Raw genomic sequence first — 144179 nt, 5'->3', positions numbered from 1 at the left:
GTTAATAGTTTTTGCTTAGCAGTACTTGTTAATAGTTTTGTTTTGTTAATAGTCTTAGTGGTTGTTGTTTGCATTCTATAAATTCCTTCCAGTTTCCTTCCTTCCTCCCTTCCTTCCTCCCTTCCTTCCTTCCTTCCTTCCTTCCTTCCTTCCTTCCTTCCTTCCTTCCTTCCTTTTTTCCATTCTTCCTTCCTCTCTCCCTCCTTCAAGAGGCAAATAAGTTCACATAACTTTATGGCAGAGACATTTACTAATCACCAAATATTCACATGCTCCCCCAAATTTCCCAACCTGCTTATAATTGGGGCAAGTGACTAGTTCTGGCCAGTAGTTACTTAAGAGCCATGAGCTTCCCTTTCTCTTCTTTCCTCCTGCCCCAGTAAGCTGGAAGCCACGTTTCAGATGGCACACCAAGAGAATGCAAGTGGCCTGGACCCCCGAGTCACCCTTGGAAGGCAGCATCCTGGAAAGCCATCAAACCACCCAGAGGACCATGTGTTAAGCCACTAAGATTTTGAGGTTTGTTTTTTCAGCAAAGCCTACCTTATCTTCACTAACACAGTACAAATTTCTGGATTAGTCAGATTATGCTAGGTTTTGCCAAGGGAACAAATTAACCCTAAAGCTATGTGGTTTAGCATAACAAAGGTTTGTTACTTACTTGTTGTGATAGCTAATCCTTATAGAAGACTGCCAATGACTCTTACATCCTGATAGTGACACCCTGGTATTGTCACCTCCCACCGTGTCTCCAGCACTGATCCCAGGACTCACTTTAATCAAGAAAATGTAGCAGAAGTGAAACTATGGTGGTTCCCAACCTAAACCTTAGGAAATCCTGACAGCCTCTGCATTTGAAGTCACTCATGATATGAAATGTCTGACCATCCTATTGCCAAGAGAGGCCACGCACAGATGTCTAGAGAATGAGATTCCATGTGGAGGAGTACTGAGGTGCAGACCTGATTAAAGAAGTCATCTTTAGCTCAATCCCAGTCAAGCTTTCCAAGGATTCCAGCATCAGCCGCCATTTGACTAAAACCTCATGAAAGCCTATGTGAGAAGACCAGGACAACTGCCCAGTGGAGCCCAGCTAATTGACAGATATGACAATGCATTGTTTTAGGCCATTCTGTACGGGATGGTTTGTTGGACAGCAATCACTAACTGACGTATGGTACGAGGGCCGGGCTCCACACACTCATGGAACCACATTGACCTAGGTTCCACCATCTTATATCCGCACCATTGGGAGCTTGTGACCTCCTTTATTGTAGTGGCAAGGGAAGAGAGGGCTGAGGGTTGCATACCAACTTTTAAATGCTTCTGCCTCTTTCCCTAGTCCATTGGCCAATGAGAAATGTGAGGGAGTAAGTGGAGAGTCAGTGAGCATGAAATGTCTCTGCCACAGAACCTGCAACCTAAAACTTGTCTTTTCCCACACTAGTATTATAACAAGGTGTATTCAAGAATCATCTGACTACCTTTCCAAAAATTGTAAATAGTGGCTTATAGGACTGGCACCTATAGCTTATAAGAGCCCACAGAACATATCTCCTCCCAATTCTATATTCTTTAATATATATACTTTTATTGTTGATAGCTATCTCCCATTTCCTCCATCCAATCTGTATTCTGTGATGCCATGTTGATAGTATGAAATCAGCCATGGTAGAAATATTTACACCACAGAAATTGGTAAATGCTGCCAGTTAGGGCTCTCCTTGCCCTCATATCCCACTCTCCCCAACCTGAGCTGGTTATTAACTATTTACCAGACTGCTAGTTTTACAGAACCGAATAGCTATTATTAAGGCTGGCCCTATATTCATGCCTATTCATTTATTATTATAAGGTAGAATTTTTAAAACTCCATCAATGGTCTTATCTTTCTATTCCATATTTCAAATAACAGGGTGAACCTATGAATTGAAGATGTTTACACATTCCTGAGTAAACCTCATTAATTAAACAAATGACAATTTGAAGTTTTTTCTATATGGAATCAGAATGTGCATATTTTCATAATTTAGTTTATTTTAGTACTGTATTGAACGTGTTGCTATGAAGTATAGAACATAACTATTTTCAGCCAGCATTAACAAGGACTTCATTCTAGTAATTACTGCATTTATAACACTGTCTTAGCTACTTATTTATTTTGAAAGCTTCATCATCTTTCAGGCTTGAGAGTTTTTGAGACTAAACCTTTTCTTTTAAGCCTTGCTGAAAGAGTTAATTCAGCTTCCTGTTCCAGTTCACAGCTCTTCCTCTCCTAGCCTTTCTCCTCCACACATGCACAGTCAAGAGATAGGCCATCAATAAGGTGCAAGCTTCTATTATGGGATATGAAGCAATAACATTTTAAATAGCACCTTGGAGGCCTGAAGGAGTGAATACATCTTTCAGTAGTGCCTACTTTACAGCTGTGGAGTATTTTGGACCCTGAAAACCTGGATCACTATTTATTAAAAATACAAGAAGGGTCAAGTTGGAAGGGAAAACCTCACTCACCAAGCAAAAAAGGATATGCTTACAAATGACATTTGAAAACAAGATGACCAGGAACCTTTCACTACAAACAAGGGATTTGAATTCATCCATACCTCATTATATGATAAAGTTTAAATATAAGATGGATCTGAAATCAAGGAGACAAGTCAGCTTTTAAAAATGCTGTTTCCTAGGGAGAACCCAGTGAGACCACCTGTGGGTAAATTTGATGTTCATTAATTCAGAGAAGGAAGAGAAAGAAAGAATTCTCATTGTACCCACCAACCAGGATATTTTCCATCACAAGATTGATAATTTTCTGGGAACTCTGATTTTCAAGTTTTATGAATTATTCCATGTGTTAATCAAATTTTATTTATAAGTTTAACCAATTCAATTATCTATAAATGTCCACACTGATATACAGTCCAGCCACATGTTCTTCTCACAATGTAGTGACATTCCTTCATTGACAGGTGGGGTCCCCTTGAACATGGGTGGATTGTTGTAACTGCCTCCACAGATAGGATGAGGTGGATATCACAGTGCATGACATTGGAGGCTAGGTCATAAAAGGCGGATATGGCTTCCACCTGGTCCTCTTTCTTTGAGACCTGTGCCTTTGGAGCCCTGAGCCTCCCAAGTGTAAGTCCATCTACTCTTGAAGCCATTGTGATGAAGAGATCACAAAGTGACAGAGAGATTTCCATGTAACTCCAACTCAGCTGCACACGTGAGCGAGAGTTCGGACCATTTCAGCCCCAGGCCTTCAAACTGCCTCAAGTTAGAGCAGAAATAAACTATCCATGTTAAGCCCTGCTCAATATGCAGATTTGTAAGCAAAATAAGTGTTTTTATTTGAAGCCACTAAATTCTGGAGTGATATGTGATACAGCCATTGTAGTTAGAATAGTGAGTAACAGAAGCCCTTCAAGTTAGCATCCTATCTAATAAAAGAGAAACATGGTAATTAGTGTACGTCCGCTACCCTTCCCATTGGCTAATCAGCGAGATATGCAAATTAACTGCCAGCCAAGATGGCGGCCGGCAGCCAGGCAGCTTGAAGTTAACAAAAGGATTGCTTGCTTCAGTGATGGAGGACTCCAATGTTCCCCGCCTGCCGCTGCCGGCCTCTGAGCTTGCAGTTTGAAACATTCTTACAACTATAGAAGCTAAACAAAACCCCAGAAACCTGCTTTCAGCCCACTGGGATCTCAGAGCTGGAGCTGGAATTGATACAGTGTTTCAATTGTAGAACCCAAACAAACAGTTACCTGCTTTCAGCAGCAGAGCTGGAGCCAGAGCTAAAGCTGGCCCAGAATAAAAAAAGAAAAAAGAAAAAAAGGAGCAGTTGGGAGCTTCAGTCACCCGCCAGCCTGAAAACAGCCCTCAGGCCCTCACCCAGACTGGCCAGGCACCCCAGTGGGGACCCCCACCCTGAAGGGTGTGTGACCAGCTGCAAACAGCCATCATCCCCTCACCCAGGCTGGCCAGGCACCCCAGTGGGGACCCCCACCCTGATCCAGGACACCCTTCAGGGCAAACCAGCCCGCCCCCACTCATGCACCAGGCCTCTATCCTAGATAGTAAAAGGGTAATATGCCTCCCAGCACCGGGATCAGCAGAGCCGCGAGGCCTCCCAGCACCGGGATCAGTGGAGCTAAGAGGCCTCCTGGCACCGGGATCAGTGTGACGGGGGGCAGCGCCCAAACCCCCTGATAGCCCTGCGACTCTGTGTGTGACAGGGGGCGGAGCCACAACCCCCTGATCGGCCCTGCTCTGTGTGTGACAGGGTGCAGCGTCCCAACCCCCCCTCCCCCGCTCCCCGGGCCCTGCTCTGTGTGTGACGGGGTAGAGCCATAACCTCCCCATCGGCCCTGCCCTGAGTGTGAGTGTGGTGGCGCCCCAACCCCCTGATCGGCCCTGCTCTGTGGGTGACAGGGGGGAGCTCCCCAACCCCCTGATGGGCCCTGCTCTGTGCGTGACAGGGTACGGAGCCCCAACCCCCCTGATGGGCCCTGCTCTGTGCGTGACATTGGGCAGAGCCCCAACCCCCTGATTGGCCCTGCTCTGTGCATGACAGGGGGTGGCACCGCAACCTCCCCATCGACCCTGCCTTGAGTGTGACAGGGGGCGGTGCCCCAACCCCCCTATTGTCCCTACCCTGAGCGTGACTGAGGGTGGCATCGCAACCTCCAGATCCGCCCTGTTTTGTGCATGACAGGGGGCGGTGCCCCAACTCCCCAATCGGCCCTGCTCTGAGCCTGACCAGGGGCTGCACCTAGGGATTGGGCCTGCCCTCTGCCACCCGGGAGCAGGCCTAAGCCAGCAGGTCGTTATCTCCCGAGGGGTCCCAGACTGCGAGAGGGCACAGGCCGGGCTGAGGAACCCCCCTCCCCCCCCCCCCTCGAGTGCACAAATTTTTGTGCACCGGGCCTCTAGTTATCAAATAATAGAGGTTAGAGTATAAAGGTTGAAGAATATCTAATGGCGCCCCAGATGAAGAGGCAAACCTGGGTCTCATGATGGGTTGCACAAGAAAAAGAATTAGAATCCCAGCAGAAACCGATTAGCTACTTTGCTCCAGAGTCATCTTTTTTTTCTCTCCTGTCTTCTCTAATCTCTTACTTCACAGTCCTCATCTCTGTCAGCACACTATTTCGTTTCTCTGCAGTCGGAGTTTATATGTCCTGCTTTTAGAGGCCAGCCCACACTAGTAGCACCCTTTCATTCCAGTGAATCAGATGTGTGCTTCTGGTCTAGTCAATCAATGTGGGGAAAGGACCACATTGTACCAACACAGCTGCTACTCCCACCCTCAACTTCCCATGAGAATTCTTAGAAGATGGGCTCAGAGGCTTCCAAATAATATGTCTAATGTAATTCTTGAATGTTAGAACACAATTGGGATGTTTTTATCTGTACCCTACCATAGACTGCCCCCCTTTAATTTGCTTGTCATTTTGTTTACAAATATGGTTAGACTAGATGCCCAGTGCATGAAATTTGTGCACTGGGAGAGGGGGGATCCTTCAGCCCAGCCTATGCCCTCTTGCAGTATGGGAGCCCTCAGGGGAGGTGGAAGAGGCTCCCACAACGGTTGCTGTGCTTGCCAGCCGTGAACTTGGCTTCTGGCTGAGTGGTGGTTCCCCTGTGGGGCAGCTCCTGCATTGAGCATCTGCCCCCTCGTGGTCTCTGTGCATCATAGTGACTGGTTGTTCTGCTGTTTGGTTGATTTGCATGTTAGCCTTTTATTGTATAGGATAAGTGTATACTAACTTCATCTCTATTCCCATCCCATCCTCACGATTATTTAAGAGGTTGGTTCTGGACTCTCTATAATAGAGGAAGTGGAGTGGATTTTTATTTCATTTTTGCTTTTTGAGGTCTATCCTCTAACATGAACTTGACTCCTTACTTTAACTGCCTTTTAGCTGTTAGGGTCTCTAAGTAACTGGGCTGACAAGAGATCACAGAGACACTCGGGGACACAGGATTCTGGAGGAACTTTGATAATTTTCTCACTGTTAAAAATTCCCCTTTGGCCCTAACTGGTTTGGCTTAGTGGATAGAGCGTCGGCCTGCAGACTGAAGGGTCCCAGGTTTGATTCCAGTCAAGGGCATGTACCTTGGTTGCAGGCACATCCCCAGTAGGTGGTGTGCAGGAGGCAGCTGATCGATGTTTCTCTCTCATCGATGTTTCTAACTCTCTATCCCTCTTCCTTCCTCTCTGTGAAAAATCAATAAAATATATTTTAAAAAAAAATTCCCCTTTGCTAACTAATCTATTGTGTTACAAATCAGGATAAAAGTAATCCCTGGGGGAGGCAAAGACTGGATGGAGGCCTTAGGTACTGGTAACGCTGTGTTTCTTGTTCTAGGAGGTAGATTCATGAGTTTCTAGTTTGTGAAAGTTCATGAAGCTATACACATGCTATCATGCTATGTACATTTTTTCTGCATGTATGTTATCCTTCAAAATGCTTCAAAATATTTCACTAATTATAAGACATTGTTCCATTGTTCAAACTAGCCTCACTATATGTTATTGATCAATCTGTGGATATATATACAGGGGTGGGGCGAAAGTAGGTTTAGAGTTGTGAGTATGTGAAGCAGAGTTCATTCTTGCATTATTATTTATTAATTATTGTATTATTTCCCATATGAGCAACTGTAAACCTACTTTTGCCCAACCCTGTATGTTTGTGATTAAATGATACAAATAGTACCTCTGTAAACAAATAAATATATGTTTCTTAGGGAGCAAACTCATTGAAACATTTCTTCGGGATGCTATGTAGATATATCTCTCATAGAAAATACTCAATTTGAGGAGCAGTGGAGTGGTAAATGGCACAAGTCAGACTGTCCAGGTTCCAATCCTACCACACCTACCTTTATGACCCTGGGGAAGTTGTTCAACCTCACTTCTTTAGCTGTAAAATAGAAATATTAAAAATGCTTATGAAGGGGGTGAAGATGGATGAATAGGCAGCACATGGAGGATTTTTAGGGCAATGAAACTACTCTGTATAATACTAAAATGGTGGACACATGCCATTATACATTTGTCCAAACCCATAGAATTACACCACCAAGAGGGAACCCTAATGCAAACTATGGATTGTGGGTGACTATATGACAGTGTAGGTTCATCAGTTGTAATATATGGGACGCTCTGGTGGGGGGTGTCGATAGTGGGGGAGGCTGTGCACGTGTGGGGAGAAGGGGTATATGCAAAAATCTCTGTACCTTCACCTCAATTTTGTTGTGAACCTAAGAGTGCTCTAAAATTAGAGTCCTTAAAAAAAAAACTACCTCATAGGAAAATTTTAAAAAAATAATGCATATAAAGTACCTGGAACAGGGCCTGGCCCATAATAAACACTTAATGTTGTGTTATTAGACTATCCAAAAGTAAAAGGAGAAAGCATCTCTGTTACACCTTTTACTATTCCATCTACTCTCACTCAACAGAACCCACTGCCGGTCAGCACACACTGTTGAACATCTCTATGTGCCAGGTACAGGCAGAGCAGGTACTTATTTCTGGCTGTTCGGTGTCCCCCACTGCAGGGACCTTGGGAGGATTTCTATGCAGGCAACTTCCCTGAAAGGTTCTGTGGTTCGTTTCTTCCATCGTTCATTTCTGGTGCTGTTCGGAGTTTTACACATTTCAATCTTGAGCCAGTGGGATTGGCAGACCCTCTAGCTAAGTTTCCCTAAGAGGAATCTGGCAAGGGAGGGAAGAGAAGCAGATTGAGTTGCTGCTGTGTTGGATTTTGCTGCGGCAGCTGTGTTCTGTTTTGTATCACCGCAGCACCAGTGGGCTTTACCTACACCCCGTGTAGCCTTTGTAACACCAGTATTATGTTAGGGAAGCATAAGAAGGTGGGACAACAGAAAATGATTAGAACTTCAGTCCCAAGCAGCACTCTGAACAATGAGGTGCCTTTAGAACCAGCCAAGCTGAACAGTTGTTGGAGGTCATTTGTAACCAAGCGATCTGCAATGGACGGGGGCACAAATGATTAGTTACCTCCTTCAGAATGCACAGTCACCATCGTCTCTAGTACCTCCTGCTTTAGAGCTCACATCTGGCACTGCAGCGACAGATGAGCTGAGAACCCATGGAAATGGAATTGCTGAGAAATGTAAGGAAAATATTGCTTCTATTTAGGCAAGGCTGGCTCACTAACAACTGTGAAAAACAAAAATGAAAACAAAGCAGAAACCCCAAACCCTGAAGCAGTGTTTTCTCATTTATTTACTAGCTTCCTTCCTGAATGAGCAGCTTCCTGAGACCACCTTGAGCTATGTCCCTCTTCCCTTTCAGATACACAACTGGGTGCATGCAGCTTGTTTCTCTCCTGCCCTCTCCCAGGAAGGCACACAGCTAGTGAAGGGGGAAGAGCTGAGGGAAAGAAGGGCCGCAGCTCAGCAGTGAGTGGTGGAGTCACCACCCCTTTCCAGCTTAGGTAGCCTTGGTGTGTGGAGGGTGAGAAATCTTACTTGCTTGCTTATTTTCAGATGGGATCATCAAGTGCTTCAGGGCATGAGCCATTGCCAAAATGCTTGAACTTGAATCCTGGCTCAGCCACTTACCTTGTAGTTTAACCCTCTGTGCCTCAGCTTTCCAGTCTGTAAAATAAGAATGATACTATCTGCCTTCTGAAGTTGTGGTGAGATGAAATGAGTTAATATCTATAAAACACTTAAAATGGTGCCTAACCTGGCCAGTGTGGTTCAGTGGTTGCACATCAACCTATGACTCAGGAGGTCATGGTTTGATTCCGGATCAGGGTACATGCCTGGGTTATGGGCTCAATCCCCAGTAGGGGACATGCAGGGGGCAGCAAATCAATGATTCTCTCTCATCATTGATGCTTCTATCTCTCTCTCTCTCTCTCTCTCTCTCTGAAATCAATAAAAACATAAAAACAACAACAATGAGGCTTAACACATATTAACCATCCATAAATGTTAGCTTATTATTATTATTATCACCTTAGAATATTGCAAGTCATAATTAAGATACCACATCATTATATTATACTGTCCTCCAGTTGCTAACCATGAAACCACCGTATAGGCAAAAATTAGCCAGTCTTTTTGCTATGCTGTTACGAGACCTGAGATGAAACACCTTCAGTTGACTAAAGTCAGTGATGACAAAAATGAGGTTCCAAGCTTCTATTTTGCCAGCAATCCTAATTCTAGAGATAGCTTCTTCATGATTTTCATAGATGCAGGGACAAGGTGCAGAGATGCTCATGGCATCATTATTTACATGATGAAAAACTGGACACCGCCTATGGGTACAATGATCTGTGATTAAATAAGTTAGGGCACAGCAATACATACTACAAATATTATGCAGCCACTAAGAGGATGATTAGAAGACTTTCTAATGACCAGAAAATGCTGGTGAAATGAACAGTAAGTAGAAAAGCAGGCTTCAAAACTGTGTGTACACCAGGATCCCATAGTTTGGCAACTATGTACACACATTTCCAGAGAAAACAAAACTCTAGGGAAATGTATTGAGCTGATAACAGTGGGGGTGAAGGCCTTCATGCATGATTTTTATTTACATGTCTTTATATTTTTTATGTCTCCATGTTTTTACACATGAACACAAATTATCTTTATATTTGGGGGAAACATTAAGTCATGAAACCAAAATATTTACTGAAGAATCTTTCAGAAGACACACAGTGGACTAACAGGAACTGAACCCATGTTTCCTAAACTCCTAATTTTTTTAGCCCCAAACAATGACACATAACAGAAACAGACATTACTACTCTTTTATTTATTTAGCTTTGGAAGGAAGCTATGAGAAATCTGAGAGAGAGAGAGAGAGAGAGAGAGAGAGAGAGAGAGAGAGAGAGAGAGAGAGAGGTGTGGATAGCAAGGACCTTTTAAGGTCTTAGGATACAATCTGGCATTGACTAATCCAACTATTTGTTTTCACAACATTGGGTAGAAACATCTTTGGCCCACAGTAAAATACTAGAAGAGAGCTCTTTTGGAAGAAGTTTTTTTTTTTTTTTAATTCTGTGGTTAAAAGAAAAAGGAAGAAGAATACTAATACGAACAGGACATCACACAAGTCCAAATAGAGAAGTAACAGAGTTCCCAAATTCCCATGCCCCTGCCACAGAACCTTGTTAATAAACCTCCTGTTGTGCCTCCTACACCTAGGGAAAGATTACTACTAAGAAGAGCCCAAATCTGAACGGGCCAGGAAACAAACCACCAGAGAATAACAGTTTAAATGGCAGGCCACCTAATGCTGTGTGGGCCGGGCCGGGCACTTTCCCCATTCAGCTGAGTGCTCAGGGGGAGCTGGGGCCTTGCAAGAGCTGTGTGTTGGCCTCGAGGCAAGATGAATAAAATTAGGGTTATTTATGATGCAGGAGTGATTTAATAATATTTTTCAAGAATCTGAAGGATTTATGTGGAAGAACTGCTATTTTAGTAACTAAATTCTTTTGGATGGACTCCAAGACAAACCAAACTTGTCTGGCTTCCAACCTGGGCCCTTCCACCTCTTCCAGTTTCTCTTGGCAAATATCTGTTCTACTTACTGGAGAGCGACGGTCAAGGAGATGACCTTCCTGGCTGCTTTATCTATCCTCATCCCCACCTCAAAATATTTTTCAGCTTCTCTCTTTGTTCACATCTCAAAGGAAGAATCAAGGGGGGAGACAAGTAACCTTTATTGAATGCCTTCTAGAAGCCAGGAGCTGGCAAACACATTACCTCATTGAATTCCCACAAACACCTTGTGAGGTAGGCATCATTATTCCTATTTTGCTTGTTTAGGTGATAGGGGACATTTATTCTTTTAGCAGCTGGTAGGAGAATTCCTCCTGGGGACAGAACCATCTTTGTGGGAAATACCTTGATCATTGGGCATTTGGGCTCTGTTGGTGGTCGGGGTTGGGGAGCTGGGGGAAATGTGTGGAGAATGGGAGGGGAAGGTATTGTGGCCTCCTCACACAGAAAGAAGAGACACAGAGGCAAGAAGTGAGCAGGAGGTATAGAAACAGGCTGTGTGGGGCATAATATGACCCAATCTCGAAAGTGTAACTCTTTCAACTCTCCAATAAATTTACTAAACTCATTAAATGCTTGCTGAAAGAGAATTTTCTGAATGGGCTTGTTGGCACAAGGTGAAACAGAAGCCCCACCTGTTTCACTAGAGATGGTGACAGGTGGTCCCATAAGGAAATAAATGTTTCCCACACTTGACATCTGGGTTACATAAGGAATGGGGGAAGGGAGGACTGAGGCTCAGAGAAGTTAATCAACTTTACTAAGATCATACAGCAGTGAAGCATACATATATGACATAATTGAACCCAGGGCTGTTTATCTCCCATGTCCATTATTTTTTCTCTTTTCGACATACTGCACAAACAAGAACGCATTTTCCTCTCGAAGGCCAACTTTTCCAATAGTGCACTCCATCCAGTTGTAGTGATAGTAGTGACTATTGAGTGCCTACTATATGCCAGGCATTGGTGTATCCATTAGTTCATCAGTCCTCCCAACATCACTATGTATTTGAGAGTATAATTATGTAGATTTTAGAGTATGGGAACAGTTTTGTAAAGAAGTTAAGACACTACTAACTCAAGGTCCTACTGCTATAAGCGGTGAAACCAGTGTTTGAACCAGACTGTTGTGTTTTCTCATCTCATCCCTCCCCACCTTCTTCAGGAATGATTCCTCTAATTAAGCCATTTAATTAACACCTTCTCTCCCTGCAGCACCATAGACTGCACTCTGAGATGGGGCCTTGTGGGGTTTGTGGAGGTCATGCAACGCTAAACACAGAAGATGCTCTGGTGGGCTCTGGTCAAAGTCACTGTCCCATCTGAGACTAACAGTGTAAGTCGGAGGGTTGGCAAACCTTTTCTCTAATGGGCCCGACAGTAAATGTTTTCAGCTTTGTAGCCATATGCTCTCTGTGGGACACAGTGAAAGCAGTCCTGAGAGGGAAGTTTATAGCTCTACAGGCCTACCTCAAAAAAACAAGAAAAATGGTAATAAATTATCTAGCTCTACAACTTAAAAAATTAGAAAGAGAGCAACAAGAAAAGCCCAGAGTGAGCAAAGGAAGGAGATAATAAAGATCAAAGCAGAAATAAATGACATAGAGACCAAAAAAACAATACAAAAGATCAGTGAAACCAAGAGCTGGTTCTTTGAGAGGATAAACAAGATTGATGAACCTCTATCCAGGCTCACCAAGAAGCAAAGAGAGAGGACCCAAATAAATCAGAAATGAAAGAGGTGAAATAACAACAGACTTCACAGAAACACAAAGGATTATTAAAAAAAAAATACTATTAACAACTCTATTCCAACAAACTAGACAACCTAGAGGAAATGGACATATTCCTAGAAAAATACAACCTTCCAAAACTCAATCTGGAAGAATCTAAAAATCTCAATAGGCCGATAACTATGGAGGAAATTGAAGCAGTCATCAAAAAGACTTCCAGCAAACAAAAGCCCGGGGCCAGACTACTTCACGGGAATTTTAGCAAACATTCAAAGAAGAACTAAAACCTGTTCTCCTCAGACTATTCCAAAAAACTCAAGGGGAAGAAACACTTCCAAAATCATTCTATGAAGCCAGCATTACCCTAATTCCAAAACCAGATAAAGACACCACAAAGAAAGAGAATTATAGGCCTATATCCTCAATAAAATTCTAGCAAATCCTCAATAAAATTCTAGATGCCAAAATCCTCAATAAAATTCTAGCAAATCGGACCCAGCATTACATCAGAAAGCTCATGCACCATGACCAAGTAGAATTTATCCCGGGTATGCAAGGATGGTACAATATCTGCAAATCAATAAACTTGATACATCACATAAACAAATTGAGAAATAAAATTCACATAGTCATATCAATTGATGCAGAAAAAGCATTTGAGAAAATCCAATACCCTTTCTTGATAAAAAACCCTCAGCAAAGTGGGAATAGAGGGATCGTACCTCAACATAATATAAGCCTTATATGACAAACCTACAGCCAACATCATACTCAATGTGCAAAAACTAAAACCATTTCACCTAAGAACAGGAACAAGACAGAGATGCCCACTTTCACCACTCCTGCTCGACAGTGCTAGCAATTAGACAAGAAGAAGAAATAAAAGGTATCCAAATCGGAAAAGAAGACGTAAAACTGTCATTATTCACAGATGACATGATACTGTACATAGAAAACCCTAACGACTCCATCAAAAAATTATTAGACTTAATAAATTAATTCGGCAATGTAGCAGGATAAAACATTAATGTCCAGAAATCTATGGAATTTTTATACAACAATAGTAAACTTATAGGAAGAGAGATTAAAAAAACAATCCCATTTACCATTGCACCAAAAAATTAAGATACCTAGGAATAAACTTAACTAAGGAGGTAAAAGACCTGTACTCAGAAAACTACAGGACACTGAAAAAAAGAGATAGAGGAAGACATAAACAGATGGAAGAACATATCGTGTTCATGGATTGGTAGAATCAACATCATTAAAATGTCCATACTACCCAAAGCAATCTACAGATTAATTGCAATCCCCATTAAAGTATCAATGGCATGTTTCACAGACCTAGAACAAACTCTCCAAAAATTCATCTGGAATAAAAAAAGACCCTGAATAGCTGTAGCAATCCTGAGAAAGAAGAACAAAGTAGGAGGGATCTCAATACCAGATATCAAGCTGTATTACAAAGCCACTGTTCTCAAAACTGCCTGGTACTGGCACAAGAACAGACCAATGGAATAGAATAGAGAACCCAGAAATTGACCCAAACCACTATGCTCAATTAATATTTGACAAAGGAGGCAAGAGCATACAATGGAGTCAAGACAGTCTCTTCAATAAATGGTGTTGGGAAAGTTGGACAGATACATGCAAAAAAAAAAAGAAAGAAAAGAAAGGAAGAAAAAGAAAGAAAGAAACTGGACCACCACCTTATACCATACACAAAAATAAACTCAAAATGGATAAAGGACTTAAATGTAAGATGGGAAACCATAAAAATCTTAGAAGAATCCACAGGCAGCAAACTCTCAGACATATGCCAAAGCAATATCTTCACCAACCCAGCTCCTAGGGTAATGGAAACTAAAGAGAAAATAAACAAATAGGACTACATCAAAATAAAAAGCTTTTGCACAGCAAAAGAAACCATCCACAAAATGACAAGAAAACCCACTGCATGGGAGAACATATTTGCCAATGTTATCTCTGATAAAGGATTAATCTCCAACATTTATAGGGAACTCTTACAACTTAACAAAAGGAAGATAAACAACCCAATAAAAAATTGGGCAACGGACCTAAATAGATACTGTTTGAAAGAGGGCATACAGAAGGCCAAGAGATATGAAAACATGCTCAAAGTCACTAATCATCGGAGAGAGGCAAATCAAAATGACAATGCAGTACCATCTCACACCTGTCAGAATGGCTATCATCAACAAATGACAAGTGCTGGTAAGGATGGGGGAAAAAAGGAACCCTTGTGTGCTATTGGTGGGAATGCAGACTCGTGCAGCCGCTGTGGAGAATTGTATGGAGTTTCCTCAAAAAACTAAAAATGGAACTGCCATTTGACCCAGTGATCCCACTTCTAGGAATATATCCCAAGAAAGTAGAAACACCAATGAGAAATGATATATGCACCCCTATGTTCATAGCAGCACAATTTACAATAGCTAAGATTTGGAAACAGCCTAAGTCCCCATCAGCAGATGAGTGGATTAAAAAACTGTGGTACATCTATTCAATGGAATACTATGCTGCTGTAAAAAGGAAGGAACTCCTGCCATTTGCAACAGCATGGATGGACCTGGAGAGCATTATGCTAAGTGAAATAAGTCAGTTGGAGAAAGATAATTATCACATGATCTCACTCATTTGTGGAATATAATGAACAACATAAACTAATGAACAAAAACAGATCCAGAGACAGAAGCATCAATCAGACTGTCAAACCTCAGAGGGAAGGCAGGGGAGGGTGGGAATAAGGGGGGAGAGATCAACCAAGGGACTTGTATGCATGCATATAAGCCTAACCAATGGACACAGACACTAGCAGGGTGAGGGCATGAGCGGGGGGGGGGGGGTGTGGGGGGGAGGCGGGCAATGGGGGAAAAGGACACATCTGTAATACCTTAATCCATAAAAAAATAAATTTTAAAAATAAAAAATGTTAGACCTAAAATGCTCCAAATATATATATATATATATTTCAGAGAGGAAGGGAGAGGGAGAGAGAGAGAGAGAGAAACATCAATGATGAGAATCATTGATTGGCCGCCTGCACACCCCCGCACTGGGGATCGAGCCTAAAACCTGGGCGTGTGCCCTGACCTGGAATCAATCTGTAACCTCCTGGTTCATAGGTTGATGCTCAACCATTGAGCTACGCCGGTCGGGCTACCTTCCCTTCTTTAAGAATCAACTCAGGAATTACTCCTCAGGCTTCCGGTCAGTTCTACAGGAAGCTTCCCAGGCTTCTTTCTGCCTAGCCGGAATACTGCCTTCCTGGTCTACACTCACACGGTTCCCTGTGTTACAGGCTAATATCCTAAAGTACTGTTTGTCATCAACCTCCCGCACTGGACTCTGACCCTGTGAGCTCCATGAGAGCAAAGAACTCATCTGATAGGCATTTAGTGTTTTCTACGTTGAGGTTAACTTGACTCCATTTTCCATATGGAGGTTAACTTGTTTAACTTATTGTGAATCCCCTTGTTTCTGCCTCGTAATTACCCTCTTATTTCTCCTTTAGAGTTCCTAGAATCAACAGCTCTCAAAGTAGGATCCCTGGCCCAACAGCATCAGCATCCCCAGGAAATCTGCTAGAAATGCCAATTCTCAAGACTTCTTTCACCTCTGCAATCAGAAAACCCTGGGGGTTCGGGGTCCAGCAACATGTTTTTAATAAGCCCCTAAAAAGCCCCCAGGGTGGTTCTGATGTGCACTAACGTTTGAGAACCACCGCCTTATAGGAAGTTGCTGCTCATTAAAGTGTTCATACCCTGAGGACGGTATTTGGTGATTTTCCGTCTGGAGAAGAAAAAGATTGAGGAAATGACAACGCTTTTATTAGGCTACTATTTTAGAAAAGGAATTTTCTGACATGACATTTCAAATATGTGGCTGATTCAGAGAACTTTGAAAACAAGACTGATTTTCCTGTCTGGCTCGGGTGTGGTCTTGCTGAAGGACAGGGATTTGGACAAGATAACATCATGAGGTGCCGTCCAGTGCTCAGGTTACCTGCTTCTAGGATATTATGCATTATGAAAGAAATACAAGTGAGAGAGCAGGGCATTATTGCTCTGGGACTTTGGGCTTTCATCCCACAAGGAAGTATATATAGAGGCTCCCCTCCACTCCCCCCCCCCCCATGTAAGGTGAGTCTTTGCCAGACTATATTCATAAAAGAGATGACCAGGAGCTTTTGAGAAGGTAATTGTTTGTTTTTAGGTCATAAAAATGAATCCTTGCTTTGTTTTCAAGGGAACATGTTCTTCATGAAATCTATACAAACTGAATGACAAGTAGGTAAGGTCCAAGATTGGAAAGATAAAGACTTTATTTGTTGATTCTTGGCCTAGAGATGAAACAATGGGACAAAGAAGTGGCTTGTTGGTATAAGCTCTATAAAACACAATAATATTAGCCATGTAAACAGAAGAAAATAGGAGAGGCTTAATGAGATAAATTACACCAAGTCACCACACTAGGGATTAAAATACTCTGATAAAGCAAACACTAAAAGGTCTAAAAGAAAGGATAAAGGGAAGGGTGATAACTTCAGATTTAGAAAACAATGGGTCCTTCTATCTAGGGTGCTGCTATCTGACAAGAAGAGCTTTCAGAGGCTGCCTAAGCCGACTGTGAGTGCCCATTAAAATCCCACTTTTCACACACACACACACACACACACACACACACACACACACACACACACACACAAGTCACCCTATACTCCAACCACTGGCAGACAAAGCCAACACATTCTTTTCTTCCCTGTTCTTTCCACCACCACCCCCCCCCCTAACATTTGCAAAGCAATTCACTTTGCAATATAAGTCTGTGAAGGGAATAAAAGCTTTCACAGGTTTCTGACTCTATTTGCATTCCCCAGATTTGTTGGCCAGACTTCCAAAGTGGGAATCCGACGCTGTTCTCAAGCTCAGGGGAAACAGTCAATTTATCAGAGTTTAAGATTGCCTATATACCTGTGCTAACGACAACTTCTTCATAACCATTTTTATAAGAACACTGAACAAGTAAAGTATATAGTGCACGGATTTGTGCTATTTAAACTAACAAAGCTACCAGGTCTTGAGCTGATATTACCATATTTATATAGTTGTCGTTATTAAAGTGTACATCTATAACGATGAAGAAAGAAATATTTTTCAAAACTTAGACTGAATAAACTTTCACTGGCTCACACTTCCATAAACTTCTTGGCAATGGTAATGAGCACAAGGTTACCAAAAGCCAGGGAGCATTTAAAAGCAATGTAATAATAATAACATCACCAACCAGGCTACTAATGCCAGAACTGACAATACAACTGCTAGAGAGACCTCTACCTGTGTTTTTCAGAAACATTCTGGGAGTTAAAACTGAGCCTGGGGGTTTTAAAAATGTGAATAATAAAGTTCACAGAAGGAACACTTTAGGCTCTTTTTGCACTGGAAATAAAAACTCTCAACATTGACAGCTACCACACACAACCAACAACACCCCACCATCACCACCACCTCTCCCAAACCATTTCGGTGTTTATACCAGTATTCAGTCCAAAAGGATGCTGGTAATGAGAATACTTCATTCCCAGAAAAGCATTTCCTAATTCTAGCCCGTGCAATTGTGGCCCTTTCAGTCCATGCTGGTGCTAATGTCTGCTAATGCATTAGGTGAACACGCTTGTGGAAAAAGTGAGGTGTGTGTCAGCATAACAGCTGACAGACTGCAAATTTTAGAGATGCCTTCCCATTTGACATCGAAGGAATTCTTATTGAGTGAAAATAAAGAACAAGAGGTACCACCTTCTCCCTGTTCATTATTCCTTCTTCTTCTCTCCTCCTCCAACCCTGGGAGCTCACTGCACTATTCACAGCACAAAGATAGGCTTTGTTCTATCCTCCCAAACAGAACTTTTCCCTAAATGGCTGCAGGGGGGAGGGAAGTAATCGTGATGTAAAAGCTGGTAGAATTGGTCTACTATGTATACAGCAGCTCAACATACTTATGCTTTATAATCATGAGTTTTTGTTTTAACCCTGATCTGATTGTTTACCTGATGGTCTTATTTTTCCTTACTGGAAAAGGCCAAATCTAGAGAAGAAAATAAAATCTCTTCTTTTTTTCTCGTAAATGAAGGTTTTGTATTTTGATATATATTTTTTGTCTTTGTAAGTAGAAATGATTTCAAACGAAAGATTTCAAATGAAGGAAGTCAAATGAAGAGGTCCTAAAGAGTCTCTCAGTAGACAGAGAATTGTTGAATTTAAAGATAATTGAGTTTGACTTCTACCACATAACAGCAACCCACAGCCATTAGGATTCTTATTTAGTCAGGCCTCATCAATTCTCACTAAACCTTACTCACAGATTTGAGACCTTGGCCATCGCTAATAAAATAGATGATGTGAAAGAAAAGTCTCTGGGAGGAAAGTGGAAGTTCCAGTTCAAAAATAATCCTGGCCCAGATCACATTCCTAAAAAGAGTTCAGTTACTATCTAATTGACCTTGTAATTTCTATATGTGTTTCTCAAGGTCATTCCAATGCACATCTTCATATTCAATGGGTGAGATGGCATGACCTTCAAGAACAGCATATTTGAGACCTAATTCCATTAACCTATTGCTGGTTAGCCACATTTTTCTTCTTATTACATTATCTAAATGGGCAACCAGGGCAGTTAGCCACCAAAAATAACTGATGTATGTAACCTTCCCTCCCCAAATAGCATTTTTATTTCCAATAACATGTTTACTAGTGTTTTTTCTTGAGTATCAAACAGCGTATGAATGGGCGTGAGGTCGTAGGGCATTCTAGGTCGGTGGCTTGGCCTTTCCCTACGAACCATTTATCCTGCCACAGAGAAACACCATCATGATGCATTTATTGGGCCTGAGTATTGGGCTATGTATGACAAGGCACACTTTTGGAATCCTGCTGCAGTCCGATTTTCCTGGGTGCATACTAGCAGGGGTGGCACTTCCCCTGCTTCTAGTGACCTGAGGCAGGGTCTTCATCAAGCCCCAGGCAAAAAAACATGAAGAGATCCAGGTTGTCAGGGCCAGCCATTGTGTTAAGTACTATACTAAGTAATCCCATCTAATCTCTTACAGTCCAGGCAACCACCTTGAGAGACGGTGCTATTATCCCGCTTTTATAGGTGAGGAAGCTGAGGCCCAGAGAGAAGTGTTTGCCGAAGGTCGTAGGTAAGAGGTAGAGGGAATTCCATTTCCGGACTCTGTCTCTGAGACTGGTGCTCTTTTTGTTGTATCATTCTAAGCTCCAGGTGGTCCCTGGAGATAGATGAAGGATGCCAGAAGTTGTGGAGGATGGGGTGATTCTAAGAGGGGAGAGAGGGAAAGCCAGAAATGGGACAACAGCAGAAGGGATGACAAATAATTATTCAGGAAATTCTCTGAAGAGCTCTGAATTCTACTGATTTGGAAGTTAGACTATAACTTCATTTAAGGCAGGGATTATGATTTATCATTGCAAAAAAATGTAAAGAAAAGAACAATCTGTCCTAATATTGAGTAGACTGGTGTTGCCATTTTTTATGAATATGGTTTTAGGGTTAATGACTTTCCATAGCTGGAGGTGTTAATATTTAAATTGAAAAACTCTATAGCTGTAATAATTCATTGTATGTGTCAACCTGACTGGGCCAAGGGATGCCCAGAGAGCTGGTAACACAGTTCTGGGTGTGTCTGTGAAGGTGTTTATGGAGATTAGCGTTTGATACAAAAGACTGAGTAAAGATGGACCTCACCAATGTGGGTGGGAGTCACCCAATCCATTGGGGGGGTCCCCAAATAAAAGGAAGAGAAAGGGCTAACTCTCTTCTTTTCTGGAGCTGGGACATCAAGCATCTGATTCTTCTAACTTCACACCACTCTGGGACTTACACAAGTGGCCCCTTGGACTTGGACTGAATTATACCACTGTCTTTCTTGGTTCGGTAGCTTGCAGATGGCAGATTGTGGGACTTTGTGGCCTCCATATAAGCATGTGAGCCAATTCCTGTAATAAAAAATCTCTCTCTCTCTCTCTCTCTCTCTCTCTCTCTCTCTCTCTCTCTCTTTCTCTCTCAGCATAATTTAAAGCAGTGTCTTGCAATCTGTGGATGTGACCTGTGTGTGTATGTAAAAGAGAGAATGGACTGAGATTTTAAAAATGTGTTTCTTAGTATGGATTGTAGTCAACAATATTTGAAAGCCATTGATTTTAAGAGGGCTTTGAACGACAGAAACAAATCCATTTACATTTAATAGATCAAATATTTCCAAACATGTTATCAGGACCCAGAGTACATGTCTACTATTATCAAGATATCCCAAACCATTATTAATCACGGAACTATATATGACTCCCCTGGTTTTTTTTGTTGTTTTTTAATATTTTTATTGATTTCAGAGAGGAAAGGAGAGAGAGAGATAGAAACATCAATGATGAGAGAAAATCATTGATTGGCTGCACACCCCACAAGGGGGATCAAGCCTGCAACCCGGGCATGGGGCCCGACCAGGAATCAACTGTGACCTCCTGGTTTATAGTTTGATGCTCAACCACTGAGCAACACTGGCCTGGCATATGTTTATATTTGTAATGTTATTATTGAAGTTGTAAATAAGGACATTTGCTTTGCTATCCTAGATGAAATCAGGTGTTGCAGTCACTCTCATTCCTGTGTTTTAGCGGGTTATGGAGTCTCTCTCTCTCTCTCTCTCTTTCTCTCTCTCTCTCTCTTTCTCTCTCTTTTGCTGAACTGTAATTTTGGGTATGGATTGGGTGCTGCCTGAAAGCACACAACTGAAGGTGGCTGCATTTCTCTGCTGGCAGACACAATTCTAGAGCCCTGAGGCAACTGTTAGCTCTGTTTACAGGAATATAAATTCTTAAAGTATCAACCTCACCTCGAAAGTACCAAGAGAAATCCTACCACGCTTGTGGGCAAAACACATATAAATGTTTTCCTATTAGATCAATGGGGGATGTGACCTAGTGAAAGCAGAGTGAGAAATGGCACTGTGTCGGGTAACTAAGTACTCAGCTCTGGATAGTGGCTGCCAGTGGGCTCTCTGGAGTGCCAGGGTTCAAGGCCCAGCCAGCACTTGTCACTCTGGTAAAGTACTAGGTCTCAAGTTTCTTGTCAGTAAGACAGGGATGACAATAGTGTTAGTATAGGTAGATTGGTATTAATAAAGGAAGGGAGCAAAGGGAATCAGACATTATTAAGCATCCTATCTAATAAAAGAGAAAAATGGTAATTGGCGTACGATGATACCCTTTTCATTGGCTAATCAGGGCTATATGCAAATTAACTGCCAACTAAGATTGGCAGTTAACTGCCAACAAGATGGCGGCTAATTTGCATAGGTAGGCACAATGCAGGGAGGCGAAAGGGAAAGCAGGAAGAAGCCCCCTGCCACTGACAGTGATCCGAAACCCAGGGGGGAGCTAAGAGCTGGGGGGCAGGGCAAAGGCGGCCCTGGGGCCGCCTTTGCCCTGCCCCCCAGCCATGATCAGAGAATCAGGTGCCTTTGCCGCCCTGGCCAGTGATAGCAGGAAGTAGGGGTGGAGCCAGCGATGGGAGCTGGGCACGGTCGAAGCTGGCAGTCCCAGGAGCTAGGGGTCCCTTGCCTGGGCCTAAAGCGAAGCCCATGATCGCGGGGCCGCTGCAGCTTCGGGTCCCCGCTGCCCGGGCCGGACACCTAGGCCAGAGGCGTTAGGCCTGGGCAGGGATGGAGCCTGCAACCGCGGGGAGCTGGGGGTCCCCTGCCCAGGCCTGATGCCTCTGCCGGAGGCCTCAGGCCTGGTCAAGGGGCTGATCTGGTGATTGGTGATTGGAGGGTGATGAGGGTCAACTCCTCTGGCCGAGGCATCAAGCCTGGGTGGGTGGCGGAGCCAGGGATTGGGGGGATATGATGGTCCCCTTGCCCAGGCCTGAAGCCTGGGTCAGAGGCATCAGGCTTGGGTGGGGGGTGGAGCAAGCGATCAGAGGGAGATGGAGGTCCCCTGCCCAGGCATGATTCCTGGGCCAGAGGCCTCAGGCCTGGGCGGGGGCCAGAGCCAGTGATCGGGGGGTGATTGGGGTCCCCTGTCCAAGCCTGACACCTCTGGCAGAGGCGTCAGGCCTGGGCAAGGGGCTGATCAGGCAATCGGAGGGTGATGGGGGTCTATGCCTCTGGCCAAGGGATCAGGCCTGGGCAAGGGGAAGAGCCAGCAATTGGAGGGGTCTGGGGGTCCCCTGCCCAGGCCTGACGCCTGGGCCAGAGGCATCAGGCCTGGGCTGGGGGCAGAACCAGTGATGGGGGGAAATGAGGGTCCCCTGCCCCAGCCTGACGCCTCTGTCTGAGGCATCAGGCCTTGGCAAGGGGCCGATCCTGCGATTGGAGGGTGATGGGGGTCAACGCCTGAGGGCTCTCAGTATGTGAGAGGGGGCAGACTGGGCTGAGAGACACTCCCCCCCCCCCCCACACACACACCCAGTGCACGAATTTCGTGCACCGGGCCCCTAGTAATCAACTAAGAAGCATAGGTTGCTTCCTTGGGAAGTAACAGCTTCACACACTCCCCAGGGATAGAGCAATAAAGGGGAAGTTAAGCACATGTACAATAGGAGCCAAAATGGCAACCATAGAGTTCTGTGAGTCTAACCTGGGGAAAGAATGGATGGGATAGAAGGTAGACCCATAAGAAGCCTGAGAAAGCTTGGGAAGTTGATTGGTTATTTTGAAAAAGTGCATGGTCTTCCCCAATCATGAGTTAATATAACCTGAGACTAACAAAGACAAAGCCCTTTCTCTCTCTCTCTCTCTCTCTCTCTCTCTCTCTCTCTCTCTGGCCTGGTAACACACACTCACCCAGGTCATTTGCGTGTTCTCCCTCCATAGTAATCATGTGGCTCTAACAGCCACCTGTGGCCCAGCAGCCATGCGGATTCTGAACATGGGCCCCAGCCTAAGGGTAGCCAGATGGGGAGAAAGGCTGGACTGACCTAGCCTTAGCATGGCACAAAATGTCTGGAGACTGGCTCTATTTCTAGGCCTGATGAAGGCAAGATTGGACTTTTTTCCATAGCAGGACAGATGGAGATGGACATTGGAAACCCAGGGGAACTCCTTTGATTTTGCATCTGGCACCACAAATAAATATTATCACCAGACCTCATCCTCCTTGTGGGTCTCCTGGAATGCTTTCCTTGGGACACCACAAGAGCCCCACTTCCACCGGCAACAATATACTGTGTCAAATGAGGTAATACGAACAAGTAAAGCACTTAGAACAATGTCTGACACTCTAAGTGCTCAATAAACAAAGGTATGCACAAATTCAGGAAATGAATAGGATGAGAATCCACAGTAAAACTAGTACAAGACAAAAAAAAGGTATCGTATTGACTTAAATTTTTGGTAATATACACAAAATATAAAATGTATCACCTTAACCATGTTCTAAAAACATTTTTAAAATTTTTATTGATTGATTTTAGAGAGAGAGAGACATAGGAAGGGGGAAGAGAGAGAGGGGGTGAGAGAGAGAGAGAGAGAGAGAAAGAGAGAGAGAGAGAGAAACATTGATTTTTTGTTGCACTTGTTTATGCATTCATTGGTTAATTCTTGTATGTGCCCTGACGGGGATTGAACCTGTAATGGGGATGACACTCTAATTAACTGAACTACCAGGCCAGCGCTTGACCATTTTTAACCTCACAGTTCAGTGTCATTAAGTACATTCACATTGTTGTGGTACCACCAACACACATCCATAGAACTCATTCCATCTTGCAAAACTGGAACTCCACACATATTGAGCAATAATTTTCATTCCTCTTTCTCCCCAACCCCTGGCAACCTTTATTGTTTCTACCTTCTATCTCTGCCTACTCTAGCTACCTCATATAAGTAGAATCACACAGTATTTACCTTTTTGTTTCTGGCTTATTTCACTTAGCATAATGTCCTCCAGGTTTGTCCATGTTGTAGCATGTGTCAGGATTTCCTTTCTTTTTAAGGCACATTGACTTTTTAACCTATCAATTATTTTTTGAATTTTCAGAACTCAAACATGTAGATATGATCACACCCTCTCTCTCCAGCAAAGGCGAAAAACTTCTTGAACTGCTCTCTGGAGTTACCTGAGGATACCTGTCACCATAGAAATGCTAATTGGAAAACCAGTTTTCTTAAGAAAGGTATTATTCCTTGAGGCAGGCTGTTTACATTAATCAACATTTCTCTATTACTTGTCAGTGTTTTGTAACAGTTTTTCAAGTGTCAGTTGTAGCTTGCCAGTTCTGAAGTGTGGAGACTGCGAATGGGGGAAACCAGAATAACTCTGTCCCCATGGGGCTTTTTCTGTCATGGTGAAGCAGTTGTTTTAACGTTTTCATTTTATATAATCATTGCTGTGTGCATGGTGGCTGGAAATATTGTATGGACTGATTAGTCACTGTATTTGAAAAGTCCTGGTTTCCCTGTATTTTCATATTTGTCTCTGAGGCAAGTTTTTCATGGGAGGTTGTAGATTTAATCTGTTCATATGCAAATTAGAATCTGTTTACCATTGTCACAGCAATTTTTCCTTTTAATAAACACGATGGTGATAGGAAAATTTTAAAACACGCTAGTTACCATTAAAGAAAAAAAATGGATGCCACATTCCAACTGTTACCTCTCAGATAATGCCTTGTCAGTTTTCAGGACTTTTCTAGAAAACTTTTTTTTTTTTAATATATTTATTTTTTATTGATTTCAGAGAGGAAGGGAGAGGAAGAGTGAGAGATAGAAACATCAATGATGAGAGACTCATTTACTGATAGGCTGCCTCCTGCACGCCCCCTACTTGGGATCCAGCCCCCAACCCAGGCATGTACCCTGACCAGGAATCGAACTGTGACTTTCTTGATCATGGGTCCATGCTCAACCACTGAGCAACACTGGCCGGGCTAGAAAACAATTTATTAGCATTTCATAAACATGTGCTTCTGTGATTCCAGATGAGCATAACATCATTGTTCAACATTTAGTGCTATTTTCATTTCTTTGCAAGAGTAATCTTTAAAGCTTAGTTCATAGCAATAATCCGTTTCAGCATTATATTTCAAAATATCAAGGAAAGTTCCAAATCAAATTTATAAATTTCACTGCTAGGCTTAAGTGATGAAAAGGTGAGCATAACAATGATCTATAATGGGAATTAAAAAATTAAAATAAAATGTATTTGCTGCTATCTTATTTTTAACATATAGTTTATTTTTTAGTAGATTTTCTGGTGATTCTGAGTTTGATGGGCCACAAAACGATGCATTAACAGATTGTTAATGTAATGCCTTAATTTATTTAAAGATTTTCATTTTCTACTAATTGACAACTAATGGATATTTGAGATTACAGAAAACAAATAAACATAAAATAGCATAAATAACAAAATAAAATTACTCAAAGATCCAGGGTAAAAACACTGGGTAATACTTTGGTTATTAATATGACAGGTTTTCCATGATCAGAAAAAAAAAAGAGATCATTTTTTTTGTACTGTTGAAAACTAGAAACATTGCAAGCTAATCTTTTAACTCCCAAAGAAATTTCCATTTGACATATGAAGAAAAAGATGTAGACAAGAACCTAAAATTATTCCCTAAACTTTTTATCATGAAAAAATTCAAGCATACAGAACAGTTGAAAGAATAGTAAAATGAATAACTGCAGATTTTATCCCTAAATTCTGTAACTGTATAGTATTTGCTAAATTTGCTTTCTTTTGCTCCACACACACTTACTATTTGAAGTTGCCGGCATCATTTGAAGTTGCATGTTTCACCATGCACCTTCTCAGAATAACATCCCCATAGGCAACCACAATTCTTTTGCATCAAAAACTTAACCGTAATTCCATATTACTGAGATCCAGCCCACATTAAAATTATCCAAAAACATCCTTCATAATTGCTGGATTTTTTTTGGTTTGTTTTTGAACCAGGAACCAATAAATATTCACTGATTACATTTTCATCATGTCTTTGTTTTTAGGGAATAGTCCTCCCACTTTCTCCCCCGCATCTCGACATTGCCTTTTTAAACAGTCCGGGACAGTTGTCTTGTGAAATGTCTCAGCATTCTGTATTTGTGTCATTTGACTTGTTCCACTAGGCTTAGACTTGCCACTCTAGAACCCATGGAGGTATAGGGAATATTTATTTGCCTTCTTGCCCCTTTCCATCCCCAGAGCTCACCTGCCTTCAACCATGAACACAAAGAGATCACAGATTAGCTGAACTCTAACTTTAACCCTTCAAAGAAATTGCTAACTCCAGGAAGAAAGTTATTTAAATGATACTGCTTAGGCAAAAACTTTCAAGATAAAAGGAAAGGTGTCTCAGTTTTTAATGTTATATTCCAGCAAGTCCAGAGCCTGTAGCAAGGTGGGTCAAGACAAGAGCAGTGAAGGGGCTAAGGTCAGCTCCTGTTATGTAGGAAGGAGCATCCAAGGTGCTTCCTTTAACTACTTTTTTCTTTTTTCTACCAAATGCCCTTCAGCTTCTTTTGAGCTAAATGCTAACATGAAAGAATAAAAAAAGTATATTATCACAACTTTTATCAGACTTTAGAGTAGGTTAAGGCGGGGTGGGGGTGGGGTGTGAGGACAGCTAACTTTACTGAGACCCATTATTATGGCCTGAGCTCCAGGCAGTATCTGATTTTGCCCCCAAATACTGTTCTTGCTTCTCAAGTACATCTCCCTAAGTGAACTTGGGAAGCTCAGATGGAAAAGCCCTCTGCTTGAACTATTTAAAAACAAAACAAAACACCTAATGAATCTATTCTATTGGTGTGAAAATCCCAAATTAATCTCTCTGCATTTAACACATAGGAGTGTGCCATACATGTGTACAAGATAGATGTAAACAGGCTTGGAAGGGGCATGCATACGCAGAGCACGCAACTATAGCATTTGTATCTGCACTTCTATGACGGTTTATAAACACTGGCTATTCTGGCCCAATACCTCTCTCTAGAAATACAGACTTAAATAAACAAAAGTTCGACCCCAGCAGAGGTGGTGTTCTTCTGCAGGCCAAGTGGTTTTAAAAAACATGATTGGCCAGCCAAGATGTTTATCTGCCTGGTGCCTCAAATTCTCAAACAGTTTATTTGAAAGCCTCCTGAATGGGTAATCTCCTACAAGTTTTGGGGCTTTAACAAGGTAAACAAATGGGTGGGCTGTGAAAGTAAACATTGCATTTCCTCCCAGGCTCATCCTCCAGCCCCAAATTCCGCTTGCTCAGCCCCAGCCTTTCCCTTTCCAAGCTTGGTCTCTTGTACCCTGTTAAAGTACTGAAATTGCAAAGGAGACATTTTTAATTATAAGTACTACAGTAATGAATTCAAGTACACTCGTTTATCATAAAGGGCTTTCCCATCTGTCTCTAAAGTATACTTAAAAAGGCTGTGTATTTGATAACATTAGCACCAAGCATCTTCCACATGTTAATGTTCAGCGTTTTAGATGTTCGCTCCCCCCAGCCCCAAAGACACACTTGGTGGCTGTTCCAGAAAGAGCACACTTATCTCTGTGTTTGGGAGTGCCTGTGTGGTCTCTTCCTAATTTATTTGCACTCCAGTTCTCAGGGATAGCATCGCAATCCCCGTGGGCAAAGGGAGATTAGGGAACGGGGTTGTCTGCTTCTCCCCACCCAGACATAAAAGGGAAAACAACTTCCCGGAGTCCCACAAGTTCTTCTGGCCACTGTACAAATTGTTCTTGAGTATGGAGGGTTTCCAAAAGCCCTAATTAGCAACTCACAGCAAACATTTCTTTGCATTAGCTAATGATCCGGCTACACTTGTAAGCAAACAGAACCAACATATCTAATCAATGCTGAAAAACCAACCGAATGCCTATTAAACATCTGGATGTAATTTTCTAGTTAGAACAAAATGAAAACATATGCAGGTTCCTTTGATCTGCGTCTTAACAAAAAATTGTTGATAAAAAAGCATACTGGTCAGTCAATGTGTCATTTTCATAAAGTCTGCTCATTTCTCTTCAAATGCTCCCAGTTTAATTTAGTTGGTTTCCTGCAATCTCTAATTTTACCATATTGTGTGAAACCACAAGAGATTCTTTGGAAGTGATTTTATTTGAGGTTTTACTGCTCCATGGATCTGCTACTGATTTTTTTTTTTCTTTTCTGCTTTCTCCCCTCCACCCACCCACCCCCGCCCCCATGCCCATCCTGTCCTTTTCTTTGGTAAAGAGGTGGGAAGGGTAGGTTATAAAGCAATTCTAGGAAAAAAACGTTTCTGTACCCTACATTCTTAGGTTTAAGGAACTCCCAGCTAAAAAAAAAGGCAAATGAGGAAATGTATACACAATAACTCACAGTTAAAAGATAGAGAAAATGACAAAACATCCTTTAAACATTGATATAATTATTCTTTATTGCAAATAAAAAAGTAACAAATTTAAAAGAAGACCCATCATTTCTATAACCAGCAGCCATAATTTTTCCTATTGCTACTATATGTAGCATCTAATTTTGTAGTTACTTACACCATTGGTAAGTTGAGCATTTGTAATCAGCAACAAATCAATGTAAATATATACATATATGGACCAGTGATAAAGTAAACAATCTGATGATCTTTTTGTTTCTTTTTCAGAAGATAAAAATACAACTATTTTTTTCAGAGAATTTTTTTTCCTATGGAAGCAGAATGCTTAATATTATTTCATGTAAAACTATCATCAACCTATGAATATGTTAAAGGTAAAGAAGATGATGTTTAACAGACTTTAAATAGAAGATCAAAATTATAGATTTCATGAGTAGGACTATTTTCTTTTAAACAGGCTGTAGGCAGTCTGCACATGTATTATTTATTTAAAACATAAGATTAAAGCTACTTGATTATTTAAACACCATCACTTGTAATGCAGTTTGAGGAGAGTTTTACAGTGCAGTTATTACAGCATGACAACCACAGAGAAAATATGACCTTGAAAGGGGGCCCTTCTCTCAAGGAGAATGCGCTGGCCTAGAAAGAAGCCATCGAAAACCCACCATCTTTATGCACACAATTAAAGGCCTTTCAATTTAAAAGTCATTACTCTTTCTTTTTTCCAGTTATTACAGTATACGGAAATCAGACGGCCCAGTGTTTCAAACTCTACTGGTAACAAAGCATTGGTCAAAAGAGACTTTCAAATTGTCACCCATGGCAAACTGGAAAATACAGTGAGTAGACATGTCTGCTTTGAATAGCTGTATTAGAGAACATTTAAAGGCACCGTGTTAGAAGTGATTTTGAAAGGGATGGAAAGGAGAGAAGAGAAGTAGCAATGTTTTCCTTCCTGTTAAACTTAGTCATCAGCCTGTGCCACTAAATCAAAGTAAAACTTGGGTAAACCAGGGAGAAGTCTCAGTGGCCCCAGTTATTCCAGCCAAAAACACACAGGCATATTTGTGATATCCAAGGACTTTCTACAATGTCCTGGAGCTGATCATACGTGGCGTCTGTGTCCCAATCACTAGGTGAAGATTTCAAGGCAGAGAGGTTGCCAGAGGGCCTGTGGATCATACAACTTTAAGAAGTCGCGTGTGTGGAACAAGCCTGTTCCGGTCATCACTAAATTTAACCAAGAAAAGACAGGCAGTGCCCCCTTCCCATTCTCTATTTTAGCAAAATGAATAATATGACCTCCTTCCTAAACCTCTTTAATAAGAACACTGAAAGCCACAAAGCCAAACTTGTTTAAGAATTTAGCATGGTCTTGTAAAGGCTGGGTAAAAATCACTCCTTTAATTTTTTATTTATAATTGATATTTGGGATTGATGCAATTATAAACAAATCAATATCATACATATTTAAAAACAACTCCAATAGTGAAATGTATTATCTACAAGGATGCTTTTAATATTTCAAGAAAAAGATCTCTGCAAAAGCAGATCATCAAATAAATTGTATTTCTGTTTAAATAAGTGTCTTTCCATAAGTCTTTGGAACGTAAAATAATAGGACCACAGTGTTAGTTATTAGCACTAAAAACTTGGTAAGTACAATCCAACATAAGATGAATGCTTGTCAAAGATGTGTCTTTCTCAAGGAAGAATTCACCACCATTAGGCTAAAACAGCATTATTCATTCACTAATCATGTGGAAATAGCTCCACTGAACTGTTCTTTAAACAGGAGTATAAATGCAGCAATACTGAAGGTTTTCTGCTGTGTGGGGTATTTGGAAAAACAGACAAAAACTGGAAATTTATACAGTATGCCTATTTATTGAAAATCTCAAAATCCCTTTTAAGTCAACTTCCACTTCATAATAATTTTAGTCAAGGCATTTACACCAACGCTTCCCATGTAGCTCCTTAGGACTCAGCCCTGAGGTACCACCCAAACTATGGGTGGGGGGTGGGCAGGGCTGGTTTTTCAGGTCTCAATGCACGTTTATCCTATTGTCTCCCTTTGTTTCCAGGAATTGCAGACAGAACCACGGTAGGGTTGCTGAGGCCCCTAAAACTCTCAGCAGCCTCTTATTCCCCAACACTGCGAAGTTGGGACTTTTAAGACGGGGACCCTAAATTTCAAGTAGCAGGGCAAAGCATCGCATTTGTGACCTTACCCTGGCAGCACCTTGGGTATACTTGCTGCCGAAGGAAGGCAGATTGACTATTTTGCAAAAATGGTTTGAAATCGTCAGATAAAAACCAAATCCTGCAATGCTGGGTGCAAAGGGGGCGTGGACATGAAAAGCCTAGTCTTTTACGACAGCCAATGCTTTGCCCATTTATGCATTTTCCACTAAGTGCACAGACCACTCCTTGTGCAACAGCGAAAAGGCAACTCAAGGAAAAACAAACCTCAGAGAAATTTTTAAATGTGGCCTCACGCCCTAGCCCGTTTGGCCTGTGGACTGAAAAGTCCCAGGGTTCCATTCTGGTCAAGGGCACATACCCGGGTTGCGGCTCGATCCCCATTAGGGGGCGTGCAGAAGGCAGCCAATCAATGATTCTCTCTCATCATTGATGTTTCTCTCGCTCTCATATATATATGAGCTCACATATATATAAATGTGACCTCACTCTCAAAAGAGAATCAAACAAGAGGCCAACACCCTAAAGATGCATTTGGCTTCAACTACAAAAAGCCTACCTTCCTCTTCCCCTAATCCCCCTCCAACAAACTACGCGGATAGTCAGTCTCTGAGTTACTTTCATTAAATCTCAGGATTTTCATTCCAGGGAAAAGTGAACAAGTGGCAGGATTTTGGCAAACTCGGGCCCCCGGCTTCCTAGGAGACACGCTTGCCGGTCCCTCCTGCTCGCGCGCGCCCAGCGCGCTCCCTCGTCGGCCCCACGTTACTTTGATTGACAGCCCGGCTCCGCGGCTCTCCTTCCCACCGACCTTCCCATCCACAACGCCAATCTCCGCGTCTCGCCGCTTCCCATTGGCTGGCTTCGCGTCCCGCGGTTCCTCCAGGAACAGTTCCTCACCCAGCTCGGTAGGACGCGGCTGGCTGAGGAGGGGTGGGAGGGAGACGGGGGAGACAGCGGGGATGGAAGCCAGTAAGATGGACGAGGAGGGGGAGTGGGAGCAGGGCGGCCAGTCCAGTGCTGCGCCGCCATAGGCTCCGGGGAGGTATGGCGTCTGCACCCCACGTTGGGCGCGATACACGCGATTGGCTGACGCTGGCTAGCTCCCCCCTCCCAACCGCCCCGGCCTCCGTCGCCCGCCTGCTCGGTGCTGGCGTCCCCCTCCTGCGCGGAGCTGGGCGGGGCCCGCGTGGGGCTGGGCGGGGTTCGCGCTGGTTAGCTCCGGAGTGTGAAACCGCGTGTTAATGTAACCGGCGCGAGATACGCGGGCGGCGGCGGCGGCTGGAGCGGCGGCTGCAGGAGCAGCGGCGGCGTCGGCGGGTTCCTTGTGCCCCGCGTCCCCGAGGCAGCTGGCTGCACCCCTCCGCGTACCCCCCCCCCCACCCACACACCTATTCCAGGCCGGGCGGGACCCGCGCCACCAGCCCGGACCTCAGCCGGTCGGCGGTGACTTAACCCCCGCCGGCTGCCCGCGTCGCGACTACTCCAGACTCGCCCGCGGAGTTTGCCGGCCGGCAGGGAGGCCGAGCCGCAGAGCTCACTTCTGCTCTCCTCGCCACCATCTCTAGATGTCGTACCCGGGGTCGTAAGAGAACTTTGCAGCGGGCTGGAGCGCCTTTTACGTGGAGGCAGACGAAGGGAAGGAAAGAAGACCGAGGAAGGGGCTCGGAGGAAAGGTCCGAAGCGGCCGGGCCGGTCGTGCGGGGAGAGTGCTCATCGGGCGCCGCGTCCGGATGCGCCCCAGCCTCCAGGAGCCGCGGGCGGCCGGGGGACTACCTTCCGTGGAGTAGCCCCCATCGGGCCTGGAACGTTTGTGCCACCGGAGGGAACATCGAGTGCCGGTCGCGCGGGGTGTGCCGAGCAGCCTCCGGGCGCGTCCTCCGCACTTTCCCCGCCTCGGCGTCATCCAGCGCTCCTCTGCCGGGACTGAGCTCCACCGCGGCCCCTACCTCGCTCCCCTCACGTCTCTCGGGGGCCTGCGACCGCCCGCCCGAAGGCGCTGCCTGGGCCCGCGGGGGTCGGCTCCGAACGTCACCAGGTTTGTTTGTGTGGGGTTAGCCGGGGGCGCCGAACCACCTGCACTTCGTCCGCCGCCGGCGCCACGGGGAAACCCGGGGGAAGAGACGCCCCGGGAGAAGAGCAAAGGAAAGCAACCCGCCTGGATTTGTTTGCCCGGGACGTTTGCCGCGCACGCGGATAGCCTCCGGGAGCGGGCCGGAGCCGCCGCGCCCCCACCTCCCCGCCCGGGCGGTCGAGGCCCGCGGGTTGGAAAACAGTGCGTCGCCGCGGAGGTTCTGGGTGCAGCCGGGCCCGGGTTGCCCCGCGATGTGGCCCTGAACGTGGGAGCCCGCACCGGCTGGAGTAGGAGCCGCGGGGCGCCGAGTGGCCGGTGCGCCCCTCCGAGCGCGCCTGCGTGCGTGGCCGGCGGGCCCCCGGCGCGTCCCGCTTCTGCCTGCTTCCCAGCTTAATTGTCCTCGGCGGGATTAAAGTTGGAAATTGAGCGGAGAATTGAGTTGCCCGGGAACAGGGCCGCGGCCACCGCCAGAGCGATGTTCCCGCAGAGCCGGCACCCGGTGAGGCGCGGCTGGCTGGGGGACTGGGGTGGGGGTGGGGGGGCAGGGCTGTGGTGGGGGGAGGTGCTCTTCCTAGCCGGAGGGAGGTGGGTGACTGCTACATTTTGGCCGACCCCCCCCCCCCCCAACACTCTACCCCCGGTCTCTGGAAGTGCAAGGCTGGGAGGTCGCGGCTGCTGGCCTCCAGGGGTGGGTTATGGGCTGAAACTCCCAATTTCCCCCCAATTCCCGTGGGCTCACTCCTACTTGACGTCTAGACAGGGAAGGCGGGGGCGCCCGGAGAGGCTGGGGTTTGGCTCCCACCACCACATCCTCCCCTTCCCGGGGTGGGTAGGGCGCCCCCCCCCCTTTGTTTCTGGTCTCGCCTATTTGCATATCAATGAGGCCCCCCGTTCTGGCGCGCCTGGAGGTGGCCCAGGCGACTCTGGGAACTGGGAGCGATTGGGAGTTGTTTTTCTCCTCTAGTCCCCTGGGTCATTTTCGCCCCCGGGGGGAGGGGGCGGCGATCTCCACAATCTGGCCCGATTCTCAGAGGCGGCTGGGGAACCCCTTTCCTTCCAGCCGGGTGACCCGGCGCACTTACCACGACCCACCCTGGAGGCTGGAAGAGGCGCCGAGCCTCTCTAGAAGCTGGGGGTTGGAGAAGGGTTCATTTTCTCCCTCAAAGTAAAGCGCAAACTCGAATTCAAGACTCCGTTTTCCACCACTTCTAACTTTATTGTTTTGTTTGTATCCCACCCACTTTTCTCTCCTCTGACTTACTGCTTTATCCATCCGCCCACATCTCCGACCCTCCGTCCCCCACGCTTGTCGCCCCAGACGCCGCACCAGGCTGCAGGCCAGCCCTTCAAGTTCACTATTCCAGAGTCCCTGGACCGCATTAAAGAGGAATTCCAGTTTCTGCAGGCTCAGTATCACAGGTGCGTGTCCGGCCTTGACGGGCGAATATTCGCCGGGACAGCCTGGTGCTCCTCGTCGCCCAGCTGGGTGGAGGCGGTGGTGACGGCTGTACTTAGTTCAGGCGTCCAGGCGGTGGCGTGTGGAGTCGCAGTAAAGATCTGTCATTCACGTTACCCTCTTTCCTGGCTCTTCCTGGGCAGCCCCTTCTCTTGTCTCCTCCTACTCCCATTGTTTCCCTTTTACCCGTTTGCTGCTGTTCCAGGGAGTCTATTTTCGTGTATTTAGGAATTGCATGAGAACCATCAATATTTGCACTACATTTATTTATTTTGCAACAGACTGAGCTAAAACCTTGGTTCAGCCAATGGCCCAGCCCTGGGGTGCGGGTTCAGGGAGTTAAAGCCAATGTTGAAATCACTTGTTTGCCATGCTAGAGAATTGGGTGGTCTGAGGCAAAGTCCATTATGGAAAGTTAGATGCTTTTTGCTGTGTCTAGTATTGGTGGCAATGAGGGGGTTGATGTGTGTAAGGGAAACTCACCAGCTTTGGTGTCATTCTAGGTTGGTTTGGGTAGGACAGGGAATTGGAGTTACATTTATATCCATCTCAGCTTTAGTCTCATTTAATGAGACCTACTTCAAAAGATTTCTAAGTGAAAACTGTAAAGCAACCAATTCATGGTGGACTTTCAAAAAAAATGTTAAGTTTCTTCTCTTGTTTCTATGAAGTTTTAACTGATCAGAGCTAAGAAATAACTGCAATTGACAATTTTATTATTTTATTTTAAGAAATACTTTTATTGATTTCACAGAGAAAGGGAGAGGGAGAGAGAGATAGAAACCTCAATGATGAGACAGAATCATTGATCCGCTGCCTCCTGCACACCCCCTGCTGAGGGATTGAGTCTACAACCCCAGTATGTGCCCTTGACTGGAATCGAACCCAGGACCCGTCAGTTTGCAGGTTGACGTTCTATCCACTGAAACAAACCAGCTAGCGCTGTAATTGACTTTATTTTTGTCATGGTTAAGAAAAGGCACACACATGCATTAGTGTGAATTGTCTTTCTTTTCTTTTTTTGTTGTCAATCCTCACCCAAGGATATTTTTTACCATTGATTTTTAGACAGAGTAGAAGGGAAGGGAGAGAGAGAAACATCCATGTGAGAGAGACACATGGATTGGTTGCCTCCACATGTGCCCCAGACCTGGGTGGGGATTGAGCCTGCAATGAGGTATGTGCCCTTGACCTGAATCAAGAAGCCCCAGACCCCTCAGTTTTCAGGCCAATGCTCTAACCACTTAGTAAACCAGCTAGGGCTGAATTTTCTTATTTTGTCAGAGGCTTTCTGATTATTGACCTTTTGTCTACTTGAAGATGATAATCTCTAGAGCTTGAGGCATACCTGCCCACACCATGTTTACCAATCAGGGAGGGACTTCAACCCACTATTGCAGTATTGGCTTGACATATTTTGGCAGGGATTTAAAAACCAAAGTTTTTAAAAGGGACCAACAAATGTAGAAGTAACTTTACAACCTAGAGACTGAGTTGGCAAAGATAGTACAGCCTATGCCTGAGACTGAAGAGTAAGCCACAGCCAGATTTTGGTGGAGAAGCTAACCTTGATGCAGGGAAGTAGGAGTGAACAGATGACCACCAGGAGAAAACAGTCTTATGAGTAGATCAGAGGTTTAGACAGATTTTTCCTTCTTGTCATCTGACCAGGTCAGATGCACCAAGAAGAAAAAGGATAGCTGAGTGGGTACCCTATAATGCTCACTTAATTTCTTTTCTCTGTTAAAGGAAGGGACAAAGTTTTTGGGTGTTAACCTAGTCAGTGGTTGGCAAACTGCGGCTTGCGAACCACACGCGGCTCTTTGGCCCCTTGAGTGTGGCTCTTCCACAAAATACCGACTTCTGCGCGTGGGCCACAAAGTTTCAGTCGCATTGTACATGTGTGCCCGCACGTGGTATTTTGTGGAAGAGCCACACTCAAGGGGCCAAAGAGCCGCATGTGGCTCGCGAGCCGCAGTTTGCCGACCACTGACCTAGATAGTTTATGGCTTTTCCCAATTGGTCTGTGTTTTTACTTGAAGTGCAAATATGTGAGGCAGATGTTAAAACAAGTGACATAATGTTTACATTAAGTTGCCTGTTTTGTTTTCGTAGCCTTAAATTGGAATGTGAGAAACTGGCAAGTGAAAAGACAGAAATGCAGAGGCACTACGTGATGGTAGGTATCCAAGATTAGACTCTTTCCTCTTCATGTAATATGAGCAAATATGTGTTTTTAGCATTATAAAATGTGAGTTAATGAAATGCTTGCTTCTTTTTTTTTTTTTTTACAGTATTATGAAATGTCATATGGATTAAACATAGAAATGCACAAACAGGTAAGCTTTATTCAGTCTCAAGCTAAAACAACAAATGAGTCATGGTTTTTTAATACTGGCTTTGTCTTCTGGGGGGGGGGAGGGGGGTTGTATGCCATTTTTCTGCCTTGGTTTCCCTTCCTGCAAACTGGTGGTAGTATTCTGCAGCAAGGGTTGCTTCTTGACAGTTACACAATTTTTAAATGACTGAGTGAGAGGTTCTTGGAAATGTAAACTAGCTTGTTTATATAGGCAGATGGGAATTGAGACTCTGAGTTTCCTTTTCTACCTGGATAGATATATTCTCCCTGAAAGATTTTGGCATTCTGTAGAGTTGCTGAAGTTGCTAATGTTTTTGTTCTGGTTTGGAAAGAAGTGTGGTGCCTGTGAAAGACTCCCGTCTTTAAATAAGGTTAAACAAGGTATAAGACTAACTATGGAATTTTCTTTATGCTTTGTGGCTGCATAAAGTGCTAATCAGAATTAGTGGCTTATTTGCATATATATTTTTGGAAAAAATATTCTCAATTGGTGCAGGTTTGGAGGTGAAAAAAAAGTGTTCCTTTATAGCCACAGCATATGTTGGGAGTTGCTTCAGTCCTAGTGGTTTTAAAAGCATGAAAAGATTAGTGACTGGAAAGCTCTAGCTATGACTATGAGTTTGCAAGTTCCCATAAAATTCACACTTATGGCTACTATAATGGTGTATAAAAAGAGTATTGAGCTGGAACAAGGCACTAAGGACCTCATAAGAGAAGAAAAGCTAAATGATTGCTCAGCCCAAAGGACCCTCGATTGAGTAGTCATTGTCTGCCAAAGAAAGCATTAATGGCAGGGCGTAAGTATTCTGGAGATATGCTGACATTCACTTTTTCATCAAGACGCTGGTACAATAAGTCTTTTAGAAATCGATTGCCTCTTAAAAAATTATCATCAGATGAAGTTGCACAGTTGGACACATTTCAAAGTGCAACAATACAATTCTTACTTGATGTATATGTGCTATTTCATCTCAAACCCTTGTTTCATTAAATTAAAGAGCATGGCTGACCGGCTGGGGCACAGTGGAGAAATTGATTAGTTCAGGCTTCAGATCTTCCTTATATTCAAAGACTTTCATTAAGCAAGTGTGTTTCAGAGTTGAATTCTGCTTTTGTAACTCTGCACTCTTTGATTTTTAATTCATCATAGGTTTCATAATGTTAAGTTATCTTCCTGTACATTAGATCTGTTCTCAGATATGTGTTTGGAAAGAGATAGTGACATTCAGGGCCTTTCATTAATAATACCATTGGGCCTTTCAAAGTGCTGATTTTATTCTGATTTACAGAGTTGGTAGCTTAGTTTATGTTGGGTTTCTGCCTTAGTTTTTGTGTCTTTGTGTTTGTGTGTTTAAATGGCTAGTGCCTGATTGGAACACTTGTAACTTGTTGATAGTAATTGGCCTAGAACAGGGGTGGGCAAACTTTTTGACTCGAGGGCCACAATGGCTTCTTAAACTGGACCAGAGGGCCGGAACAAAAGCACGGATGGAGTGTTTGTGTGAACTAATATAAATTCAAAGTAAACATAATTACATAAAAGGGTATGGTCTTTTTTTTTTTTTTTTAGTTTTATTCATTTCAAACGGGCCAGTTTGCCCACGGCTGGCCTAGAAGATCTGTGGTCATTTAAATAAATTACACAAATAAACTTGGTCAAGAAGTTCTAACCTGTCATTGTTTAGAATAAGTTAACCCTAAAGCCCCCTACTCCATCTTTTTTTTTTTTTCCTAACAAGTATTCTGGAAGATTAAGAAAACATCAAGTTTTTTTTTTAACTGAAAGGGTTTAATAACCTCCCTGACTCTTTTACAAGGAAATGCCACCTTTGTGTGACATATGCTGGTGCTGGATTTATTGGGGGAGCTAAGGAGGTGTGTATTTCTTCTGGGTTCCTATAGGTTACATGGCAGTGACCTCTTCTTTGCATAGGAAAAGGAAGAAGGGCAGAAGAGGGTCAGGAACATCCATGGTGTGAAAATAGTTTTCTAATAACCTGTACTCCATGAGGCATTTGTCCATCTATGAGCCAGTATGCATTAATAATATGCTGTATGTAATTGGCTCAGTAATTTGAAAAATGTGAAAAGCTCAGAGATGCCATATTCTTCATAGTAGGGAATTCAGCTCTCTGAAATTTAGTTTATATTGTAAATGCTGACAGACCCTTAACAAGAGTGGTATGCAAAGCAGTGCTATAATTCAGTTTAAAGTGGCCTTACATTTGAAAAACATCCTCCTGAATGTCACACATTAATAATAAGTTCTGAGGAGACATTCTATGCAGCTAGTAATCATAATTCTTATTAAAACTGGTGACGTCTGGCCCCCAGGGTGTAGCCAGGCTCAAATTGATGCTTTTTGCCGCCTGATCACCAGCATGGCCTAAGTGCTCATTATATTGTAGAGAGGGCCTTTGGAGCTCTCATTAGATTTGACAGGAATTCTCTCTAGGGGGAAACTGGGCATTAGCGAGACTCCTGACAGGCTGAAATTAGTCCTGCTTTATGGCTTATAACCAAATGCTAGCAAGGCATCATCTGGGGACACAAAAAAATTGTCATTTCTGACAACATCTTTGTTACTGAAAAAAAATGCAGTGATGGGGAAACTTTCCGTGGAGAGAGCTTTAATGTTAAGATTTATCTCCAGTGTGACGGCGGCTCTCCCTTCCCACCTTTCAGCGGGTTTGTTGAAGGAGTGAGTTTTAGAGATTTCAGTGTCAAGTCTCACCAGACTTTTCCGTCTGGGAAAAAAAAAGTGGAAGTGCGTCCAAATCAAGAGTGGTATAATTGTGGTTTCCTTACTTGGTTTGGTGCCCACAGTCCATGTTTATGTTGTGTCAACACTTCCTGATAAGCCTTCCCCTGACTTTCTCTGCTCCCATTTGTGGCTGGTTACTGAGAAGTCAACGGCTTAGTGGTGGTAATGGATACTTAAATCTTTTATCATTGCATTAGACAAATGTTTTTTCTTTTGAGTCTTTTACTGGTATAGATCTCTGCCTGTCCATTTCTCTCTAGGTAGATTTTAAACTCTAGCTAACTCTATACAAGGAAGGTGGAGACTTCTCATGAAAAATTAAGGCAATTCTGATACCACCAAAGTGTTAGGGTACAATAAAAACCAGCAGGTTACTGTCAGTCTAGTCTAGTTGCTTTGAGGTTTCTGCCTAGTGTGTTTAGCTGTGTAAGTTTTTTTAAAAAATATATGTTTTTATTGATTTCAGCGAGGAAGGGAGAGAGAGATAGAAACATCAATGATGAGGGAATCGCTGATTGGCTGCTTCCTGCATGCTCTCCACTGGGGAGCCAGTCAACAACCCAGGCATGTGCCCCTGACCGGGAATCGAACTGTGACCTCCTGGTTCATATAGGTCAGTGCTCAACCACTGAGCAACACTGGCCCAGCTAGCCATGTGGATTTTAAAGGCTTTTTTCTCTGTCATGTGGCCTGGTATTACCTCATTTGATATTTTGGGAACAATGTGTTCTGTAAATTGGTATGTAAGCCTTATTTGTTCCATTTGTGTATCTTTTCAGCAGGCTGGTGAATCCATGCCATGAGTTTTCATTAGTGGCTGGAATTTATACAGCACTTCCCCGTTGTCAAAAGTGATTTGCCTCATGCTGTGAGGTAGATTGGGGGTAGGTGTTTTGCTCTACCTGCAGCACTTGTTCAGAGTCTGGGCTTTGTCAGGGCTGAGCACCTGTTGATGCTTCAGTTTGGGTCACCTGGTCCTCAATTCAGTGTTTCTTCCCTGAGGATCAGGCCAGTGGGGGAAACACCCTTGGGCCTCTGTGTAGTGACTTAGGTTTGCCTAGCTCAGGAGTCCTCAAACTACGGCCCGCGAGCCACATGCGGCACGCCGAAAACATTTATTCTGCCCTCCGGGTGTTTTTGCCACCGCTGTATGCATAGGAATTTGTTCATAGTTTTTTTTTTAACTATAGTCCGGCCCTCCAACGGTCTGAGGGACAGTGAACCGGCCTCCTGTTTAAAAAGTTTGAGGACCCCTGGCCTAGCTGCTTGTCTCTCCTATTCTCACTCTTGATCTGTGCTGACCAACTTCACGATTTACAAGACACTTTGGGGCTGGGCGCATTTCCTAAAAGTTATGAAAATTAGCAATACTGATTGCACTTGTAACCAACCTAGCAACACTGTCTGCAGGTTAAAATAACTTCGAAGAATCAAAGAAAATTTGAAACATGGCCAGGACTCCTGGTTGAGGCCCAGTGGTGCAGTGAGCTTGGTCAGTCACTTTGTCTCACTGCCTGTATTCTTCGGGAGAGCAGGCAGAGTCAGCACCGGGGGCTCTCCAAGGGCGGCGAAGAACATAAATGAAAGGACTAGCTCTGGAAGTAAAGATATATTCTACAGTCCTGGTAATGGGGTGCGGAAGGAGAGGAGCAAAAGGAAAAACCAGATGAGAGCTTAACATTTCCAAGCTCCATGCATTATTTCAGCAAGCACAGTTTCTCAGACCATGCCAATATTAGATTAGACCTGCTTCCACAGTTTTGATGTGTGCTTTTAAAGTCTCTCTTAAAAAATAAGTTGTTCTTTAGTAGTTTTAAAAAAAGTATTTAGGTGGAACTGTTAGGGATTTACCTGTTGGTTGATTCCGTAGATGTGACTGTCTTGCTATTTGTCTGCAAATTTTACCTTTCTCCCTATTTTTAACCAATTGCGTTCTCTGTCTACACTTTCTCACTTTGAGATTTTTTATTCTAAGTCAGTGTCTCCGAATGGAAATGACTAGCTAGAGTGCAGACACTCAGCGTTAAGCTCCACCAGGTGTTAATCTTGTACTACAAAGAGGGTAGCTGTCATCAGGATTGGAGTAGTCCCCAGCTTTATTTTCATTAGCCAGGCCTGTCCATTACAAGCATAAGTTAAAAGAGATAAAGCTCCCCGTGTTTCGAGAGCCAGATTCTGAGGTGCAAGATTAGCCTTTGGTTTTTTGTTGTTGTTTTTTATCAGCATACAGGGCTGAGTCCTTACTATGAAACCTGCACTTACACAAACCCTTCAACAGCTGGGCTTGTTGCTGGTTTCTGTCCAGGGCTGACTGACTAGGGCAGTGATGGCAAACCTCTGACACACAAACTCATTTTTTTGGTTGATTTTTCTTTGTTAAATGGCATTTCAATATATAAAATAAATATCAAAAATATAAGTCTTTGTTTTACTGTGGTTGCAAATATCAAAAAATTTCTATATGTGACACGGCACCAGATTTAAGTTAGGGTTTTTCAAAATGCTGACACGCCGAGCTCAAAAGGTTCACCATCACTGGACTAGGGTGAGGGGAAGTGAGGCTCTTGCCTTGGGAGAAGTTAAGGGAGGTATCAAAAAACTTGGTACTCAGGATAAACGAGGTTGTTTTTAAAATTCAAAATTGATATAAAAAAACTCCAATAGGAACGAAATATATAAAGGCAGCACCAGCCAGGGTTGGAAATAGGGATGAGAAGAGGGAAGTAAGTCAGAGACAGCAGAAAAAAGGTGGAATGGATGGCCCATTGGGAACTGTTGTGATCTGTAGGATCTGCCTTGGTGTAAATACTTCGATGAGGTCCCTCAGTTCGGGACTTCGATTAGTGACTGGGCAAGTCATTAACAAGTTGCCTGGGCCTCAGTTTTTCTCTCTGAAAAATGAGGGTTTAGATTAGGCAGGTTCTAAGATTTGGTTCATCTCTCCGTAGGGGAGTCACACTGCACCCCTACCAGAACCTGGCACCTCACCTCCCATGTGTCAATTGAGAGTTTTTGGCCAGAGGGTTTAAGATGTTCCTCCAAACAGTGTTTATTAAGAAACACAGAGGGAAATGCCCTAACCGGTTTGGCTCAGTGGATAGAGCGTCGGCCTGTGGACTGAAGAGTCCTAGGTTCGATTCCGGTCAAGGGCATGTACCTTGGCTGCGGGCACATCCCCAGTGTGGGGTGCGCAGGAGGCAGCTGATCGATGTTTCTCGCTCATCGATGTTTCTAACTCTCTATCCCTCTCCCTTCCTCTCTGTAAAAAATCAATAAAATATATTTAAAAAAAAAAAAAAAGAAAGAAAGAAACACAGAGGGAAAAAAAATCTGTTCCCTTAGCAAATATTTAAATAAATCATCTTGTGTGGTGGTTATGCTAAATATATATTCAGTACTCAGTCATCTCATCCCCTCCAGTTCCTGTTGCGTCAGATTATTTTAAAATTGAAATTCTCAGAACTATAAGATGTCCTGAGTGTCAAACCCCTTTTAATGTGGAATGTGTTGGATATATGGTTTTTAATTAAATTTTAGATAGCTGTTTTGGTCTGTCCACTTATATGACAAGATTGGACGTTTATATCTTCAAAGTAGTCCTCACTAATAGGGTTGGTGAGTTCCACAGTAAGAAATGTGCCATAAGATTGTTCCATGTGTGTATGTGGCTTGGTGTTTTACCTAAGTAGAGAGAGAGAGAGAGAGAGAGAGAGAGAGAAGGCACTTATGTGTGGGAGAGATCTTCTAATTTTCTGAGGGATGGTTTGATCTAAAAAGTGAAGATGATTTACACTGACATTTTAAAATAAATTTAGATAGTCATGTATTGCCATTCACTCATTTAAAGAAAAAAATGGTATCTAAAATTGTTTGCAAAACTGATGATTATAGAATGGCTCAATTGATAGACTATCCAGTTACTATAACTCTTTTTATGAAACTCCAAGAAATGTTGGCACAAATAACTCGCTTATCAAATAACTTGTGATTTTGCACAAAATCCTTATTTCGTTATTTTATAATTCAGACTAGAGGCTCAGTACACGAAATTCATGCATGGGGGTGGGGGTGTCCCTCAGCCCAGCCTGCACCCTCTCCAATCTGGGACTCCGGGATCGGGCCTAAACGGGCAGTCGGACATCCCTCTCACAATCCAAGACTGCTGGCTCCTAACTGCTCGCCTGCCTGCCTGGCTGATTGCCCCTAACTGCTTCTGCCTGCCAGCCTGATCACTCCCTAACCACTCCCCTGCCAGCCTGATCAACGCCTAACTGCTCCCCTGCCGGCCCGATTGCCCCTAACTTCCCTTCCCTGCTAGCCTGGTCACCCCCAACTGCCCTCCCCTGCAAGCCTGGTCATCCCCAACTGTCCTCCCCTGCAGGCCTGGTCGCCCCCAACTGCCCTCCCCTGCTGTCCTGGTCGTCCCGAACTGTCCTCCCCTGCCGGCCATCTGTGGCAGTCATCTTGTGTCCACATGGGGGTGGCCATTTTGTGTGTTGGAGTGATGGTCAATTTGCATATTACCTCTTTATAGGATTTTTAATCATTTTTAAGTTTGATTCATTTGCCTGCCTTAAAACAACATCAAGTCATAATTGTGAGCACATTGTTTATCCCCTTTCTCCACATGTTCTCATATTAGGTATAAAAAGTAACATTTTAGCCTTAACTGGTTTGGCTCAGTGGATAGAGCGTTGGCCTGCACGGACTGAAGGGTCTCGGGTTTGATTCTGGTCAGGGCCATGTGCCTTGGTTGCGGGTGCATCCCCGGTGGGGGGGTGCGGGAGGCAGCTGATCGATGTTTCTCTCTCATCGATGTTTCTAACTCTCTATCCCTCTCCCTTCCTCTCTGTAAAAAAAAATTAATAAAATATATTTTAAAAAAGTAATGTTTTAATTTTTAGTTTTTCTTGTAGTAGTATTTCCTTCTTAGTCATTCTTTGACCACAAAATATGTTAGCTGAAAAAGAGTAAGATAAAGTTCATTTTGAATAGAAGGAAAAAACAATGAGAATTCTATCCATCAGATACATTTTTTAAAAATCTGCCATATAGAGAAAAACTGCTATTAAGTGTGGTGGGTGTATATCACTGTGCCCACTGGAGGGGTAGAGTTGTGTACATAACTATTTTCAATGTGTTAGTAGATATTCACTTGATGAAGTGAAATCAGTTGTTTCTGGCAATGTAGGAGGTGTATTTGAACTTGTGTGTCCAAATCATGCAATTTGTTAAACCGCTAAAATACATGTGGAACTAGGCTGGGTTTGATACTAGTACCATTACTGATCTAACCAGATTATTTGTCTGGTATTTTGTGTAACCTGTCAGTAAAATGTTTGAAAACATATTACCAGACTGTTTACTTATAAATTTATAAGCTATGTAAATATATTCTCATATTAATATATTGTATATTTTTATTGTACATAAATGGAAAATTTCAAAGGAGGGGTTGAAATAAAAGTCCTCCTATTCTCAGTACACCACAGTGGCTTGTTCTGTGTGGCCCAAGGGCATGCTGACTCTACAGACCACTGGCCCTACATTTCAAACACTCTTGGAACTCTAGCCCTGGAAAGGGGGTATTTTTAAGATAATGAATGCAAAACACCTTTAGGGGCTGGCTTGCTTTTTTGTTTGGTTGGTTTTTTTACTTACTCAGTTATGTCTGTCCTTTCTAATTTTGACTTCCTACTCCAATAATTGCCTCTGCCCGTCACTCACAATCTTTGTGTCTGCTCCTGGTTAGTGTCCCTGGCCATCTTAACTTGGCCACCTCCTTTCCTTTCTCCAGGTCCTTTAATCCAGCCCAATGGGTCTCTTCTTCATGCCTAAAATGTGTTTTGTGTTTTTCTTTTTTTCTGTATAAAAAGTCCAGGCCTTTTTGTCAAACTTCACATGGCCTTCCTCGATATCTTTCAAGGTCCAGTTCCAGTAACAACACTGCCTGTTTATGTCAAGGCTTCCACGACTGCTCCAACAGGAGCTGTCTCACCGCTGTTTTTCCTCTGATTTCTGTAATAATGTTTTTTCATGTGCCTCTTGTTACTCTAGCTAGCTTGCAGTCTGCTTGAAGCTTGAGTTTAAGACTTACATCTATCTACCCTCCCCAATGAGTCCGGCAGCGTAGGCACTTGTTTAGTAGCATTTAAAATGCTTCTTATGTAGAGTGGTAGTTGGATCCTGAATCTATACAAGAACGAGTTGAAAGCTGTCTGTACAAAAAATAGTACACAATAGCTTTGCCCAGCAATTTGGGCTCTTTGTGGACATGTTAGGATTCTTCAGCAAGTCCACGGAACCCAGATTAAAAACTTGAATTGAGAGTATGGGTCCTTATGCTAAAATGCCAAATAGAATGAACTCTATTTGATTTCACTAGATGTTTTATAGGAGTTTAATTCTAATAATCTCATCTAACCATGTTTGCTCAAGTTGTTTTCCTTTTGGAAAAGTGATATGTAGTCAGAATATCCACCGAGGCTTCTTAATGGGGAGTTTAATTGTAATAGATTTGGGTTTGTACTAAAAAAAAAAAAAAAAGAGGAAACAGAAGTAGCATGTTGCTAAGGTCTGGGCTTCCATATGAACTGAGTGTGTGTGTCATTTACTATCCCTGGAACCACTGCTTATCTCCTAAGGTTGACCACAGGCCTGATAGAGTAGTGTGGATAAATTGAATTAAAAGTTTTGTTCAAGGCATTAAACTTGATTTAGTTGCCAGGTTTCTCAATAGTAATGAATATACTCATTAATTATTTACTTACAGTCTTTGCCCTCCAAACATTTTCTTAAGAATTTCAAATATACAGAAAGAGGAAAGACACATACAGTGAACACTTATATGTACCCACCTATATGATACCGAATCGATAAGTAAACATTTTGTAATATCTGCTTGTCAAATGTCTTACCTAGAGCTTTTGCACCACCACCCCCAACCCTCCCCTATATGGATAAATGAGTAATTCTGGAAAACTTTAAAATGGCTTGTTAGAAGGCTGAGCCTTCCTCTAGCTATCAACTCTGTTTTAAATTGATAATGTGGAGGAGGAATTTTCTCTAAGTACATTTTAAGAATTCCTTTTTAGTAGTTATTTATAATATTTTACAACATTTTCCTCCTGGACTTGTCCTTTGTGTTTTTGGCATGGTTGTATTAGGTGATCCACAATTATATACGGTGTTACAGTACTTTCTTTTTCAGCTGCCGCCTGAAAGTGAGATTTGTACTTAAGACAGGAAAGCCAATTTCCCTCCCCAAGCCTTCCTGCCTTTTGGCCCTGTGTAATGCACCTTTGAGATGCAGTCATTATATTTGCTGGGGGAAATAGCTCTAGTGTTGATAGGTAGGAAAACTGGGAAATAATTGTGCAAAAGGACTCTGACCTTGGACTGTGTGGCTGGAAACTGTCTTAATGAAGAAGTTAAGTTGGCCTCAGAGGCCATGGGTGGTAGAGGGGTGTGAAATACCAGAAAACAAAACCTCTTTGAGTACTCCTGTACGTGGAGGAGGCTTTCCAAGGCAAGGGGCCTCCTGGAGTGCAGCCTCAGTCCCCTCTTGATGCCTTGAGCAAACAGCCAGTCAGAGCCTCTTACAAGTAAGGTGACCAGCCAGTGTATTGACACGCACAGACACAATAGAAAACTGCATTAGGAGGCAAGCCTTTGGGATTTGCAGTAAATATATTACAGAACACAAGTGACTTGCCAATACTGCTTGTTTAGCAGTTTGCAAGGGCAATGACAGTATGGATTTTTGAATTAGAAGGGAAGGGCTGTTCTTTCTCTGTGCGGGAACATCTACTTGATGGCTGGGGAGAAAATTGATTTTAGAGAACAAAATGCAGCCGCCTTTATATATGTCATTTGAAAGGCTTCTATGGATTAGTGAGTGAAAATAAAAAGGTTGCTTTAGGTTTAGGAAAGGGGGTCTTAACACTGATCTGCATCTAGGTCTGGTATGGAGAGAATAAAGAATGGATGGCCCACCGGGATGGAGGAAGGGCAGCCGGTCCTATGCAGCCTGCAGCTACAGGTACCCATTTGGGTCTCTAGCATTGTCTTTTTCAGCTTTGGCTTTCAAAAGTCAGCTTTGTGGGTTTATGATTGATGAGTAAGCTTATTTGGGGCATTAGAGTGAGTAGTCATAGTCCCCATCCATTGAGTTCCCACATGCCCTAGGAATTGTGCTATAGGAGTGCTCTGTAAAATCCTTCTAGCCCCTCTGTCCCCACTTTGTGTGGATATTAAGTATTCCTCCTTACAAAAGAGTTAATAGGCTGGTAGGTTAGGAATGAAGACAGCATCTACCCTACAGGATTGAGTGAGTTTCTTTACGCAGACACAGTGGTGCCTGGCACTTGGGTACTCTGAGGATAGCTCTTCTCGAAATCTGTTATTGATCCATTTGAAACTGTACCCTGTTGTTGAATTCCAGGCCACACTCCCATCGTGTTTTTTCAAGCCCAGTTTCCTTCCTCCCTCCATCTAAATTATTCACTATTCATTATTTTCCCTCAATGACTAAGTTTTTTATTTGTTTCCTTCTAAGATCAGAAGCAGTTATCTTAAGGCTCCAAAGGAAACTTTTTTTCTTTTTTTTTTTTTATTGTTTTATTGCTTAAAGTATTACAAAGAGTATTACATATGTCTCCTTTTTTCCCCCCCGCCCTTGACAATCCCCTGGCGAAACTTTTTTTTTTTTTAATGCAAATCCCATTGGCAGCCCGTTGTCTAAGGAATCTAGAGGAATTAAAATGACCTATTTAGGCCAAACAGTAAAATAAGCCCTTGGAAGGCGGCAGCCTTAAGTAGTTAATACAAATACCAGTGAAAATAGAGTTGTGTTGAGTTTTTTCATTTAAGGGAATGGATGAACAACAAAGAGGATTTGGTTCATTTTACTGAAGTGAGTTTTGGCAGAATAAAGGATGGGAGGTGCATTTCTGATTTTTTTCTTTTTAATGTAATGTAGAAAATCCAACTCTTAATTTATCACCCTGAAAAAGAGGGGTGGGTAAGAGGGTGCGTATGAATTACAAGGCCAAGTTGTTGCTTGGTTAGAGAAAGAAGTCGTTTTCAGCCTTGATGATGTCTATCTTTTGGTGAGGTATATCTTTTGGCTATGAAAACTTGTAAGGTGCTTTGCAAAAATTATGTTCTTCATGTACATCCTGGGCTTGAGATTTTTGTGTCCTGTCACATTCACAGCTTCTGCTCTGTGCTAATTATTTGGGAAAGCAGGAAAAAAAATGCACAGGGCAGGAAAGCAGGGCCATTGGAATTGGATATACTGGAAGTTTAGGCTCTTGTCTGTTATGGCCAAGTAGGATGCAGTAGAAACTTGTGTATGTCTATTGGGGATAAAGGAAGACAGCTGAGACAAATTGTGCCAGTACCTATTCTCACACTTGCTTAAAAGCTCAACTGCCTGACACCTGTGTACTGAGAAGCTCCAGGTTTCTGTCTCTCTGTGTTTAGCCTGAGGAGTCCTGAAGTCCTGAGTGTCTGCAGGGAAAGTTCAAGGTTCTTGACAACCCCCTCATCCTGGTTCCGAAGCCTTTTTCATTTGTAAGCTGACTGGCTTTTACAGTGTCTGGACGATCTCCTTGCACAGCTACCAAGAGATTGGACTTGGACCACTGAAGTGTATCCAACATTTGTACTTTTTAGCTGATCAAAGACCAAAATCATACCAGTAACTCAGGAGGGGATCTGCTGACTTTTGAATCTTATAGGAAATCTGTATTCCATAATTGACTACCCTGAATGCTGTGATGTTTGTGAGATAAAAAGTATAAAGAGGTGTCACATTTTGGATTTCTCTAAGGGTATAGGGATTTTTTGAACTGGTTGCTAAATCTGTATTCTTATTTCTTGACGAATGGATCTAATATGGCTTATGCCCCCTAAAGAACCGCAGAAACATCAATGTCAGCATACACTATAATCTTGTGCAGCCATTGGTTTGGTTATTATTTTATCACAAGGTCAAATATCCTGCAAAACTGTGATTTCTTTTTATTTTTTTCTGATTAGCTACTAGAATTACTCTTGTCAGTTTCCCTCAAAGTACTGAAATTGCTCAAGCTTTATATGGAATGAGTCCCAATTGTTGCTTCTCAAAACAGTGTAAAAGGGAAGAGGCTTTTGAGTAGACTTTGCACTGTGAGAATATTGGTATTGACACCATTTATAATTTGGAGTATAGTTTGAAGACCAGATTCTACTGTTTGTCGCATACTGGTTAATATGGCTGTAAAGAGGAGATGAATGTGGCTACTTTTCCAAGTCTATTACTCAGGAGGACTGTAAATTTGATTGGCTGTTACAATTCTAGCAGAATCATTCGATTTGAGAGCAATAGAAAGATAAGATATCCAATTACCCAAATGATTTGCAGGGTTAGCCAACGTTGTCATGGAGACACGAGTTGGAACAAATTAAATTTTAAGCAATAAAATAATCTTAAAGCCCGTCTGGGAACAAGAAAATTTGGCAGTGGCACTTACCTGAATTGAATCTTAGCTTGACACGATGTTGTTTGACATTGATGTACTGTGGGGGCCTAAATTTATATATGGCACAACATTCCCTTAAAAAAGTAGCTCGGCCAAACTAGTAAAGGGGAGTATTAGTATAAAATTGGATATTAACATTGATTCCGTGCTTAAATGATAATTAGGCTCTGGGTTCCCATTTTGTATTTAAGGATTGAAGTGCCTTAATAATGATTAAATAGCATTAATTGGACACTTGAAAAAAGATTGATTTCTCAGCAGCATGCAGTGTTTGGAACTGCTGCTCCCTTTGTGTGTGTGTTAACAGACATAATGGAATGTGGATGTCTTTTAGTGGGGGGTGGAGGTGTAGGTATGCATATATTTGCATGTACAAATAAGGAAATTTTGACATGCTCCTGCGCTGCAGATGATTCTCTGTATTCGTTACAATTTTGAGTTAGCTGCAGTACTGCTTGCAGACTAGAGAAACTGCCTTCCAAACTTTAGCCAATGACCCAAAACCTGAGTAAGCGTCACTCTGGGGCTTAGAAGGTTATTTCCCCCTATTAATGTATTGTTTAACTGGTTCCTGGCTTGTGCTGCAGATTTGAAAACAGCCCAGCAGCCCAGAAGGAGGGAGGGCTCTTTATCCACATGTCTATTAGACAGATGGAGACGAAAATTGGTCTGAGGTCAAGCCATTTGCAGCATTCTCACAGCCTTCGATTTTCCTCTCATCCTCACCACAGATCATCTCAAATGATTCAGTAATGACCAAAAGTGCAACCTTGACCTTTATTCCCTGGTGAATTACTGTGTTTCACAGTCCAAATGGCAGGAAGTCTATGCTGTTCTTCCAGAAGGAGCTCGGCATTATTGAACCAAGCCAGCCCTGTGGGAACCCTGTGAGGGCAGACCAGTGTAACACAATCTGTGGGTTAAATTTGGTTTCTGGTGCTCTGGGAAATGAGAATTGACATGTCCTGAACCCACATAATTAATGGAAGAATATCTGGGATGCTTTCTAAAAACACGAGCACAGAAATTGATTTGTCTACTTGTAAAATAACTGGTGCATTACAGGAGTGGTAACTTCTGGGGGCCCCTCCTTTATAAATCATTCTCACTTTCATGATTTAGTTGTTCTCCCCTCTCATTTAACAGCTCCCAGTATATTTTAGACTCACATTGCAACAATTTAAAATTGCAAATTGTCATGACCGGGCATAAGAGGACCCGGGGCTTGTCTTTGGCATACTTTTAATTATATATATATTTTTTGTCAATCCATGCAACTCTGAATAAATTCTCGTTCATACACCACACATCCCCCTGAAAAGTAGTTTGACTGTTATCTTGGAGAAATGATCATTATTTTTCTCTTGCTTAGATTTCTGTGTGGATTGTATTATGATGTATTGATTAGGTTTTTTTTTTTTAAGAATAATTTAACTTGTATTTAAAATGATATTCCTGTTTGCCCCCACCTGCATAGCTGAGTTAATATTCTGTGAATCTTCAATATACTAGTGAAGTTTGTCATCTAGGATCCTTGTACTTAGCATCTTCTTAAATACTTAAAAGCTTTTCCAAAAGGTTATGCTTTGAAAAATTTTCACCAGCATTCCAGATTTCATTTTAATCATGAGCTAAGTAAGATGCTTTGAGAAAATAATTTTTTCTCCCCTGCTGACTTCACTGCGCACAAGTTTTTTTCTACCTCAGTGGCTCGCAACCTGTGATGCCCATGTTTGCTGGGCACAGCAGTGCATGCTGTTCCTAAAGCAGAGGCAGGCTCCCAATTTGTGGTGGAGTCCCCTCCCTTAAACAGTCTTCTGGCCACCCTCAGAGTAAATTGCATTCTGGTGCTGTGCAGGTTTCTTGGTGCATGATGTTGATTGAAAAGTAAATCCCAGGTTCCAGCTGGGAAGGCCAAGAACCTTCCTTGTCTTCCTTCCCAGGTACCACCGCTCCAGTGACTCAGACTGTGGGGCAGTAATGGTCTGGGGGGGGCTTCCAGGCTGAGATGGAGTTGGGGGCTCAGTGGCTTTGCCCTGGGGCCTCACCGTCGCTGATGTCTCTAACTTGTGGCCATTTTGCTTTGTGCCACATGGTGTCCTGGTGGACTAGTTGCTTCCCTAAGAAGTCACTCTGGGAGAAGAGTGGCCGTGTCATTCATGTGCAGCAAAAAATTAGGACGCACTGTCCACAGTCACCTCAGGCAGGAAATTCTTTTCCCACTATCTGGATTGGCTAGAGATTCCAACCTGTTAGAGAAATATTCATGCCAAACTGCTGAGCCAGTTTTCTCCAAAGAAGATGTGGGGAGCAGGGTGATGGGAAATGCTCAAACCAATGATCAACAGTGCGCTGGTGGCTTGCTTTGTCATGCTGGAAGGTATGGAGATAGTGATCCCAGACAGTTGAAAGTCAGTTCCAACCAAAGATAGGCCTACAAGGTAGTTACAGTGAGAAGTGTTTTTAATTTTATTGCAAAGAAAATAACATTACAAAATTTGAAGGAAGAACCTTCTCAGAAACCCAGTTTTCATAGGTAACTTGATATTTGCATACTCCTGGGCAGCCATTGTCTCTACATATTTTATTTTCGTAATTGTAATTTTAGCCTTCCTGCAATGATGATGATGTAGTCGGCTTTTCCTCCCACTAATTCTGTTATTGTATGATATTATCTAATTTCTGAAGAATTCCCTCATGACTAAGACCTGTGAAGAGGGTGAAAGGTGTGTGTTTGCTGGGATGTGTTTCAGGGAGGCTTGTTCGCTTTCCCTTCTGAGAACAATGGGTGATGACTTCACAGAGGCGCTCTGTGATTCACCCTACTGAGTTTGTCTTAAAAACCTTCTGTGGCTTTACAGAGTGCATTTTCCTTTGAGGCTGCCAAATGCTGTCTTTTTCTATCATGGGACAAGTCAATATGATTTCATGTGAACAGCACACTGTCTGAACCCCATAACAAGGGCTTCTGAATAATGGAAATGTGCTGTTTAGGCACCAAAACAGCTGCCATGCTTTTGTCAGGGATGCATCTTTACCAAACTGACAAATTAAACTCCAAATGCTCTGCTTGGCAACAGTTGGGTCAAAACATTTAAGTCATTAATTAGAAGGAACTGAAGGGGGGAGGTGGAATTTACACAAATACACAGTGTTGCAGACTCAACTTCATCTTGGAAATGCAACTGAATTCTTAAAAAAAATAAGTGCAGCCCTCAAGTGGGGCCAGCAAAGCTTGTCATTTGCAAATAAATCAAAAGACCATCATTGCTAGAAAGGAGAACCAATGAATAGAGTTGCTTTGTCATTCTTTGATAGGCCCCATATTCAAGCCTGCTATTAAAAATGAATGCATTCAAGAGACTCTGCATTAAGAACATAAACAATTAAGGGCACTTGAGTTGCTCTGCTGAGAGCTGCCACGAAGGAGATACAAGAGCAAGAGCTTTCTCCGGAGATGCAGGCCCTGCAATCTGTCTCAGGAGGAGCCAGAGAATGGGAGCAATTAGTGTTGCTATCACCGCCCCAGCAGCCTTCAGCAGGTTTCCCCCCTTTCTCTTAACCCCCTCCTTGTTTCCAAAGAAGCCACAGTGAAGGATGAGCAGTGAAAGGATAGAGTCGGCGCGCCCAGTTGGAAAGGGCTCAGATTTAGAATGCGGTAGGAGCTGCCAAGTGAGGGGGAGATGGAACACAAAAGTTATTATCTGCCAGTAATTGGTGACTTATGTTCTGATTAATTGAGCCACTAAAGGGTTTCTGTCATCTGGTACCCTTTGTTTTGTTTTAATCATAGGGTTTAAGGAGGGGGCGAGATTACATTGCCATGGGTGGAATCATTTAAATGAATATCGTTTGAGGTTGTTTCCCACAGTAGGCAAATGTGTTCCAACACCCCCCGTTTGTGTATCTTGCCTTGGTCTTGTTTTGTAAAAAAAAAAAAAATGTGTGGAGAAGGCGGCCATGGCATTGTGGCAAGGCTCTGGAGAGAGGCAGACCTGGCCTACCGGCCCACTTGGATAAACCCTAGTTTCAGGGGACCTGCTCAGATTGAGGATTTGAGAGTAGGTGTAAGAAGGACCCGCAGTGTGCTAAGCAGTAGGCTCTGCCGCTGTTGTGGTTAAGGGATGACAGCGGTTCTCAGCTGTGGTCTTAGTCCAATAACCACACATCACCTGGAAACTTGAGAGCAGTGCTGATGCTGGGGCCCCAGGTCGCTTGACTCAGAATCTGGGAGGGTGACCCAGCTGCTCATGTTTTTAGCAAGTCTCTCAGGTGATTCCAAAGCATTCTTAAGTTTGAGAATTCCTCATAACCTCATTACAACCTCAACTTAATGACACCCCAAGTTCTTTCCTTTTTTAAAAAAAAAAATATAATTTTTATTGATTTTTTTACGGAGAGGAAGGGAGAGGGATAGAGAGTTAGAAACATTGATGAGAGAGAAACATTGATCAGCTGCCTCCTGCACACCCCCTGCTGGGGATGTGCCCGCAACCAAGGTACATACCCTTGACTGGAATCGAACCTGGGACCCTTCAATCCTCAGGCTGATGCTCTATCCACTGAGCCAAACCGGTTAGGGCCCCAAATTCTTTTCATTTGGATTTACCCAAAATGTGATTAGTCGGCTTATTGACACAGTTCTATTTTAAAAGAAAGCTACTCTGATGCATTAAAATTTAAGGTAAAATTAGCCCTTTCATGAGGTGTATGGTGAGGGGTAGTAGTAAATCTGGTGTGAATATTGGGTACTCTAAAGTAGGTCTCTAGGCAAAGGTCCCTCCTCCCCCCTCCAAAATAGACAGTGCTATATTAGTAGATTATTTTCAGTGTTTTGCATCTGTCATTTTGGGTGTGTGGTTTTTATTTAAACATCTTGACTTTTCTCCAGGTATATAAATGTCATCTGCAGGAAATAGAGATGTATTTGTAGATGTGATTTTGTGGATTTTGCTCTATTGGTGGGCCAGATTGATGTTAGTACTGATACACTAACACTCTCTGCCTGAGGAAAGAACTGAAGTGCAGTTTGGCTGTGACTTGCTTATCTAAGGTTCACAATTGATAACTGAGGTCCCTTGTAAAATGCCTACATCCATAGCAGGGCAATAAGGATGCAGTGCCCCTGTTGCTGACAGACGGGGACCGCTTCTTGTGATACCATTGTTGGCTGAGGGACGGCATGGCCTTGGCCTTGTGCTGTTGCAGTCCTGTTTGGGTTGTATTGCTTTGCAAAACAAAGCTGAATTTATCAGCTTTATTTCTGATCTAGAGTATGTCCCAATTTTCCGTTTCTGCTTCCTGGAGAAAGGACTAGGCAAAGAATGTGGCCTCTAATCTTGCTTTATGATCCTGGGCAAGTCATTTCCTTTAGACGTCGGTTTCTCCATGTGTGACGTGAGGATTGTAAGAGGGAGGGCCAGGCACCCACATGGTTTCATGGTGTGCCAGCATTGTTGTGACTCAGTGCCACTGTCAATCACAGAGGTGGTGGGCCTGACCACCCTTTTCTCTCTTTCCACTTTAATAATAGAGTTAGACAGTAAATCAAAGGTGGTGTTCACAAGGTCACTGGAAGAAAATAAAAAGTCACCAGGAACCCTACCTCACAGCATAATCACCGTTTTTATTTTGGATATCAACAGTCCTTGGCCACATGCATATGTTGTAAAAAAAACACACAGGCACACTAACATCACGTCTTTGTTCTCCTCCTGCTTCATCTGGTAATGTGTTGGCTATTTAAACATCATTATCGTACATGTGACTTTAATGGTTACTTGCCTTGTCTTTGGGTCTAATACTGTTCTCCTGGTATTAGACAACTGATTTCTCAGGAGGGCAAATGTTAAGATTTTCAGAAATTCTGCAAATGTTTCTGATGTGTTGAACTGCTGTTACATCGTTACCTGTTTTTTCTCTTTGCTTTGAAACCAGTGCTGCAGTGAACAGCTTTATGCATGAAATGCTTTTCATTTGAACTATTTCCTTAAGATAAATTCTTAGCTGTGGGAAGCCTTACCAAAGGGTTTGAATAATTTCATGCTGTTAGAACACATTGCCCAGTTGCTTTCTAAGATGACTACCAATTTACTCTGTCATCAGTAATGTTATGATGGTTTCTGTTTCCCAGAGGACTCATCAATGTTGGATCTCATTAATTTTTTTAATAAACTAACTTAACTGGTCCAGAATGACCCACCTTACAACAAAGCTTACGGGTTTTTTTGGTTGCTGGTGAGGGTGAACATTTTTTCTGTATTTAACATTGTCATTTCACAGATTCAGAAACTTCTAGTCAGAAGTGATTGAGACGTTATCTGTTTTCCTTTGTGTGCATTGTTTTCATATTCTTTTTTTAAAATTTATTTCAGAGAGAGTCAGAGGGAGAGAGAGAGAGAAACATCCATGATAAGAGAGAATCATCCATCAGCTGCCTTCTGCATGCCCCCTACTGGAGGTCGAGCTCGAAACCCGGGCATGTGCCCTGACTGGGAATTGAACCGGTGATCTCTTGGTTCCTGGGTGGATACTCAACCACTGAGCCACGCTGGCAGGGCTTGTTTTCATATTCTTGCTTGTCTATCTGTTCCAGACACAGGAGGAGGAGACAGGTGGGATAAAGGTCCTCCTCTGTTCTTGTTTCCATTTCTTCTCCAGGCCATTTATTTAGAATTCCCAGGAAAGATGGTGTGGCTTTTGATGTTTCTTCAGTGAAACCAAAAAAATCAGTTTGCCAGCCCTCAGCATAAACAGCATTTTTTATGATCCATCAATTTGCAATTTAATGGTGATGGAGTTTCCCTTTCCATAGCTGACTTTGGGCAAGGTGCCATTGGATTGCTTTGAGACCATGGGCTATTACTCTTAAGCAATTCTCACCTTGTATTGAGCTTCAGTTAACATTCATTATACATGACTCTGTAGTGGAGAAGTGAGCAGACATTGGGGAGTGGCCTCTTCTCTTTGTAATTAGACTAGGTGTAAGGAGTATAAGAAGGTGAAGAGTCGAGCTTTTAGGAATCATAAAATCCTAAAATGTAAGTTCAGATGCCTAGAACATGTCTTCAGTTTAATACACCCAGGTTTGGTTCAAAATCTAGCCTTTGAGGTATTTGATCATATTTAATTTAGTTAAAATATGTGAATCTTGCCGAAACCGGTTTGGCTCAGTGGATAGAGCGTCAGCCTGCGGACTGAGAGGTCCCGGGTTCGATTCCGGTCAAGGGCATGTACCTGGGTTGCGGGCACATCCCCGGTGGGGGATGTGCAAGAGGCAGCTGATCGATGTTTCTCTCTCATCGATGTTTCTAACTCTCTCTATCTCTCTCCCTTCCTCTCTGTGAAAAATCAATAAAATATATTTTAAAAAAATGTGAATCTTATACCTACTAAGTGTTAATAAGAAACAATGAGCTCAAAATGGAGTCGCTTGTGTTAAGGCTCACATTGGCAAACCAAGACTTAATAGGTTTTTATCCTCTCCCAGGATCATAGCCGTTAACCAGTCAATAGCAGAAGTGAGGTAATCCAACTGATAGGCCCCCTCCATTCCCCTTAGGCGGGTGACCTTGCCTGAGAACAGTACGTTCTTTGCTCATAATTTTCTTTTTCCACTCCCTTTCTGCCTTTAAACACCTTTCCTTTTGGACAGCTCTTTGGAGCTTCTTTCTGTTTCCTAGATCAGCTGCTGTCTGCTTCATGACTCATTGAGTAAAACCAATTAGATCTTCAAATTTACTCAGTTGAATTTTGCTTTTTAACATAAGATGTGATTTGTTACTGTAAACAGAGCCTTATTCGAACACTGTTTAGTAATAGTTTGTCTGGTTGCCTCTTGATCATTGGGTGCAAGGGGATTCCATTTTAGACAGTGAACCATTCCTTAAAAGCACATGGACTGTGCCCTGTGGGCAGTGTTCGTGGCAGAGGGTGCAGAGGGGAGCTGTGTCAAATATTTAGTAGGTGTCTTGTTCTCATGCCTCCTACCTTGTCGTGTGGAGAAGACATGGGTGCTGAAAGCTATTAAGAATCTGTGTGGTAGTTTTATGTTAGATGTGATTTTAAACCTATGGACTTAATAGTAGTGTATCAAAGGGTGGCAAAGGCTGTGGAAGAGTTTGTTTTCTGGTGTTACTGAGGGGAAAGGCAGCTTTCACATTGATGTGAGGTTGGCCTTCAAGGATTGGGTTAAGTCGGCAAACTCATTAGTCAACAGAGCCAAGTATCAACAGTACAACGATTGAAGTTTCTTTTGAGAGCCAAAATTTTTAAACTTAAACTATTTAGGTAGGTACATTGTTATTAACTTAATTAGGGTACTCCTAAGGCTTAGGAAGAGCCACACTCAAGGGGCCAAAGAGCCACATGTGGCTCGCGAGCTGCAGTTTGCCGACCATGGGGTTAAGAAAACAGCTCTTTGCAATAGTTCAGCTGTAGTTCACATGTTAACTTACTTGATTTTGATGAAACACTGAAGTAGATTGGTGATAAGAACTGTGGCCCACCGTTGAAATGATTTAAAGGCACTTACTAGTAGTACTGGTTTACTGAGATGCAAACCCAAGTTTTTGGATTATGAGGTCCAACTCTGTTATCATAAGCAAGTCAGTCAGGGGAGCTGGCTTTGGCAAGGGAGACTAAAAGATGGTTCTGAACAGATAATTTGGATACCTGTTTCCTGTTGCCTCAGTGAAGGGAGGCTAGCCATGATGGTAAGGCTTGATGTTGGGGCCTTTACCCAGGTGGTTAAGTTTCTGGGCACAAAGGTTCCATGTAAATCTGGTTTGGGCATAGCTCTTGAACCTGACATAATGTTGTTGCCTTATATGGTGTCAGAAATACAGGGAAAGTTTAGTTATCAGTATTTATGACTATTAGCAGGAACCAAATACGGCTTCAGCTTTCATCAGGAAAATGATTTCCAGGTGGAAAATACAGTTAGCCTGCAGTTTTTTTCGTTGGAGTTGTCTAGCCTTTGCAAGAGGTAGAAAGCTGTCTGAAAAGCTTACAGAACTTTCTTAAAACCTGCTTAAGCAGGGCCAAATACACAGTTAGCCTGCTTGCAAACTCTGTGGTCAGGAATGGAAACATGGGTAGAAAACACTACTTGTTAATTCGTGTTCAGTTATAGGTCTTGCATTGAAACAAGAGATAATATTATTGTCAGTCTTTATGCTGCTTTTCAGACTTTTTTAAGGGCTGGGAAAAACATTTATGAAATCCTCCTGGAGTGGTGGTAATGTTTTAGAACTCACAAAGAAAGCAGTCAGGGAAACCAATGGACCCATCTTCATGCTGCCTGGAGGTGTGAACTCTTCTTATGCAGAAGCCAGGGCAGCTCAGAGAATTTCTGGGTGAGCCAGAGGTGAGACTTGAATTTAGGCATCTTTGCTCAAAATGAAGCTCACTTGTCAGAGGACAGTTTAAGACTAGGGTTTACAGACCTGGAAGGAGGAAGAGATAAGTGGGATAAAGGTCCTCTTCTGTTCTTGTTTCCATCTCTTCTCCAGGCCATTTATTTAGAGCTAGTGGTCCGGTGCACGCATTCATGCACATTGAAAGGAAATTAATTAGAAGAAAGATTCATGTGGTAATTACGTTACTGCAAAAAATTGCATGTCAAAATAGTATATATAATATAGTATTATAAAATTAAAATACATAGTGGGATTGGTGCCAGCAAGAGCTTTCTATGTATCGCACATGTGCAAGTCAGTGTTTATTTTTAAATTGCCAGTGTGTGTCATATGTACCGGCCGGTCGGACGGACGGACAGTCACTTAGCCTTTTATATATATATATAGATTCCCCGGAAAGATGGTGTGACTTTTGATGTTTTTTCATCAATTTGATCATCAACCTTCCTCCTGTTTTTGTCTTACCTACTCTAACCCAATTTGTATGATCTATGCTTTAATCTGTACTTATTTTTTTAATAGCTAATATTATTAAAGTTTTACAAGTTCATTTCATTCAGACCAGGTTTTAAATGTCCCCTGACAGTTAAAATCAGTTCTACCTTAAAGCCACTCCCATGTAATAGCACATATTATTATTAATTAAAGAGGTCATTTTTTTCTTACACCAAAATAAATTCCATCAAGATCAAGTATTTAAGTATAGAAAGTACAACCATAGCAGCACTAGAAGGAAATTAGAAAACGGTTTCTATAATTTTTGAGTGTTCTAATTCTGGCCCAAAAGCCAGAACATAAGAACAGTATTCTTTAGCTTGACCACATAAAAACTTAGTTATGCACAGCAAACAGCTATAGCAAATAAGGTTGAAAGACAAATGGCAAGCTGGGAAAACGAGGGGAAAGAGTCAATATTTGTCATATGGGAAGAATTACTACAAAAAGACAATGATAAATACCAAAGGAAAAACAGAGAAAGAAAAAAAAATACAGAGGGTCAATAAATAAATGAAAAGATGTTTAATTTCAGGAAGAATCCGAGTGATGCAAATAAAACTGAGATAGCGTTTTACTCTATTAGATGAATACAGATTTTTTAAAAGGTCAACAAAACCCAATATTGACATTGTGGGAGAGCATGTACCCTTATAGACTGGCAATCATATAAATTGGTAAGCTTTTCTACTGGGCAGTTTATCAGCATGCATTCCAATTTAAAATATGCATACACTTTGACCTAACAGATTCACTTCTAGGGGTTTCTTTTAGAGGTCTTTGTAGAGGGTTATCTGACACAGAATTTATAAATGTGGCAAATTAGATGAAATATAAATATCCACTGATATTGGGTGCTTAAACACCAGTAGGCTTGTATTTATTGAGTGGGAGAGTGTCCATGATACATTTTTGAGTAGAAATAACACATTATAGAAAAGCAGTATATATATAGTGGGGGCCCTTGATATAAATAAAAGTCTCTCCACTCTGGGCTTCTGAGTGCCTCAAATGATGCTTCCCAGAATCACCACAGGGTTATCCCTGGATGAGAGACCTAGAGTTATTTTATTTTTCTACATACATATCTGTGTGTACTTCAAGTGACTATTAATCATTTTTTTAAGATTGGGAAACCTTAAGTGTGAATTTTGGAGAAGGGGAAAGTGTGGAATGCTGTTTGGATGTATCGTAGATAGGGAGTGGGGGGCAAGGACTAAGAGTCCACCAAGGGCATTCATCCTCCTTTACACACACACACACACACACACACACACACACACCACCCACACCACCCACCCTCCCTAACCCTGTTGTGCTGGTGCTTTCTAGGAGAGTTATGACCTTGAGTTAGATTGATCGGGTGAATTGGGTATGGCTGCCCTGTACTATTTTTACACCTGGTGCAGCTGCACCCTTTTTCCATATGTCTGTTTGCCCTGCTGGTTAAAGCAAGGTCTATACCAGTCATTTCCTCTTCTAGTACTACATTTCTAACAAGGCCCCGGCTGGAACCCTATCTCATTGGTAGTCAGGGAGAATTGAGTTGGGTTGACCCCAATCCAATCCCATCCAACCGAAGGCCTTGTTACTCATTGTTAACTAGAATCATCTTAGAGGACAAAAAGCAGCTCTTGTTTGATATACTTCATTATACGGTTTCTGAGGTTTCTACTTTATCTTACTTTTTCCAGTCTCTGTTTCTCAAGGGCATGGCTATGTGCTTCATAATTTTCTTCTGCTCATGATCCTTTTCATTACCTAATCCACTATCAGGCGGCATTAGTAAGTAAGCATTGATGGAAAATGATGGAATAAATAAGGTCAAATCCGGGACTCTTTTAGATGACTTTTTTTTTTTTCCCCTTTTAAAGGCAGAACTGGTTCCTTGAAGTTAGAGGAAAGGAAGGCAGGGTTGCTTTGCATTTTTGTGCAGGGTGTTGGCAGTGGGGCAGGCAGGTGGATCCTATCCTATGCTGGAAGCAGAAGCACCCTTTTTCCCTCCCTTGCCAGTCTGTCCCTTGTAGCAGAAGGATCTTGTGGATTTGGAGCTGGGCAGAGACTCTTCCTACTTTCTTTACAACAGCTTGGGTCACAGACACTCAGGACACGTTTCGTTATGTCCAGCTGAACTGTGGACCCTGTACTGAGGTCTTCATATTTGATGCTGAATTGTGTTGAAACTTTACAGATACTCAGAACATCTCAATGTGACTGTCCCTCTGGACTTGAGTTCTGTTTTAATATTACGTATTTTCTTGGCTTGTTTGCAATTTTGAGACTTAATGAAAGCTACTGACATTAAAATACTGTTCCAGTTGCGAAAGAGTTGGGACGAGTGGAAAGAGGCTGCTCTCGCTGTATAGACCTTGTATGGAAAGCTCAGTTGCTTTGATGCTGATTCTGATGCTAGCTTGAATGAACTTGCTGTAACTACATAAATGTGCCCGGTACACCATAATTGAATAAGTATTCGAAGGGATTTGCAATCACCAGGTTAAATGATTATATAGCCTTAAACCACGTAGATTTTCCAATTCAATTAAAGTGCTCATTATCTCTTATTTAAGTGACCAATAAAGCGTGCAGTTATGTCTTACTTTGCAAGTGGGATTAATATCTACTGTTTATCTCAAGATAAATATTGGTAAGGTAGCTGAGAAAAGCAATTTTATGCCCTCAAGAGAGATAGTGGAGGGCTAAAGTGGTGGGTGTGAAGTTTTATCTTTCTGAACTGATTATGAAGTATACTAAACATTTATGTGGCTTTGTCTTCATAGACTGAAATCGCCAAGAGATTGAATACGATTTGTGCACAAGTCATCCCATTTCTGTCTCAGGAAGTAAGTAAAACTGTTCAGCTGTTAAAGTGCAATTATGTTGCTTCTCTGTTTGCAAATTAGCTAGTTTTAAGATGTTAATTTTATCACGAGGAACAAGTGTGAAGAACATCTGTTACAGCTGTGGTGTATACACCCCTGCTATTCCATCTAACAGATCTGAGGGCACACTGTAGAAGTGATAGCAAAAGCTCAACCTCAAATTAATTTTTTTCCTTTGGAAAACTGCAAAATGACTATCAAACATATAAAGTTTATTTTAAATTGAATTAATTTATAAGTTTAATTGCTACTGATGATTCCAAGTGTCCTTTCTCTAGAGAGCTTTTCTTATTCTGAATTTTAAAAATGGGTCCATCAGGGTTGACTTGACCATGGAAGCAGGTATTTCATTTGTTCTTGTATAATGATTGACTTAGTGCTGTCCATGGAGGGAGTGGGTGCCAGTACTCTTAAGGATAAACTAAGTGTTCATGTTACCTTAACTTATGGAAATATATATATATATATATATATATATATATATATATATATATATATACATATATATGGCATATATATATATATATATATATATATATATGCCATTTTTATTAAGATTCAAAGCCACAGAGGTTTAACTGTAATATTTTGAGAGAGAAAAGCTCTTTATATGACTAATCTGTGAGATTGACTCAAAACCAGTATGTTTTAGTTTGGCCTTAAAGTTTACCTTACTTTTGGATACAAGCTTATAAATGCTAAACAAGGATGTACATATCTTGAGATAAAGTTTGTTGGACTGGGAGCTGAAATATGGGCTGTCCGTTTAGTTGTCATCAGCTGCTCCATACCGCAGCCATCTCTGCTCTTCTAGCAGCCTCTTCCAGCGTAACATGTACTCCATGTTCAGTAATCCTGGTCTCTGCTGTGGTCTGTCCCATGCCTCTGAAAGCACAGGTGTGGCTTTGTTTTTATTTGTGGGTAGAAGTTGGGAGGTGGGTAGAGTGTTTCTGGACTGTGAACTAAGAGTGGGTCTTTCCCTTGTGGAGGGTGAACTGTCTAAAGAAGATGAATTACCATAGTTTCCAAAAACTACTTGAGTGTTGAGATGTGTTGACCAGAGAACTAATAGAAGATCTGATGTTTAAATGATCCCATACTATTTATTTTCTGAAGCCCCAGGTTAACCATTTTTGATGTCCTTTTTGACTTTGTACCATTCTGAGCCTAATTTTTCCACCAGAAGTTAAGTGGTGACTAGTGTGGGTTAGAAACAAGGAAGCACTGCTCTGTTTTCTTTTCCCTTTTCTACATGTGTTCTGTGAAATAATGGGTGCTCGACAAACTTTACATATAAATCCAAACTTTGCATTATACTTCAGTCTGCATCGCATGTGGCGTTTGCCCTTTTGTTGTTATCCTTGGAAGGTACGTGAAGTTCTTGGCTGCCTTGCTTACCTTTTCTTCTCGTTGTTTTCAAAGCATCAACAACAGGTGGCGCAGGCTGTCGAACGTGCCAAACAGGTGACCATGGCAGAGTTGAATGCCATCATCGGGGTACGTGGCCTACCAGGTCTACCTCCTACAGTGTGTATAACCAGCTTTCATTTCTTATTAATTTGATGGCTTAATCTCTGTATATAAAATATTTGGGTAGCTTAACACTGACCTATTTGATAAGGGTGGGAGGGGGTATTCAGGTATGCTGAGCTGTGCTGGGGAAGAGAGATTAGCATAAGGGAAGTGATAGGAGAAACCGTTTTAGGAGGAGAAGAAAAATCAGTCTACTTTTTAATGGGAAAATAAATATCCTTGAGCCTGTGACACTTAAGCCACTTTTTCTCCAGTAGTCAGATAAAAAAAAAACTTTAGGTTAGAGTTTTAAACTCTTCCTTATTCTGTCCTATAACTTTAGATCACAGTGAAGTCAAGGCACATCTCATAATGACCATTTCATTTAGTTTCTTGGCTTTTGCCTTTTGCTTTCCTAGGGTATTGGGACCTTTCTAACTGCTTGGTCTTCCTCTTTCTTGTGCCTCTTCCATGAAGTTTTAAGTGGCACCCCAATGAAAAAAACTCTCTCTTGCTGTTGAAGAAGTGATAAGTGTCTGTCCTTCTGCCCTCTAGCCTTTCACCAGGTTTCGGCTCTCCTGTTTTGAGTTCAGTTAGTGCTCCTCGCTGGCAACTGGTTGTCAGTCACAAGTTATTTGCTCTGCATTAATGAGCCTGGTGAACCCTTCGGTCCATCCCCTGCGTGAGTTTATCTGCCCCCCACCCCCAAACCCCTTCAGGGTCCAGGATGGCTCTCAGATTTTCTGCCCTTCTAGACCAAGTGAAAGAAGTAGCTGGAACAAGGGACCATCCTTTCTGATTTTATTCATAAGTGAGTGCCTTGAGCAGATTCAAATCACTCATTTATCAATTTATGTTAATTGCTTGTGAGAAGATGCCCTGCTGGTCTTTATAGTTCCCTCAGACACTTTGTAATGATAATTAGACATGCTGCTGTACGGATTAAGAGTGCCATAGTCCAATGACGGCCACAGACAATGGAACCAGTTAATCCATCAGGGTTTAAAATTACATCCCAACTGGAGATGGGGAAAAAACATAAGAGCCAAGGAGGATTAAAGAATGAGCCTCAGCTTGAAAACTCTCCTTTCATCAGTTTCTCAATTGCAGATCTGCAGTCGGGTTGCCTGTGGTAAGCTATTGGCAATCAATTAGGTGAAATAAACTGGGAGGGTGACCTTCATTTCCTTTTAATAGCTTTTTCCTCCCTGAAATGGGGAGCTTCAGTGGATTTTCAGCTTAAATTTTATTCAAGCTGCTTTATTACACTTGACAGCTTAGCTCTGCATAAACAATTCTTCCCTTCTCCTCCCCCCAAGTCCAGGCTCTGCATTTCTCCCCCTTTAGTATCACATTTTTGACTGTTACTTAGTGGGCTCTCTAATCACATTCAACAAAAAACACAATTACATCTGCATTTGTCTGCTGCCTTCTGTACCCTTTTCTTGTGTAATGAATTGCTTTATTTCAGAGATCAAATCAAATATTCACTGGTACTTTTGCATGTACCGTGTTTGATTAGCAAAGACTAATAGCAAATTGTACTTGTAGCTCAAGCACAGAATTTTTTAACCCTAATGAATGAGGATGGAAAAGCCTGTTTTGATTAAAAGAAAACATATGCAAAGCAGGTCTCAAGTACCCAGTTAAACTTTGTGGAACACATTTGTTTTCTGATAGGCTCTAAATTTTTACATATCATTTCTTGATGGTAAAACTTGTATTTTTAAATTCTCAAAGGCACTGCCCAGTACAACACATCAGAAAGGGGAAAATTGTATCAACCAAATGTTTATAGGTAATACTCATTTTGAGCCAAATCAGAAAAGAAAAATAGGTTGTTTTAGAAGGGCAGATGAACCGCTAATTTTATGAATGGCTTTAGTCCAGGAAACATGTTGTTGAGATTAGAAAGGCAGATTAGCTCTGCTAGCTAGCAACAATAACGCAAATCAGCGCATTGGGCCCAGCACAGGACTAAACGCCAATTGCATGTCTTCAGCCTGTGTGGTTTTTATCATTGTAATTTTTGAATCAGTGTATTATAATTGTAATTTTTTGAATCGGTATATTAATTTATGTCAGCAGGCTCTTTTAAAGTTTGTAGTGATCAATAATTACCCCGAACCATAAGTTTCATGCTCTGGCATATGCTTGATTTTTGCTTGAAAGGAATTGCATGCGTCCTGGAAAATCGAAGTAGCATAAAATTGGGTTGACAATTCAGTGGACCTTTGACCTCTTTCATTGAACATGCAGTGTGTCAACCTGTCTCCCCAGAGGGGAGGAGGCTCCGGGAGGCTGTCTGTTCCTACAAGCAGCAGCTGCGCGCAGAGTAAATGCAGCCCGGTTTGATAGCAGCTGTCAGTATTGTTCAGGGACCGACTTAGGGGGAAAGAACAATGGGAGAGGCCACGCTCTTAGTCTGCATCGACTTTCAGGCTAAGAAAAGAAATAGTAATTTAACGGTTTAGACATCTATTACAAGTGTGAAAGATCATGAAAGAGTACCCTTTAAAATGCAAATGAGCCGAAACATTCTCATTCCCTTTAAGGTACAATCAAGGAGCTCACTGCTTGCTTGACAGGGCTAACGATATTTCTCTTTAGCAAACCAGGAGAAAGTTAAATATTCTCAAGGACACCAAGCTTCTAGGCAAACTCAGCTTGTGTCCCAGGACTATGGATGCTCTTTTAGGAGAAGAGGATATATTTTTTCCATTCTTGTTGAGTGAATTAATGGTGCCCATTTCTCACCAGCATAGAAAACTTGTTCTTCTATCTGATAGAAAAACTGAATTTTAAAATCTTTTCCACCACGGCACCTGCCTTCAACTTTAAATTACTGGCATGTAAGATTCTTAGATAGTTGAAATTTGGAGAAATTATTAAAATGGTTTTGTTAAACATTTTTAATAGCTTTCACTGATAGCAAAATTGATAATTTGCAGAATAGTAACTGCTGCTCTACTTTTTGAATTTTGCTTTTTATAAGCTCCTTTGCTATTAAACATGTTACATTCTTAAACAATAGAAAGAATATTTAATAATACAGAGATCTTAAAAGGCACAAGGTTTATTTGTTTTGACACACAGCTCACTTGTGCTTTAGAAACAAGTTCATTGTGCAAAGGGAACTTAACTCATTTGAGACCTTGATTTTTGTTTTTTGATTTTTTTTTTTGTATCAGGATAGTCTACAATTTAAGCAGCATCCCTCAAAGATTTTCTTTGAAACTTTGGAATTGTGTTAAAAATGCATAAAATAAAACAGATTTGTAAAATGCTGAAACACTTGTTTGTGGGATAGTTAATGGCTACCTGAAGGCAGAGAAAAACCAAGGACTCTTCAACATAATTCCCCGCTGTATTGGGGAGTTTGGAGCAAAGACACTAAATAATTAATTTTAATTGAATTTGGGATTCCAAATAACTAGTGTTACTTTTAAGCTAGGTTATATGACATAAATAATCGATATCAAAAACAGTTAGGTATGTACATATCTGTACATAAAATTCTTTTTAACTTAGGTGTAATTTGTATGCAGTGAAATGCAGAGATCTTGCATGTACAGTTTGATGGCCTTGGGCACATGCACAGCCCTGTAACCACTCTTCTCTGGTGCAGAGTGTTTCCATCTCCTAAGGAGGTTAGGTTCCCTGTCCTTCTCAGCAGTTTCCCCCACCTCTTCAAAGACGATTAGGTTTTGATTAGAAAGAAAACAGTAGTGAAGTGTGGTTTTCTTTTTTAAAAGAAATTGAGTAGGATACCGGTGCTTCCACTTTTTAGCTTTGTGACCTCATATGATCCATTCGCCTTGATCAGTGTCTCTTCTGTAGATGGACAGTACCGTCTCGCTTGCATGGCTTTTGTGGGGATAAGACCCTTGAACTGCAGTTTTGTCTGCCTGGTTTCTCTACGTGTCTAGAGCAGATCTGTGGTTCAGTTGGCCAAGCCCCCTGTGAGGGGTGGCTGTTCCTCCTTTGTCTATTCTAGTGGTTACCTGGATGTTGGTGTCTGAGATTAGACCTAGCCAGATGCTCTGCTCCTGCCACTACATTGTCATGCATGCGTGACTTTTAATGACACAGCAGTGCAAAAGTGCTGCCATTTAACTTTAAAATATATATATTGATTTCAGAGAGAGGAATGGAGAGGGAGAGAGAGAAGCATCAATGATAAGAAAGAATCATTGATCGGCTGCCTCCTGCACACCTCCTACTAGGGATCCAGTCCGCAATCCTGGCATGTGTCCTGACTGGGAATGAAATCCTGACCTCCTGGTTCATAGGCCAATGCTCAACCATTGAGCCACACTGGCTGGGCTGCCATTTAACTTTTGATGAACAAACTTAAAGTTCAAAACCAAGGGGTTAAAGTTAAGTTTTGGGAACAGATGTAGAGAGAATTGAGAAGCAAAAATGTGAGTAAGGCACTAAGGCCTCTGCTGGCACTGGGAGGTGGCAGGGATCATTGTGAAAGAATTGGAAGGCGAGATGTCCAGGTGAACAGTGGGGGTTTTCCTTCCCAGGCCACGATATGCCAGATTTCTGGTAACTGCCTCCATACTAACTGTGGATATAAGACAATTTGAGCAGTTTCTTATAGCCATTGCCCGTGAACTTCAGGAACTCAAGAAATTTGGGGTTAATGTAGGCAACCCCCAAAAACTTTGTTTTTCCTTTCTCATTTATTTGTATACAATCTGACTTACTTTCCATGAATATAACTTCTGTCAAAGCCTATGGGAGCCTCAGGTTTGGGGCTCCATTTATTGGTTAGATTTGTATATTCCTTCTTCATAGGCAAATGTGTAATGCTCTTCACTTTAAAACAACTTAGTATGAAGTAAGTGTAGGGTATTTTGTGATGCTGGCTGGGTTTGTTTGTGTAGGGGGTGGCTGTGAGTACAAACTCCTGATGTGTCTGGAGCAGGAGCCTTTCTGTCCTTAAGAGATTGAGTTGTAGACCTAAAGGGCTCCCATTGTTGCAGGAGATGATTGGTTTAAGGATTAGCAAAATGTTGGATTATTTTTCTCCTCGGGCTGTAGCTGTTAGCTATCTATAGGATTGTAATGTGTGATGTTTAAGAGGATGAGGTTAGCCTCTTATTCTTATGAGTATGCAGTTAATCCCTGGAAAGCCCATCAATAATCCAGCTATAAGTTTCTTTATAAAACAATTCGCCCTAGGAGGATAATGCCTAACCTGCTACCAATAAGAGAAAATGAAATGGCCACAACAAACATGGCTCTTCTAGCTCTGCAAACTTGTATTTGGTGACATACCCTCCACTTAAAATCCAGCAGTTCATTTCTTTTATTTTTTTGTTAATCCTCACCTGAGGATATTTTTCCATTGATTTTTAGAGAGAGTGGAAGGGACAGGGAGAGACATACAGAGAGAAACGTCAAGGTGTGTCAGAGACACATCAATTGGTTGCCTCACACACCTGCCCTGACCAGGGCCGGGGATTGAGCCTGCAACCGAGGTACATGCCCTTGACTGGAATTGAACCCAGGACCCTTCAGTCTACAGGCCGACACTCTATCCACTGAGCTAAACCCGCTAGGGCCAGTTCTTGTATTAATTTTCCAAAGAGAGCGAACAGTATTGCAAAGAAGTCTTTTATGCACCTTACTTCTCCTTTGGTTCAAGTTAGTTTTTCACTGAGCACAGCTAGGTCTCTTTGACAAATGCAGGGTTGGCTTCAGTGTCTGGGTTCTTCCAAATAGAGTGCTTTTCAGTTATTAATGTCCCCATGTGTTTTTATCATGTAACTTGTACTTGATTCCTTGGGAAAAAGCCTAGTATTGAGCATCCCAGACTTGTGCAACCATCACCACTACCTAATTCTAGAACATCTGTAACGCTCTAAAAAGAAATCCCATGTCCCCATTAGCAGTCAGTCCTCTTGCCCTGCCTCCCTTGTCTCTGGATTTGTCTATTCTGAACATTTCATATAAATGCAGTTATATAGTATGTGGCCTTTTGTGGATGGCTTCTTTCACATGCTATAATGTTCTCAAAGTTTATTCATGTGTGGCATGTACTTCAATGCTTTTATAGATGAACTAGTGACCCGTAGGATGAAATCGCGCTAGACCTGGGACCCGTACTTCCCCAACTCCCCCTCACCATGGGACCACCCCGAGTCCCGCCCCACATGGCTGGTGTGCCACAGGATGGCCCCGAGTCCTGGAGTGCAGCCCCGATGCCCTGCCTCCAGGCTGCGCGCAGCGGCTGCCGGGCCTTGCCCCTGTGGCATGCACGCAGGGCCATGGAAACCCTGGCAGAAATCACGGGAATTGGCCGCCAGGACCTCGGAAACCCCGGCAGAAGCCATGTGAAGCAGAAGCCTGCTGCCCCGCCCCCGCTGTGTGCACCACCATCTTGTACAGTGTTATGGCATGATGGTCAATTTGAATATTACCTTATATAGGATAATATTCCATTGCCTCAGTATACCACTTTTAAATATATGTATTTTTATTTATTTCAGAGAAAGAGAGGCAGGGAGATGGAGAGCTAGAAACATCAATGATAAGAATCATTGATTGGCTGCCTCCTGCAAGCTCCCTACTGGGAATTGAGCCACAACCTGGGCATGTGACCTGACCAGGTATCAAACCCTGACCTCCTGGTTCATAGGTCGACACTCAGTCACTGAGCCGCCACATGGCTGGTCTACCATATTTTTTGATCCACTCATCAGTCGATGGACATTTAAGTTGTTTCCACCTTTTGACTATCTTCTCTATCTATAAAAGCCCAATATGCAAATGTCCCCTCCGGAGTTCAACCCACCTGGGAGTTTGATAGCTCACTATGACGTGCACTGACCACTGGGGGGCGGCATGGAACGAAGGAAGGCCCCAGCTGGCAGCTCCTAGGGACCCTACCTGTGTATGAATTTCGTGCACTGGGCCTCTAGTTATGAATAATGCTGCTTATGAGCATTTGAATACAAGTTTTTGAGTGGAATCACTGGGTCATATGGTAACTTTGTTTAACTTTTTGAACAATGGCCAGACTGTTTTCCAAAAGTAGTGGATGAGAATTCCAATTTCTCTACATTTTTGTCAACACTTGTTATTGTCCATCTTTTGATTCTAGCCATCCTAGTGGGTATGAAGTGGTGTATTTATATGTATATATATTTTATTGATTTTTTACAGAGAGGAAGGGAGAGAGATAGAGAGTTAGAAACATCGATGAGAGAGAAACATCGATCAGCTGCCTCCCGCACACTCCCTACTGGAGATGTGCCCGCAACCAAGGTACATGCCCTTGACCGGAATCGAACCCGGGACCTTTCAGTCCACAGGCCGACGCTCTATCCACTGAGCCAAACTGGTTACGGCTGAAGTGGGGTATTTCATTTGTGGTTTTGGTTGGCATGTCCCTAGTGGCGAATAATGGTGAGCATTTTTTTTCCCCATTAAAACCTTATGTGGTTTTAGGAGTGAATCTTCCTAAATAAACATGAGTTTTTAAAACTTATTGTAATTCAAGCCTGTAAGCCCCAGGGTCTTGGTCACTGTCACAACTGTAACAGTCATGTAGGGCAGGTTGGATAAGCAAGTCGGTGACGATGCAGACTGAGTTGGCCTGTGGATTAGCTGAAATGTAGAAAGAATAAGGATGAGTTCAGATCCTTCTCAGAATTTTAGGCCTTCATCCTGCTGTCTGTCTGCATACAGGCCATCATTCTTTACCTCTGTGTCATTTTCTGTGTGCTGCTGCATTGAGATCGGGCCTTTGGATTGTTGTTGATGCTTTATTTTAATTTTCTTCCAGTGTTTTGAGCATTCTTGGCCCCGGAAAGCAGTTTTTGCCTATTTATCACCCTTACCTCTCTTCATGCAAGAGGCCATTCATGTAATGGGATGTTTTCAGATAACTTTTGTAGAGTCTTTGATTTTCCCACTTGTTTGCTGTAGCATACCACTGTTTTGTGTTTTTTTTTCTACCCATTAAATGCCAGTGCAGAAAAAGAAGTGAGTGTTTTAAAGAATAGGGAAATAGCAGAAATCAAGAGTGATTGGAGAGAACTGTCAACAAATGCTACTTTTCACATCATTTTCACTTTAAAATGTTTAAATACCATGTGCTATAAATGCCATTTACTGTCACACTTGCAGCATTAGAGATGCTCTTTTAAAACCATGCGGCATGGTTTTAGTTTGGGTTGGGTTCAGTTTGTGATCTGTGTGACATAGTTTTTCCTGAAGTTATACGGGATTAAATTCAAGTTGATTCCGTGGTTGGTGATGAAGAACTTAGCATCTAGTGAGGGTGAGGTGGGCATCGGCCTTCCCGTGTATTCTGGGTGTCTTTTCCTGTTGTATAGGCAGCTCTGTGGTGATAAAGCACTGTGCCACACCTGACTGAGAAACAAAAATGTGGAAACCCGGGGCTGATACTTGAAGCTCTGAATGTAAACAGCCAAGTCAGGTTCATTATAGTAGCAGTGAATTACAAGTCAGAATGTGTGGCTGTTGTTTGACATGGATGAGGTTACTTTATTCCTTGTGGGTTTTCAGTATCATTAACTCAGGTTTTGGTGTTTGTTTTACGTGGCTCACTCTCAGCCTATTCACTTGTCTGGGAGAGAGCAAGTGCATTCATCACCTCACCCCCAACCTAACCCTTTCGTAATCACCTTTGAGCATCAGAACACTGATATGTAAGTTACCTGTGTAGTCCTTTTCCAAGTTGTTTTGTAGAACAGGAAGTTTTTGTTTGTTTTGATTTGAAATTGTTGGTTGCACCAAGTCAAGGAAGTAGGTGCTCTTTTTTTTTTTTTTTTTGAATTGTGACAAGGTAGTGACGACGGGAAAATGAACAGTTGAATGTTGAGAAGTATTTTTATTTTTTTTAAACAACAATTTGACAAGTCCCTGGATGTTTAAGAAACTGAATTCTAATGTAATGAGACAGAATTCCAGCTTAGATCTAGACCAGAATTTTTCAACCTCAGCACTATTGACATTTTGAGCTTTATAATCCTTTGTGGTGGGGGTCCTGTGAATTGTGGGATGTTTAACAGTATCCTTGGCCTCTACCCATTAAATGCCAGTAGCATTTTATCCCCACTGTGACAACCATAAATATTTGTAGACTTTGCCAAGTGTCCGTGGGTTGGGGCAAAGGAGTGTCAAATTTGCTCTGTTTGAGAGACCACCTGTCTAGCTTGATAACTTGAATAACCAGCTGTATTGCTAAAAGGAATACATTTTTGATGAGCAACCATCATTGCTCATCAAAAATGCCTTTTCTGATAGCTTTATTAACTGTTTTGTTTGTGTTCTGTGCTGTATAAATCTATAAGCATTAATTTAGGACAAAAGTTTACTCATTAGTATAAACTAATAAGTGGATAGATGGTTGAATTTTTCCACTCTTGCTGTCATGTTGAGAAACATTTTATAGTTTCCCAATATCTGCTCAGGTTTGGGTCTACAGAGGACTAATGCATATAAAATTCCCCAATTAGGAGAGCCATTGGTGGTGGTGGTTGGTTTTTTTTCGTTTTGTTTTTTGAGGTTTTTCTGGCTGTATTGCTTGATGTCAGTAGTTCTTTTATTCTAAAACATATGTTTAAGTAGCATAAATGGTTTTTCTTTTAGTGAAGGTGATGGGTGCTAGATTGCCAGTCTCAGGTAAGCCTTGTTGAGAAAAAATGTTTTTCCAAAGACACATTGGGCAGGTGGGCTGCCTTTTTGGAGTTAATTGTTTCACTCTCTAGGATGAGGGCCCTCTATTCCTTTCAATAAATGTTTTATCTTAGAAACACTTCTTATCTGTTAAGCATCTTGTTCTGAGAGAAGCCAGAGCACTCTGTGTTTAGGCTTGATTCTCTTTATAAACTTCCTCAGAAGACAGCTGGAGCCAAACAGAGCCTCTTTTTTCAGATGTAGGGATAGGGTATTAGAGAGTGGGGACAGGAGAGTGGGCACTCTTGAGTCACAAACCTCAGATCAAATTCCCACCCATCACTGCTACGTGTGCATGGTGCAGGTGAGCCTGTCTCCAGGGAAATGTCCAGTGGTGAGTTTGCAGTATTGCCTGCCCTTGAGCTTCTCATTACCTGGGAAAGGAGAGGAATGTGAGGGCTTTTGTGAATGTGACTATGCTGCTGTGGTCCCAGGGGAAACGCTGTTCTAGGGAACAAAAGCTTTGCAGTCATCCTTCCGGCTATGAGCCCCAAGGCCAGCAACCCTGTCATCGGCGAAATGGGAGCCATGATGCCCACCCTCCCTGCCTCTGGTGTGTTCTGAGCAGAGGCCAGATACTGAAGACGAAAATATTATCTGGGAGTTCTTCCTGGCAGGATAAAGAAGTCAGTGTGAGACAGTGATATCCCTGTTTCCTGGGCCTGCAGTATCTTCAATAGCTGACCCTTCCTGTTGCTTCCTAGTACGCCTTCCATTTTGATAGGATTTGCTTAAAAAACAGCAACACACAAAATGAAGAAGCTTTCAAGATGGCCAAGTTAAGGATGGAAAAACCTGATTGCCTCTAATAATGGACAGTGAGCTGTTTCTTCAAGGGGGAAGCTCAGAGCGGAGGCAGGTAGAGGTGGAGTTGCCTGTGGCCAGTTAGGCTCTAGGATATCCCCACTGGGTTATTAGCCTAAACATTGGGTTTAACCATGGGATCTACTTCACAGCTGTGGCAAAGCCCCTTCATTATATAAGCTAACCTTTCTTTTCAACAGCATATCAGAGAATACTTTCCAGGTCATTTTTCTAAAAACTGACTTGGGTTTGGCAGAAAATCAGCTTCTTCCTCGTGTATCCAAATGCTGCCTTTGCTCTGACATCAGATCCCACCTCTGAAGTCGACTTTTGGTGACTGGATTCTGGAGTTTTGGGGGAGCGGGGGTGTGCAGGGGGTTGGTAGGGTGGCGTCCTCAACCCTGTAGTTAACTGCCTTCCCCTCTGCTTAGCCTCTCTCATCTTCTTTTGATCAGTGCCATGCTTAATTACTGCACCGCTCTTGCTTCTTGTGTATGCATCACTGCATTTCCCTCCCAGAAGCCGGACATAGCTCTTATTCTCCAAGTAATGATAGTAATTGCTGGTAGGGCAGACCTGGTCCTCATCCTTCTGCAAGCCCATTTCTTATGGCAGGTGTCTAGTTCTAATTAAGTGCTAATGAGCATGCCTGGCGGACCGTGACACGCTGCCAGCTTCTTCAGTTTTATGTCTTGCTATTGCCAAGCTCTTAAAAGGTGACAGAGCAAGAATTAGTGTCTCTGGGATGACAAGAAGGTGATTTTATGCGTAAAGAAATTGTTATTATGATCTCAAATGGCGAATGAGTAGTTTATAAATACTTTCCAAGAATACTGTTAAAGCTGTCCTCTTGGACTTCTCTCCCCCTTTTCCAACCTCCCTCTAATTAGAATTGTGCTCCCTTTGGAAGTAATGGAAGTTGAAAGAGAACATTGGCTCCTAAAGATTTTTTTAAAGATGCTGGTAGGAGTTGAAGATTTACTGTGAAATGATTGTAAGACACTGATTTCTGCTTTTAAGGTGCTGTTTTCTCCTGCTCTTGGAGGGGGAACATGCTCAGGATTCAATTAAAGATCAGTAGTCTGGGTGGGAATTACTGAAGATCTGGTGTGAGGTTTAATATATTCAGTACACGCCAGGGCATAATAAATAAAATGAGTAATTGAGTCCCAGGGAAGTGCACACAAATCAGAATCTTAAGATTATTTCCTAACATTACACCTTAGAAATTGAGCTTTAATCGTTTTTACTGTCTCATCAAAAACGAGTTTTCGGTTGGACAGCTGAAATGTGGCCAGATTTATGGTACAAGGGCCATATCTTAGATACTTTTTCATTTCTACATACTCTTAAATATAATATATGAGAGCAGTGATACTTTTTAATGTGAATAGATTTATGATCTCTAGAATGGGTTAAGCTATAGAGGCAGTGGCATTGGGACTGGGGACTTGGGTGTCCGTGGTTGGTGTCCCGTAGGACAGTGCGAGTGATTTCCCGTCAAGGTCTTTGGCCTCTCTGGGCCTCAGTGTTTTCCTTGTGATGTTGAAGGACTGGGTTCCGGGCATGGAGCTCAGAGGAAGTACGGGATAAACGACACTTGACCTTCACAGGCTTCTTCCACCTGTCACATGCCTGGCTCCCTGAGACCTCCCTCTGCATGTGGTGGTTCAGTGATCAGTGAGGCCTAAGGGTCATTCCGACATGGACTCCACTCCCTCCCACCTGCCAGGAGAACCTCTGCAGTTCTCTCAGTGCTTTGAGGTTGGCCCTTCTGTGGAACGGGAATGTCGGGACCTACTCACAGTGAGGGCTTCGTGAAATAAGGACACGTGCCTGGGGGTGGAGTGCATAAGAGATGCACTGCTCCTCCTGCTCTCTGAGTTCTGGTAAAGGTAATAGGTTGTTTTGTTTCATTATACCATTGTGGTGAGTTAACGCAAGAAGGTTGGGGTGAAATGGAGTCACTTAATAAATGATGACTACTCAGTTACTATATTGTAGGGTGCATATCTACACTTCCCCAGTTTTAGCCTTTCTGAAATCAGGATGAGTCTTCAATCTGTGGCATCTTAGATTTAATGACATACTGGATTTCATCCCTCAAGGCACTTAGAGATGGAACTAGCTAACATGTGAGGGGCTACTAACTTAGTCAGGATTGCTGATGATAATAAACAGCTACATTTGCAGGGGGTAACTTATTTCAGAAAGTGACAGTGTAGATCTGAGTATTATATTTTGGGAAGATTGTATCTTATCAGGTAAAAGCTTTTGATGAACTAAAAGTGCTAATCACCTTTTTTTTCTCTTTTCCTCCCTCTGTGACCCTTTGTGTGTATGTTACCCTCCTGTTCTGTTCTCCATCCTCTCATGTCATATCTACTTCCCCCGGATGCTGCTACTGCCACCACCAACTCCAACAACAACTCCTCCTCCTCCTCCTCCTCCTCTTCCCCCTCCTCCTACTCCTCCTCCTCCTCCTCCTCCTCTTCCTCCTCCCTCAACCACCACCACCAACAGCAGCAGCAGTTACAAGCTCAGCATCTTTCTCATGGCCACGGACCCCCAGTCCCCCTAACGCCTCACCCTTCGGGACTTCCGCCACCTGGGATCCCGCCCCTGGGCGGCAGTGCCGGCCTTCTGGCGCTGTCTAGTGCTCTGAGTGGGCAGTCTCACTTGGCAATAAAAGATGACAAGAAGCACCATGATGCAGACCACCACAGAGGTGAGCGGCCGGGCAAGCCAGATTAGGACTTTGTCCTCACACTCATACAGTGCTGCAAAGTTGTGTGCACCGCTAAAGAAAGCCCCAACCTATTCAGAGAGCAAACAATGAGCTAAGAGGAACTGCCGCAAAGCTTGGTCACTGAAATACAGCTCACCCTGGAAATTCTCAGGGCTTAGTGTGGGCATCTGTAGATTTCTCGATCTCTTTAGATTGCAGGCATCTTGACATCTTGGCAACTGCCTAGTTAATGCCAGTGGCCTGTACCATATTATGGAAAACTGTTAACTGCTTAATTGGGTAATTTTCAAAGAAAGTAATGTTGTTAAATGGGGCGAAATAAGAAGTTAAAGCTAAAAGTGAATGTGTTCAAATGAGAGGTTTGATAATTGCATCTGTTACTACTTAGCTTCATAGGCTTTAATTCTAGTATGCGTTAAATATTGGGCAAAATTGCACTTGACTAATTTTTTGAAGAAAAGTAATTTATTCTGTCAAGAAATAAAAAAATAGGCTTTGTGTATGGTTAAACTGTAAATCTTATGTTTACAAAATACTGTAATTTTCAGGAAATCACTGTATTAGGAATGTGCAATGACTTATATAAATAAAAGCCATTTTTAAAACTGTTTGGGGCTTGTGTTCTAATTATTCCCCCCTTTTTTTTATTTCTGTTCTTGCCTCTGTGTCTGAACGGGCATGTCTGTGCGTTTCTTGGTAACCTCGGGAACAGACAGAGAACCTGGCACAGTAAGTACTCCAACGCCTGCTGTACACGAACACACCCTCTTCCCGTAGTGCGCCCCACTCTGCCTTTCTTTAGACAGCACAGACGTGCACATCTCCCTGTCTCCCTCAGTGACCAGGCTTTTGCTTTTTTAAAAAAAATATGACTATTCCCCACCCAACCCTGTATTTTTATAAAACTTTTGTTAGATGAGAGCAACATGATTTTGGGTCAGAGCTGTTTGCTATTATCTGTATGTACCCCAAGCCCGCTTAAAAATATGTTTCCCATTGCATTTTGAGGCTAGGTTGCCTGTAGTTTAAGAGTATTCATTTTTTATCTTAAGTCAGTTTTACAGGCAAGAGGTCACAATTCACATGTGAAATTGGTTAGTAATGTGTTATTTCTACCTGAACCATTTATTATCCTCTGCAAATGCATCTTAGTTGCTAGGTTTCCATATCTAGTTTTCTTTTTTCATAATTGCCCTTGGAGTGTGAACTTGAATTTATTTTAGACCAAAGAATTGAGCATCTTAAGTTCTTAAAAACAAGGAAATTCAGCAGCCAGGGGTTCTGTGCTTGGAGAGCTCATTTCCACCGGCCTGAATCTCACGCATTTCACACAATGCATGTCTGACCTGCACACATATCTGCCAGTAGCTGTGGGGAGATCTGTATCTAAAATGCATCTCGCAAATGTCATGATCAAATAGAGTGAGAATTGGCCACTTTTCAGCGACGATAACCTACAGTTTTTGCCTCCTTCCCTCCCTCCCTTCTTTTCTTTCTTTTTTAACATGGCAGTATTTTGACCATCTTAAATCTAACTGGTTAAAAAAAAGCGGGGTGGGGGGAGATACTGAACTTGTAAGTCATTCTGATAACTTTTTTGTTATGGGTTTGGGAGGAAGATACGCAATTCTTTTCATTCTGAAAAGTTTGTTTTTCCCCCTCTTCTGTGTAGTGGTGTGTGTGTGTGATGTATCTCTTCTTTTTTTCTTTTTTTTAAAAAAAAGGTTTTTAATTGATTTTTAGAGAGAGGAAGAGGGAGGGAAAGAGGGAGAAACATTTATGTGAGAGTGAAACATGGATGGCCTGCCTCCCGCACGCCCCTACTGGGATTGAGCCTACAACCCAGGCATGTGCCCTGACTGATAATCGAACAGGCATCCTTTTGGTGGGCGGGACAACACCCAGCCAACTGAGCCACATCCACAAACCAGGATGAATTAGTAGGGACTTTAGAAATTCTCTTTGAGATAGATCTCGGAATACTTTATGTATCAGGATGTGTTGGGAGCAGTGGATAATGGTGAAAGTATGGGGTAGCTAGTTTTTAAATTCTGGTACTGTAAGTTTTCTCTGGAAAATGTTGGGGAGAGAGAAAATTATAGCTAGGGAATAAAATATCCTCACAAAGTACACACTTAGGTAAACTGACTTTGATTTGTGGAGGTGACCTTTCTGTTTTGCTGTTTCAGTGTCTGTAGATTATCATTTTTTCTGTCATGTTCATCATATAGCCGCGTGTCAAATTAAAATCCCTAATCCTGGACCAGAGAACAAACACAAAAGATGCTGAGAGAGCCCATGTCCTTTAGCGTGCTGCATGTTGTCATTTATTTAACTTACTCTAGGTTTGGGACTTTAACTTTTTATTGTCAATATTATGGTTTCACCTTAAATCACCGTATATTTCTTGTTTACTGTATGTACGGTAATATAGGAAATGCGTCTGTAGTTTGGGATACGTAGGCACATACATCACAAGGCCTTTTTCAAGGAACCAAGGAAAGGAGACCAAAATCTTAAAAAATAGTGTAGAAAGTTTCATCAAAAGTTCTAGGCAGTCGTGGAAGAGATACCATGATATGTACCTCTAAAATGCCAGTGCATGACAGGAATGAGGAGAGATTTGCAAGCTGAAGGTAGTAGGGACATTTTTCAGATCTCTCTGTATATTTCTGAATGTGTCTAATGACCTCCTACTTGTATATTTGGCTGAAAAATGTAAGCAAGAACTTCATTCATTGTAGAAGTGATGGTGAGATGGAGGAAGGATGATGAGCTATGTCCTTAAAGAAGGACAAACTGGTTCTTGAATTTCATGCAGCCATAGATTGCTTTTAAGTCCATATGTTGCGTTAGCAATCAGTGAACGTCCAAGTCAAAACGTGGATTCATTGCATAAAGCAGTCTGTAAAAATATAAAATGATGTGTTATTTGTATGTTCTCTTTTTCACATGAAATTTTTGACAAGTAATGATAATTTCAGAATACGTACTGTTTCCTGCTTAATTGTTAAGTTACAAAAAATTGTAGGTGATGATGATATAAAATGGGAAACCACTAATTTGTAGCATAAACATTTAATTTAACTTCAGTCTCTAGAGGGGACTTAAACTGTTGGGATTTTGCTGCAGTTATATAAAATTAAGTAGCTCTTCAAACTTTGTGTAAAATTGAATATGAGAAGCAATGGATAATAAGATGATGTGAACCATTAGTGCCTAAAATATTGTAGTACTTATTTCTTTAATAAAGTGGTTTGAATTATGAAGTTGAATTTTACTTGGTAGATAGTCAGTTTGCCCTGTAATGCTCTTGTTTCTTTTCACCCAATGAGGGGTCAAGGGTAGTTGAAGTTTTCAAACGTTATGGTCTCAGAATCTTTTTCTACCCTTAAATTAAAATTATTGATAACCCCAAAGAACTTTTGTTTATGTGGGTTATATATTTTGAAATTTTTTCTGGATTAGAAAGAAAATAAATTTTAAAATCACTTAAGCAGATAAAGAGCTACTTAATTTGTGGTAACATTATTAATGAAAAATAACTATTTTCAAAAAAAAATATTGTAGTGGGAAGAGTGGCTTTGTCTTACGTGTTTGCAAATGTCTTTAGTGCCTGGTTTAAAAAGGATAGCTGGATTTTCATCAACTTCTGCATTCTTTCTGTTCTGAAAGATTGTTTGGAAGTATGGGAAGAAAGTCTGCCCTCAAAGAGTTAGGTAAGGGTCCCTGGGAACATCAGGGATTCTTGGACCAAACCCTGAGAACTTCTGCGATGAGACTAAGGAGTTCTGAAAAATTCCAGACCCATCTATAGGCTTATGTTTTCCTGCTCTTCTTCCTATATTGAACACACATTATTTATATTAAGTGCAAAATAGATCTAGAGGGGATGTGAGTGTGTATAAATTTGTATCTGTAAGTCTAAAACTGGTTCGAAGGTCGTGTTTGCTTATTTTTTAGTGACAAAATTATTCCATTTGCTTGTTTAAGGTTTTATGGCAGGAAAACACATGAGCCTTAATGCAACCTCCTGTTTTAATGTAAAACCCAGGAAATGAAAGCACTAAGAACAAGGTGAAAACATGGACACTATGTGTAAGTGGTTTGTTTCTGAAAGGGATGAATGATAAAGCCAGTAACTTTTAAGAGGTTTCTGTTGCTGTCTGGCTTTTGTTTATAAATTAAGATTTGACTAGTGCTTTGCTAATTTGCAAAACTTGGTTGTTGTTTTTAACACGAATGTACTATCAGAATGCTACTCACTGTTGAACAAAGAAATATTAAATGACCTAACAAAGGCCGTTATTTCTTCAGTAATAATAGAAACTTTAGATATTTCAATTAGAGATGAATTATATTAAGTTTTGGCTGAAGGGAATATCATTTAAACAAGTCTTGAATGACCTGGAATAAGAGAGTTGACTAAGAGTCATATGGCTTTTAAGAAAATAGCATAGGCCTGGCCGGTGTTGCTCAGTGGTTGAGCACCGACCTATGAACCAGGAGGTCATGGTTCGATTCCTGGTCAGGGCACATGCCCAGGTTGCAGGCTCTATCCCCAGAGTGAGGTGTGCAGGAGGCAGCCTATCAATTATTCTCTCTCATCATTGATGTTTCTATCTCTCCCTTCTCTCTAAAATGGATAAAATACATTTTTTAAAAAAGGAAATAGCATACAATATGTGTTTAAATTCTCATTACTTTAGCAAATATTTATTGAGTTTAAATTCTCATTACTTTAGCAAATATTTATTGAGTACCTACTATCTGCCCAGCACTGTTTGGGACACCTCATGTATTTGTTGCCATTTTGCAGTGGTGCCTTTTAATGTCACAGATCTTTTTTTAAATGAAAATTCTGAAATTCCTGACCCATGTGATCACTCTTTGGAACATTTGGAAAAGGGAGGAGCCTTGGGGGTTGGGAATTGGGAGAGACTCCAGAGCGTAGAGGGTCTGTGGCCGTAGACAGGTTTCATAGATGGGCCTCAGAAGGTTCTTGAACCTTCTAAAAACTGTATGCAGAGTGTTCTGAGAAGAGAGAGAACTTTCATCAACTTCTCAGAAGGGGTTCCTGGTGCAGAAAAGTCTTAAGTACTGTTCATCCACATTAGAGATCATAACGGTACCGTAATTTTATCAGTGATAAACCAAGCTCAGGGAGGTTGAGTGCCGCTGGTCATACATTTACTTAGTTAATGGCAGTTGAGAATTGGATCATGTCTCTCAAAGAGACTGTGTTGTCACTCCCGTAACTGGCTTTTATAATTAACGGGTTCATACTTAGGACTAACTTAGGAGTAGTTATGACAGCCATCACTGTATTTATTATAAGGTGGTGTCTTTATCTTGTTTTTCTTCTCTAGTTGTCCTACTTGCTAGTTAATTGGCCAAGGTAGGGCAGGACCAGTTCCTAGTTCACTTTCACTTTTTCTCAAAACGACCAGCCCTGGAGAGCACAGGGGGAAGTAGGACATTTTTCTCTGGAAAAATGGCATTGTTGGTCTTTCTCTGAAATTTCAATTTTGAGTTTCATGTCATCTCCAGTGACTCCTCAGGACCATGGCATTATGGGGGTGGTGGGATAGAAAGAACTCCTGTTGTGGACAAAGGCAGGCTGCCGTGGGAGTCTGGCTACACAGGCAGGTCATCTGTAACGTGGTGATGAGGCTGCCTTGCAAGTGAGGACTTAGAAGCCAGAAACAGCAAGGCCTCAGACACAGCAGAACAAGCCTTTAGGCATGTCTCCCCTCAGTACCTGCTAGCAAGACAGTAAATGCATTGTTAGTCATGCTCAGCCAAGTTACTTGTGGTGTCCTTTCCTTTTTAAAATACAGTGGGTGAGACAGTCGTGGAGGTTAGGGCCCACGTGACAAGGTGGCAGCTACTGGTGTTTCTTAGGATGTTGGGACCATGAACTGATCTCAGCCTTTTGTGACCCTGATTCTTCTCATGATAATCAAATTCACCAAAGGTAGGGGTGGGGGGCAGGGGGGGATTTGGAGAAGGTATTTGCATCTAAATCAGTGGTTCTCAACCTTCTGGCCCTTTAAATACAGTTCTTCATGTTGTGACCCAACCATAAGATTATTTTCATTGCTACTCCATAACTGTAATGTTGCTACTGTTATGAATCGTAATGTAAATATCTTATGCGACCCCTGTGAAAGGGTCGTTCGACCGCCAAAGGGGTCGCGACCCACAGGTTGAGAACAGCTGATCTAAAAGTTCATGACTTTATCTTGACCTGGTGCATGTTGAGGAATTGCTTGGTAATGAAGGATAGAAATGAGATGCATCATCTAAAATTCCAGTATTTAGGCACTGCGAAAGATACTGACATTTTCTCAGGCAGTTAGTTGCCTCAGCAGATTTCCCCTTTTGACAGAATTTAAAACCATGTGCTTAAAAAAATGGATCCTCTGGGAAAATTGGCATCACTGTCGTGAGAAGGGTGAACCCCTGAAGAGAGGAAAGCCCCGGCTGTTTCCAGGTTGTTAGGAGTGTGCACCTGTAACGGGGAGCAAGGAGAGTGGTGGTGGTGTCTGTTTATTGTGGATGCTGTGTCTCACCGGGTGGGTATTGGAGCCTGTGTGTGACCAGGACAAATGTTCAGATGGATATGGGAGCCTGTGTGTGACTGGAGAAATGTACAGGTTTTATCCTACTGTGATCACAGTGAATATAGGGCATCTTTACTCCCCCTCTCCCCCAAACAACAACAACAAAGAATAGATAGAGAGTATTTTCTTCTTCCAAAACCTTTTCTTAAAAAAATATATTTTATTGATTTTTTACAGAGAGGAAGGGAGAGGGATAGAGAGTTAGAAATATCGATGAGAGAGAAACATCAATCAGCTGCCTCCTACACGCCCCCTACTGGGGATGTGCCCGCAACCAAGGTACATGCCCTTGGCCAGAATCGAACCTGGGACCCTTCAGTCCACAGGCCGACGCTCTATCCACTGAGCCAAACCGGTTAGGGCCCAAAACCTTTTTTTAAGACAGTTTGTGTTCTGTAAATAGATAACTTGATGTCTACCATTTGGAGCAGGTTTTCCTGAATGTTGGCCCCATAATCTTTTCATTTCCTCTGGAGTGTAGTAGCAGCAAGCTCTGCATCTGCTGACTTTCAGATAAGGAGGGGTGGGTGGAAGCTGTCCGATACCCAAATAACTCACAGCCAGGTCCTGACCCAGTGCTTTGTTTCAGGGCCTTGTCTTGCAATAGAAGGTATCATCAGGGGCTGGAGAAAAGAGGAACAGTAACCCCTAAGTAGTTCCTCAAAAACATACTTTTAAAAAAGGTTTGAAATACGGATTTGATTTTTTTTGCTGTGACCAAGGTTAATTTTAAATTATTTTAAAAATAATTTTAAATTATTTTTAAATGATTATATTTATTGTCAGCTCAAAAGTCTTTTTATTTTATTTTATTTTGCTTTACCAGGAGAAGGTGGGTGGAAGGGCAAGCTGGGGGCATAGGGGATGATGCCTAAGACATCGTGTGGTTTAATACCTCTTCTAGCCCAAATATCAGCTGGGTTTGTATGCCTCCTACATGGCTGTGTTCTCTCCTGGGAGTCCTCCTGACTGAGTTCCCCTTCTACATCCGACAGTGCTGAGTTCCTAGATCAAGCTGCAAGAACACACTGGTTCTTTCTGAACTTCGCATTTTAACCATGAAAACTAGATGTATGCCCTTCAGCAGACCCGCTTCACCGCCAGGGCTTCTGAGATGCGATGTGGTTGCCAAGTGGACACGTTTCCACACTTCTCCACTTTCTTCCACTTTTCACCGTTGACAAGTGGGGATCTTGTTAGTTTTATGAGCAAAAAAATGTATTTGTTGAAATGCCAGGCAGAATACGAGAATGACCAATTGGACTGTAGCAAAAAGTACAACGTGGGGTGATGACTTAATTGGTATCAGGTGCCAGTGGAGACAGCACACAGATGTGATGGGGTGCGTCGTTGCCTAATTGTTTTAATGTTCACCGAGAAGTTAATTGTCAGTGTAGACTCGTGTGCTAGCAAATTAGGTTCCCACTGCCTCAGTGTAACGGAGGATAAATGAGGTGTCATGCGTTTCCAATCTGTACCTCTGACACAAACACTTTTCCTGCGGGGAGGAGAACGTTCCCTAGGGGAATCAGCACGGCAGCTAAAGAAATCCATTTGAATAATGTACATTATTTTCACATTAGGGAAACCTGTCTAGCTTTTGCTGTATCCATGAGAGGTTTTTCCTTTCAGATTTGCTGCTGGTGGCTTCCAGGTTGATGTTTCGTTGGCAGAAGAGTTGCTTTGAGGTCTTGCTTTAGATGAGGGATATATGAGGGCTTCAGAACAAGTGTTCCGGTAGCACTGACAGAGTAACATTTCATTAAACTTGCCTTTTTTCATATCTTTTGGAGTTTGCCTTCCAAAAAGCTCCGCATACATGAACAACTGTTATTGTTAAATTGCTAAAAGAAAAGTAAAATTCTTGGAATAAGACTCTAAAGACTGGTTTTGTGCATCCCGAAGTAGCTGGGTCTCTCTCTCAGTCTTGAGTGGGTAATCAGAGCGTGAAATAGAAACAACATTGTCCGGAATGGTCAGAATAAAGGAAACAAACACAAAGTCCAAATCTTGACGTTTTCTTTTGACTCAACTCAATGCTCTCTGAGGTTCAACAGACTCTTCTACTTACGTGCTAAGTTCTTCCATGAACGTATGGTTTCATAATTGCATTTAGATGTTCACCTTTGCTTTATTTTAAGAGAATATTTTGTCTACTTCTACTCAGTAGGTTCAAACCCTCTACCAACTGTCTAGTCAACCTGACTCCCCTGAACTATAGCAGAGAATGTCCCTGGTGTTGCTTTTACAAAACATGGTCCACCCAGTTAGGAAGCTGCTCTGGATCTGACCATTCAAGGAGTGCACACTGGTGTAATATTGGAAGATCTGCTACTCCTCTCTCTTAAGTAGCTCCTAACCATTACATCACTGTTAGTGCAAGAAGCGGCCCTCAGGTTGCATATATAGGTCATAGCGAACAATTTCCCTGTTGTCAGGGAAGAGGCCCACTCAGATTTTATATTCTAGAGATTTACCTTAAGAGGGACAGGTCATAACTTCTTGTGGAGCATGTTTTCTCTGTACTTGCACCTCATTTAGTCATTTCATGTGTGGTTTCAATGAGAAAAGGAGAGGAAGTCATGCCAGTTGGTCGAATAGGTCTCTGGACCCACTCAGTTTCTGTCTCTGGTACTGAATATTCCAGGGGCTTCATTTTCGTCAGAGACGGGTCGGATGTGCATCTCCCTTGATCTTTTTACTTGGCTCTCTATCTCTGTGTGCAGTACGGAAGGTGCAGAAAATCATCACGATTTCAGAAATTTAGTTTGTTTTGAAGTCATAATGTGTTTTCAGGTCTTAATTTGTTCAGATTTAAATATCCCCCTCTCCCCCCTCCCAGGGCTGCTTAAAACTCCTATTTTGAGTTTGTATAGAAGACATAGATAAATAAGGTGATTTTGTTTTGTTCTTAACAAAATTTTAAAACAAAGGAAAACATATACACTGTGTGGAAATCCCAGCCCTCGGGACATTTGTGGTCTAAGTCTGCCCCATAATTACAGTTTGAAAAATTCTGGCAGGTATTTAAATTTTGCCAGCTGTAAGGTGAAATAAAACATTGAGTTTTTTGGCTAGAATTAGAGTATATCAGTCAGTGTGGTAACTAGTTCTCATGCTGATCAAAAATCTCTAATTCACCATTAAATATTTATTTGGCAAGTAAATGTTGGAAATGAATGGTACTTGATAAATGCTATTTGGTAGATTACAATCTTTAGAAGTACGGACTCTGGGAAGGGCGGTCTGTGGTGGTAAACAGGCCTGTGGAGTCACTCTCTGCCACGATCGCCATCCCCTCAGACTGGTGCTGTGGGTCCCTGGACTCCTTTGTTCTCTGCTGAGTTCTTTTCTTGTGTGAATCTTGGGTTATAAATGGTAGGACTCATGAATGTAAATGTTGGAATTCGGGACTACTATTAGACCACTTTAAAGTAGGCTATGAAATGTTCATTTTTTAATTTTATGTTCACATTTTTTGTATTGTGGATAAACAACCAAGTGAATCAGTGTGGGGGGGGGGGAGGAGGGAGGGAGAGAGAGAGAGGGAGAGAGAGTGAGTCTGTGGTTAGGAAGGGGAAACAGAAAGAACGCAACATATATTAGGCATTATTCTGTCCATTAGAAGGTCAATTAAGCTTCATAGCTAAAGAGCCAGTGTGACTTGTAAGTGGTAAGTATTGGGGGCCAAGTATGCAAGAACATAAACTGAGTCTAGAAATCCCTCTTCTGGGCGTGGTGGCACTTTGATTTAGTGGGAAGAGCTCATTGTGTTCAGGCACATCAGCTCCCTCGCTGGGCATCCTCCAGGTAAAATGAGGGGATGAACAGTATGTCTTTAAGGTTGCTCTAGCCTCTTCAAAGGTTGAATTCTAATTTTCTTCTGTGTTTAGAATGCATGAGTTTTTAAATAACAACAAAGCAAAGTAGCCCCAGTTTCATTCTTGTGCCATAGCCTCTTCTTAAATGTTGATTAAATCCTAGTATGAAAGGTGATTCTGACTTATCCTAGTCAAACTCTAACAGATCAAGACAGAACCCTAAATTCTGAAGGATCCAAAGGATATTAAGTTAGTACCCAGGTATAAACTCTTCATTTTTAAAATATGTATAAAACTGCTCATAATGACCATCAAAATGGCTGTGTTCCACCTCTGAGCCATTGGATGGTGCATGGGGGGAAAACACAGCAAGACTCATGGTCTCATGAGACGTCCGATAATACCTGTGAAGTCTTTTTGTTGGGCTCCTGGGGAGCAAATGAAGGAACCACAAAGCTTGGGGTCTCCTAGGCAGTAGTTAACCAAGAAGTTATTGTTGCTGACGTGGAGTTCATTAGACAGGAACTATTTGCCTAAATCAAGAACAACAATGAAGGCAGCGTCAGAGCCAGGAGGTTGTCAGGGGCAATTACACACAGAAAACTGGGTTCCTGGGGACAAGGGTAAAAGGAGGTGGTCCGTTTTTGGTGGGCCTGCAGCGGGAGCCAGGAACCCACTGGCTCCTCGCAGTGGCTCTCGGCCTTTCCAGCCCACACTCTTCACCACCTGTTTTGAATCAGTTTTACAGCATCAAAGGTATGATGAGATGTTTTGTTTCATAACTAGTCCAAGTCTGCTATTTGAATGGGGCCAATTTTCAGATAAGCAGGGGTGCTAATTACTAGCCCTGTCCAAATTTAGAAGAACTTCTCAGAGCTTTTTCAAAACCGCATTCAGATTATAGGCCTCATTTAAGCTGCTCAAGCGGGGAATTCCAGTGGTAACTTCTAACACTTAGTCGGAAGGCCTCAGTACTTGACATGCTGTAGGAGTGCTATTGTTTCTAACAAAAATTCTCTTGTTCCTAACAAGTGTTGTTTACTTTTGTGTTGCAATACCACTTAACATCATTAAAAAAAATAAGATCATTCAGAGCTGTCTCTGAATGACTGAATGGTTTGGATGCCCAGTGCTAGATTCAGCAGAAAGGCTACAAAGGTGACATTGATGAGAGACTTTAAAATTGCCAGTGGGCACCAACTCTAGGGTTCTGGGCTTGTGGGCATAAGTTAAGTAGTTCAGCCCTGCCCTTCCATTGTATCTGCTCAGAGTCTGGAGAGGAGACTTTGGGCCGATGTATAATTCTAGGACACAGCTCTATTTGGATACTTTTTATACTTCAGTGCAAGCTGCTACTCACCTCCGAGGCTCAGCTTTTCTGAGTGCATCTTTGCACTTTGCACTTTTAGTTAGGCTCTGCATCTTGTCAGGCATTTTGTGTGGCTCTGGGGTTGGAGGGGTTAATTTTTAGCAGACATTTACCAAGGTAGTTCAAGGACCCAGCCAGCTCACCTTTCAGTCCCCCACCCTATGCTAAAGACAGTACTCTGAGCTTCTTTATATTGAATTGCAGTGGTCCCTCCCCTGTTTTTCTGTAAGCCTCCTGGCCTTTGTGTAGCTTGAACAGTCATGAATGAAAAGCTCAGCTCAACGGAGGTCGGAGTCAGCCCCCGAAGTAAGCAGAGAGGCATCAGGCTGCCTTCTGGTTCCTAGTTTCTCTTTTTTCCTGCATGTGGTTAAGCTGGGGTCCACAGTTGTCACCTGGGAGCTCTGAGAGCCAGCCACCTGGCTGATTACTGCAGGCTAGTTAGGTACCCAGGGTGGTTAAAAATATATGTAAATGATTTGCTCCTGGTACATGCAGTGCATTAGAGATGATCTAATGCAAAGGTTTTCAGCAGACCCTTCTCTTCTAAATTGTGGCAGAGGAAGGTAACATAATTGTCTGTTGGCCCTGAACACCCTCCTCTTAGTTCGCCAGCATCTTTCAGAAATTGGGGTTATCTTGCTTTGTGAAAGGAGGTTTTTGCACAGCTCGCTCAGCATTGTTCGAGGCTGTAACACATCACTGAACAAATTGCCCCCTTGCATATGCTAATCCCGCCCTTAAAATAACTCATTGTAACATGTTCTGATGCATTAGCCCAGAGGAGATGGGAATTGACCAGCTGTCAGATCATGTCATGTGACCCCCAAATATCTAAAATGCCTCTTTTCTTTGGGTCAACAGTTCGTACTCAGCGCATGCAAATGAAAGTATCCTGTGTGGTTTGTGGAAAAGATTAGTCCTTGTTCCTGCTTTTATGTGTGGGAACTGGCCTGGCCCTTGAAGATTCACTGGCTGAAATTCCCTCTTTGGGTCTTAAATTTCAGTGCTTTTTACCAGGAGCATCAGATCTTATTTTCAACAATAAATTAAAAGAACTTAAAGGAGTTTCTTCATTGTTGCTGCGGGAAGTGTTGATTTGTCTTAGTAAACCGTGCTGATAATCCCACCTATTCTCCTGGCATTTTTTAGGAGTGACACCCTCTGACTTGCAGTCATAGAATAAGTCTAATAGAATAACCTCAGGATTTACTCATAGGCCATTCATGTTCTTGACCAGGAAGTTGCAGTGGGAAAGACTAAAAACACGTCCCCATATAGACAGCAAGTTCCCATTTCTCTCACAGTTAGCAGAACATTTTAAGTGAGTAGGGCCCGAAAAATGGTTTGATTGCATAGTCAGGGTCTCCTTTTTAAGTACTTAAAGTTGTATAAATGTTTGCCATCCAGTCTTCAGATGAGATGAATTAAATGGAATGAAAGGTGATGTTGGTATCACCTTTCTAAAACAGCTATCACGTTCAGGTTGGGTTTTCATGTGTACAAAGAGACCTGGGAAGAAATCTTTGATTAATTTTTTTTTATCTTGCAGAGTAATTCCCTCTTGGTCCCAGACAGTCTACGAGGCACTGATAAACGCAGAAATGGGCCTGAATTTTCCAATGACATCAAAAAAAGAAAGGTGGATGATAAGGATTCCAGCCACTATGTAAGTAAATAAAGGACTTGAAATAATATTTGTTGCTTACTTGCTTATTTTCCAAGTGAGTATACAAAAGTACTCTAAGATCTTAGTGATAATCCACAGCCCTTAAAATAATACCATAAAGAGAATAGAGTCTTACACCAGGATTTTATTTCCCTCTAGAACTGTAAATTATCCTTCTGCCAGGCTTAGTATTAAATTTTAGGCTTCCTGCTTTAGTTTCTCTTAAGCGGAGACACAAGAATGCAGGGCTGGCCTCATGGGCATGCAGTTGCATAGGGCCCTGCTTATGAAAGGACCCTGCCTCACCCTTGGTTCTAATGCTCTGCTCTCAGCCATCTTCACATTCTCAATTTTTGAACAAGGACTTGCATTTTCATTTTGTCCTGGGCCTCTGCTGCTAAAGTGATCAGGGTAAGATCTGTGGTGCCACAAAACACCTTTTTGAATGCTATTCTGATCACCTCTGTTGTTTTTTTTGTTGTTGTTTTTGTGTTTTTTTTTTAAATATATTTTATTGATTTTTTACAGAGAGGAAGGGAGAGGGATAGAGAGTTAGAAACATCGATGAGAGAGAAACATCGACCAGCTGCCTCCTGCACACCTCCCAGTGGGGATGTGCCCGCAACCAAGGTACATGCCCTTGACTGGAATCGAACCTGGGACCTTTCAGTCCGCAGGCCGACGCTCTATCCACTGAGCCAAACCGGTTTGGCAGTGATCAACTCTGTTTTATAAAGAAACTAAAGTACATACCTTGCAAGTGGTATGTCCAAGGTCAGAGCTAGTGGCTGAACCTGGAGGCGGCCTGACTCCAGAATCCATTTCTTAACAACTGTGCTAGGATTCCCAAACCGAGGTCTTAGGGTGGATATTTTGTCAGAGGTCCTTTGAATTGGTCTACACTTTGCACTATAATAATAATAATAATATACAAAGAACCCAGGTTTTTGGTCTTTTCCAGCCCAAGCCTTTCAGCACATTGTTTGCCCCTTATCTTTTGCCCAGAGCCAGTGCCCCGTGCAGGTATTTTTATATATAGCATCAACTATTAATAAGCTAGTGAGAAGGTCCATGATATCAGAAATTTGGAAATTTGCCAATATAATTTCAAGTTGTTCTACTCATGTATGTTAAGTTATTTAATAATGAGTGAGCTACAATCCATAGTTCTGCATGTCTGTTTTGTAACATGCGTGTATGGCTAATTGTATAGGTGATTGAGGGTGTATTGAAGCGATATTAAAGAATCTGGGACAAAGGCCTCAGGACCCATCACAGGAATACTGTACTGTGAAGCTTTATATTGGCAGAAGGGTCAACAAAGCTAAGATTTAAATACAGAATACTTAAGGACTCACTTCAAAGATCCGTTATAATAAGTTAATCGTTGGCTACTTTTTGTCAGTTCAGTTACATTAACTATTTCTATAAAAAAAAATTTTTTTCTAAAAGGGAAACACTTTTAGCTTCTATTTTTCGCCACTCTAGCTTTGGGTTCTGTACACCTGGAAATGTTTAGGCTTTTCTGTGGGCTTTACTAAGCAAATGCAAGTTTTCTTTAGTATTAATTTTCCTTTTATTACATGAAAACATTTTTCAGTGGACTATTTTGAATTGCCTCAGCTTCCTCATTGGTGGTTATTTTATGTTGTTATTGGTGAATTTCATGGTGCTTTATAACAGTGTCTAAAGTAACACATTACTGAAGAAAGTAAATTAGGTCTCCCACACGTAATGCTCTAGGTACGGTTAGAAAAAACATTTAAGACCTGACTTTAAAGCTGAGGGTAACTTTCCAGCCTGGACTTGTGTCCCACAGAAGACCAATGTGGGTAGTATTTGCACTGTACTAATATTTCTCAAACATTATTTGTTTATTCTCAATTGACAGTGACATCAGGAAAAGGACTGTTTAGGTCATAAACTACAGGCCTACTTCTCTTTGGGAATTAGGACCTGTTGTGATAGCCTACTTTTTCTGTATGCTCATTGTATTATTTTGCACCAAAGGACGTCAGGCCTTTGGCTAGGAGAGTAAACTGCCTTTTTTAGCCTGCCTCAAACGTGAAGAGTGATCATATCTTTAAATTGGGACAGCTTTTCTGAAGCCTTTTCAAACTCAGTGCAACCTTGGAGTTTCCTCTGATTATCAAACTATGGCTTTATGAAGAGACGATGAAAGCCCTACTGCAGGATGCTGGTGCGCGCCACCGTTACCCTGTCTTCCTTCTATCTCTCCGAAAATATTTTATGCTGGTTGCTAAAGAGGGTTATTCTTAATATGAGGTGATTTCATGTTCATATTCTTAAGATTAGTATGTTATTCCAGCCAATAACTAGCTTTATTATTTTTACTTTTTGTTTGCTTTATATTTTTTATAGTAATGAGTCACCCCATGGGAACATGGTTTAAGTTTGTCTTTATAAGCAATTATCTGTGAACGTTAGATTTGTTGGCTGTCTTCAAGGTGATGCACATAAAAGCAGTGACATGAAATTGTGTTCATAATTTGAAATTCAACGAGAAATGACCTGATATAATGCGGATTTCAGATTATAAGGGCAATTCAGGCTGTGCCACACCTCATATGCCGGCTGTGATTATATAACTGGTATGCTATTGCAACAGAAATCCCGCCTGGGGCTTGTGTAGCCTCAGGTCAGATAAGAAGGGGAGAAGGCGGATTCATTCCTAAGGCTGGCACTCTCTAAGGGAGCCCATAGGCTTACCCCAGGTGTTGTTTTTTAGTCTGCCTGATATCAAGAACTATAGAAATTTAACTGGGCTTCAAACCTTTAATAAATGGAATTTAATTTTTTTTTTTCCAGGACAGTGATGGTGACAAAAGCGATGACAATTTAGTTGTAGATGTGTCTAATGAGGTAACCACACTCTTTATCAAACTTTATGTTCAGAGTGACTTGTGAGAAAAGGAAGTGGAGCCACAGTGCTTTGGTTTCTTTCACCTTTATCCATTGAGAACTTAGTGGTTGTTCATGGATGGAGCAGTCACGCTGTATCTGACCTGAACTTTGGTTTCCTTTAAAATAAATGTTTCCCTAGTCATTCTGGATTCCTAAGTTGGGTCCCTGGTGCTCATTTTCTTCCTGTGCCCTTTGGGCAAAGGATTTGAACATGAGGAGGGAGATGGTTGTTCCCAGATTTTTTTTTCCTTTATGGTGTCTAATCGGGTATATTTGCAAATACCATCCTTTTAAGGAGAACAGTGTTAGTGCGCATACCCTCGAGTCCCCTAAATCTAGACTTTCAGCATTTCCTTTATTTTAGAGGATTCGTGTGGAAATAAGAGTGTGTAGGGAAAGATCTGTCCATTGTAAGCAGAATCATGGACTCTTCGCTTATGCTTGTTAAGGACCCTTCTTCTCCGAGAGCAAGCCCCGCCCACTCACCCCGAGAAAATGGGATCGACAAAAACCGCCTGCTAAAGAAAGATGCTTCCAGCAGCCCAGCGTCCACCGCCTCTTCAGGAAGTTCTACTTCTTTGAAATCCAAAGAAATGAGCTTGGTAAGTAATAAGAACTCTCACTTGCCTCATTAGCAGTTAAGTTTTCTTTGTGAACCGGGGGACCCTAAAGTATTTGAAATGTGGGATTCCTACTGATTGAGAATTGATTTTTAAGTGTTTAAAAGTGACTCACTCTTCTGTTCTTTGTTCCCACACAGTGTTGCTCTTTCCCTCTCAGTTGTCTCTTTTGGGCCATGATTAGAGGGAGACACAATTCTATGTTCCTTGCCTTCTTACTTGGGGGATATGCTCCTAGCACAGGCTCTCTGAAACTTCCCAGTTAGCAAATAGTTCAGACCTCCTAAGTTCTGAGAAGTCCTCTTTTTCTTCAGCTGTACATTTTCACCTGGTTTCAGACGGAACCATGCGGTCGGGGCATGTTGTGATTGGGCTGCTGGTCAGTTTGGTGGTGCACATCAGGTGGCACTGGGGGAAGCCTGGATGGAACCAGGCGGCGGGTGGGGGGGGGCGGGCTGCAGCAGAGCCCGTTCTTGCTTTTAGTTGACAGCAAACACTCTCTTAACTCACCCTAGCTGAGCCATAACCGACTATAGTAAATCCTTACACAGTGTCATTTCTCATGCCATTTCTCTGATGGGGAGAGAAGCCTGAGGCACTTGCCAGTTTATAAAGCCCATCAGATCCAAAGCCAGACAGAGATGGGGGTCTCTCTCTCTAGCACATGTTCTTTGCTATTGCACCACAGAGCTTCTCAGATGGATTTAAAGGACATGAAAGGTTAAGAGGCTAAAGAAGATAACTCTGTCACCCTGTAACTGCCTTGACTCCTGAGCTAATGGTCCGCATGGGTTATATAGGCAAGCAGGCAGTGATGCTTAACTCCAGAGCACCATCTCTTCATTTTAGGCATATCTCTCAAACACAACAATGGGACTAATCTAGGCCTTTTGCCTCTGGGATGCTGATTTGCGTCTCATAAAATCAGCGGCCCTGCTGTGTCTCACCATTAATCTCACTCCCACTGCCATGAAAGGCAGGATTAGAAGAGTGGTCTTCCCTCTGGCATTCTTGGTGACCCGGCATTTTTTTCTGAGTGACCAGGAGCTTTCTTCTGGATGGTCATCCTTCTGACTTGGCCTCGATCCAAAATCCACAAGCCTGATGGAAAACTACTTTGTAAAATAAAAACCTGTGGAGGAAGAAGTGTAATCATGTTCTGTGTCTCTCGCTAGGGTTTTAATTCTGGCAGGAAGAGGAAAGGTCAAGATTTCTCGATCACAAGTTAATGCTGTCAACATTGTGTGGATTTATGAAAATTGGCTGAGGGAGTAGCTAGAAGGTGCCCAGTGTTCCAGCTGCTGTTGTGATAAATTGTGTAATAGGGCTTGGATTAAAAATAATACTCATTTAATTTGTTTAATGATACCAGCATGAAAAAGCCAGCACGCCTGTTCTGAAATCCAGCACACCGACGCCTCGGAGCGACATGCCCACACCGGGCACCAGTGCCACTCCAGGCCTCCGTTCTGGCCTCGGCAAGCCTCCAGCCATGGACCCCCTCGTTAACCAGGCGGGTAGGGCATCGCCTCTTCTTGTGCTTTGTTTTGTTTGTCCTTCCCCAGCTTGATTCGTCATCTGTTCCTATTGTGACGCAGTTTCCCCAGGAACATAAAATGTAGTTACTGCCTGCCTCCCTCCTTCCTATCTTTGAAAAGCCCTGATAAGAAGCAGATGTTCATCCTTGGGTTTCAGCAGCTTCACCCTGTCCTATTTCTAGCTGTTTACATTTGACTTTTATTCCCAAATAATCCAAATCCCATGGACTTCAGTCAAGTTTCTGATAATTATTCCGAATGTAAGCTCCTTCCCAAACTGTGTGTCTTGAGTTCGCTAATATTGACCAAAATGGCCTGTCTGGGCGGCCCAAGTGTACTCCTTGCTTACTCCAATGGGCCGGTTTTCTGCGGGTCCATCAGGAATCCGGGATCTCTCTCTCAGTAGAAATCTGGAGAATTTCAATGAGACTCCAGCCTATGATCGAGTAAACTCATAACCTTCAACTTGATCTTCCGCTGGGAAAGGAAAAGAGTAACCTCCCAAGGCTCAAAGGAAAAGAGGCTCCAGAATATTTCTTCTAAATCCGTGCTTTGGTTTACGTAAATCCAGGACCAGGTTTTCATTCACCTCAGTTTGCCTTGTGTGAATTGGGTGCAGGAATGCTGCTAATTCCCCCTGGTTTCCCAGTGCTGCTCAGGAGGAAATGTGTGGGCAGTGCTTCCCCTGGGGTCTGTTCTTTCCAAATGAATTCAGCTTTGGGGAAGAAGGGACCCTGTGTACGAACTGGAGTTGATTCACCATCCCACAGTCGTCCTTCTTTTCCTTCCCCCTAATGAAGAACACTAAAAACTCTCCCTGAGCCGCCAGTTGAGTCACGTGTGCCTTGTGCTTCCTTGCAGCGGCTGGCCTGAGGACGCCCTTGGCAGTGCCCGGCCCATACCCCGCCCCATTTGGAATGGTGCCCCACGCGGGCATGAACGGCGAGCTGACCAGCCCCGGTGCGGCCTACGCCAGCCTCCACAACATGTCCCCGCAGATGAGCGCAGCGGCTGCTGCTGCCGCTGTGGTGGCCTACGGGCGCTCCCCCATGGTAGGTGACCTTGGGAGCATGGCGGGCCCAGGTGGCAGGTCCCACAAAGCAGAAACAAAGACCCAGTGTCCTTGCCGTGCCTGCCTTCGCCTTGTTCGCCTTCATCCACATGCCGCTCCATTCAGTGACGGCCAGACGTTTTTTGCTTTACTCTCTTTGTGGATGAAAAAGGCAGTGTTTAGGAGCTCCTTTAGCGGTTCAGGGGACATCTGGTTTTCTCCCACCAAAGTAGATTTTTTTTTTTTGGAAGGCGATGAAATAACTCAAGTAGCTCACAGAAGCCTTTTCATTCGTTTTCTTGAGTATTTTTTTCCCCTCTTTAATTCTTAGGAAAAAATATTTGAGAAGCTGAAACTTTCTCTTTCCATGCCTATATTATTCTTTAAACCCAATAGAATGGCTTTGGTGTAAGGAGTGACCTCAGTGCAATAGGCGTAAACACAAACAGGGACGGAAACCATGGGGCGCTGTCCCTCTGGCCTTATTTTTGACCAGGGAGATACAAAACTGCAGAAAGGAAAAATTGAATGGGAGCCCTTGACTGCATCAGGACAAGGGGAAAGTTTATAACCCATAGCAAATAGAAGTCTGAAAATATTTCCTCTTGGTTGTTTGCAGTATGTCATGTGAATTTCTCATTTGTTGGTTCTTCCCTTATGTTTCACTTGCAGGAAGGGCAGTGCAGTGGAGGACAGGATAGTTTAAAGCCAAGTGGGCAGCTGAGGGACTAAGTACTGCGATTAAGGTGCTCAAAATCATGTATGAATCCTTAAGGATTAACTTAGACCAGTGGTATGAAACGGGGGCGATTTTGCCTCCCAGGGACATTCAGTAATGTCTGGAGATACTCTGATTATCACAACTGAGGATAGAGTCCAGTGATGCTGCTAAATACCCTGCCTTCTCCTGGGCAGCCCCCAACAAAGAACTGGCCCAAAACGTCCATAGTGTCAAGGTTGAGAAATGCTGACTGAGACAGCATGCTGCACTGTGTACCTGCCAGGACCAGGCAGACCCATATTGGCCATGGGAGGCTGGCTCGGTGCACAAGAGATCCCTCTCCATTCCCCCTCCTCAGAAGGAAGTGTGTCTTGTATTTAGAGTTGGTTGTATTGCTTCTCTTACGATGTATTTCCTCTGGGAATTGCTAACCTGTGCCACTGTTCCTGTTTAAGCTGCTTTGGGGACCTGAGTTTCCTGTGAGACATCTGTAGAGATGCTCACCAATACCTGCCCTGTAGAAACTGAGTCTGCGATGCCTTCTTTTGTTTCCAGGTTGGGTTTGATCCTCCCCCTCACATGCGAGTACCTACGATCCCTCCCAACCTGGCAGGAATCCCTGGGGGGAAACCGTAAGTACCTCCAACTTCTCAGTTTTATTTTCAAGGTGGTTACTTAGTCATGGGTATTATCAGATCAGAATTCCAAAGGGAGCACAGGCCTGGGTGTTTCCAAGGAGATTTCTAGTGTCTTTTCCTGAGGAGTGTTAACACTTCCTATAAATAGGCACCCTGTAGGTGTCATGCCCCTGTCTTCTCCCGGTGGGTGAGCTCATGCATTCTGTTATTTCTGGAGAGAACTGTTGGAGACAGAGTGAGGAGCGCTGCAAGGACCAGGGGTGGGTGGCCCTCCTCCCTTGACCTTTCGGCAGAAAGCTGCTCTGCTTTGCCATGTGGTTAGAGGGTAGCTGCGGGGGACTTCCAACAGGACTGTGTGGTGGGCAGTAACCTGTCATGAACTCTTGAAATCTCAGAAATTTGAAATATATTGTCTCTTTACCCAGCTCAGTGCTACCTGCTCCCTATTTTGGTAGAAACAAGAGTTTGAAAAGGGTATGTTCTGTCGGATGCCAACATTCGAGGTTGACCCCCAAGTAAAGTTTTGCTAAGTGCCATACTCTGAGAGGTTCAGAATTATAAGAGCAGAGTGCCTGTGTGGGGAAGCAAGACAGGTTAAAGGGCAGAAAAGCATTCAGAATTTGAAAAGCCCTGGTGGTTATTCCTCCAGCGTCACAAGAAATCACTTGCTTTCCATAGTTAGTAATTAGAAATGTGATTTCCAAGAATTCCTAAAGTTCTCAATTTTTTTTTTAAAGCAAAATTGAAATATGTCTTACTTCCTAGCAAGTACTCTGCCTTTCTCTAGGATAGAAGATGGCAGAAAAGCCTGTTCCAGTTTTGTTGATTTTTCTAAATAGAGGTACATGTCATAGGCCTTCAGTTTATTTTTGTTACATTCTACTTTTGTGTGTTTGCAAGGGACACATAAAGTGGAAAGCAAACATTATTATTGCATTATTTTGAGTGGCCCATTCAACAATTTGGTCATCCTTGTGTGATTTTGATTGGAGCCTTGTTTCACCTAAACCAGGAGCATGAGATAAAATGGAATTCTTTATTCCCATCACCTGCTTTTAGGAAAGCAGATTCCTGTTGTTCACTTTTCATGCATTATAACATCTGTTTCATAGTAATTTGATTAATGATGAGATTAAGCTTTCTCTACATTAGGAACTAGTAGAGGTGCTAAGAATTTAAGGTGGCATCTTAGGCCCAGGGAAGAGTGGGCTTGGGGAGTGGAACAGTGTTGCAGATGCTTCCTTAGCTGGTAGATCCTTCCGATTACATACCCATCAGCTACTATGTGGTGTGTTTCCTTGGGTGTGTGGCCCTGCATCCAGGATGGGCTTTTCTTATACGTGCTTTGCTGGCAGGGTAGCTGTTGGGTGTCCTATTGTCTGGTGAGTAGATAAAGGGAAAACAAGTAATGTTGTGATAAAAGGCAGTAATTCATAGTCATTGGTGGATCTTTGGGAAAATAATGGGCACATAAAGCTAAGTTCAACCAACCATTAAGGAAAGCCAGTTTCAAGAGTTATTGGTAGGAGATGTGCCTCGCTGCCAAGACCCCACCTTGAATGCAATATGTGAGGAAGTTAAAGGGAAGGTGGGCAGAGGTATGAACTACACTGCTGGTCTCCAAGGCCGTTGTGCAGGGGATGGTTAACGGACACCTAGTTCCCAGTATTTGTGCATGTGTGTTTGTATACAGTGTTGTGTGTGTTTGTATACAGTGTTGTGTGTGTTTGTATACAGTGTTGTGTATGTCAATAACGTGATTAGACACAAAGATTAAACCTTCAGTGAACAATAATACTGGTGTCATGCTTATTAGAGCCAAAGTATTCCTGTGCGTGGCTTGTGAGCACTTTGGGTTTGTGCTTACAGCAGTGTAAACAGGCTATGAGGCGCCCAGAGACAAGGACAGTGGCACAGGGACAAAGCTGTGACTCTCACATAGGAGGGTGCTTTTCTCCCCGGGGTCAAATGGCCACTGGTGTCGGTCTTTGGATCAGAGCGGTCCTTGCTGTCTAAAACAATTAAAATCTGTTTTTTAGGATTGTCTTTCAAGTTTGATGTGTGCATATCATGTGAGCAAGATGGAGTTAATATCAGAGCAAAATGATCTCCCATTGTCAACAGGATCTGGGCTGTACAGCCTTATACCCTTATCAACCCATGAATTAGTGGCTTCTTTCCGGTTAGTAAAGTGATGCTGCTCGAGACAGTGCTCCTCTACCGGCTATGATCACAGACCCATCTTTTCCTAGTTTGGCACATTGACACTCTTGTTACACACAACGCAGACGAATGGGGGACGACACAAAGGACCCCAGTTTTTTAGTATAAGAGTCATGAACTGACTTTGTTGTGTAAACATTTCTCAGTGAGTTGACAATAGCAAAGGTCTGCAGACCACACTTAGACCAGCACTGGTCTGAGACACTTAAGAGAAAGGGAGACAAACCAGTAAGTCCAGAGTTAGGTGAACAAGGTGGAAAAAACTTTGCAAGGGTCTCGCTGAGAAATACCAGTGGAAATATTTGGATGGTTACTCATGGATGTTTGAGCAGGAACTGCATGGCAGGCTTTGTGCTGGACAGTGGGCATGCTTCAGGCAAAAAAATGTTTGCTTTCCCCGCCTGGGGGCCTATTGAAGTAGTGGAGACGTTAAAGGAACAACGAATGCTTTAGCTATGTGTGCGGTCAGTGATAAGTACTGTGATGACAGCAGTGAGTTATAGGCAAACATTTAAAGAATGACCAGTTAGGAAGGGCAGGGCTTCCTGGGGTGAGGTGGACACACTGAAGGCTGACGCATGTGCAGAAGGAATAGCCCCCAGGAAAAGGGACAGAGAGGGTGGGCTGTTGGGGACAGAGTGAGATAAGCTCCCAGCACAGGGAGCAAATGGATGCCTGCCTCCAGGAGAGTCCAGTGTGGGCAGCAGGGACCTTGAGATGCCTCTGGTGTGAATGCTCATCTGTGGCTCGCCTCCTGCGATAGCCTCTCCAAGTGGCTGTGCACCTCTGACCAAGCGTATCTAGTGAAGGGGACTTGCTGCTGCTTGGCACAATCCGTTTTCTCCAGCTGTGTGAAAACTTTTCCAGCCCTTGAGCTGAGATCTGTCTCCCTGGAACTTTTCCCCATCAATCCTGGTTCTCTCCTTCCCCCTGAGACCACATAGTGTGCCGCTCATCCATCATCCTCAAGACAGCTCTTCAGATATGTTTGGAGACCACCATCTGCCACGAGGCGTCTCTTCTGGCTGAACGTGTCCCTGCATCAGCCCTATCTTGTAGGATGTGATTCAGGTTCCTGCACCATCTGCTCACTGAGATCTAAACAGTTACCCCCCTCCTGTCCTCTCTTCCACAGATTTCATCAAGACTTGCTGCATGGGCATAGGGGACCCTATTGGGAGCTCACAGCCTACTGATGGAGAGAAACATTAATCAAATCATTGCAAAAAATAAATGCCTAATTATAATTGAGATAAGAGCCATGACAGAGGAACTCTTCTGTGAAAGCATGTGACGGGCTGATCCCATCCGCGGGGAGGGTCAAAGAAAGATTCTCAGAAGTGTTTTCTGAGCTGCATTAACCTCCTAGGGCAGGGCATAACCTCTAGCTGGAGGAACCAGCATATGCAAAAGGTCCCGTGGCCTTACATTCTTTTTATCAAATTGGATGAGCGCAAGATGACTCATGTCGCCATTATCCTGTACTTGTTTTTGGTGCTAAAGTCATCTAAGATCTTGATAGGGTTTTGCAATTAACATGGTTATTTTCCCTCTCCCACACTGGTCTCTTTTAACTTCTGTATCTTTGCTAAAGGCATATTCCCCATTCTGATACCTGGGCCCAAACTTAGCCTTTGATGCTTACCTTCTCATCAGTCTTCTCCTCTTCCTATGGAAGTATTTTCTGTTCAAAGACCACTCTAGTTGCTGCCTTCTTCACAAAGCCTTCCTGATGACTTCACATATATGATCACTCTCCAGTGGCACCTTGTAACATCTCGTGCTGCCTTTTCACCTTTGGCCTTGAGTAAACTGATGTCCACATGTCATTTGTATCTGCTGCTTCCCCACAAGAATGGAAGCTTCTGAAGTCCCCTTGTCCCTGGAGCATCCCAGTAAACAACTGTTTGCTGCATTGACTGGTGGGAGATGAGCCCATGACTGTAGGAAACCCTGAGATTCAGCCTTCCAGAAGGAGGTTCACATTTTGCATTTTAGAGTTTAGGGATGCTGGTTTTTATTTTAATATATTTATTTTTTATTTTAAAATATATTTTTCTTGATTTCAGAGAAGGAAGGGAGAGGGGGAGAGAGACAGAAACATCAATGATGAGAGAATCATTGATCGGCTGCCTCCTGCACAACAACCCCCACTGGGGATCCAGCCCACAACCCAGGCATGTGCCCTGACTGGGAATCAAACCCTGATCATCTGGTTCATGGGTCGACGCTCAACCACTGAACCCGGCCGGCAGGGCAGTGGTGCTGTCTTATAAGTGGTAACCCTGACAGTCTCCAAATCCTTCAGGTGAGATTTATTTGGCATTGTTTAGTTAGCTAAACTGGAACTCATTTTTAGTTGTAGGCAGTGTATTCCCTAAGCTCTGTGTAGATCACTGGCGAAAGAGGTTTGGAAATTCAGTCAGGTTGACATCTCTTTGTTGTGGAGACGTTTTTTCTAGCCCTGGAGCATTGCTGTCCTCCATAAATACTGGGGGCTGTGCTCCACCTCGTAGCACCTAGAAGTCACTAATAATGGTTTGACTTAAGATTCCATCTTAGTTCCAGGTTCCTTCACCCTGTGTTTTAACGCTAGACATGTAATTGGGAAATCTTCCACCCACTTGTTTACTATTTAAATAAATCGTTAAAGTACCTTTTAGGAGTCAGAGCCTAAAGGGAAAAGAAAACGTTAACTACATTTGGGGTAAAATGGCCTCTTAGGAAACATGTTGTGAAGAGAGGCCACCCTGGCTTCTGGCCAAAGGACACTTCAGTGGCCGTGTCCTCCCACCCCCTTTTTCCATTACTGAATTTACTTCTGGTTCCTCTGATGTCTAGATTCCACAGTCAGTTTATTTAGTGAATTTGAAAATTACCTGTTATGACATTTGGGTGTTTTTGTCTATTAAATACGAAAAGTAACATACCTGTTTTGTGCCTTATTATCACCATGTGGGTTTAGTTTAACTTCTGTTTTTCTACCCTTTGATCATCTGGGAATGTGTAGCTAATTTCTTGAGATTATATTGACATATGAGGCCCTTTCTTTTGATGTGAGGTACGTTAACCTGCTAGACAATTAACCCTCTCTTTATTTCTCTACCTCTTCCCTTCTTCAGAAATTACTTTCTGCTTATCATATATAAGTAGTTTGTATAGTTCTTGTGTAGTCGTGCTGTTTGCCGATAGTGGTTGGATTCGTGGCTAGAATTTTTGAATTTAGCTTTGAAATGGCTGTATTTTAAATTTATCTTTGTCTCACTTGCTGTCCATGAAATCTCTTGATTTGTATCTTTTTCCTGCATTGGAGCCTCGTTGCTGCCTCAGCACATCAACAAATTTGAAAATATTTAATTGATGGAGGAAGAAGGGCCTAGGACACAGAATCATAAGTGTCAACTTTGGCCAGAGATCCTCCCAGTTTATTGATCAGGCCATCTCTTCTTGTTTTCTCTTTCTGGTAATTTACTTTTTCATATCCATATGCTTTTTCTGCATTTGCCTTTTTAATAACAGGAATAGCAATATAGTCAACTACATAAGGAAACAAACAAAAAGTTTTCTATCTTAATACTTTGAAGTCCTCAACTTGTAGTAATTTGTTAATAAAGCCCTCTATTCTGTTGGGATGGCAAACTGGAAAAGTCCTGGGAAAGAAGTAAAGGATTTTAGAGGTGTTTTGGGTTGGATGTACAGACCCTAAGAAACGTTAAGTGTCATATTGGCAAAGAGAAAATTTTTTACCATTGTAGATGAATTAAAGTCTTGAGGACCTGTTTTCGTTTGCTGAAATCTTAGAGTAATATGACTGATTTTCTTATGACCCCTTGTCACACCCTCCCACCCCCAGCCACCACCTTCACTCTCCTGGTTCTTGAAGCTAAGAGTACACTCCAGAATCATAATTGCACTATTCTCATCTTAGAATGAGCCCAGACACTCCAGCCCTCCAAGCCTCCTGTGCCCAGGGCTCTGTAAAGAAGTGCACGCATATGTTGACATGTCTGATGTCTCTTGTAGTGCAGGGTGGGTGTCTCCTTCCTGCTGGGCCCACGTTCTCCCTATTGAGGTGAAAATGTCAGCAGTAGTGCTGATATGGAAGCTACAGTAAAGGTTCGAACTCCACGTTTATAATCAGCCTGTCCTGGACCGGGATCTTGGTTCTCCCACTTACTAGTCAGGGCGTAGGGGGGCAGTTGTCCTCTCCTGTACTACTTCCCTCCTCTCTAAATACGAAGGGATAGCACGCTGCCTCCTGGGACATGGGAACCAAGGTCGAATCTGCGGTGTACTTCATAACTTTTCTGGAAGTACTGTCCCACATCACGTCATTTACTCCACACCTCAGCAGTCAGGTGTACAGGGTCAGCCTTGCCACGGCTCATTGTAAAAGTAGGGAAATGATGCCCAGATGAGCTAGATAAGATCCGCACATCTTAGTAGTGGCTAAACTGAGACTCTAACCTGTCTCCTCACTAGTTACTGCATTCTTTTCAGCCACCAGCCACAGGATCGAGCATGCTGCCTGTGACCTGTGGCTGTGCCTGCCTCAGCTTGCTTTGCAAGGTTCTTGCATCCACTGGGTTCTGCTGGCTTGGATTTCACTCCTTTATTATAGTTGCTTTTGTTGCGTTTCTGTTCATATCAGCTATTGGGGGACTGCTCTCCTCCCCCCCTTGGGAAAGTTGATACCATCTTTTATCAATATTTGGTTCAACTACTAGAAATTCCTTGGGAAAAGTTGGCTGGTATAACCCAGGAGGTCAGAGGACTCTCCACATTCTCATAGTAGCTTAGCTGACTTCCCTTGCCAGAGCAACTTTTCACGCCTTCATTTATAAGTGATAGGTAGTAGTAACAGCTCAGAGCATTGGGGTTCATTCAATGAGTGCCAGCTGTGTGCTAGCTGGTGAAGTCACCCATCCGTCTCCAAAGAACGCTGGAATGAGACAGACAGACGTGAACTCGTGCAGCAAATAGCCCAGAATGTGAGACGTGCCGTAGTCGAGATTGAGAGGAGGATACAGGATGAGCCAGACCCTGGGAAAGAATCATCCCGCCTGGGGTGGTGTGCCAGGCGAGGGAGGGAGGACGTGAGTGCACGTCTGAGGGAGGCAGTGCTGGCTTAGGCAGCAGGGAACAGCCTGTGTGCAACACGGAGAGGAACAGCCCAGCCCACGATTTTTAGGGGACTGGCCTGCTCCACGTGGCTGAGAGCTTAGGATAAAGGATGGTGCCGTGAAAGAGGCTCAGTTGTGAAGAACTGGGTTCCAAAGAGCTTGACGAGCGAGCAAAGGTTTTTGACATAATCAGATTTTTGATACCTGAAAATACGCAAGAAATCCTACGCCAAGCGTGCCAAGTCCACAGCCCGAGGGGGTCTTGGCCACAGCCTTTATCTCTGGGGTCCGTGGTTCTTCATTACTGTTTACTGGCTTCTGCTGCTGCTGTTGCTATCTATTTATAGGGAACCAATAACTCTGTAAACACCTGTTTTCCTTTGGTCACAGAGCACAGCATAGTTTTATTAACAGGAGCCAGCCTGCCAGGAAAAAACAACCTGCTTCCCTGAACGCAGTCTTGTTTCCAGTTTTCCACGGCTACTACGAGGCATCCCTGTGGGGACTCTCAAGTTCCTCCCTCTCTGCTGTGCGCCCAATAAATGAAGAGTCTCGTGCTTGACCATGTGTGATTTCATTCGGGTTTTAGTCCGTGATGTCCAGTGGGCTTTATTCTTTTCAGTTCTACAACCGGCTTTCACATTAGGATCCTGACCTGCAGGTGCTTGGTTCAGAAAGCTGGCGGGGTGAGGTGGAGGCTCCGTTCGCTTTCTTGGATAAGGTGGGTGGCCCTAGCAGTTTTGCCCTAATGAGGGCTCTAGGGACTGTTCTTTCTGCCCCACAGATTGCCACAATCCTATCCAACTGTCCTCTTCTCTGTGCCGTCTCCCCACCCTCCTGTGCCTTTGAATTTCCTGATTTTGTGCCTGTCCGTTGCCCTGTGCTTTCCTGACTCCCACCTGCACCGTCCTCACTTTCCGCATATCCTGACCCTCGCTTGTCCAGTGGTCCAGATACGAGCCCTTGTTTTAGCATATCCTCTTCCTCTTCCAAAGTCATGGGTGTTTAATACGGATGCTGCCATTGCCCAAAGGCCCCTGCAGGTGTCAGGCACTGTGTTGTGCCCTGCAATTTTGCAGCTGTCATCTCTTAGTCATTACCACAGCCCCTTCAACCTTTGTGTTGTATTATTATTTCTACATTGTGGACCAACAAACAGACATGTGACAGGCCGCAGGTGGTTAGGCCAGTAGGAAGGCCACTGTTAGCGAGGCCAGTGAGCTGGGGCTTCATGACTCAGGTTCATTTAAACCAAAGCCTGGGCTCTCAACTTGGCTGTGAGCCTAGTCTAACATGTTCATTGGTCAGGAGCCCCCCCCCCCCCCCCAACTTTTTGAATAAACTAATGAATCTAAGATTGTAATTATTGAAATAGGAAAGTGTGTGAATCACCTGTATATAGCTCAGTGACTTCACCAAAAGCTCTCTAGAACCCTCCTGTGTCCCTTTGGGTCAACCAGGGTGACCACCACTCAGATTTTGAATTTTGTCTATGATTGAATGTAAAGGCAGTCACACCATACTCTTTCTGAATTCAGTCTTGAGATATATTCATAAATATTCTCTGTTTATTCCCCTTCCTGGTTGGTCTGACCTTTCCCAGCTCCTCAGTCAGAAACTTAAGTTTCCTCCTGCATCTCTTGAACATCCTCATGGTGCACCATCAGCGCGGCCTTTTCTCGGAGGCAGTCCTGTTCTTCCTGTGGATGAAAAGCGAATTCCAAACCATCTCGCTTGCTCCCCTAGTCACTGCTTCCAGTCCACTCCTCTCTGGGACCCTCCACACTCTGCATCGTTGTTCTGATTTGTTCATTTGATTAGGCTCCCAGCACAGTGGCCAGTGCCTGCTTCCTCCAAGGCCCCCTGGGATTGAGGTATTAACATCTATATGGGCTTCCCCTGGGACGGACAGGTGTTCACAGCTCCTGGCAGCAGTTCACTGCCATGTGAATCAGTTTTAAATTGCTCAGCATGATCACAGACCTCCTGCACAGCATAAAGCAGAGGATGCCTGGGGCAGAGGTGGCCTCTTCCAGAGACAACAGGACAGCTCTTTGCCTGGACATGGTGCATCTGTTTTGATCTGGAACATTTAACTCTGTAATAAGCAGGGTTCCAGTGGACGCAAGAAAAAATTTTCTTCCCCTAAAAACCCAGAATTGCTGAGAGGCTCCTGATGGAAACTTGGCCTATGTGGAAGTGATTTATGGCAGAGAAACTGACCTTCACACCTGCCGTTGTCATCACAGCACAGAAAGCTTTGAGAGGCAAGTTCTCTCCCTGTGCCAACCACTGTTCTCCCTAAATACATTTCAATTCGATTGTATTTTTTTAACTCAGTTTACATTCAGTATTATTTTGTATTAGTTTTCTTCCCAGGGCAATAAAATGCTATTTGATTTCAAATATAATAAATGGCATAGGTTCGATTAACTATAATGTGCATGTATTGAACTATCATGTGGACTTGTTACATTACTAAGGGCAGCAAAGAATACTGTTGGATTAAAAAGTATGAGGTTTAGTGGTTTGGTGACATAAGGGCTTTGAGCTGTAGTTGTTTTATGTGTGTATTTGGTGCCCAGGGCAGTCTGTGTGGTTCCCATTTTGTGTGCTTGGTTATTTAGATGAAGAGTAACGTTAAGGATTTGGGCCACATAGCCATTTAATATTAGTTATGGTAACCAGTTTGTCAGGAGAGAACAGATATGTAAGATTGTATCCTTTGATTGGGGACAGGGGTGAATTCTTCTGAAAGTCATGTGTTTGATATTTTGCTTTTATAGAGGGAAAATAATAGCATGTATTTTATTTTCAAGCCAAGCATGTATGTGGGTTTTACTTTACGTGCAGGCCAGTAGAGACCTGATACCTTGTATCAGTTTTCAATTTTGTGCTTGTTAAGTTATTTTACAAATTTTGAGTTGGCATCAAAATGAAAACTTAAATTCTGTATTAATACTCATAGTCTTTAGATCTGTAAAGGGACTGCAAGGTGGCAATGACAAGTTCCAGAGAGTGTCCAGATTTACCCCAGAGGGTTATGGGAAGGAGGACACTTTATATACTTCATTTATTGTTTACTAGTGGCCCTGCGCACGAATCCGTGCATAAGTAGTTCACTGCTGCTTGCCTCAGCTGGCCGCCCCACCCACCGCCGCTCATAGCTCTCCGCTGCACGTAGCTCGCTGCCCCGTCACTTGTAGCTTGTTGCCCCATCCTCCCGTTGATCGGTTGTTACGTGACAGCGTCCCAACCAATTTGCATATTACCCTATTATAAGTATAGATGTATAGGGACATATAGAAAAGGTTTAATGTGGACCTTCTAGATCACCTAGGGATGCTTCTGGCGAAAGAAAGAAAGCATAGTTTTTGGTGCCATGTGCCTAATTCCATCGGTTTGGATGTGGGGTGAACATATAAGTAGTTTCATTCTCTAAAGTATCTTATTATCTTTGTGTATCTTTTATAACATTTGTTATATATTAGTGCTGGGAGTTTTTACATGAGGGAGAAAATACTCATTGAGATTTTGGTGTGGAAACAGAAGTGTGCACTAAGATTAGTTTGTTTGTATTTAATAGGAGAAGAAAACAAAAGCTTAAATAGCAGAGAAGTTTATTTCTCTCTCCCAGAGTGTCACCAAGGCCTCTGCTCTTTCTGTTCTGCTTCCCTCAGCAATTGATTTCCATCTTCAGAGTCACCTTTTGGCCCAAAAGGCTGCTGAAGCTCCAGTCATTTTGCTTATCTTGCTGGCAGCAGGAAGGAGGAAGAGAAGAGAGCAGGCACACCTCCCCTTTTATAATTCTTTTTCTTTCTTTCGTTTCTTTAATTAATAAATTTATTTCTTAGGGCAGTTTTACCTACATCTCTGTGGTCAGAACAGGGACTCAACTGGCAGTAAGAAAGCTGGGAAGAGTAGTCTTTTAGCTGGGAGCTTTGCTGGAGTTCATGGCCAAGGTGTACAGGGAGATTGTTGAAGGAGAAATGTGAAATTTCTGTCACAAAGCCATTGACCCTAGAGAATTTCTTTTCTTTTCTCTTGGTTATGCAAAACAGAGTTTAAAGTCTTAAATTGGTACCTTTAGAAAGCTGTATTTGTTTGTGTTGAGAGGCACTGTTTACTGTTTATAATTATTATGAGTTCATAAGCGCTTGAGATATCATCAAAAATAATCATTTAAAATTATATAAAGAAACTAGAGGCCCTGTGCATGAAAATTCATGCACTGGAGGGGTGGTCCCTCAGCCCGGCCTGCCCCTCTCACAGTCCGGGAGCCCTTAGGGGCGGGAGGCGACCCGGCAATCAGGGGAAGGTGACGCCCCCATCACACCTCTGCTGCTGCCAATGCTGACAGCGCAATCCTCAGCCAGCCCTGGTTACCTGAGCCTCGGGGGGGGGGGCCGGGCAGCTAGGCAGCTGCCATCCGAGGCTTGCCTGCGTCTGGGGGTCTAGGGGTCTCCAGAGGCAGGCACGCAGAGCGGCCTTGCCGCGTGCCTGCCACCCCGGTGAGGCTGAGGGGACTGGGCACTGCCATCTTGTGGCTGTGGGCACCGCCATCTTTGAGGGTGTGGCAGTCAATTAGCATATCCCCTCCTCATTGGCTGTGGGCGCCGCCATCTTTGAGGGTGGGGCAGTAAATTAGCATATTCCATCCTTATTGGCTGTGGGCACTACCATCTTTGCAATGGCGTGAGGGTCAATTAGCATATTCCCTCTTTATTATCTAGGATAATCAACACTAATAAAAGAGAAAAATGGTAATTGGCATACGACGATACCCTTTTCATTGGCTAATCAGGGCTATATGCAAATTAACTGCCAACTAAGATTGGCAGTTAACTGCCAACAAGATGGCGATTAATTTGCATATGTAGGCACAATGCAGGGAGGTGAAAGGGAAAGCAGGAAGAAGCCCCCTGCCACTGACAGTGATCGGAAACCCAGGGGGGAGCTAAGAACTGGGGGGCAGGGCAAAGGCGGCCCTGGGGCCGCCTTTGCCCTGCCCCCCAGCCATGATCAGAGAATCAGGCACCTTTTCCACCCTGGCCAGTGATAGCAGGAAGTAGGGGTGGAGCCAGCGATGGGAGCTGGGCACGGTCGAAGCTGGCAGTCCCGGGAGCTAGGGGCCCTTTGCCTGGGCCTAAAGCGGAGCCCACGATTGCGAGGCCGCTGCAGCTGTGGGTCCCCGCTGCCCGGGCCGAACGCCTAGGCTAGAGGCATCAGGCCTGGGCTGGGGGCAGAACCAGTGATGGGGGGAAATGAGGGTCCCCTGCCCAGGCCTGACGCCTCTGTCAGAGGCGTCAGGCCTGGGCAAGGGGCCAATCCTGCAATTGGAGGGTGATGGGGGTCAACGCCTGAGGGTTCCCAGTATGTGAGAGGGTGCAGGCTGGGCTGAGGGACACTCCCCCCCCCCCCCACCCAGTGCACGAATTTCGTGCACTGGGCCCCTAGTACAGTTATAAAGTACATGGAAGGAGGCATGTTATGTTCATTTGGAGGCACATTTAGTGTTTTATAATTGGATTTGAAGAAATGCTTTATGGACTGGATACACACAATTTAAAAATTTAAATACAGTTCAATATATGTGTCTTTTGGTACACCTTAGAGTTCTGTTACTCTCTTAAATTTGTTTCATCAATAAATGCTTCAACTTACATTGATTATAAAAGGAAATCATAACAAGCAAATCTTTCCTTTTCTTTGTCTTTCTCACAGAAGTGTGTGGAGGTTGTGACTAACTGCTTTATGATAGATGTTTTTTTCTGTTTTCCTCTCCTGCCCTTCTCTCTTCTCCAATCATCCCCTGTCCCAAAGTGCCTACTCTTTCCATGTGACGGCAGACGGGCAGATGCAGCCTGTCCCTTTCCCCCCCGACGCCCTCATCGGACCCGGCATCCCCCGACACGCTCGCCAGATCAACACCCTGAACCACGGGGAGGTGGTGTGCGCAGTGACCATCAGCAACCCCACGAGACACGTGTACACGGGTGGGAAGGGCTGCGTCAAGGTCTGGGACATCAGCCACCCCGGCAATAAGAGCCCTGTCTCTCAGCTTGACTGTCTGGTGAGTGAGCAGAACCCGGTGCACAAGGGTAATTTCTCCCCGGAGACTCAGTAAGGAAATAGCTGTCCAGGCCTGGGTTTTAATTCCCATTAGGAGGAAATGGAAGCCCATTTTGTTTCCTGTGTTAGCGATTTAGCTTCTTGCCACCCCTCTCCCATAGAAGTGAAGTTTTCATTTGCTGCTCTTTCGGTGGTTAAATCCCATGATGGATTTCTTTTAGAAAAATATTTTAGAGTCATTTACAGAAGCTGTCCTTGTTCGAATGTGTATTCAAAAGGGGGTTTCCCATTTAATGGATGAAAGCTCAGCTAGCCCAGGACTCCTAGCCCTGCAACCCACTCAACTTTTAATTTCCCTGCAGCCTTTGGATAAATATTGAATAGTAAACATTTGATAACGTGGCATTACAACCAGTCTGAACAGAGTCTGTGTTTTCAGGGAGGCCTGGGGAGCTGGCTGGGTTTTATTACCTTAACTTCAGGAAAGGGTTAATGGATCACACTGTGAGAAATCAGGGCAGCTGTCAGCAAAGCAGGAGTGGTGAGAAGGCTTTCCCAGGTGCCTCATCCACCTCTCAGCATCTGAGAATACCACTGTGCATTTTCCAGGATCTTAGGACGCGCTGGGCATGCTCTGGTCGCTCAGCTGTAACCCCGGGATCTACAAACCACATATGGTTGGCCTGAGGCAGGCAAAAGGCCACCCTGCCCCTGGCTGGAGTCTGCCTGCACGCAGCTGTACAGGTGGGGCTCTTCACTCACTGCCTGCCTGGACTCCGGAGCGTGCTTCCAAAAAGAAGGGTGGCAGGATTTCCAACCTTTGAGTGAGAGACCGTGGTGAAAACATAGCAAAAATAACTCAGCTATGTCTATTTGGGTTGAAGGATAGCAGTTATTTCTTTTGGGGGTAGGGCTGTCATTTTAAGTCCCACTTCCCTTTTTTAAGATGTGTTGATTTTGATGGAGAGATGCCCTCTTTTATTAATTTCTTTTGTCTTTGGATTGAGAGGCATAAATAATGACAGCAGCCAGGTTACCGGAAAGCAGCTCTGTTAAATTCCTAGACAAGGAGGCACCTGGCTAATGAGGACATGGTGCAGGCCTAGGTACAGGTAAGAGTAATGGACACCAAAGCATAGGCAGGGGGTCTACAGTCCCCAAATACTAGTAATGGTAAACAGAGAATGATGAGATCAAATATTTATAAACCAGCTTTGAGAAGAGCTTTCTTCCTAGAGAAGTCTGTGTGTATCTACCTCACATCTACTGATAACTTCAGTTCTGTCTGCTCAGTGAGAACTGGACGTGAGGGACAGTCCTGTCTGAGCTTGCAATCCTTTGAGTTCATTTTGTTTACTCTTTCCAGGGAGGCAGCTGCAATCGGATCCCGATATTTACGACAGAATTCTTGCTTGTTAGTGTCCGTGAAATACCACTTTTCAGGTCAAAAACCAAGATAGCAGTTAGAGAACATGGCATTGTTATGGCTTAGTGTGTAGTACATGCAGCGATTGAATTGTATTTATTTCACAGAACAGAGATAACTACATCCGTTCCTGCAAATTGCTCCCCGATGGCTGCACTCTGATAGTGGGAGGGGAGGCCAGCACTCTGTCCATCTGGGACCTGGCCGCCCCGACCCCTCGCATCAAGGCGGAGCTGACGTCCTCGGCCCCTGCCTGCTACGCCCTGGCCATCAGCCCCGACTCCAAGGTCTGCTTCTCCTGCTGCAGCGACGGCAACATCGCCGTGTGGGACCTGCACAACCAGACGCTGGTGAGGTGAGCACAGGTGGTTTTCTATTAGCGGGGCGGTCAGAAGGCCTCCTGTCTCTCCTGCTTCTCCAGCTGCCCCAGGCACTCAGCCCACACATTCAGATCTTACTGTGTGCCAGGCTGGGAGCCGGGTATTGGGAGTGCAAAGACGGAGTTGTGTGGCTTCCCTTGGGGGACTCACCATCTTGATGCTGTGCTCGAGTGTCTCCTAGACTTTATATTTAACTTCCTAATGTTCCCATTTTCATTCTTCAGACACATATAGGTGCCAGGCTCGTTTAAGAAGTATTCCTGGCTTTCGCCACATGGCAGCACATTATGGATTCCATGGCGGTAGGAAGGGTCCTCAGTGGTAGATGGTTTTGGCTTTTTTTGTTGTTATTGTTAATCCTCACCCGAGGATATTTTCCCATGGATTTTTAGAGAGAGTGGAAGGGAGGGGGAGAGATGGAGAGAGAGAAGCATCGACATGAGAGAGACCCATTGCTTGGTTGCCTCCTGCACAACTGCAACCGAGGTACATGCCTTTGACTAGACTCAAGCTCGGGACCCTTCAGTCTTCAGGCTGACGCTCTATCCACTGAGCCAAACCCGCTAGGTCAGATAGTTTTGACTTTGGCTAGAACCTTGTTTGTGCAAACAGGAGCCAACTAATAAAGGATAACAAAACAAACAAAAAGAACATTTGAAGAGGAGATTGCACGAATTTCACACACATTGTTTTTCAAATATCTGTGTTTGTTTCTATTTATTTATTTATTTACTTATTTATTTTGATTTCAGAGAGAGAGGGAGAGGGAGAAAGAGAAAGAAACATCAGTGATAAGAGAGAATCATTGATTGGCTGCCTCCTGCACACCCCACACTGAGGATTGAGCCCACAACCTGGGCATGTGCCCTTGATCAGAATCAAACCTGGGACCCTTCAGTCCGCAAGCTGACACTCTTTCCATTAAGCCAAACCAGCTAGGGCATATCCGTGTTTCTTGATAACTAGCTAACTAAGCCCTGTCTAGAGTCGCTCACCAGGAAAGAGCCTGACTTCCTGGAACCTGTGCTTCTAACCGTAGCAAGAGCTGCACTCACCACCTTTGTGTCTTCTTGGCTCCGGCAGCTCCCTCCCTCCACCTAAGTCAGTGCTCACATTAGAGATCTTACGGAAAAATCTTTGAAAATGTAAGCGCTAAAACATCCAGGCAAAACTAGCATCTTTCGCCCTTTCATTTCACAGTTCATCTTCACTCTGAAACACTTGTTTATGGTGTGATTTTAGGCTCATGAATTGCTTAGCAGGCCTCCTCCCAATGCTTTGGGCCCGTGTGCTAGAGGAAGGGCTGGACAGACCGTGGAGGTCATCAGAGCAGCTCCCTCTTGTTCCAGTGAGGGTCTCCGAGCCAGGCTCTGTCCCTCTGTGCACGTGACAGTGTGGTGGTTATTTCTCTCTTACCACTCACTGGGCAGAATGAGCAAATTAATGGAGCTAGAGCTGACAACTGCTTCAAACTTTTAACCTAGCAAGTGCTCATATTTTTTTTCTGTGTGTGTGTGTGTGTGTGTTTGTTTTTTTAACTTAGGAAATAGTACTTTCATAATACCAGTTCTCAGTGCTTTCAACTATTAACCCATTTAATCCTCATAATGTCAACACTCCTGTTACTCTGATTTTATAGAAGAGGAGCTTGAGGCACAGAGAGGTTAAGTTTACCTCCCTGGGGTCTCACAGTCCGGCATGATGGAGCTGTGGTTGGGTCCGGGCATTCTGTTCTCATGTCTGTGTTCTGAACCCCTGCTCTGTGCCAGCCCCCTGGAGATCAGTACCTATTGGATATAATGAGGTGGTGCTTCATAAACCTCTTTCTCAGTTTGGACCGGCCACCTATGGATACCAGCTACTCTGAGCGACAGGGCAGTGTAGAGTCTATGAATATCTTTGTATCTACTGTGACCCGCACTTTCTGAACAGTCCTGGGGTCTGCCTTGTCGGAGCCCGAGAGTGGTGCAGAGATGTGTGGACAGAGGGATGGAGGGACACCTACCAACCGCTGTACATCAGCAAAGACATTTGTAGTCAAGGAGTGAGAGTATTTCATGAGTTCTAAGTAAGACGAAGTGAGGATGAAATGGAGGGAGTCACTGGTGCTTGGAGGAAAGAGAAGCTGCACTTGCAGCACTTGGAGCAGGGTCTGCCCTAGGCCTGTGTGACTGGTGAGGAGTCTGGAGTTCACTGGGGTGCACATGCATGGTAAGTTTGGGAGAACTGGGGTGTCGGGGAAGGTGGGGACAGAGACAGAAGTTCAGGATGGCTTGCAGAGGAAAGATTTTTGAAGGGATGGCTCTCATGTTGTCTCAGAATTCAGGGCAACAGTGGTGCTGTTTTACTCCCTTACACGCTTACTAAATTCCAAGCGCAGCTTAAAAGTATGGAGACCTGAGGGAATAATAAGTGAGTGGAAAGACAGGTATGGAAAATCCCCTCTTGGCATTGAAATTCCCAGCAGCTCTATACTGGGTCCTGTTACCATTGCGATTGGGCCCCTGAGCTCACCTGTTTTGGTCATTCTCCCGCCAGCTCCCTCCGGGCATGCAGAACCAGGTCCCGGACCCCCAGACTGCCAGCAACTTACATTGATCCCCTCCCCAAGCCGGCCCCACCTGTTGCCTAGCGAAGCATCTGTGCTCAGCAGATCCTGTTGGCTGATTGTTCTTGGTGTCATTTTGTGATTAAAGCTCAAGGTTTCCCTTTAAGAAAACAACCTTGTGCTCAGTCTTGCTGAGGTGCCAGGGGTCAGCTTCAGCAGTTAGCTTTATCTCTGCTCAGCACCTTCGAGTCCGGAGGTGGGCATAACCCTTGTCTCTGGGAGTCCAGATTTCGAATGCAGGGCTTTCTAACACAGAGAGCAAGGATGAGTCGCTGTGAGCTCAGGCTCTGTTGGCTAGAAGGGCACTGCTGTGTTGACTCATCGTTGTGTTGTGAGCGCTGCTAGACCCTGAGCCTGTAATGTGGCCATGCAGGCCTGCAGGATTAAAGCCAGGCCTTCATCTTTCTTTGAGGAATACTGCTGGGATTCTGTGTGGTTGTCTCTCTCTTTTTTTCTTCTTCTAACACAAAAAACACTTTTGCAGACCTGGGAGAGATTTTACCTTCCAGGCGGGTCTTAAGAACAGCTATAGTAGCGTGTTTGACTTCCGTGCAGTGACCTAAGATGGCATTCCATTTCTTTAGCACTTGGATCATGAAGAAAGAAAAAGAAAATCTGCAGGTGCACCGTCTCCCTCCTCGGGGAAGGTTGGTTTGATCTTGTACCTCAGCAGACACTGAGGAGATGACATACCCCGAGTCCAAAGCCAACAACACAACAGTGTTTACCCTGAGCTCTGGCAGGAAATCATTATCCAATCTGGTTTGTTTTATCAGGCAATTCCAGGGCCACACAGACGGGGCCAGCTGTATTGACATTTCTAATGATGGCACCAAGCTCTGGACGGGCGGCCTGGACAACACGGTCAGATCCTGGGACCTGCGTGAAGGGCGGCAGCTGCAGCAGCACGACTTCACCTCACAGGTGCCCGGCTCCTTCTACCTGGAATCTGGGAGGTGGTGTAGTGTGTGTGCGTGTGTGTGTGTGTGTCCTCTCCCTCCGTTCGTACCCCATGACAGTAGTAGCTATACAAACAGACCGGGCTTAAATTTGAGATACTGATTTTTTTTTTTAACCACTAACAAACAAAAAGCCCTTGAAACACTTAGAGTGGTGTCTAAACTCCTGCAGGTTAAGCCCTGATAGCTGTTACAGTCATATATGAGTTCATTTAAGGAATCGGTGCAATCAGGAATGTCCAGTTTTTCCCCGGCAGGTTGGGTCTGCTTCTCCCCATCTCATGTGAGGGTGAGAGCTGATAATTTGATTCACATATAAACAGAGCTTGAAAAGCATGCAGGCACATCACAAGTAGAGGAAAGTCACAACAGCTCTGAAAGTTAATTCATTTTTCTTGCATCAGGGAACATAAAAACATGCTGCAGCCTCTCCCTGGGTGCCTGTTTTATTACTCACCCTTCAGAAAATGGACTCATGGCTGACTACATTTATGGAGTTTTGAAATGATATAAAACTCTCAACTTTGTGGATTGTGAAGATTATTTAGATGACAACATCTGAATCTAGGTGTGTTTGGGGAAAGAGTGCCATTTTAAGGGCTTTCTGATGGTAGAAGTGTTCTTTTCAATATTAGACTTATTTTTTGTAATGAAATAATTTCACTCAGAATAAAAATAGGATAAAAATGGAAAATAATGATATATACTACTAAATTTTGTGTCCCTGTTAAAATTTTGTGGCGTTTCTTCCCTGTGTTAGCCCTTTTTCCCCAGTATGAGTAGGATTTTGTTTGGTCTGCCCTTTTATTTTTTAAACTTCTTGTGGAAATTTTCAAATACATAGGAGAGTACAGAGAATGTGAAAGCATATTTGACAGGACAGAGGATTGTACAGTAAACCCCACCTACCCCTCACCCAGCTTTAAGAGTTAGTGACACGTGGCCCGTCTTGTCTCATCTACCACTCCTGCCCCAAACACTAGTAAATGCCAAACATGATGTCATTTCAGCCATAAGTATTTCAGTTAGTATCTGTAAAGACAAGGATCCCTTTAAACAACACATACAAATACCATTAATATTGAGAATAACTTCTCAGTTTCATCACATATAAGTGCTTCCGTTTTTCCAATTGTCTCATATAAAGATGTTTAACACTTGGCTCATCTGGGTTGAGTTGCTTGTTGTCGACTTGACCACAGTCTGGAGTTTGCTGATTCTGTCCTCCTGTTCTTGCTATTTTTCCCCCTTCCCTGTTGCCTTTTTCCATCGTAAGTTCCTAGGCAAACTCATCAGTGAGCCGCTCTGTTCTTGTAGATCTTCTCCCTGGGGTACTGCCCCACCGGGGAGTGGCTGGCCGTGGGCATGGAGAGCAGCAACGTGGAGGTCCTCCACGTGAACAAGCCCGACAAGTACCAGCTGCACCTCCACGAGAGCTGCGTGCTGTCCCTGAAGTTTGCTTATTGTGGTGAGTGCAGCTGAAGGGACCCCTGAGGACAGCGATGGCCTCTGTGGAAAAGACTTTTAGAAAAATAGAGCCGAGACCGTATCTGGAAAAAAATATTGTGCTCTGAGCAGCTGGAAGCAATAATTCCAGTGTCTTAATATGTCCCTCAGAGTACAATGATGTCTGTTTTCCTAATTTGAGAGAAGTCAGCAGGCAATGAAATTGCCTCATACAAGGTTTTGACACGTTTGTTTTTGGTGGGGAGAGTCGGGTCGGGGTGGGGCACAAATAGTTGCAGCACTGAAGAGGGGTGGGAGGGGATTTATTGAAGAGGCAGGCAGGAGTGGAGGGAGTCATGGGGGAGTGACCAGAGTGCGGAGCCCACAATCAGGATGTAGTGAGTAGCTGAGCCTGACAGTTGCACCCTGCAGTGAGGATACAGAGGGAAGAGGTCCACATAGGATCAAACACTTGTTCACAAGGTCGATGCTGGATGAGTAGCTATCACCACTGACCACACTCTGTGCGCCATGCATCGTGTCTGGCATTTTACTTAAGTCTGTCATTTAATCCTTCTTAGCCCCATATTGTCTTGGGGAGACTAACAAGGACAGCAAAGTCACTGATTCCCTGTTTGAGGACCCACTGTGTGCTGGGTGTGGTGCTACCCATCGTGGCTAAGGAGGCCAACATGGTCCTTGCTGCTGCTTTCATTAAACCAAGATCACAGGTGATTCACAGCAGAGCCTGGATTTAAAACTGCTGTCTCTGTTCATAGCATAGCCCAGCCCTTGGACAAGATAGTTCATGATTAAAAATGCACTGGGTTTGATTAAGTCCACGGAGCTAAAGTATAGTAGGGATTTTATCTTGTTAAACAACATCTTCTTTTGCTAATTCTAGGTAAATGGTTTGTGAGTACTGGGAAAGATAACCTCCTTAACGCTTGGCGGACCCCCTACGGAGCTAGTATATTCCAGGTGAGTCGGTTCCTTACCGAGAAGGACAGTTTGGCTTCGGCGTTCCAGTGACACCCCAAGTGGAAGGTGCCTTGGAGGGAGCAGGGCCCCTGAGTATCTCTGTTCTACAGTAAACATGCCCCCACTCTTCTCTCTTCCAGTCCAAAGAGTCCTCATCTGTGCTCAGCTGCGACATCTCTGTGGACGACAAGTACATAGTGACTGGCTCAGGGGACAAGAAGGCTACAGTCTATGAAGTCATCTACTGAAAACATTATGTGGTTTAATGTTTATAGTTGAATTGGGCCAAAATGTTTTGAATTTGTAGAAATAGAAGAATTGTAACTATAAAAACAAGAAAACCTGTTTTTAAACCTTGACACAAAATGACTTTGAGTCTACAAAGAAGAGGTGACGCGTCCACCAACTGAAGGTCATCTATCTGCCTAGACCAAATGGAGCACCGAGGCCAGGTGGACAGAGGGGCCAGGGCTGCGGGCTTGAGGGACAGAGCCTGTGTTCCAGGCAGAGCCGGTCCGTTTCTTTCTGTGTGACCTGCACAGATTACCTTTCTGTTCCTTGCGGTTCCCCTCACGTTCCATCCTTGGTAGTGCAGTGGTGTCTCCAATGAACTTGTTTCCTGGTTTTGCATCTTGTGAAATGTTTTTTTGTATTTTTGTTGAAGGTTAAACATTTGTATAAATTGTAAATATATTTGGTTTATTACAGTAAAGGCTTTAGTACCAATAAGTGGTTTCCCTTTGCCTTCTTGTTTTTATCAATGCTTTGGGATCATTGATGTGGGTTTTATAAGCAAAGTCCAAACAATTGTAGAGGAAGTTTTAAAAGCACTTCTGATGTTGTTAATGTATTTGGTCATGGGTTGCTGTGCAGTGGAACACTTTTGAGTTACTGGAAACCCAACACTAGGTATCGCGAGTAAATCGAAGGTATATAAATAACAGTTTTATTTGGGAAACTAAGATTACTTGGTCAAAATTTATTCTTTTGTTAGGATACTCTTGTCATTCGAGGTCACAGGTGAAAGTTCTGCTTCCCTTGGTGATTCATTGGGAAACAGAATGTTCTTTTCTCCGGGAAGGCTCAGCCTTTTCAAACCTTTAACCTCTCTTTCACAAGCTTCATGTCTCAAGGAGTGGAGGTGACTGGGGCCTAGTGTTAAGATTGATGTTCACGAAGCTGTCGAGTTTATTAACCTGTAAAAGAAAGGTGTGCTGTCAACTGGTTTTGTCTCCATTAATACTTATTTGATCTGTTCTATTAACTTCCTGTTCTTAAGCCAACCACACCCAGCGCTTCACCTCATTGTCCTCCTTAAGGCTTCCCCTGCAGCTCAGCCATGGCTCTCCATCGTGAGTCTGGTCCTCTTTGTGGATGAGCTTTTACTGATTAGACTAGATGAAGTCTAACCCTGGGCTTTGAATAAGTTGCCATGCATGTTTCCTCCTGAAAAGAGTACAGGGCTCGTTCTTTATAAACTTACTGTTTACTGTTATAGTTTAGAAAATAATGAGCAACAATTTTTTTTTTCTATATAAAACTTACTTTCTTTTTTTTTTATTTATTGCTTAAAGTATTACAAAGGGTATTACATATGTGTCCATTTTTTCCCCCTGCCCTAGACAGTCCCCTAGCCTCCCCTATCCCCCAGTGTCTTATGTCCATTGGTTATGCTTATATGCATGCATACAAGTCCTTTAGTTGATCTCTTACCTCCCTACCTCCTGCCCCCCAACCCTCCCCGGCCTTCCTGCTGCAGTTTGACAATCTGTTTGAGGCAGCTCTGCCTCTGTATCTATTATTGTTCAAAAGTTTATAATGGTATGAGCAACAATGTTAAGCCAAGTTTCCTGGCTTTTTAAAAATCTCATCTAAGGACTTTTTAATGTTCTTGCTTTCTTATGATCCCGAGAGCTGTTGGTAGTTCATCTTAATATTTTTTTATTCGCTATTCAGACCTTAATTTTTGTACATTGAACAACATTATTTTGTTTGCTTTTTGCCAAAATAATGCTTGTTTATGTAGAGTTGGTTAAATATTTTCTCTTATTAAGCAAATGGCAAAGCCCTAATTACTAACTTGATTTCTCCCATCCTTTCCTTGTGTAATGAAGCAGGTTTCTGTACCACAGACTCTGATGGCTGCTTAAAGGACTGTGTACCTTCTCTGTTCTCTCTTCTTCCCTGCCTCACTTCCCCATTTTCTGTAATAGCTGGATAGAGGTTAAGTTACTGAAACAGACACCACTATACAGCGGCTCAGAGACCACAAAGGTTTGTGTCTCCCACGTAAGACCCAGAGACCCAGGCCAGCAGTGCTGCTCTGCCTCCAGGTGGCTTCCTCGTCCCCACTTCCAGCCGGCAGTAGACAGAGTGCAAGTCCAGGGGAAGGGATGTGCGCTCGAGCAGGTGACTAGGCATTGGTTCATCCCTCCCAACCCCCATTGATTAGCAAGGGCCTAGTCACTCCCCAGGCTGGGCAATGTGGTCTCCAGCTGGGTGTCCATGAAGAAGGCGGGGGCACATTAAAGAACTCTGAGTTAAAGAAATAGTCTTGTTTTTTCTGTTGTGCATTTTCTCCCCTCATGCTTTGTAGGTTCCCTGGCTTCCGATATTCTTTCTCTAATTGGATTTTCTCTAAGAAGGTCCTTATCAACTCAAGGATTTGCTTTTGGATGAAACACTCATCTGGTCCTGGAAGAGGCATTCTAGAGCTAGTCCCTCTGCTCAGAGGGCTTGGAATCTTAGAGAATTGCCTGGATAAACTGTCTCCCTGCTCATAAAATTGTCATGCCCAGTTTTCAGGGTTTGAGGATCAGAAATGGGCATATGAAACAAGATTGTGAGTGGAGGGGGCATGCATGGGAGATTTCTTCCTAAGCTGTGAATTTAATTGATTTTTTTTTTTTACAGAGAGAAAGGGAGAGAGATAGTTAGAAACATCGATGAGAGAGAAACATCGATCAGCTGCCTCCTGCACATCTCCCACTGGGGATATGCCCGCAACCCAGGTACATGCCCTTGACCGGAATCGAACCTGGGACCTTTCAGTCTGCAGGCAGACGCTCTATCCACTGAGCCAAACCGGTTTCGGCGTAAGCTGTGAATTTAAGAAGTAACTGAATTAACACTCCTCTCCTCCAAGTGGTGGGAATCATTATTGAAACCCAGGTGAGCCAAATGTTTATGTACCTCTTGCCTTGAATGTGGATTACAAGTTAGGGTTCAATAAATTTCAGATTCAGCTAGACCAGTGGTCGGCAAACCGTGGCCCCTTGAGTGTGGCTCTTACACAAAATACCACGTGCGGGCACGCACGTACAGCGCGATTGAAACTTCGTGGCCACACTCAAGGGGCCAAAGAGCCGCATGTGGCTCGCAAGCCGCAGTTTGCTGACCACTGAGCTAGACATTAATCACCAGTATGTGCCAAGAGCCATGCTCATCAGTTTTACATATAAAAATTGAGGTGACCGTCGTCATCCTTAAGTAAGCAAGGCTCAGGAAAATAGCTTCAAAGGAGGCAGAACCAGATTCAGGTTTACGTCCTGTCTGTGTTCCTTCAAATCTGAGTGGGTTGTGATTTTTCCAAGCAGTTCAAAGTGCCTCTTGCCTTCAATTCCCTAGGTACCAGTCTTACACTGGTGCAATAGTATAAGAGTAGGTAGGTTTGCCCTAGCCAGTCTGGCTCGGTGGATAGAGCATTGGCCTGCAGACTGAAGGGTCCCAGGTTCGATTCCAGGCGAGGGCACATGCCCGGGTTGCGGGCTCTATCCCCAGTGGAGGGCATGCAGGAGGCAGCCAATCAATGAGTCTCTCTCATCATTGATGTTTCTATCTCTCTCTCCCCCTTCCTTCCTCTCTGAAATCAATAAAAATCTATACTAACAAGAGGGTAATATGCTAATTAGACCAGGAGACCTTCCAGACATCTTTCCTGACAAAGCCATGGTGGCAGAGCTGAGGCGGAGGCAGTTAGGGGCAATCAGGCCTGCAGGGGAGGGTAGTTGGGGGTGAGCAGGCCGGCAGGGGGAGGCAGTTGGGGGCAATCAGGCCAGCAGGCAGAGTGGTTAGGGGTGATCAGGCAGGCAGATGAGCGGTTAGGAGCCAGTGGTCCTGGATTGCAAGTGGGATGTCCAACTGCTGGTTTAGGCCTGATCCAGAAATCAGGCCTAAACCAGCAGTCGGACATCCCCCAAGGGGTCCCAGATTAGAGAGACTGCAGGTCAGGCTGAAGGACACCCCCACCCGCCACCGTGCACAAATTTCATGGACCAGGCCACTAGGATATATATAAAAAAGAGTAGGTAGGTTTGTGTTCACTAACTTATAACTTAACTTAGGCAGATAATTGTTTTCTCCATTATTTGTAATAGGTTTACCTTACATATATTTACTTTTTTTGATCACTCAGTCTTTACTGATACATTGTATGTAGGTTTTTGCCATGTAGCTCTTCCATGGAATTGAAGTTCATTGTGTAAAAATTGAAGTTTTAGTATGATAGGTTTGTAGTGCCTTTTTCATAATGATGTTTTTATCACTTACAGTAAGGACAACATATTTCATCAATAAGATCATTCACCTTTTTTAAGTTTCTGTTATTTACCAGGCGATAGGGAAGTGTTTGACAAATTATAATGATTCTCAGTGGCTGAGAGATGGGATTTTTTATGGGTTATTTAAGACTTCATGACTGGGAGGCAGCAGCTGGTTCCAAACGCGTGGAGCATTTATACAGGGATTTTAAAAATTGCACTTTTGCTAATGATGCACTGAGGTGGTGACTTTCCCAAAAGTTTTCCAACAAATCAGTGCCAGGGATCCAGTTCTTAATTCCAGCATCCTGTTTAATTCCACCAAGAGACAGCTGCCCCTCGGCAGTGGGGCCGGAGTGATGACACGTAAGTCCTCTCTGCTGCAGGCTCATGGATTGTTTGCTTCTTAAGGATGTCTTCTCTTCACTCTCGCTCGGCAATGAAGTGGGCAGATCACCAGTTTCAGTCTCTCCTGAGCAAGATGAAGCTTGTCTTTAAGGGTCATGACCAGGGGAACTTACTCCCCGGACTTCGTGCATTTAAACAGTTCAGTCGTTTTAATTGGGTTCGTTTTTCTAGAGAAGCTTTCCCCAAACTTTTCATCTGCATCCATATCACCAGGAGGACTAGTTAAAATTCAGATTTCTGTGCCCCAGTCTCAGAGTTTTGGCTCAGTGGGTCAGTGTGGGAGCTGAGAATTTGCATTTCTCAAACAAGTTGCCTAGTCATCCTGAGGGTGCTGGGTTGGAGCAGCAATCCTAACAATAGAGCTATTAGTATATTCAGAAAGCGTTTGAATATATTCATACAGAACCATACCACAGTTTAGGCTTTGGGGCTGAGGGTTAAAGAAAAATGACAATAAAACGCAAGGCATACTGTGTGTGTGTGTGTGTGTGTGTGTGTGTGTGTGTGTTTTATTGATTTCAGAGAATAAGGGAGAGGGAGAGAGAAACAGCAATGATGAGAGAGAATCATTGATCAGCTGCCTCCCACACCCTGCCTTCTGGGCATCAAGTCCACAACCTGGGCATGTACCCCGACCTGGAATTGAACGAAGACCTCCTAGTTCATAAGTTGATGCTCAACCACTGAGCCACACCGGCCAGGCAAGGCATACTGTTTTGAAGTTGCTGTTCTTGCATTAGTCCTTGTTCTCAAAACTACTTTATTCTTTTTTCTTTTTTATAATTAAAAGTTTTGGGATAACATTGGTTAATGCTGTAGAAGTTTCAGGTATAAAATTTCACCATACATCATCTGTATATTTTATTGTGTGCTTATCAAAATATATTTGACTTCTTTTACCTTCTTCTTCCCCCACCCCTTTGCCCCTCTAGTAACCACCATTCTATTGCATATGAGTTTGTTTTGTTTTGTCTATTGCTTTTTGTTTTATGTCCTACATATGAGTAAAATCATATGTCCCCAAAACTAACTTTTGAAGCTGAATGTTATAATGGGTCTAAACCAAATCAAGTTTTAAAAAATGTTGCTTTTTAACTTAGCCATAACTTAATGTGAGTTATGTGAGTCTTCTACAGCTTGGAAAACCTCCTGAAATGACCTAATGTACAGTGAAAGTCTCAAGAATGTACATGTGTTTAATTAGAGCAGTGGTTCTCAACCTTCCTAATGCCGCGACCCTTTAATACAGTTCCTCATGTTGTGGTGACCCCCAACCATAAAATTATTTTCGTTGCTACTTCATAACTGTAATGTTGCTACTGTTATGAATCTTAATGTAAATATCTGATCTGCAGGATGTATTTTCATTGTTACAAATTGAACATAATTAAAGCCTAGTGATCAATCACAAAAACAATATGTAATTATATATGTGTTTTCCGTTGGTCTTAGGCGACCCCAGTGAAAGGGTCATTCGACCCCCAAAGGGATCACGACCCACAGGTTGAGAACCCCTGAATTAGAGAGATGATGCATAATTAAAGGTTAGAAATTGGAATACTTACTGTGTGTTGAATAATAAGCTGCTGACTGTTATAGAATGCTTTTATTCAAATTATCATAAGATTCAGCCAGCCAGCATTTATGGAGGATGTGATCTCACTTAGCACATGGCAAGGTGGCCTCTGGGCAGATGACCAAGATGAAATTGTTCCAGTGAGGGGCCTGGGGAAGAACCTGCTGATAGCAGTGGAAGGATGTGGGTGAGGCATTGCCCTGAGGAAACAGACAGCGAGGGAAGGGCAGGCAGCTCTCCGCATCTTGGATGTGAATTACTACGTTGACATTAGTTGGCTAGGACAACCAGTGATGCCATTCCAACAAGTGGCTGGCAGAACTGTGTGCCAAGGGCTTCCAGATGTTTTCTCCTGATATATATTTTCTTTATTCTGTAAAACTATCATACAACTCTGATTTTCCATTCGGAAAACATGGCAAGGTACAAAGAAGGAAATTAAAACCCCCAATTGCACCACCAAGGAAAAATATAATTTGTATGCCAATTATGTCAAATACAACACAGGTGATTAATAATAAGAGTACTGTTGAGTATTACCATGTGCCAAGGATAGGTGAGCTCTTTGTGTTATCTCACTGAATCTTCACAAGAGCTCAGTGAGGTGGTTACCAGTTTCACATCATTTAACAGATGAGGAAACAGGCACACATTTCAGTAAACAGCCTGAGATCAGACAGCTGATTGTTGATGGAGTCCAATTTAACCCGGTTGGTCACTGTCCAAAGCCGATACTATTCTACCTTCTTGTCCACATGGTTTTAGAACCTGCTTTCACTTTCTTTTTCTGTCTTTTTTTTCTGCTTGAGGTGTAATCTATAATAATAAAAGTGTAATATGCTAATTAGATTGGACGAACTTCTGGACAAAGCCAGGGCTGTGAGGGAAGCCTGGGTCCCGGGGGTGCCAGAGGAAAGCCGGTCTGGCAGCTGGAGGAAGAAAGGCCTACTCTTTTTTTTTTTAAATTTTGTTTTATTGCTTAAAGTATTACAAAGAGTATTATATATGTCTCCTTTTTCCCTTCTTCTTGACATTCCCCCGGCTTCCCCTATCCCCCAGTGTCTTATGTCCATTGGTTATGCTTATATGCATGCATACAAGTCCTTCAGTTGATCTCTTACCCCCCTACCTGCCCCCCAATCCTCCCCAGCCTTCCTGCTGTAGTTTGATATTCTGTTCGATGCTGCTCTGCCTCTGTATCTATTTTTGTTCATCACTTTATAATGGTCTTTATTATGCATAAATGAGTGAGATCATGTGGTATTTTTCTTTCATTGACTGGCTTATTTCACTTAGCATAATGCTTTCCAGTTCCATCCATGCTGTTGCAAATGGTAAGAATGCCTTCTATTTTACAGCAGCGTAGTATTCCATTGTGTAGATGTACCACAGTTTTCTAATCCATTCATCTGCTGATGGGCACTTAGGCTGTTTCCAGATCTTCGCTATGGTGAATTGTGCTGCTATGAACATAGGGATGCATGTATCCTTTCTGATTGGTGTTTCTGGTTTCTTGGGATATATTCCTAGAAGTGGGATCACAAGGTCAAATGGGAGTTCCATTTTCAGTTTTTTGAGGAAACTCCATACTGTCTTCCATAGTGGCTGCACCAGTCTGCATTCCCACCAGCAGTGCACAAGTGTTCCTTTTTCTCCACATCCTCTCCAGCACTTGTCCTTTGTTGATTTGTTGATGATAGCCATTCTGACAGGTGTGAGATGGTACCTCATTGTTGTTTTGATTTGCATCTCTCGGATGATTAGTGACTTTGAGCATGTTTTCATATGTCTCTTGGCTTTCTGAATGTCCTCTTTTGAAAGGTGTCTATTTAGATCCTTTGCCCATTTTTTGATTGGATTGTTTATCTTCCTTTTGTTAAGTTGTATGAGTTCCCTCTAAATGTTGGAGATTAAACTCTTATTGGTGATAAGATTGGCAAATATGTTCTTCCATGCAGTGGGCTTTCTTGTTGTTTTGTTGATGGTTTCTTTTGCTGTGCAGAAGCTTTTTATTTTGATGTAGTCCCATTTATTTATTTTCTCTTTAGTTTCCAATGCCCTAGGAGCAGTATCAATGAAGAAATTGCTTCGGCATATGTCTGAGATTTTGTTGCCTTTGGATTCCTCTAGTATTTTTATGGTTTCCCATCTTACATTTAAGTCCTTTATCCATTTTGAGTTTATTTTTGTGGATGGTGTAAGTTGGTGGTCTAGTTTCATTTTTTTTGCACGTATCTGTCCAATTTTCCCAACACCATTTATTAAAGAGATTGTCTTGACTCCATTATATGTTCTTGCCTCCTTTGTCAAATATTGAGTATGTTGGTTTGGGTCGATTTCTGGGTTCTCTATTCTATTCCATTGATCTATATGTCTGTTCTTGTGCCAGTACCAGGCAATTTTGAGAACAGTGGCTTTGTAATACAGCTTGATATCTGGTATTGAGATCCCGCCTACTTTGTTCTTCTTTCTCAAGATCGCTGCAGCTATTTGGGTTCTTTTTTTATTCCAGATGAATTTTTGGAGCATTCGTCCTAGGTCTGTGAAATATGCCGTTGGTATTTTAATGGGAAGTGTGTTGAATTTATAGATTGCTTTGGGTAGTATGGACATTATAATGATGTTGATTCTACCAATCCATGAACATGGTATGTTCTTCCATCTGTTTATGTCTTCCTCTATCTCTTTTTTCAATGTCCTGTAGTTTTCTGAGTAGAGGTCTTTTGCCTTTTTATTTAAGTTTATTCCTAGGTATCTTAATTTTTTTGATGTGATGGTAAATGGGATTGCTTTTTTAGTCTCTCTTTCTATAAGTTCACTATTGGTGTATAGAAATGCCATAGATTTCTTGGCGTTAATTTTGTATCCTGCTACATTGCCGAATTCATTTATCAAGTCTAATAGTTTTTTGATAGAGTGTTTAGGGTTTTTTATGTACAATATCATGTCATCTGCGAATAAGGACAGTTTTACTTCTTCTTTTCCAATTTGGATGCCTTTTATTTCTTCTTCTTGTCTAATTGCAATGGCTAATACTTCCAGTACTATGTCAAACAGGAGTGGTGAGAGTGGGCATCCCTGTCTTGTTCCTGTTCTTAATGGAAATGGTTTTAGTTTTTGCCCATTGAGTATGATGTTGGGTTTGTCATATATGGCTTTTATTATGTTGAGGTATGATCCTTCAATTCCCACCTTGCTGAGAGTTTTTATCAAAAATGGGTGTTGGATTTTGTCAAATGCTTTTTCTGCATCAATTGATATGACTGTGGTTTTTCTCTCTCAATTTGTTTATGTGATGTATCACGTTTATTGATTTGCGGATATCGTACCATCCTTGCATCCCTGGGATAAATCCTACTTGGTCGTGGTGTATGATCTTTCTGATGTACTGCTGGATCAGATTTGCTAAGATTTTGTTGAGGATTTTGGCATCTATGTTCATGAGGGATATTGGCCTGTAATTCTCTTTCATTGTGTTGTCTTAATCTGGTTTTGGTATGAGGGTGATGCTGGCTTCATAGAATAAGCTTGGAAGTGTTCCTTCCTCTTGAATATTTTTGAAAAGTCTGAGGAGGATAGGTTTTAGTTCTTTTTTGAATGTTTGGTAAAACTCCCTTATGAAGCCATCTGGCCCTGGGCTTTTGTTTGCTGGAAGCTTTTTGATGACTGCTTCAATTTCTTCCATAGTTATTGGAGGAAGGCTTACTCTTGCATGCATTTCGTGCACTGGGCCTCTAGTTGACACATAAAATTCTAAGCTATTTAAAGTATATATAACAGGATGATTTGATACATGTGTCCACTGTGAAAGGATTCCCTCCGTAGAATTAACACACCCACCACCTCACATATTTACTTTTTTTTGGTGACAACACAAGTTCTACTCTCTTAGCAAATTTCAATTAAACAGTATTAACCTCAGACCTCATTCACCTTATAGGTAAGTTTACTTTTTTCTAACATCTCCCTATCTCCCCCAGTGCTGACAATCACCATTCTACTGTTTCTAAGTTTGACTTTATTAAAAATTCCACATATAACTGATAACGTGTGGTAGTCTTGTCTGGCTTATATCACTTAGCATAATGCCCTCCAACTTTTTCCATATTTTCCCAAATGGCAGGATTTCCTTCTTTTAAAGACTGAATAATATTCTTGAGTGTGTGTGTGTGTGTGTGTGTGTTTGACATTTTTTTTATCCATTCATCTGTTGAGGGGCACTTAGGTTGTTTCCAAACCTTGGCTATTAGGAATAATGCTGCAATGAACGTGGGAGTGCAGATATTTCTTTGAAATTATGATTTTTGTTTCCTTGGATATGTACCCAGAAGTGGGAATCCTGGATCATAATGGTAGTTCTAGTTTTCACTTCCTGCTAAACCTCCATAGTGTTTTCCATAGTGGCTGCAGCAATTTACATTCCCATCAGCAGTGTATAAGGTTGTCCTGCTCCTCACATTAAGCTATCAGAAGTCCTACCCCACCCCCCACCCCCCATATTTCTGCAGTCTTCAGTTCTTTTTTTGGCAACATTGAATGATACACCACCGTTTATTAGACTACTTCTGCAATGTTGCATGGTTATTTTTACCACATTTTAACTCCAATAACTAATACTGCATTAAGAATCTTCAAATATAGAACTGTTTCTTCTCTTGAATCATTTCCTTGAAATAATCTCAAGAATGGAATTACTAGATCATAGGGTGGAAATGGATTATAAGCCTATATTTCATTTCTGTAATTAGCTTTCTTGTTTGCCTAAAAATAAAATCTCTTCCCTCCACCCAACACTAGCATCTCAGTCCAGAGTTTTATTTTTATCAAGCATTTCAGGTGTAATATTTTGGGGGGAATGTTTTCTATATGGCAAAATTAAAGGAAGGAAATACACTGTTCCCCTTTCCATAATACAACGCATCAGAACTCAAGTGAGGTCCATGTGCCAAGACCTCTGCCCTTCTGGTTTTCTTTCTGATATTGCATGAAGTGACCCGTATACTACTTCTGCATAAAAGACAGTTGATGAGAAAGACAAAGCTTTTGTTCTTTGGGTGAGTGATTCATTGGTTGATTGCCTAGCGTTTTCCACTTGGGAGCAAATTCCTTCTGTGATTTCCAGAGCTTGAAGAGACATTAGTTTGCTTTTCAATTTACATGGCCATTCTACTGAATCCAGCACGTAGCACTCTGCAATTGGAATAGCCCCAATACATAACTTCACATTTGGAATGTAAAGCGCAACCATTCTTAATAGTTTAGTTTATTGGCCACTCTTTTCTTTTCCCTAAGGTTTCTTGTATATTAGTATTTTTTAAAGAAGACTGCCATTTTCGTGCCACCCCATTCATATCCTCTGCAGTGAAAAGCCCTTTAAAAACAATCATAGTCCCTTGGAAAGCAAGTCACTCAGGATGAGGAAACATTGATCTCTGGGGGTGTGTGGGGCAGGGAGGGGGGGGCAGAGGAGGAGCCAGTGAGCCCTTGTCTATCATGTTCCTTTTTCTTTTAACCCTCTAGGAAAAGTAAGCATGATGTATAGGAAAATGCATGAGCAGGGGGTCAGGGCCTCAGGGACAGGGCTGGGTAGAGCAGCGGGATTAGGAAATTGAGGGATGGCCGTTTTTAAGGTCCATGGCAGACTGTCACCACCTGTATATTTGTTTTCCTTGAAAGACTAGATTTTTAATTAAAGAAAAACTTGTATTTTAAAAAAAACACCTTATGAAGTTTTAGGTCACTTCCAATTTCTTTCCTTCCTTATACCCTTTCTGCAAACCCAGGACTCTTGGCCTTGCTGACTCTCCCCTTCAGTGCTGTGTTCTGAGATCAGCAGAGGAAGAATACCTGCTCTCAGCAACTGGGGGGCCGCATCCCTGATTCTGTTACCAGGGAAACCGGTTTCAGATGGGTGCAAAGCAGGTAAAAGGTTCACACATCTTATTTGAAATAATGAAATAAGAACGCAACCCATAACTCCCTTCTCCCCCCACCTATCTAATGTCAATTTCCATGGAAACAGGATCAGAAAGGCCGCTGCCAGCCAGCAACTGACAGTAAACTCAACCTTCTCTCTAGGTGGCAGGCATCCTTTTGATATCTGCAAATGCCAATTTGTACAATCCTGTGACATATCGTCGGGCTGGAAAGACTCTTATTTGAAGAGTGAATAAAATAGAATCTACCCAGCCGAGATGTCTGTCCTTCTATGTTTTATTAAACAATCATTCAGGAATGTGGTCCATTCTGTTATTATTGCTTTCCATGACACACACTTTGTCAATACACAAACCTCCGTGTCAGTCATGATAGTTTTTCTAATATTGGGGCTAATACTTAACAGCGTGATAACCATCTCTTCTGGGCTGTAATTTATTATATTTCGACAGAATATGCAGACTTTCCATACCTTCAATAGAGAGTGTAAATGTTAGTGTTGTTTATAATCTCTGCATCAGTGTCTAAATAGGTGTCACATTGTCTACTAATTTATATTCATCTTAGATGTTTTGCCTTTTAGAAGATATAGACTCCCAGGATGAAATATTTAGAAATCTTAACATTCACATCTAAATAATGGAAAAGCTCTAGGTCAGTGGTTCTCAACCTTCCTAATACCGTGACCCTTTAATACAGTTCCTCATGTTGTGGTGGCCCCCAATTTCATTGTTACAAATTGAACATAAATAAAGCATAGTGATTAATCACAAAAACAATATGTAATTATATATGTGTTTTCTGATGGTCTTAGGCGACCCCTGTGAAAGGGTCGTTCGACCCCCAAAGGGGTCGCGACCCACAGGTTGAGTACCGCTGCTCTAGGTAGTCCCCAGCATCTGCAGAGCCAATCCCCCACAGGTAAGCGAGATACTGTTTAAAAAATGCCTCGTCATGACCATAATTCAATTGAACATTTCAACACTGGATTAGTGGAAGGGACTATAGGAAGGAGCAGAGTGCTTTAAAGGGATGTCAATCTGACCGTTGCTGTATAGAGATGCTAGCTCACTCGTTCTATGAATTTTTGTCTTTCTAGTAGGCTTTTGTTAAAATTAAAATATAATTCTACATGCCATCTATTCTGAGCTCCTCTGTTACTATTAGTTTTAAATTATTTATATTAAGTACATGAGAGATTTACTGTTTAAGTTTTGAACCTCAATTGATTATTATTTGCACATAATAAATATCAATTGCTACCTACTAATGGTGGTACAAAATATATAAACTCTTAAATTTTTTAGCCAAACCTACCTCTCTGATAAAACACACCTTGTAGAGTAATACCTATGTAAGAGTAACTCAGACCCAAGTCCACACTGGGTCTTGTCAGTCATGTACATCTTAGCATCCACAGCTGAGGATGCCTTCCCATTAGCCACAACTGAACAGTATTTTCTAAGGGCGATGTGAGGAAGAGTTGGTGGGCTGAATGACTCAATAAGAAAAATGCTGAAATGGATTTCAGAACTGGCCTTTATCCCCACTCATGGAGGCAGAAAAACAGTGAGATAAATCTCAGATAATAGTATCATAAGTGAAAGAGACATTAAGCCTACCACTTTCCCTTCTCTCCTCTCCTCAAACTGACTGTGAAATGGGTGAGGCGGCATCCCACCTGGGCTTCCGTGCAATCATACACCGACGACTTCTTGGAGCTAAGTTGGAAGGTACAGAAATATGTGTAAATAAGATTTTAATTTGTTATTATTTTATCAATAGCCAGAGTTTTGTTCTCTCTCATTGGTGTATTACATTAACATTACTGTGTTGATTGTTTCGTTAATAGCCAGAAGTTTGTTCTTGATGTTTTGGTTATGTTGCATAATTTGCCTAGAGCTTTTGATTATGTAAATGGAAGTGTTTAAAACAGGAAAAAAGTCGGGGGGGGGATGTGGAGAGCGGCTACGGTGTTTGGACAGGTTCAAGCCTTGGACTAATGAGAGGGCATGGTCCTCTCTTGGCAAAGCCATGTGCAAGCCCCTGCTTGGAGGGCAAAGCCTTCCCAGCACAATGATAGCCAAAGGCGAGAGTTGAAAGCTTGAACCTGTGGTCCAAACCTGTGGTCCCACGTGGCTGAGTGATAGAGGCTGCAGAAGGTGCAGCAAGTAAACAAAGCTTGATCAGGTGCATGTAATTGAGTAGATTCGCAAACTCACGAGAACATTGCAACCGCGCCCTTACTTTGCCTCGTGGAATCTGGCTATAATATAAAGACTCAGCTTTCAGGCTGTGGTGCTGCCTCTCCATCAGAGAGGGCAGCTTCCCGCCTAGACCCAGCTTTCTTCTCTTGTTTGTCTTTTCTAAATCCTTCACTGCCCCTTCCCCTTCTCAGGTTCACCCATGGCCGTGCTGGTGTGATATATATATATATATATATATATATATATATATATATATATATATATATATATATATATATATATATAGAGAGAGAGAGAGAGAGAGAGAGAGAGAGAGAGAGAGAGTAATACTATGTAATACATTTAGAGGTTGGCAAAAGTAGGTTTACAATTGTTCATATGGAAAATAATACAATAATTAAATAATAATACAAGAATAAACTGTGTTTCAGGTACTCACAATTATAAGTATACTTTTGCCCACCCTGTGTGTGTGTATACACACATATATATATATATATTGCATTATCTATCTATCTGTCTATATCTAAGCCAGGGGTCCTCAAACTACGGCCCGTGGGCCACATGCAAATACAAATATTGTATTTGTTCCCGTTTTGTTTTTTTACTTCAAAATAAGATATGTGCAGTGTGCATAGGAATTTGTTCATAGTTTTTTTTTAACTATAGTCCGGCCCTCCAACGGTCTGAGGGACAGTGAACTGGCCCCCTGTTTAAAAAGTTTGAGGACCCCTGACTAAGCTATTGGGTTTTTTTCCCCAGAGAGCCCATATTAATACAATGGATACATAAGCTGTGATACATCAAGACAAAGAAGTATTATTCAGCACTAAAAAGAAATGAGCTATCAAACCATGAAAAGAATGGATGAACTTTAAATGTATTATTACTAAGTAAAAGAAGCCAATCTGAAAAGGCTACATACTGTATGATTTCAACCATATAGCATATGAACCAAGTAGGGGTTATATTGTTAAATCTGCTTTTAAATATCAGTAAGCCTTATTTTATTATTTTAGGTTGTAAAAAATGTAAATATACATACAAAAATATGAATTAAAATATTACTGTTTTCTCCCATGCCTCAGTGGAGCGTCTTTCACACATGGTCACATGGCCCATCCGGTTCACAAGGTGCCTCAAGGGATGGTAGGGGCAGTGGAAGGAGTTGACAGTGGTGTCCTAATAGCAAATTGTGATGTGTTGCAGATTCCGTGTACAGGTGAAGTGGATTTCTGTACTAAGAATTTCCAGCAGTGGGATGGGAGGTTGAAAATAATACAAGCATAAGAAACCCAAAAATGTCAGCGCTGGTACTTCTACTTGGTGTATTGGGAACTCTTCATCAAATTATTAGATTAAAAAAAGATGTTTTCTTTAGATCTAACAAGAAGTTTGTCCCAAAGAAAAATTCAAAATGATCAAGAAGACTGTTTGACAAAAGTGGGTAAGGATGCACTTCAGCCTAATGTGTTGTTGGATTCTTTTGTTAAATGAGTAGAGGCAGGTGAGGGTCTTTGTCACCTCCCCCACCACCTCACTACCAGGTAGGAGAATAGAGCATTATTATAACGGCCCCTGTGGATTATCCCTCCCTGTGCACCTCTTTGCAATGTGAGGTTACTGCTAGTCCCGTTAAAAGTCGGGGTGTGATTTTCTGTCCTCTTGACTGTGAGCTGGCCTTGTGACTCCCTTTGACCAACAGCACATGGAGGAAGTGAGTTCAGCTAGTTTCTCTAGAGGTCCTTTAGCTTCCACTCTCACACTCTCATGTGTGAAGAAGTCTGGTCTAGTCTCCTGGAGTTGAGTGCTCATGTGAAGGATAACGGGGCACTGACAGCCAGCAGCAACAGCCAGACATAACTGAAGACAGCCCCAGTCAAACCCTCAGAAGACTGTACCTATACAAGGACAGCAGGACAATGACCAGACTTCTAACAAACGGAATTGTGAAAATTAATAAATCATTGCTTCAAGCCACTAAGTCTGGGGGGGGCGGGGGTTGGTTACACAGCAACAGGTAACTGACATAGGTGATTGTTAAAAATGATAGTTGGTCTCAGAATGTACCAACTTGTATAAGAAAACATTGTCCAACCCGTCCTCTTGGTGTGGGGTGGCCCCTGTCCTCCGTCCTCAGGAGCATTCTGAACAGCACCCTGCATGGGAGGCTCAGCGAGTTTCCTAAGTTGGATCAGGCAGCAGGTTCATGCAGGACCACATGAACTTCTGGGATGGCTCTGAAGTTGTTGGGCTGCGGGCTCGCAGGGCGTACTACTTTGTTCCTGCAGGACGATGCATCATCATTCTAGCTAACCATGTAGCTTGCGGACACTCATTTTTCCAATGAAAAACATAAACCTAACATTTGTAAGCTAATTAAGGAACCCTCGATGCTAATTTAGATAATGATATTTGAAGCATTTGTAGAATCTGGAGTATGAACTCGGGACTAGGTCCTTTACTTCCCAATTCACTGCCCCTAGAGTGGGGATCCCTGACTAGACAGGTGCTCACAAGTACCAGGGAGATGGACATAGCCTACACATCCTGTGGATCCATGATTTTATTGACATCTCTTTCCTTTCTCCAGGCAGAAACCTCATACCTAATACAGTCCCTCCTTACCCAAAGTTTCACTTCCCACAGTTTCAGTTACCCTCAGTCAACCATGGTTTGAAAACATTAAATGCAAAATTCCAGAAATAAGCAACTTATAAGTTTTAAATTGCATGCCATTCTGAGTAGCTTGGTGAAATTTTGTGCTATTTCACTCCCTCAGGCCTGAGATGTGAATCATCCTTGTCCAGCGTATCCACACTCCCTGCCCTTTAGTCACTTAAGGGCCATATGAGTTATCAGATCAACTGTCTTTATCACAGTGCTTGTGTCCAAGTAACCCTCATTTTACTTAATAATGGCCACAAGTGCAATGGATATGCCAAAGAGAAGCCGTAAAGTGCTTCCTTTAAGTGAAGAGGTGAAAGTTCTCGACTTAAAGAAAGAAAAAAATTGTAAGCTGAGGATGCTAAGATATATGGTAAGAACGAATCTTCTATCTGTAAAATTGTGAAGAAGGAAAAACACATTTGTTCTAATTTTGATCCTCCTTCTGACAACAATGCCTATGTCATTCACCTCATTTCATCCATCATGTAGATGTTTTATCATCTCACATCATCACAAGAAGGGTGAGTATAGTACAGTAAGTTATTTGAGAGACCGCATTCACATAAATTTTAATTCAGTATAATTGGTCTATATTATTATTAGTTATTGTTGTCAATCTCTTATTGTGCCTAGTTTATAAATTAAACTTTATTATAGGCATGTATGTATATGTAGAAAAAAAAGAGTACATATAGTGCTTGGTATTATGCATACTTTCAGGCACTGGGAGTCTGGGAATGTATCTATCCCCTGTGGATAAGGGGGCAGGGTGGGGCAAAAGTAGGTTTACAGTTGATTGTGTGGAAAACAGTACAATAACATATATATATATATATATATATATATATATATATATATATATAGAGAGAGAGAGAGAGAGAGAGAGAGAGAGAGAGAGAGAGAGAGAGAGAGGAAGGAGAGAGAGAGAGATAATATGCAAATTAGGCCAGGACACCATAACGGGTCACGACCAGACAGGAGGAGGTTGCACGTGCAGGTGAGGCCTGGAGTGGAGACAGAAACAGACACGGGGCCTGCCCGAGCTGGCCCGCTGGCTCCAGCGGCCTGGAGCGGACACAGGCAGGGGAGCCAGGGAGGCCTGGGGCTGGCTGAGCCACCGTGCTGGCTCAGGCAGCCCCGGAATGGCCACAGGGAGGGGGCAGGGGGGGCCTGGGGCAGAAGTCAGGTGCGGTCTCGGCCGCCCGCGGCACCAGTCCGGCCCGACTCCTGCAGCAGCAGGTGCTGCGCGAGTCAGGCGCGGGTCTCGGCTGCCCACAGCGTGGGTCCGGCCTGACTCCCACAGCGGCCACAGGGTGCCTCCTCGCGCGATTTCAATCACACACTGGGCCTCTAGTTAAGTAATAATAAAAGAATAAACTCTGTGTTTCGTGCACTCACAACTGCAAACCTACTTTTGCAACCCCCTCCTATATATATATACAAGGCCACTGAGCTGCAAGAGGAGAGGAACTTCCCAAGGGAGCGGGACAGGACTGAGTGGAGGCCGGGAGGATGCTCAGGGGCCCATCTAGGAGGAATCAGGGGGAAAAAAGGCCTGGTCTGACTTTTGACTCCCACTCAGTGTTTTTAAATCATTATTTCTCCACTTTTTCAGGTCAGGGCACACACACACAAATACTGATGAGACACAGTGGCAGGGTGGAGAGGGGGGAGATGTAGAAGCTGCTGGTGCTGACTATCCCCGACCCTCAGGGCAACAATGGGAAGTTCTGGCTATTAGTTTAAAAAACACACAAAAGCCTCTATCATGTCACACATATATAATTAAATAAAAGTTGACTATTTCTATAATCAGTAGGAAAATTTTCACTACCCTGTGATATCACTGTGAGTCTCTGTACCTGGTCACCTTCAGTCACAAAACTCAGTAGACAAGTCTAAATTAATGGGAGTTTAAAACTGTTTATCGTAGGAAAAAACGTCACGTTATTACTTTCATAAACTCTGTAATTAGACACTAAAGTCTAAATATCTATTTATGGGTTAAATCAGAAGAGCTAATAAAAGAACTATAATTCCCAATTAAATAAAGCACAAACATGTTCCAAGTTGCCAAATTAGCTATCTAGAATTAGTTGGGTCTAAATAAACTCAGTCACAAGGGTAAAGATGGGAACTACATATATTGAGAGATTGCTATCTATGTTTCAGAGACCTGTATCTTACCTCATTCCTTTCAGCATACTTCAGCCCATGTAGGCTGTCCTATCTCTCATCTCAAAACCAAAAGTCAAAGACAAACATCAAAACAAAAAAATTTCCTTAGCTCCATGCCCCGGAGGTACTACTCCATTTGTCTTCCCCTTATCACATCAGTTCTTTTCAGAAGAATTCCATTCCCCAGCCTCCATTCCTTCATCCCCTGCCTCCATTCAACACACCCGTCAGGCTTTCAATCCCAAACACACCACGGAAACTGCCCTTGACAGGGTCTCCAGTGCTCTCCTTGCCAAGCCCACTGGCAAGGTCTTTATGTTTTACTTGTTCCAACTCTGAGCAGCTTTTAAAACAGTTGCCTACTCTGTCCTTCCAGAAACACCTTCTTTGCTTTGGAGATGCCTAACTCTGCCAGGTTGCCTCCCACCTCTCTGGAAGTTGGCCTTTCCTCATGGTACTTCCTATCTTATATAATAAAAGCTTAATATGCTAAGTGTCCGGTCGTCCGGTCAGCCATTCAACCAATCAAAGCGTAAAATGCTAATGATATGCTAAGGCCTCAACTGCTTATGATGACATGCACTGACCACCAGGAGGCAGATGCTCCAACCAGTAGGTTAGCTTACTGCTAAGGTCTGATTGATCGGGACTGAGCGAGATGGACTGGACACACCCTGCAGCCCTCCCATAGTCCCTCCCCAGCTGGCCAGCTCCTGTGCCCCTCCCCGGCCCTGATCATGCACCAGTGGGGTCTCTCAGCCTGACCTGCACCCTCTCGCAATCCGGGACCCCTCAGGAGATGTTGGAGAGCCGGTTTTGGCGCGAAAGTGGAACGACCGGTCACTGTGACATGCACTGACCACCCGGGGCAGATGCTCAACACAGGAGCTGCCCTCTGGTGGTCAGTGCACTCCCACAGGGTTAGCACTGTTCAGCCAGAAGCTGGGCTCATAGCTGGAGAGTGCACCGGCAGTAGTGAGAGCCTCTCCTGCCTCCATGGCAACGCTAAGGATGTCTGACTGACAGCTTTGGCCCGCTCCCCATGGAGCGGACATCCCCTGAAGGCTCCCAGACTGCGAGAGGGTGCAGGCCGGGCTAAGGGACCTCCGTGCGCCCCCCCCCCCCCCCCCTGCACAAATTTCATGCACCGGGCCTCTAGTTTCTTTATAACCCTCCAGCCACCCTTGCTTTCCATCTCTAAAACATGCCAAGCTTGTTCAAGTTTGTCCAGTACCTTTGCACAAACTCTTCTTTCTGCCTGTTTTTCACATGGAGGTTCCTCTTCAACATTCAGCTCAAATATCATTACTTTAGAGCAGTGATGGCGAACCTTTTGAGCTCGGCGTGTCAGCATTTTGAAAAACCCTAACTTAACTCTGGTGCCGTGTCACATATAGAAATCTTTTGATATTTGCAACCATAGTAAGACAAAGACTCATATTTTTGATATTTATTTTATATATTTAAATGCCATTTAACAAAGAAAAATCAACCAAAAAAATGAGTTCGCCTGTCATCTCTGACATGCGTGTCATAGGTTCGTCATCACTGCCTTAGAGCAAGCATGTCAAACTCAAGGGCTAACATGAGCCAAATAAACAAGGCATGTGGCCCGTGGGCCACGAGTTTGACATGCTTGCCTTAGAGAGTCCCTGACATCATTATCTAAAGTCACCACCCTCCCACCTTGTCCCCTTTGTTTTATTTTTTCATGCTTGTATTTCTATCTTAAATCCTTATTTGTGAACTTGTTCACTATTTTTCTTCCTCCCCAAGACTGTTAACTCCTTGAAAGCAAGCTCAATATCTGTGGCAACCTGAAGATACACATTATGATAGCCAGGTGCCAACATGGCTTCAAGGCCCTGTGTAGTCCCTTCATACACTGAATCAGGGCTAATCTATGTGACCAATAGAATATGAAAAAAAAATGACAGCATGGGAGTCTTGCCTTAGTTGCTTGGATTGCTTCCTTTGGGATGAGCCAGCTGCCATGCTGTGAGGTCATTCAAGTAGCCCCGTGGAGAGAACTGAGGCCTCTTCTAACAACCAGCGCCAATTTTCCAGCTATGTGAGTGAGCCAGCAGACCCTTCAGGCCCAGTCAAGCCTTTCATTGACTTTAGCCTGCCAATATCTGACTGCAATCTCATCAGAGACCCCAAGCCAAGCCAGACTCACATTCCTGATCCAGAGACCATGAGTGATAATAAATGAGCATTGTTGTTTTAAATCATTGTGTTGTGTTTTGGTGTTTTTTTTTTGTGGTTTGTTATGCAGCATTAGATAATTAATGCAAATATCTATATTTTATTCCCTTGAAAAGAATGCTCAAACTGGCAACTGAATTCCTGCCCATATTTGGCTTAACCATATTTGGCTTCATTGTGAATCCACATACTATCATCAGCCTATCCAGAAGTGTTTATTGATTACATGCTTTATGGCAAACACTGCTAAACTAGAGATACAGAGATGAACAAGGTACAGCCCAGGCTCTCATGTGGCTCCTGATAGAAGTTAAAGCCAAGAGAATCTCTCTTGATAGATTTTAGGAGACAAAAAAGGGCATTTAAAAAGTTAACATAAACTAGAAATTAAAGGATGATGATTTTAAAGGGAGGCAAGAGATCTTCAAGGTTGCTTGCCATGAGAAATTTTCATGGTAGAGATGGTCATGGACCTACATGAAAAAACATGGTTTAGATCTAGAATATTTACAGTTTTCAAACTTAAGAGTGCATCAGAAACACCTGAAGAGCTTGTTAAAACTCAGATTTCTAGACCCTATCCCCAGAGTTTCTGCTTCAGTCAGTTTGGAGTGGGGGTTCAAGAATTTGCATTTCTAACAAGTTCCCTTGTGCTGCGCCAGCACAGCCAAGGGTGATCCTGAGTGTGTGTGTGTGTGTGTGTGTGTGTGTGTGTGTGTGTGTGTGTGTGTTGGGGGGGGGTGAAAGGATTGAGAGAAGACAGACAAAAGAATGAAAGCTGGGTCTCGGTGGGACGCTGCCTCCCTGATGAGGAGACAACGCCAGCGCCCATAAGCCGTGTCTTTATTTTATAGCAGATGCCACGAGGCAAAGTAGGGGCGTGATCACGTTGTTTACAGCATTCTCGTGAGTTTCAACCTCACTTAACTACATGCACCGGAACTCTATCACAAGGCACGTGGGGCTACGTGTTTGGACCATAGGTTCAAGCTTACAACCACAGCCGTTGGCTATGATTGTGCTGGGAGGGCCCTGCCCTCCTGCTGGGACTTGCACATGGCAATGAGAGGACCCTGTCCTTTCATTAGTCCGAGGCTTGGACCTGGCCAAAACACCATAACTGTGCCCCACATTCCCTGATGATGCTGGTCCAGAGACGACACACTTCGCTGCCTCCTGCTCAAAGTGTGGTCCATATACCAGCAATATCAGTATCTCCTGGAAGCTTGTTTGAAGTGTAGATTCTCGAGCCCCACCTCACACCTACTGGATCAGAATCTTCATGTTAACAAGATCCCCAGGTAACCCATGCACATTAAAGTTTGAGAACCTCTGCTGCAGGGGGAAAGACAGGTTATGCTCTCTTCAGCAAGCTGACAAGTGCTGGATTAGCTGAGCACATCTGAGGTCAGGCATAGCCTGTGTATATGAGAGAATTCTTCTCTATGGTCAGCCCATTTGGTTTCATTGATTTTTCTTAGGCAGATCATTTTTTTTCATTCATTGATTTTTGCTGCAGCACGAGTCTTCCTCATCAGTTCTCTGCAGGTTAATTTCAATTCATTTTGATTCATTTCCTCACCAGCTTGGCATTTTTCCCCTGGCACCAGGCAGTACAACTAATTGTGCTTGCCTGCAAGTGACCAGTTATCAAACAATTGTGGAAAACTGCAAAAGGTCAAGGGAATACTGCCTGTATAAAAGCAGAGAGGCTTGGATGCCTTCTGGAAAGCCAGGGAATTTGAGCCAGGGCCAGGCTTGGGGCCCAGAGGGGTCTGTGCTGTTTGCCGAGAGCAGGTGACAAAATGAGCACATCTGTGGCAATGCTTTGAACACAGCTGAAAAATTCTATGCTAACTCAAGGAGGAATGGGCGGTTTTCCATTGGCGATTTTGAGATAGATGTGGTGACATCAGCTGCTCTAATGTTCAACCCAAAGAATTTTATCTTGTGCCTTTTGTTGCTCTCACAAAGGCCACACTGCTCCCATAACAGAGGGAGTCAGTGTGTCTGTATTGTCATTTTAAGTCTCAGGGAAAGAAAATGCTGGCCCTCAAATCTCCTGATCCCAAATTTTCCTTCTTTCCTTCTCTTATTTGTAGATTTTCCTATTTTATCCCATTGACTGAAATCACATATGAGCTACATTCTTCTAGGAGTAGCGAGCTTCCTTTTTAAAAAGGGTTTTTTTTTTCCTCTTTGTGATAATAATGGTTTCACAAATATATACTTATCTCTAAACTCATCAAGTTGTGTGCATTAAAAATACTCAGTTGTTGTTGTTTTTTTTTAAAAAGTTTGTATTTAATTCATAGAGGAAGGGAGGAAGGGAGGAAGGGAGGGAGGGAGGGAGAGAGAGAGAGAGAGAGAGAGAGAGAGAGAGAGAGAGAGAGAGAGAGAAACATCAATGATGAGAGAGAATCATTGATCAGCTGCCTCCTGCATGCTCCACACTGCGGATCGAGCTGCAACCTGGACATGTTTCCTAACCAGGAATCAAACTGTGACCTCCTGGTTCATAGGTCAACACTCAACCCCTGAGCCATGCCAAGTGAGCAATATTCAGCTTTTTGTACGACAATAATACCTTAAT

General features: G+C 43.0%; 1 protein-coding gene across 11 annotated transcripts; it reads left to right on the top strand.

The window, feature by feature from the left end:
- Positions 1–32114: 32114 nt before the first annotated feature.
- LOC132212023 (transducin-like enhancer protein 1) lies at positions 32115–120593 on the top strand. Of its 11 annotated transcripts, none has more exons than XM_059657001.1 (20): positions 32122–33484; positions 34304–34404; positions 36557–36620; positions 36736–36780; positions 62785–62847; positions 64309–64383; positions 77449–77650; positions 78384–78400; positions 91037–91153; positions 93983–94036; positions 94528–94680; positions 96071–96215; positions 97098–97288; positions 98564–98640; positions 111816–112065; positions 113598–113845; positions 117255–117402; positions 118755–118905; positions 119788–119864; positions 120005–120593. In XM_059657001.1, the coding sequence occupies exons 1-20, from the start codon at positions 33461–33463 to the stop codon at positions 120110–120112; spliced, it is 2310 nt and encodes a 769-aa protein (XP_059512984.1). In that variant the 5' UTR covers positions 32122–33460; the 3' UTR covers positions 120113–120593. The 11 variants fall into 11 exon arrangements, with proteins under 11 accessions (XP_059512990.1, XP_059512991.1, XP_059512988.1 ...); XM_059656999.1 differs by having other exon boundaries at positions 64309–64413; XM_059657000.1 differs by having other exon boundaries at positions 32123–33484; positions 77446–77650.
- The last annotated feature ends 23586 nt before the right edge of the window (positions 120594–144179 follow it).

This window comes from Myotis daubentonii, chromosome 11 (assembly GCF_963259705.1).
Source record: "Myotis daubentonii chromosome 11, mMyoDau2.1, whole genome shotgun sequence".
Taxonomy (NCBI): domain Eukaryota; kingdom Metazoa; phylum Chordata; class Mammalia; order Chiroptera; family Vespertilionidae; genus Myotis; species Myotis daubentonii.
Note: the sequence above shows the minus strand (reverse complement) of the source record. Positions and strands in the feature narration are given on the sequence as shown.

Bases quoted from the DNA above. Each gene is read 5' to 3' on its own strand.
- LOC132212023 (XM_059656998.1), top strand. From the start codon at position 33,461: ATGTTCCCGCAGAGCCGGCACCCG. The intron at 33,485-34,303 runs GTGAGGCGCGGC...TTGTCGCCCCAG, and splicing joins TCCCGCAGAGCCGGCACCCG to ACGCCGCACCAGGCTGCAGG. The intron at 98,641-111,815 runs GTAAGTACCTCC...CCTGTCCCAAAG, and splicing joins GGAATCCCTGGGGGGAAACC to TGCCTACTCTTTCCATGTGA.